General features: G+C 45.6%; 2 protein-coding genes across 9 annotated transcripts; one reads left to right on the forward strand and one right to left on the reverse strand.

The window, feature by feature from the left end:
• Positions 1–5,350: 5,350 nt before the first annotated feature.
• On the reverse strand, positions 5,351–40,586 carry LOC135899674 (malate dehydrogenase, cytoplasmic-like). Of its 2 annotated transcripts, none has more exons than XM_065428995.1 (8): positions 40,427–40,586; positions 32,799–32,900; positions 28,464–28,560; positions 19,959–20,134; positions 18,717–18,839; positions 13,361–13,537; positions 11,677–11,790; positions 5,351–7,373 (listed from the first exon to the last, which is right to left on the reverse strand). In XM_065428995.1, exons 1-8 carry the CDS (start codon positions 40,427–40,429, stop codon positions 7,161–7,163), a joined length of 1,005 nt encoding a protein of 334 aa, XP_065285067.1. In that variant the 5' UTR covers positions 40,430–40,586; the 3' UTR covers positions 5,351–7,160. The 2 variants fall into 2 exon arrangements, with proteins under 2 accessions (XP_065285067.1, XP_065285066.1); XM_065428994.1 differs by lacking the exon at positions 40,427–40,586 and adding an exon at positions 35,404–35,527.
• A 235-nt stretch (positions 40,587–40,821) lies between these two features.
• Afti (aftiphilin) lies at positions 40,822–79,783 on the forward strand. Of its 7 annotated transcripts, XM_065428999.2 has the most exons (8): positions 40,843–40,888; positions 41,237–41,301; positions 45,943–46,709; positions 50,353–50,477; positions 70,530–70,644; positions 73,168–73,299; positions 74,150–74,309; positions 76,794–79,783. In XM_065428999.2, exons 3-8 carry the CDS (start codon positions 45,993–45,995, stop codon positions 77,024–77,026), a joined length of 1,482 nt encoding a protein of 493 aa, XP_065285071.1. In that variant the 5' UTR covers positions 40,843–40,888; positions 41,237–41,301; positions 45,943–45,992; the 3' UTR covers positions 77,027–79,783. The 7 variants fall into 7 exon arrangements, 6 of the variants coding, with proteins under 6 accessions (XP_065285069.1, XP_065285072.1, XP_065285073.1 ...); XR_010563684.1 differs by lacking the exon at positions 41,237–41,301 and having other exon boundaries at positions 40,822–40,888; positions 74,097–74,309; positions 76,794–76,934; XM_065428997.2 differs by lacking the exon at positions 41,237–41,301 and having other exon boundaries at positions 40,822–40,888.
• Positions 79,784–144,179: the final 64,396 nt, after the last annotated feature.

A 144,179-nucleotide genomic window follows, 5' to 3' on the forward strand; every position in this document is an offset into this window, starting at 1 on the left:
CTTCGACGAGTACGCCGATACAGAAATCCATACTGACGCCAGTAGCCTAGGCCTCGGTGCCGTTCTAGTCCAGAGGAAAAACGGAGTCGAACAGGTGATGTCTTACGCTAGCCGGTCGCTGTCAAAAGCGGAAGGCAACTATTCTACAACCGAAAAGGAATGCCTCGCCATCGTTTGGGCTACAGCTAAATTTCGCCCTTATCTTTATGGCAGGCCATTCAAAGTCGTCAGTGACCATCACGCGCTTTGTGTTGGCTAGCGAGTATAAAGGATCCTTCAGGACGACTGGCGCGGTGGAGCCTCAGACTACAAGAATACGACATCACTGTAACCTACAAGTCCGGACGAAAACACTCCGATGCCGATTGCCTATCACGTGCCCCCATTGACCCGCCGCCGCAAGATGACGAAGATGACGACGCCTTCCTTGGCACGATAAGCGCAGAAGACTTCGCTGAGCAGCAACGGGCAGACCCGGAGCTAAAAGGCCTGGTGGAATATTTGGAAGGGCACACCGACGTTGTCCCCACGGCATTTAAGCGCGGACTATCTTCCTTCACGCTTCAAAACAATCTCCTCGTGAAGAAGAACTTTTCACCAGACCGCGCCAACTACCTTCTTGTTGTCCCGTCAGGACTTCGTCCAGAAGTATTGCACGCCCTACATGACGATCCGACCGCTGGACACCTCGGTTTTTCCCGGACACTCTCGAGGATACAACAAAAGTATTATTGGACGCGCCTGACCGCCGACGTCGCCCATTATGTCAGAACATGCCGAGACTGTCAGCGACGTAAGACACCGCCGACAAGGCCAGCCGGATTACTACAGCCAATCGAGCCTCCTTGCCGACCATTCCAGCAGATCGGGATGGACTTGCTGGGACCCTTTCCGACGTCAACAACCGGAAATAAGTGGATCGTCGTGGCGACAGACTACCTCACCCGCTTCGCTGAAACTAAAGCACTGCCGAAAGGTAGCGCAGCCGAAGTGACGAAATTTTTTGTCGAAAACATCCTGCTTCGACATGGCGCCCCAGAAGTCCTCATCACCGACAGAGGAACGGCCTTTACAGCGGAGCTCACCCAAGCCATTCTGAAATACAGTCAGACAAGGCACAGGAGGACCACGGCCTACCACCCGCAGACGAATGGCCTTACGGAGCGGCTGAATAAGACCCTCGCCGACATGCTAGCGATGTACGTCGACGTCGAACACAAGACCTGGGATGCCGTCCTGCCGTACGTAACATTTGCTTACAACACGGCGGTGCAAGAAACAACACAGATCACGCCGTTTAAGCTGGTTTACGGCAGGAACCCGACGACGACGCTCGACGCCATGCTGCCCCACGTCACTGACGAAGAGAATGTTGACGTCGCTAGCTATCTCCAGCGCGCCGAAGAAGCCCGACAGCTCGCCCGCCTACGGATCAAGAACCAACAGAGGACCGACAGCCGACACTACAACTTCCGACGACGCTTTGTTGAGTACCAGCCCGGCGACCGTGTTTGGGTTTGGACACCGATACGCCGACGAGGACTCAGTGAGAAAATACTCCAACGCTATTTCGGACCCTACAAGGTCATCCGACGTATTGGCGCTCTGGACTATGAGGTCGTGCCAGACGGCATTTCTCATTCACAGCGGCGCCGCGCACGATCTGAAGTGGTCCACGTGTTGCGCCTTAAACCCTTTTACGGACGCTGACGAAATTCCTTATTTTTTGTTGTTGTTTTCTTTGCTACGGGTGTTTTTATTTCGCTTGTATGTAGCATCGGGTCGATGCTTTTTCAGAGGGGGGTATTGACACGTGTACTTATCTTTATCGGGCGACCACGTTTAGCCGCTTAACTGTAATCGCACAGCGAGGGACGCGCCTGAATGTATCCGATGTTTCTGGAAAGTTATCGATGCTTCTACCTGGCTGTCTGTTGTCGCCGAAGCTTGTGTTATCTGATTTCATCGCGTAACGCGAATGGTGTAGAACTTTGTGGAAGGCACACGGGTCCGAACGATTAGTCTGGAACATTCGACGACTGCTCTATAAAAGCCGACGCACTTGACCCGCTGATCAGATTTTCGACGATCGCCGACTGTGTTCGCCGCTATCGTTGTGCTTTAAGTGTATCCTGTTTTGTGGGCACAGGTTCGCCCAATAAAAGCTAGTTTTGTCTTTCACAGTAGTGCTACTGTGTTCTTTCTTCGCCGTCACTACCACTTGACAATATCTTTCAGTATTTTTGCATACGTGTACTGAAGAGTAAATACAGATATCCAGACTATAAGCGGCGCACATGTCACCTCCCTTGACTTGGTACGTTACGATGTTGATGATCATTTATTTGTGCCCTCTTTGAAATGAGGCGGCAACAAAGAGTCGCCTAGCTTGCTGGAGTTGACTAGGTCCAGCTACATGCAACTGCTACATGTCTATGCTACACTGCACGCTTCTCATACTGAGTGACAATGTGGCACGATGCAATGCAAATGATGATGCTGATAATGCTGATTTATGCACATCTCTTTTGAAACGGGGCAGTGACAAATAGTGAACGCCTGCTTGCTTTAATCACTTATGCCATACGTTTTACATTCCAGGATTTTATTTTTCTTTAAGATGTAGTCGTGAGTGACGTCAAGCCTGTGTGCAGCCAGAGAACGTACACTGAGAAAGCAGGTGGCAAATTGGTGGGGCTGATCGAGCAGTACAAAGCAATGTTGCACGATTGTGTCAAGGCGATGTTGTCTATGGAATTGGTCATGCATTGCTCAATCTGGGTTTGCGGCGGTGTGGTAAAATGTGAAGTTGTCTTCAGCGTTGTTGATGAAAACGCCAACAAGCCACTCGACTCGCGAGGGTCTTTGCGGTGAAGTTGCCGGGCCACATTTTCGGCTGACCACGCGTCAAGTTGCTGACGCAGTAGCTGTCATGCCCGATTTTCGAAGCGCGCACTTGAGGCTCTCAACACGAACTATTGTCAGGCCTCATTTTCTGCAGCATGCACTAGAGGCCCCACGCTGCAATGTCTTTTTGGGTAGTTTTCTCGAGCACGAACTAAATGTGTCTGCCTGGCGTCGACAGCGACCTGTGGTTGTGCGCAGTGGTCCGCCGAGCCCGACGTTGTCTGGTTGCAACCACTCGCGTAGCTCAACGAGTTGTTTCTTCAGCAGCGGTTGGTACCTTGCGGAAAGGCACCATAACGCGTTGTGAAGGGGTAACACAGGTAGCAAGACTACGCAGTGCACGTCACTTCCCTTGATGCGTGTCACGATATGATGCAAGTGGAGACTTGAGGGTCCAAACCACTCAGTCCGCTGCATCAGTTACAAGAACGGGCTATTTAATACCGCACGCTAGTCACTTCTTGTTTGCTGTGTTTCTTCTACATGGTGATATGTCTTCGTTTCGTCACTGTTATTACCGCACTACAGACGCGCCATTTCTTTCCCTTTCAAACGATGCATCGTCCCAATGTGAAAGCGTGTGCATGCACGAAACATTAAAACGTCAATCACTTCGACAACGGGCTTTATACACAAAACAATATGTAACTGCAATGCAAAGTGAGCACGCAGCGCCCCAGTGACATCGCGTGACTTCTCACGCACTAGGAGATAGCTGCGACAGACAACGGCGGCGGACACCATCGCCAACCGAAACGGGCCCACGCTGTAAATGAGCCCACGCTGTAAAAAGTTAGGCGTAACATTAAATGTCGGGAAGAGAGCAGTGTGGATCAGACAGCAGACAGTGATAGCCGCTATTCTAATTGACACTGAGAAAAAAAAAATTCACACATAAACTCCTTTGGTAGTTGTCCGAGTATGCATAAGCATTGTGCCAGTTGCTCACCTCCACGCAGTCTACCGTCATTATCAATATGAAACTTGATTCGACCAGCATAAACCCTTATCAATTCTAATCAGTTGTTATCAACATCATCAAACATGATCCAACCCTTATCTGTCTCTATCAACTAGGATATCCAGCGAAGCTTTTGCAAAACCACCACAATTGCTGAGGGGGGTATGCAATACTTTATCGATTGTTGGAATGCTCGTTTCGAGCTTGTTCTTTATTGAAACGTATGCTCTTCTGTGTTGTATGGGTGATTTCAATGAACGTATGCTGTTCACTTCACTTTGCTAAGCGCTTGTAGCCTCTGCCTTATTGCATTTTTCACTTGATTACAGGGGGTATGAACCATTGCATTCGTCTTGCATGACGGACGGACAAACTTCTCGTTGAGTAGGCATAGAAATGCTTATGCATTTAGAAAATGAAGCTGGGAAAGCCATGTAATGCGTGATGTAGATAACTGACGGCCCATAAAAGTCACAGAATGGGTGACAACGGAAAGAAAACACAGTCGAGGATGGCAGAAAATTACGTGGTGCGAGAAAATTGGGAAATTTGCAGGCGCAAGTTGGAATCGGCTAGTGTAAGACAAGGGTAATTGGAGATAGCTTGGAGCAACCTTCGTCCTGCAGTGGACATAAAGATAGGATGGTGGTGATGGTAACAATCTATTACAAATGACAGCCTGTTTCCCTTTCGCCGCAATACATGCATGTTAGGCAGTGAAGTATACTAACACACCACGAAAATGGTTTTGGTATTTGTGTCCAATGGTACTGCACAAGAAATTTTCGAGCCAATATTAATGAAAAAAAAAAACCCGTTAGAATCAGGTGATTACCGTAATCAGACATTGTGAGCTATTGTTATTGCATGGAAATATTCCAAGGGCAAGCCGAAAATGGGCATTTCTGGCTTGCAAATGACATGTATGCTGTGTTTAACGCACTCACTGTTATCCAAGCTCTGCTGGGACAGTCATTGCTACTAAACAGGTCAATATAGAGGTATGGCACATGCACACCGACTGGCAAGTTCGAATTATCCAACGAAGGCCGATTTTAGGATAAACGCAACGAAACTTCGGGACGACAGAAACGCATGGGCACCGGCCGGGACCTTCGGCCAGGTTCGAAGGAACAGAAAGATCGAATCGGATGAAATCAAATAATGGAAGTCTAGTGTACAATGTACAAAATTTTCGTAGACAAAAATTAACTAAGCCCTAGCAAACAGTACCACACAGACAAAATGGCAAGTTAGTGCAGGACCTTCAATCTGTTGTTGCCACCTCTAGATTGATGTTGCATTCTTTCTGGCTTATGAAGCACCTTCTGTTGGTAAAAGTTGCTTCATTGGTATTGCAGGAGGTCATTTATTAATACACTGTAAATTCTTTTCTCTTGCATGTCCTTTCACCTGTGGAGATGTCGCACACTTCATCCCAACAGATCATGTTTGGAATGAAGACAATTCCTGTCAGTAATATTCCAGACACCCCCAAGCAAAGCTTTATTAAAGAAACCAGTTTTTCTACACAGAATTTCATTAAACATGACAAAAGTGACACCCACATGAATGGACCTTCAGACAACCCATTCAAATTTTTTAACACTGTACTGCATGCCAGAGAATGCACTGATAAAGTTGAGCTTGCAAAAGCACTTTGTTGTAGAAACTCCATTTTTCACTGCTGGATGTTGCAACAATATTCAGAGAGCCAATTTTTTTTGTAGCGAAAAGAAACTCCCAGAACCTTTCATGACACAAGACAAGCATGTTTCGCGTCAGTTCATGCACTGAACAATACTGAAAACAAAATTTGTTGCCTATACATTTGCAGCCTATGCAAGCCATTGCTACTGTACTCGTATGTGGAGCAACGCACATTCACTCGTGAACTCTCCATTCTGAGCATACATGTAGTCTAGAGATAAATGACATTGTCACTGCAAACAAAGCACCTGATGTTAGTGAGGCATAATTTACCGCAGCCCGCAGTTAGTATTTTATTATTACTGTATTGGGCAGCCCGAGCTGCCTTCAATTTCTTTCTTAGCTCCATCTACAGCCATCAGTATCAAGAGTTGTGCATAGAAAAAAGGCATTTATGCCAATTTTAAATAAACAATTGAGAAAGTTTTGGGGCAAAAGCCCTAGATTGGCCAAAAGAGAAGTTTTATCTGTAGCAACACAGTGACACATTTGTGCAAATATGTTTGAGAGAACCATCTTCAATGCAACAGCGCCTTGTTGGTAACACAGGGTGCTAAGCCTGCTATCTTATTTCCTATAACACTGCACCTACGGCAATCCATGTGCGCTATTGTTTCACAGGGAAGGAAGGGTATCATTTACCACTATACCTTTCACCACACATTCAGTGAAAGGTCCTCAGAGCAAATTTGCAGCAAACACAAAGCCATGCGCAAACCGACGGGGTAGGCACGTCTTGAGCTTCAATGTTTTCAGATTCGAAGTTGCGCTTGCAGCGCGAACCTTGCAAGTGACATGGCTGCCCAAATGGTGGAGGCGAGAGCGGCCCACGAGACCTTGGCTCACTTGAACGTGTCAGGTACTTGCTAGAAATGAAGTCACACCATTGCTACGTTACAAACAGGGGCTAGAAGAAGGGGAAAACGGAAGGGGGCCAACCCCTGAAATCTCGCCAATTGCCTCGTTGTGATAATAAGAAAGGAGATGGTTTGCCATTATCGACATGCTCAATGCTAATGCCCTATGATCACCAATGCAAATTTTGGCCACCTCTTTGTGTTCGGCACTTCCAGCTTCCACAGATATTCATTGCTAACTTTCCACAGTTTACCCTGAAGAAGTCTTGTATCACAATGACTTTTAATGGGGTGCTACGATAAACAAGTGCACAGCCACTGCACTGTACCATGTGGTCCGAGCGCAACAAATACTTCAGGTAGGTGCACTGTAGCTCAGTGAATGTCCATCACCATCTGGTGGCTTAAAAAAAGCCATGGATAATTAGAGCGCACTTTCTTCCCACATGACTGGTGCCCTGCATTGAGTCTTACTTGTGCTTTTATTAACGCAATACTACGCAGTCACCCGCTTGTAACGGAGCCAATTGAGAACTTTTCCATCTTTCTTAAACATGCATTTGCTTTCTTGCTGACAGCAAGCAGCTGCAAAAGAACCTGGGAGGAACGTCTCTATTATGCTTGAGAGGGCGGTATGGGCGGCAACTGGCGAGATCCAAGGCTGTGGAAGAGAAGAGAGGGTGGGGAGAGGGTTGTCAGAGCTTGGCTGCAGACGGGGCGCCCCGTCAATCCTTGCAGACTGCCAGGGCGTCGTTGCGCTCCTCGACCAGCTCCTTGCCCGTGGCCTCGATCTTCTGCCGGGCAAAGTCCGACGTGGGCAGTCCGCTAACAATGCGCCAGCGCTTCTGGGCGTCGATCTGGACCGGGTAGCTGAAGATCACCTCGGGTGGCGAGCCGTACGACCCATCGCTCATTACTGCCATGGACACCCATTCACCCTGCAATAGCGCGAGCTCCACGTCAGATGCTGCTTCTGTCACTCAAGAAAAAACTCGCTAATTGCTTCTGTATGATACTGAAGTTACGTACAGGGCTGGTTCAATTATTTAATTTGTTTGAACTTCTTTCCACCCCTAATAACCATGTGAGGCACCATCCCAACGGAAAAAAAATTGTGCTAGTTAACTGACGTGCAATGACATTCCTGCTCTTTTGCAGGAAATCACACAAATTTCAGGTTTAAAGGGACACTAAAGTGAAAAGCGATTTCTTTTGAATCAGTAAATCACCGTTCTACAACATCAAAAACACCACCCTTACAACGATAAGGCGTTTGGTAAGCCAGAAAAAGCGCAAGAACGAAATGCGGGTGGCGACGCCTACTTGAGTTCCCGCACCTGGGGGCTGTGACGTCTTGGATTTTGATGGCATCTTCTAGGGCCTACTAATTATATATAGCGGTACAGATTGACTACATTGTGTTCTAAAGGAACCAAATATTAAACATGCCAAGTTTCGGGAACCTTTATTTAGCCAACGCGGCCCAAATGCGAAAAACTTTGGAATCCCCGACGTCACGCTGACGTACCGGCGCTGGCGTTTCGGCGCGAAATTCAAATACTGACTGATACTTGGACCTTCATTTTCTCATTTAATAATCAAACTATCTTTTTGAAATGACTGCCTGCAGGGTTCTCAAACAATGCCTCATTAGTCTAAACTGATTTATTGTTTCCCTTTAGTGTCCCTTTAAGAAAATGTGGCAAACTTACTGTGTCACAGAAAGCACATCATTGCAAACCAAACAATTCCAATTGCTCACAAAATGGCTGAGTACTATAGCTCCTGTTTTTATATAATAATGTTAACTGATCTGCTTTACATACTAAAGCTACACCTCAACTTTGCAGACGGCTCCATATCAGCTCCGAGCATCTGGGGTTCTTTGATGTGCACCCAAATCCAACTTCACGAGTGTTCCTGGTTTTAGACAATGTTGGAATTCAGCAACTATGCCGCAATTATGTTAAACTCATGTTTATACAGACGCGGTAATCTAAGTGTGCTTTCTAGAGCTTTTTTTTTTTTTAAGGCTTGCGCTTGCAAATGTGCTCTGCAGATGTTTATCTCGCTTCAAATTATCAACTTCAGTCACGCTTTAGTTGTTCTTTCTGCTCGAGTGTGCGCGTGGCCCGAAGTAGCCGAACCATGGATGAATCAGCACAGCGGTTGTTCCGGAGTGGCATCTGGGAGTTCTTCGATCGCGGAGCCAGTGACGTAACGTGTCGCGCGTGCAAGAAAGGGGGAGGCTACACAGGACAGCGAACTTTTTTATTTTTTAAGATATCCGGATGAAACATTCAAGGTACATTCACACCACTATGAGGAACTGCGAAGTTTCATAAAGATGTGTTTATTAATCCCAGAGTTATTGAGGCCTAACTAGGTGTTTAATGTGTATGTCTGAGGATGAGCCTGCAGAAATCCCAGGACATCGTATGAAGCTGAAATTCACTGTAATGATCCCTTGATAGATATTCCAGGGGGTTAAAAAGCCCTTTTTTAAAATTTCCCTTCCAAAATATTTTAACACAACTTTGAATCTGATGTACCAAGTAATGACCACATGCACCAAAAGTTCAATTGCTTATTACAAATTAACTGCATGAGCTTTAAAAAAAAATAAGCTTGTTACACCCTGGTAAAGTCATTCAGGAACAGAATAAAAACAGCACACAGATCTGAAGAGCAGTTCTTGAGATATCGCCTTCCTCAGCACCACTAGCGAAAAAATCCATTGTGAGAAAACAGGCCTTGAAAGATGAACGCATGTATTTTTATTAGAAAGCTTCTGCGGAATAGCTTGAAGTGTCCTAGAGCACTCTTCTTGTTCTGCCTTACTTCCACCTATTCTTGGCATCGTTTAGTGTTTTTTTTTTCAGGCACAGTGCATCTTTTTCAAGCGCTCGCTGTGTGGCTAGGTGTCTTGGCTGGAGTCCAATAGAGACTGATATTCAGTTGCTTTCAAGCAGCCAGCATTGTAACGCAGCACCGCTTCATGCAGTGCTGTTTCTACGGCAATCAAGGATGCGTGCTGTTCTTTTGGCATCAAGGACCAGAGGATAGAGTGGAATGACTCCGACGCATTCCGAGTCTTCGCTCCCATGCAGCGCTGGAGAAGAGACTCCTGTGAAAGCCACTGGTAAACAGGCAGCACAGCTGTAGCAACGTGGTCCGGAAGGTTGTGCTTGGGTTGTGGCTCACCCTTTGCCTCTGCAGCTTTATGATGGCACCACGATTCAGCTCCCTCTGGGCAAAGCTCATGGTGAGGGTCTTGGTAGGTTGATGTGACGTGGTGATATGTTGCCGTCACTGCACGCTGCATTGCTGCCACGTCTCTAGAGTTGTTCGTCAGGGCCCACGCATAATAGTTTGTAGGCTTCTCAATGAGGGGTTTTGTCAACTTCCCACTGAGTAGCTTATCGCTCTTTTCCCCAATGCTTCGTAGTCCACTTCCTATCCTCTTTTGGACATGATTGAGGCGCTCTTCTGTTACAATTGGCACCAATCCGTAAACATTCTCTTCTGTGAGGGCAGAGAAGGTACGGCTGTCCCTATCAAGCACCAGGGTTGTGTAGCGCAGGTCATGCCTGGATATGGACCGCTTGAAAAGAGTTAGGCCTGCCTCCACCTCCATGCTTCCAGATTTTGCATCTGTGTTGCTCTGGCAGATGTGGTGCTGGTGCCAGCCGTCGTATGCTTCATCTCCAGGTTTGGGCCCTGTTTGGCATCCAAGGCAGTGGTCGGAGAGAACGATGACATCCAATATAAGACCTGTGTGGAAGTCAATGATAGATCCCACTCCAATGCGAGATGTGTGCCCACACTTCTGCCACATTCCATCGTACACCATGGTGATATCATTGCAAAAGCAGGGGTCTATTTGTTTATACGCGATAATCACTGCTGCGGCAGAATTAGCATAAAACGTATCCAAGGCGTGGGCCTCCGGCTCCTTGAACGTCTCTTTCAAATGCTTTTGAAACGTCTTGTTGTGCAGACCTCTGTAAGAGACATTCATTGCTGCCCAAAAATCGTTGAGAGTCGTTTAACCCTTTCCTATTTGCTTGAGAGCCATTGCGGTACGGACATTGACTTCGAAAGCCTGTGAGTCCTTTTTACGGGGTGATGTCCATGAACTCTCAATGGTGCCACAAGAGGGGCCCAGGACTTCCAGTTTAGTCGCCAGTCCAAGCTTGGTGCTCTCTCGCACAGTCAAACCACCTTCCAAGCAATGTTTGCACATTGTGCAGCTGAGCAGGCTCCTAAGAATGTCGACCTGAACGTGAGAAAAATGTTCGCCCTCACTTATAGGTGAAAGTGCAGGTGTAAGAGTCGGCTCCATTAGTTGAAATTTCTTCCGGGTCGCTGGCACAGAGCCGAGTTCAGCTTGAATGACATCACGGCATTTAGCATTGGCGCCGATCTCTTCCTTAGTTAGAGAACGCGTCCACAGATGAATGGTCACAGTCGATGGTCCGCTTACACTCGATGGCACTGGTTCATAACACAAGCTGGGTCCGGCGATCTTGGAAACACTCGGTGTGCATGTGGCTCCAGGCGCAATCCATGTGTGGGATTGTTGATTGGCGACCGCCGATGGCAAAGTTTGACCGCTGCAAGCGTCTATGCAGTCGGCACTCCCAGTAGAATATAGGAAGTTCGATGCTCGTACAAGCCGCATAGCCTGCTTCTGCATACCAAACATCTGCACTGTCTTGCACTTCGTTGTCGGCATCGCATGCAAGAATGAAGACCCCAGAACTAGCGAAAAAAAGAAAAAGCTGGGAACATAATCTAAAAGATAGCGCTAGGCAATGAGCAGCTCGCAAGCAGACATTTGTAGAGGCCGCGGGTGGACCAAGAGGCAACAACGAGGCGGGCGCGCTTCGGGAAGCCTGCGGGATTCAAATGCACAGCTTCTGACCAATTTGAACACCGCGTTGCATCACGGGAAAACACCAATAGCACCTCAACCGCGCCGCTGATGCCAATGTGCACTGCGGGAAGACAGAGAAAGAATTCACGGTCAAAATGACACCAAGATGGCACGGGTAGGCCGCATGAGCCGAGAACGGGGCGTGCGAAGTTTGTCTTCATTGGCTGCTGCATAGATTTCGCAGCATTGCACACTATGTACAAAACGGAGTACAGTAAGCTACCGTAAATCTCCCAAGGTTTCTCCAATTTGTGTCACCCTGTGGTCCTGTTTACAGCTACCTCAGACAATTGGGCACTGACCTCAGGGGTGCCCTGCCACCAGTCGCGCACGTGGTCAGCCGCTGCCTTCGCAGCCGACATGGCGCTAGAGAGCTTGCGTGCCGCAATCACTGCTGCACCCCGCTTCTGTACAGTCTGCAATGGAGACGGGCAAACAGCATCTCAGGTGGCATATGCAGATAGAAGAAGCACTTACTGACATTGTACACTTTTAAACATGTTTGACAGGAATTCAACAGGCAGAGAGAGATCAACAAGAGATTAGCCCCACCGTGCCCATAAACACAGCCCTTTGACAATAAACATTCAGTGAAAACTGAAAGAAGTCCTGAAGGCAAGTTTACTGATAAGCCTGTCTAATGGGCTGATCAACGTTAATCTTGCTACACATCTATCGATAGCTTGGTGACCCACCGCTGCTGTGAGGCACGGCTATGTGTAAGCATTGATGGATAACTACCATGTGCTCAACAACCACATCACATTCCAAGTCACAATAGCATAAACTACTCATGTGCAAAGTATGCCACATATGACATGCACATAGTTGCACATAACACGCAGTGGCGTGTATCACTCACAGCCCGATACACACGCCCTTTTGATAGTTGCTGCTGTCCAGCATATTAGATGAAACCATAACAACTGGTTGTAGTGTGGCGACATCTGCAGACTGCACCAATCAGGCAGCAGCGGTGACCAGAAGAAAAAAAAAAAATTCTGCAACGTCTACTGCTAATGATCATCCGTAAGTGGCATTAGATGAGTGCAAGGATCACGGGATGATTACTCACACCCGTTGGGCAAGCCCATTTCCACGTGACATGCACTCAGCTGTTCCTCGTTAGCCGATGTGACCACCGACACTACTTTAAGTTGGCGTTCGCACACACACAAAAAAAAATGGCAGAAATTCTGGCGATTAACGAGGCAAAACTACAATATGATTATGAGGCACACTGTAGTGCAGTTGTCGCAGCAGAGTACAAGTTCTCTAAATTTACCCCAGGCGGGTGTCGTGCTTATATTGTTACGGAGAGTAATCATTAGATACTCATCACAGCTCTGTGCCAATATACACAGCCGGCTGGCCACGAGTTACCCTGCTACAAATCAATGCAACCAAGCAGCTGTCGCAATTCATTAAGGAAGCACCAGTGGAGCTCAAGTGCCGAGCTAAAATAAAAAGGTTAGAAATGTCTGGCTTCGACGCAGACAGGCAGTCGAGACCGTGCTATGATTATGTGAAATAAGCATGTAAGTAAGTATAAGATAAAAAAAAAGAAAAATGTGGGAGACTACCACGAAAACTCAGACATTAGGTCAACATCACCACTGCACAGTCAGCACGTGAAAAAAGCTTTGCCTTCACTATCTTTTCTTAACAAAGAAAAGCAAATAGAGATGCGAAAGAATGCACTGTCAGCCTCAAATGATTTTATATTTATCTCCAGTGCTCCTTTAAGGCACATTCAACTGCTCAAATTAGTTGAGAAGCTCAAGGTAGATATACTGAGGTCTACATTCCTCTAAAAGCAGTCTGGTATTGTTTTTATGTGCTTTCTGCTGGTTTCAGTCTCCAGAGTTTCTCTGGAGGATGATACAATGCATGGCGAACCACATGACAGCCTGACTGCAAGTTGTTCAAACGAATTCTATGCCACCAGGATATAGAAGGCACAAGTGACAGAGGAGGATGACTCACAGTGAGGAATTCGCCCTGGAAGTAGGCTTCATCCTTGATGGCGTCAGTGACCTTGACATTCTGGCCATTCAGAGTCACTGAGGCATGGCTGGCATCAGGGAACTGGGTGGACGAGTGGTTGCCCCATATGATGACGTTGCGCACGTCCGCGGCCGACACCTTCAACCTCTGGGCAATCTGTGGGGCCAGGAAGAGAGAGCCATTAAACATCCAACACTTATAAGCAGGGGCTCCGGAACTGGATGGTGCCGTGGGGGGCGAGCGGCCCACTGCGCCTTCTTATTTCTGCAAGAAATACGGTGCTGTGGCTATCTGAATCTCTCCGATCTCTCGTGTTTACGGTGACACCAAGATGGCGATGATGTGTCAGTGGAAAACTGTGCAATCAATGATGCTACAGTAGATCCCAAAGTCAGATTATATTTGAGCTTTCAAGGACAACACACTAAAAATGTGCAATTTTCTCAAATTCTGCTGAGTACCGTATTTACTTGCATAATGATTGCACCCCTGAATCCTGTCGACAAAATTCGCTTTTTTTTTCATTCCCGTGCAACAAACGCACCCTGAACTTGTCGCAGCGATATGTTGTGTGCCAAGTCTAGCTAATGATGATCACGCTTACCATGTGTCGAATGCTACGCGAATGACTCCTGAAGACATACCAAGCGCTCTGCACGCACAAAACATTCTTAAGCAGATGCCCCATTTCATTCCTTTCATCACTTTCCGCACTTCCGTGAAAAAAAAAAAAAGCTACAACCAAACTTGCCTCGGCTTTATTATTTGTAGGCTACATAATAGTTTTGGCCAACAACAACGACAAAAAAGGCGCGTTTCAATTCTTCTCCACTGCCCTCATGGGCATGCAACAAATCGCGAGCAACAACGATAGTGGTCACGTTTACACTGATACGTTACAAGTGTACCCTATTCATATGGCGACGCTTGTAATGCAGCTAAGATATTCGCCCACCCTTAGTGGAAACGTGCCATATTAGGATAGCAGTGAGACAAATGCCGCAGTTTCCGCAGCCTGCCCAAGATGTGTTTCTGTCACTGGCAGCTAAGCACGCCCATCTCTGTTTCTGTCCCCTCAAAGTGGACACGGCTATGTTATTGTCACAAACTTGCCGATATTACCAATATTATTTATTACTGATACAAAATAAACTGTTTCAATGCACGTAATGTACTCCCGAGAAGAAAAATAATCGTGTTCAGCGCGTTTGGCTTGCACCGCCGGGCGCCATTTTTGTTCTGGTGTCCCACACTGACAGCGGCAGCATCTCTATGGCAGCAGCCGCCTGCTTGTCATCTCGCAGCAAATGCAGGATGAAAAAAGGAAATGTATTTATTAGTGCGTAGAAAATTTAACACGCGTAATGATTGCACCCTTGAATTTGTTTCAATTTCTTAGACAAAAAGGTGTGATCATTATGAGAGTAAATACGGTAGTTTTCATAATTCACCACAAGAAAGGAAGGTCTTAGGATTGCGGGAAGAAAAATTTTAAAAATTAAACATTTTGACCAAGTCAGTCACTCCGTTACCACAGCCTGCCTTGATTTCCAGATTCTTTTACAATGACACAAATTGTGGGTGATACGAATTTCTTGCGCCATCCCGAGAGATTTGTGTCGAGATTCTACTGTAATTAGGCACTGGATAAACAACACCAAATAAACTCTCCAAGTGAAATGAGCAACTGTACTCAACCCCCTCTGCCTGGCTTTTGCCCCACTCAAGATGCACTTCCAAAGACCGTGGTTAGAAGGGAATCAACTTTTGAGTCAGTAGTAAGACAGCACATGAGCTAGATGATGCAGTCGACTCCCGTTAATACGAAGTTCACGGGGACCTCAAAAAACTTCGAATTAAACGAACTTCCAATTAAGCAAAAAACACAAAAAACAGCACTTTATTTGTGGTGAAATCGAGTATTTTCTCTATGAAAAATAGTGGGTCATCTTGCTTTGCTCCTTCTTGCCGAATCGCGCTGCTGAAAGCAAGTTCTGCAGGCTGTAGATGTGGCGGAACGCTTCTTCCGCGTTACCTTCAGCAGCAAAGAAGCGCTCCGCGAGAGCATGGCCCGCAGCTACATCGGCAGCCTTAGGTTGCCGCTCGCCTTCAACGTCATCGTCGCTTTCCTGGGTAGCTTCCTGGGGCCGAATAATCTCTACAATTTCGCTATCCGTCAGCGCACTGCACATTTCGACCGCCTTGTCTACGGCGACGTAATCTTCAAAATTGACGTCCCCGAGAGTATCACAAAAATCAGTGCCGTCAAGCTCGCTTGTTGACGCTTCCTCCGCTGAAATTTCAGAGGCATCCTCCAAAGAAGCTCCCACAAAACCGCAAGCCCTGAAGCAGTTTGCGGTTGTTTCTTGCTTCACACGATCCCATGCTCACACCAACATGTGGATGGCACTAAGCAGGCTCACCTCGTACTTTGTGGAGCTATCCATACACAAAATCATGCGCTCGAGGAGGTGCCGCCTGTACAGGACTTTAACATTCTTGATGATGCCTTGGTCCATTGGCTGCAAAACAGCCGTTGTGTTTGCAGGCAAAAATGCGAGGCGTATTGCACTCAAGGCTGGCACATTCACGTGAGCACTGCAGTGATCGACAAGGAACAACACCGTGTGGTTCGAAGCAGCAAATTTGCGGTCCAATTTGCTTATCCAGCTCTTGAAGATTTCGGCCATCATCCACGCTTTTTTGCTCGCCTCATAGTCCACAGGCAGCGTCTTCACGCCTTTAAAACATCTCGGCTTCGCGGCTTTCCCGATCACAAGTAACCGACATCGTTCCGTGCCAGTCATATTTGCCGCGATCAGCACCGACACTCTCTCCTTGCTGCGTTTACCCCCAGCACAGTCGTCGTCCTTGAATGTCAGGGTCTTCTCTGATAGAAGCCGATAGAAGAGTGCAGTCTCATCTGCATTGAAGATGTCTTCCAGTCTGTATTCGGTGAGATATTCCCGCAGCTTTTCGTCCTTCCACGTGGCACATGTTTCCTGGTTAACGGACGCCTTTTCACCACAAACGCTCTTGAAAACCAGGTCATGGCGATCTTTAAAGCGTGTCAGCCATCCATCTGACTAAACGAAGCCATCGATCCCCAACATTGCTGCAAGCGTTCGGGCTTTCATCGCAACGATGTCTCCGCTGAGAGGAAGTTTGTTGCTCCTGGCCTCCCTAATCCAAACCAGCAGAGCCTTCTCCAATTCTGGGTAAGCGCCGGTGCGCATTCGCTTCCGAGAAGTCTTGAACTTGTCGTTCTCAAATGCATCCATTATTGTGCGCTTGCTCTTGATGTAGTTTGAGAGCGTGTTCGGCTTGATCCCGTACTTCCGCACTATGTCTTGTTTGGCGGCACCTCCCTTCTCATCTTCCTTCAAAACCTCGACTTTCGCTGCCAGGTCGAGCGTGCGATAAGAGCCACGGTTTGCCATGGCTAGAAACTGCACGTCTAGGTACAGTCAATTCCGAATCACCCGTGGAACAACCTAGCCTACGAGCTACCCGCACAAAGGCGCTCGAGTCTCGACCAACACACGCCTCGACATACGCTGTGCACGCTACAAGACTCATCTCGCACAATCTCGCCACTGCCTAGTATGCAGCGCTGCGTGCACCTATGGCACCCGCGTGGCCTCTGCAATCAACTCTGGCCACGCATGGCAGCCACGCGTGGCCTCCGGCGGGAGCCGCTTTGCCTCCCGCCGGAGTTGATCGCCGAGGCCACGGCAGCCGTGGCAATGAATAATCGCGCCGCTCCAAGAAGGATGGTGTTGTGGGCGGCTGCGGTGGCGATAACACCAACGCGGAGCACGGAACTGTGCAACACTTGAAAAATTGCACATTCTACCAAAGAATGACGGTCACCTCGAGGATCCCGGCTGAAAATTAACTTCCAATTAAACAATATTAGTGGATGACGACTTCGAATTATCGAGTGATTTCTTCTATAGGATTACATGCAAAACTGACGGGACCAGCATTTCACTTCTAATTAACCGAAAATTCCAATTAAGCGGCTTCGAATTATTGGGAGCCGACTGTACAACAGTGGAAGAGACCAGAGCTAAACACACAAAACAACAACGGCATGCAAAAAAACAGGAAAGAATAGCAGTGGCTCCACCTGCCAAAACTACGATACGATTATGAGGCCCATCGTAATGGAGGACTCCAGGTCAACTCTGACCCCCTGGGTTTCTTAATGTGCACCTAATCTAAATGCATGGGGGCTTTTGCATTTCGTCCCCATGGAAATCCGACTGCCGAGGCTGTGATCGAATTGGTTCCGACTGGGATCGGAGCTCATCAGCACAAAACAATAACCACTGGGCTACTGCAGCAGGTCAATGGCATGGAAGATTGCAGTCTTTATAGCACTGTTGCACACTTGCATGCCGAACTTGTGCCACTGTTAGTACTCAACCACACACAATGCAGCAAACAGTGCATTATAGGGATACTAAAGGCAAATACCAAGTCGAGGTGGACTGTTTAAATACAATTCCAGAAACCTTCGAACGCTTTCTTCATGCCAAGAAAAGACTTGGTTTACATGAAAATTGCATCTGAAGGATCCGAATATCTTTTCCGAAATTCAAATCTCCCGCCACCCAACCAGGGAAGTGGTCACGTTGCATATGCCATCACCGTCCTTTGCTGCCATCGGCAAGTAAAACGGCGCCCGACAGACAGCGGCACTGAGCCAAGACAGAGCGGCGGATTCGCCTCTGCAGCTACTTTTTCATCAAGTGGCATAGACCGTTTTGGCATGGCCACGATATCACATGGAAGTTGAATTCACTGCTACTTGCAGTTTGTGCGAGTTTCGCGAGCCAGCAAAACCAGCGCAGCACTACGCAATCAGGAAAGTACTGAAACGCGCAATGGGCGGCGGAGTCGAGTGAGAACGAAACTTTTCAACCGTCCGCGTCGTCGTAAACAGTAATTTCAATGAGTTCTCTTTTCTGAGCATGAAATGGAGCTGGACAAGTAGCATTTTGTTTCATCTTATAATACAATACGAGGATGTTTTTTTGCAACGACTAGTCGAGTACTAGTGACAGAATTTAACTGGGGAGTGCTTTTGTCATCGGGCAATTGCTTGAATGTCCCGGGGGAGTCTCTAATCATGTCCTGCATTTACCTCAATTTCTTGATTATTAAGGCTCTATTCACGATACATTTATGCCTTAGAAATTTTTGAGCACTAATTTATTACTTTAGCTTGACTTTGTATTTGCCTTTAGGGTCCCTTTAAAGCGTTGCGCTGACTGCTCACGTCTTACAACAAGAATTATCGTGCTTGGACTACGGAAGTAGTACATACCTGTCCCTTTGCCCTGTTGTGGTCGAGACGTGTCATGGCCGAGAAGTTCTCCTTGGGAATGGATGGGGCGTACTTGGAGCAGATGAGGGCATTCGTGTTTGCTGGGTTGCCCACCACCAGAATCTGTGCAGGCAAATATAGCACAAAGCTACAGTTAGCCGCAGTCGCACACGCAGTCGGGTACCATATCAAATGCTAATCGTGACAATCAAACTGCACATGGAGGAAATCCATGTGCAAGAGCAGCTGTGGTTGCCATTTTGAAGATTTACAGTCGGGCGTTTGTATAACGAAGCCGCATCAAACACGAAAACACCTTTGTTTCATCCAATATTCATTATGAGCGGGTATTTATTACATACGAATGTTGTCAAGAAAAAATTTACATTTACTTCGGTATACCCGATAATTTTTACATACATGGTCATTATATCGAGGTATGATGGTAAACCTAAAGTCAGTGATATGTTATAAATGAAGCACCAAATGCCCCTCAGAGGAAATCAAACAAATAGTTTACTTCCGTTAATTCGACACCAACGGGACTGACAAAACTGATCAAATTCTTCGACAGGTTAAATTAAACAAGACGCAGGAAAACAAACAAAATTCACTGCCCGATTAGCTTGGCAGTATTTGTTCCATTCCATGATGCCCCCGAATCAAATGTGCGCCCACGTTCTATATGTCCAAAGTAGAAAACTAACGTACAAATGACAATATAAAGTCGAGGGGCAAATCTCCACAAGGCTTCCATTAGTTACGGCTCCAGCAGGTGGGTGACGCTTTAGTGTGCTTACATTAGGAAACATTGGGGGCGCATGCGACTGTTTTTTTCGTTATGGCAACTCGAACAGCAGCTGCACAGTGCCTTTTCCCCTCTGTCCTTTTTTTTTATCCCGGAGTTAGTGCAGTCTCAAAATGTGGGTCGTTTGCATAGGTATGTGCTGCTGGGCATGTGCTGTTCATCGACAAACCTCCGACGCCACTGGGTATGCGCAGACTTCCAGAAGGCGCAGCACATTCAGAGAAAAGCATGAGAGAGGGGTCCGAAATGCAGTATGTGATGCGTTTAACTATTTGCACACTCTGTTCGTTCCCGCTGATTAGTTTCGCTCAAATTTTTGGAGTGGGGGCAGCTAGCTATGCGTACGTAATTGAGGATGTCAACAAGGTGACGGCAATCGTAGTAAAGCCACAGAGGTATGGTGAGGAGTGCCCATTTCTTGTACAGTTTCCTACCTTGACAGATTTCTTGGCATACTGGTCAAGTGCACGCCCCTGGCTCTTGAAGATCTTGACGTTGGCGGCAAGCAGGTCCTTACGCTCCATGCCCTCCTTGCGGGGCATTGAGCCCACCAAGAAGGCTACATCAATGTCAGCGAAGGCAACCTTCTCGTCATCTGTGGCCACCACATCTGCATTCGTGGAAAAAAAGATTGATAGAGCTCGCTGTCATGTGGGGGACTACTAAAGGTGGCAATAAGTTGTTGAAATCAAAGTCACTGATTTTATGTGTAGGTCTCCAGACAGTTGCTACCAGATATTCACAGCTAAGCCTATGTGATTGTGGCAGTGATGGATGTAGCACACAAAATTTTTCGGATGAGGTGTTTGGAGTAGGAAAGTTTATTGTGTGCTACAGCAAATGACATCTTTTAAGTAGGTGGTGAACACAGTCAGTATGTCACTTCATAATGAGAAGTGAGCAAAGCCAAAATGCTCAAAAGCCTCACATTTGAACAGCAATATCTCGTACTAAGTGCTTTCGATGAGATGAGAATAGTTGGAGTTGTATACAGTGAAATACTGATAATTGAACATCTCTGCATTCGAACTCATCAATAGTCCGAACAGCTGTCAAGGTCCCGGCGAAGTCCTATGTATTCGAATAGAGAAAAACTACAGCGAATTCGAACCCCAAAAGCAGTGCAATGGTTATTTCGAACAAAATTTGCCACTCCCACGGACCACTTTTCAGAGGAACACGAACCAAAGACAAAGGTACGATGAGTCACTGGCTACCGTAATGTCGCATGGCGTAAAAATGATGAGGAAAGCACGCACTCCTTTTCCATCCCTCTCACAAAAAGAAAGAGCCCACTAGCATGCTGCGCGCTCAACCGCCTGCCCCAACGACCCCGTTTCCCCGCCCCACACTTCTAGAGCTCGCTCGATCACGTCATTTCCAACACTGGACATGTGAGAAGACGGTGTGCGTCAAGCCACCATCCTTTTCTGCTTGCCCTCTCATGTTATCCTTTGCACCCCTAGCAAACGGTGCACGAGCCGCGATCTGATTGCACTTTAACTTTATATGGAACCTATGCTCTGATCGTCCCGCACTGAAGGAAGAAAAGTAAAGACTTTTTCAATGTGAGCACAGCGACGGTTTTGGTTTGGCATGTTGTACTGTACGACCAATTGGGTGCTATATTTAAAGGGGCTCTCATTAGTTCAGACTCCGTTTTATTCCAATAAATGTCTGGTCTCCTTGGAATTCAAATTACCAAGATTCTACTGTATTTCTTTCACACACACACACACACACACACACACACACACACACACACACACACACACACACACACACACACACACACACAGAGACACACAAATTTCAGTTTTCATGAAATTAACCCTTTCCATGCAAACTTCTGTTTTGAGAAAACCACAAAAATCTTCTGATCCTAGTGAAATTTCAATGTCAGCAGTCCACTTGTTATTTTACACTGTCTGTTACTTTTTTTCATGTTTTTGAATTACTAATAGGCATGACCACAGAAACAGCCTACAGGTTATTTTTTTTTAGGTGCACCAAATTTTTCGAAGATTGTCTATGGCAGATAGCACAGTTCTAACCCTTGATCTACATTACTTAATGAGGCAGCCATTACTTCTGCTAAAAATAAGAATGATCAACTGAATAATTAGTGTAATTATGCTCTTGCAATGCCCTACGCTATGCAGTGACAAGGACAACACCAAAGAGCACTGGGACGCGGCCCTCCGTAGCTCCAAACTAGAACAGACATGGGAAGTCTATGGGCCCCACAATGCGGTCGAGAGGCTAGGCCTTTCGGTCCCAACTTGGGAGCGGCCCGCTTCGGGCTGGGACACTAGCGCGACCTAAAGGACCTGAATAATGTTTTTCATATCATAGCATACCATACGTCGCCAGAGGAGAGCCAGGCCACCAGAGGCTCGAAGCCTTCTTTGAAATCATCAGTGCTGAGCTGAAGCCAGGGTACCTACCAAGTTGACATTTCCAAATTCCCCGAGTTTTCGGGTTTTCCCTGAGCGCCTTTGCAAAATTACCTGAGTAATGAAGAACTTTGTTTTATGTCGAGACAGGCTGACACCATGTCGCTCAAACTCTCACTCTCTAATAAGCATGTGAAAAAATAAAAATAAAAACTTGATCGAGTTTGAATAGAAAGGAGTAGTGTTTATTTTGAGCAAAGACAGAAGGGAGGGGTTAGTAAAATGCACAGCAAATAAAATGTCTCCAAAAAACGGCAAAACCCACTGCGAATTGAGTCAAACATATTCAAATATGAATAAAAACTAGATGCTTACAAAAGCAAATATTTTCGAATATGAGCTGTTTCTATCAATTGATAGCAAGCTCATTGGCATGAGGCCGAAACTTTGTCACAATTGAGATTCTCAACAGCTCGTAAGTCAACCTCAACTGCCCTGACTTACTCTCAGCTGACACACGACGCCTCAGTGTTGCGTTTCACTGCTATAAAGAGTTTATGTTGGTTTGGATGAGGGACACCTGCATCTTGGCAACAGCCAACACAATTTTCTTTTTCTGAGCTCAAGCTCCTTCAAAGAAGCGGCGGCATGCTTCCTTTCCCGTTCATTCCTCAATGCGTAGGTCCTTTCTGTTCTTGTCCTGCTTCCACTGTGTGTTTGCCCCATGGACCATTTGAAGCATCTTCTTGGTCACTTGTACAGTCAACATCCGATTTTTCGGACTCCCTAGGGGCCGCAAAAACGTCAGAAAAATCGGCCAGTTGGAAGAAATGAATGCCTGTCGTTTACTGCAGTTAAGGGCTCAAATCGTCACACGGACATCAGAAAAAAGCGCTGAAGGCCTGCCAGTACAAGTATTAGGCATATCGGTGCTCGTACTGTGAGAGCAGATACCGGGTGCATGTGTGCATAATTAAGGAACACATACTGTGTCCCATGGCAATTGCCCCTTCCCAAGCTTATGCTTCATAGCATACTTTTGTGTATGCTTCACCAAAGAACATTTCTGTTCAGAGGTAAAGCAGACTTGCGGGAACTGGCATTATGCAACGCACCATGCTTTTTGAGCTTCGAAGCCAATCGCGAGGACCAGAAGTCGGTGCCATTGCTGACAGCGACGAATTCTTTCAATGAGAAACACAACACCCAATGGCAAGAAGCTTAATTGTGAATGTCAAAGCAGCTAGGCCTAGTGTTGCCGCAGTGGTGGTTACGGCTGCCAGTGGATCTGTGTGTATGGCGCCAGTTCAAGGCGGCAAGGTAATCAAAACTGCAGCGGTGGTGGTTTTAATGCCGTTTCAGACCTGCAGTCATGGCAAAAAGTCAGGAAAAATAGACGGCGAATTGTTCTTGCGTCTGTAACTTCAGATGTTCATATACATTGACTCTGTGGCGTACACGGTAGTGCTGCGAAGCCGTCCGAATTATCAAGCATCCGGAAATTCTTCGTTAACTGTACACCGGCAACTCCTCCAGCCGACGACATGGTGTCAAAGAGGATTCGTTAGGATTCTTATCTGTTACTTGGGCCAGCATTACCCCAACTTTCGTTCCCTTTCAATAAAATTACGCCTAATTTTCCCTGATAGAAGCACAAATTGCCCGAGTTTTTCCCGAGTATTTCCAGACTATTCAAAATCCCTGAGAATTCTCAGTTTTCCTGGTTGGTAGATACTCCAGAAGCTCTGAACACAGCTCACCCGAGCTGTCCAACAAAAATCAAATCAAACAAAAATGCTAACTCCGTATTTAACATCATGCTTACTCATGACCTACTGTATTTACCCTAATCTAACGCGCAACTGTTTTCCGATAAAACAGGTACAAAAGTTGCATGTGCGTTAGAATAGAGTATGACCTTAAATCTGCATTACCATATCGCCTTCGGCATTTCAATATGGCCGCCTCGCATGCGCTTCGAGCAGAGCTGCCATAGCTTCCTCCGTGTGCTGCAGTACGTGTGCTTAGGCAATGCTTCCTTTGGCTTAGGTTAGTGCACCATCCGTCTTCCTATTTTCTGCGTTTGCTCTATCAGCATGGCATTGCCGATCGCAAAGACGTACAGAGTTCAACACGATGCCGCAAGTGAAGGCGATCACGTGTGCAGAGACGAATGGAAATCGGGCCACATCACAGGCATTCGGAGTTCCCGAAACTTGCATCTGGCATTTGCACAAATACGAGAGGCATTTTACTCCGGCAGCTGCTACGTACGGCGTGGCCGCTATCTTGAAAGCAATCTGCGACGGAGACAAGGGTCTACGCGTCTAGGCGCACTGCGCCATGTTCTCGTCACCCAGTTTGCATCAAAGTGAGGCCACACAAAGGTCAATTGCCTCGCTCCTGGTACCGCACTCGCTCCAGCGTTTTGATAAAGAGTTTCTGCAGTCTGAGCGAGATGTATTCATGTTTGCTTGTGCGTGCGCGACACCATGCTTGTTAATTTAGCTAGTAAGCGAAAGTTAAGTTTATACGGCTGATAAAACTACTATCCTTACTTTTCGTATAACTGCCTACTAATTTGCTATTGTAATCGATGCTTCACCTTTCGGGCGAAACTGCTACTTTTTTATTTATCGCAACTTTAGTGCATTGGGAGCAAATCTTCGTTATTTCCACATGAAAGTTTTATTTCTGTATGAAAGAATGAGGTGTGCAGTACTGTGAAGGACTTCTTTAGGTCATGGCAAATGGGTGCGCGTTACAATCGAGCATTTTTTTCTTTCCTTTTTTTTTGGTCGTGGAAAACAGTGTGCATTACAATTGAGGGTGCATTAGAATCAAGTAGATACAGTAGTTCAAGTGCTCAGACAGCCGACTCGTGCACAAGGTTTGTTTAGTGCAATATTGGACCTAGTAATTTTAAACTGCGATTTTTATAAATATACAGTTTTAATTGAAAAGGGCCTGTCTGATCATCTTGTCAGTGTAACTATTCCTCTAATCAACTGTGTTACTACCAAACACACAATCGTACGAAGCTTCAAGGATTACTCAAGATCTAACGATGCCTCTATTGTAGTATACATGGAAAGTTGTTACACAGACATTATTGAAAAGGAGGGAGATGTTGATGCGCTATGGAACCGATTTACTGAAATGTGCCATCACTGCACAAACACTTTCGCACTGACCAAATGCAAAAAGATTTCTAAAAACACACCTTGGATTGCGTGTAAAATTATCCATTTAAAACTAGATTAAAACGACTGAAAAAGAGTAATCCCTGATCCGCTGTTAATCATGAACTTAAAATAAATTTGGTATGTGTTGTACACAAACAAAAGGATTTTTACATCAAAACGAGCCTACCAAACTTTTTAAAGAACGATCCTACTAAGTTCTGGAACTTCCTAAGTGACTGCAAGAGGCAGGTACCGCAGATCTTAGTTAATGGAAAAACAGTTACAGATGTAGAAGTCATTACGGAGCACTCTAACATTTTTCATAGTGTCTTTGCTAGGATCAGTCTTATTACACCTCACCACAGAATGTTTCAACGCCTCATCAAAGAGTGTTTCAACACCTCATCAAAGAGTGTTTCAACCCACTGACGTTAACTTCAGGTCATACTCTGGTGTAGTTTCAATGATTTTGAACTTGAACACAAAATCATCTGGTGCCACAGACAACATACCTAATGTATTTCTTCACCGTTATGCAGAGATTACCACTCATTTTGTCATTGTGCTGTCTCAATGTTCAGTTTTAACTGCAACACTACCTAGTCATTGGATGAGTGCTTGTGTGGTTCCCATCTTTACATCGTACTACAAAGACAACCATTTAATCTCAGAAAATTACAATCCGATCTCATTAACATCACCGATTTCTAAAATGCTTGAACATGTAATAGCTAAAGGCATTGCGGAATTTCTTAACAAAACTCTATACGAACCAACTTTCAGCATGGCTTTAGAAAGGGTTATTCAACCGTAACTTAAGTCACAGTGGTTCACTCATTCGCAGAAACTCTGGATAAGAATGGTCAAATGGATGCCATGTTTCTTGATTTTAACAAGGCATTTGACAAAGTTATTCATCACAACCTCACTACACTTAATTAAGGACATTAATCTGCCAGATATATTGATTGCATGGATTGAAGACTACTTGACAGATCTTGCCCATTTTGTTTCAGTAGATGGGAACAATTCGAGCTATCTTCCTGTAACATCAGGCATGGCCCAGGGCAGCGTTTTGGGGCCATTTTTGTTTTTTCTTTATATAAATGACAGTGTTAACATAGTACTACCAAGTACTCAAATCAAAGTTCGCAGATGACTGTGTGCTTTTTCGTCAATTTACTTGTACTAATCATCAAAAGAATTTGAATTTAAGTCTTAATACCATATTAAACTGGTGTGATGAACACGGTATGGCTATAAACGCACAAGAACCGTTGATCTTTGCGTAACTCGTACACAAACACCTCTCGATCTCATGTATAACCTTTGCTCAACATTAATACAACAGCTAACCAACTACAAATATCTCGGCATAACATTAACTGCCGTATATACTCGCAGAATGAATGCATTCACGTAACAAACACAGCCCCCTCTTTTCCAATCAAGAAGTATGTATCTTTTTTCTCGCATAATGATTCAGGGTTATTTAACCATAACTAAGCCACAGTGGTTCACTCATTTGTAGAAACTCTGGATAAGGATTGTCAAATGGATGCCATATTCCTTGATTTTAACAAGGCATTTGATAATGAATAATGCTGTGACGTAGGAGACACAGTACAACTGGCGTCCGGCGGGTGTGATCGTGTTGGACGCTGTATCGCACCGTGTCTCCTACTTTTCTTGCGATAGCAATTATGTAAACACTCGGAGCGTATTTTTACCGTTGTCGTCGCCGCTGCATGGTGTAGGTATCAGTGAAAGTGCGCAAGGGAAGCTGATGATTGCGGCTCAATCTCGCCACCATCTTTCATCGCGCAAAAGACCTTGAGGGGGAGGGGGGGAGGCAGCGGCGATGTACTCTGGCAGCAGTTGTGTTTTGCATAATCGTGCCCGAGAGGTGCCGACGATTGCAGCTCAGTCTCCCCCGTACAAGGGTGGAAAGTGGGAAAGAAGCATGCCATCTTCCATTGCACGCATGGTGCGGGGGGGAAGAGAGGAGAGGGGCGTGGCGCTTTGCTCCGCCAGCAATCGTACGGTCGCGGCGCACCATATCTTGAAAGCGATCTATGTCCAGGGCTGAGTTGACGGCAGCTCATACCTTTGTGCAGGCTGTGTTCTCGCCGCTCAGTTTGCAAGTTTATACAGCCAATAAAACTACTATCCTTACTTCGTGCAGCTCTCTACACTTTTGGTATTGAAATCGATGGTTCGCATTTAGGACAAAACTGACTTCTTTAGAGGTGGCCGTGGAAAAAAAAAAGATTGCTCAAAATTTTACCCCTCATAATGAACGCACTCTCCAATTTCGCACATATATTTCGGGGAAACAAGTGCATTCATTATGTGAGTAAATACGGTATTGACTTGTCTTGGAAACTACACATAGACAACATATGCTCTGCCACCTTCCGTAAGCTGCGTTTTCTAAAACATAAGCTTAGAAATTTTCCTTCTAACATTAGGCTACTCAGTTACTTTATGTACATAAAACCTAAACTAGAATACTCTTGTGTTGTACGGGACCTCTTCACTAAAGCTAACATAAAGAAACTTGAATCTGTACAAAGAAAGGCTGTTAGGTGTGTTTATTCTAACTCATGGCTGCTAACAACATTGAAAAACAAACGATGACATAAAACTTTCTTTGTTTATTTCTTAGTCATAAGTTAGCCCTTGACCTGCATGCATATTTATCTCCTCTGTCCACTAGACATACACGACATCATCACGGCCATTCTTTAACCCCATATTTTACTAAAACTAATGCTTTTCAGTTTTCCCGCATAATGTATTAGGGTGGAACCGTCTAACTGATGTTAGCCAATTTTCTGTGACCTAGAGCTTTGATAGATAGTGTTAGTTGGCGTTATGTTTCAATTTCGCATAATATTTTCACATGGTATGTACTCTTTATGGGTAGTACCTACTGTTAATTGGTGTTATATTACCATTTTGCTTAATGTTTTCCTATGCTATCTTTTATGTTTGTGCTGTTATCTTGCCTCCTGTACACGTCCTGCTTGGAGCGACTCTTGGTCTGCAGTAGGAAATAAATAAAAACCAACCAAATAAATAAATATATAAATGTAATTGCTTACCTGAAAAGAAAAAAAAAATGGTCTACAGACACCACAATCCCGGCATTAAAATGGGTGGCTGTTGTCATGCAGCTGCCCGTGTTTGCTCCACCATATTAAAGCCCATAAGATCCCAGACTTTCACTCCATTTCGCCCAACCACAGCGCTCCCAAAATGTTTTTCAGAAGCTGGCACCATCTAGTAGCACAACATTCACATCAAAATATTAAAGCGGCTGGCACTTGTCTGCTGCCAAAAGCATGCGGCTCACCTTTCAAGAGAGGGAAGGCACAGTCCACAAGCTCCATGACGACGCCATTGAGGACGCCCATCATCATGGGGATGTCCAGCAAGTGCAGAATCACAGGCTGCAATGCAACAGCAGCCACAGCCATTTGGTGACTTTACCTCTAACCAGCAAGAATAAACTAGCAATTTTTGTATCATTTGTTTTTTGCTTTCATTTGTCAAGCTTTGCAGAAATATGCAATGTGGAGGAAGAGTCACGAAAGCGAGAGCTGATATCAACATGAGAAAAGCACATACAGTCAAACCTGGATATAATGAAATTGAAAAAAGTTCGTAATTTTTCTTTATATTCAGGTTTTCGTTACATGCAGTTTCGGATTAAGACTGTTAAGGATCATGCCAAAACGAAATAAAAATGCGACAGATATCAATTGAAGTGAAGTCGCCATTCAAAGAATTTATTTAATAGAGAAAAACTGCTTAATTTTTGCTTGCTGTTTTTGCCCTATCGAAGCCACTGCTCGGCACTCCAAAGAAACTAAGGCATCCAGGGCTGCTTCATCGTCCTGCGAGCCGACGAAACGGCGCACAACGTCCACCGCGTCCATCAGTTCCCTCGCGGTAGGCACCGCACAAGACGTGTCAGGTTCTGACGGACCGTCACATTCAAGGCTATCTAACTGTTTCCACAAGTGCCGCATCAGTCATCTCTTCCGTAGACACGGTGCCGTTGTCCACAAACAAAAAATTGCACAGTTCAACACCGTCGGGCACCCCACCGTTCATGCGTAGTTCATCCCACGCTTCTGCGACCTCGGGTGGGCTTGAAGGTTCGTCTTCAGGGACTGTAGCTATAGGGACTGACCCGATTTACCTGAGCCTTGGCAAAGCAATTGGCGATCACTTGTGATCCGACCTCTTGCCACAACGCAGCAAGCATTTGGATTGCTTGGTAGATATCCACTTTCGTCAGGCGTTCTTTTTGTATCTTTGTATCAATCGACGGTGGTAGCAGCATTTAAAGCTGTTAATAATACCTTTGTTTAAGGGTTGTATGAGAGAAGTGCAGTTAGGTGGCAAATACTGCAGCTCGACGTTTGAAAGCTGCAGGCCTTCCACATGGTGCGCGGAGCAGTTGTCAAGCAGCAAACAAATGCTGCGGCCTTGTCGTTTGACATCTTGGTTGAGCTCCTTCAGCCAGTCGGAAAAAATTGCCAGCGACATCCACGCTTTGGAGTTTGCCACATATTTTACTGGCATCCGCCTTGTTCCTTTAAAACATCTGGGCCACGCATTGCGGCCAATAACCAATGGGATTCGCTTGTCACTGCTATCAGTGTAGGCGCAAAGCAAAACCGTCATGCGGAGTTTGCTTTCCACCGTGGCAGTCTTCTCCCTTTAGTGACAACATGCGGCTCGGTAACATTTGATAAAACAGGGCCGTCTCATGAGCATTATAAATGTTGGCAGCTTCATAGCGGCTGAGAATGCCGGGAAGCTTCTCGGCCAGCCACGAGGCAGCAGCATCGCTGTCTGCGGAGGCAGAGTCGCCAGATATAACCTTTCCGACGACACTGTGCCGGCTTTTAAATCCTTGTAGCCAGCCGTTACTCGCTTTGAAGTCGTCGTGGCCCATGATGCAAGCAAAATCTATGGCTTTCTGCTGCAAAATCGCGCCACTTATGGGCACGTTTTGTGCTCGTCTGTCCAAAAGCCATGCAAACACGGCATTGTCCACATCAGCATATCTCGACATCTTCATTCTTTTCTTCTTGGCACTTGTGCCTGACTCCATCACAGTGCGGATGCTTTGTTCTGCAGCAAGAATGGTTGACAGGGTGCTGGCTGGTATATTGAAGCGGGCAGCGACATCCCTTTTTTCGCCGGTGGTAACCACATTCAAAATCGAGAGCTTATCTTCAAGCGACAAAACTTTGCGTTTCTTCATAGCGGAACTCATCGCAACGAACCGACACCGTAAACACACACCTGCACACACACAACAACACGCTGACGAAGAAGGCTTATCATAAGTGTGCCGTAAAACACCACAAAGAATTTGTCATAGTAGTGCCACCTAGTGTCAAGCTATAAAATGAAAGCTTAAAGGTTGCTGTGCTTGCCAAGGAGCGGCGCTCAACATCATCATCATCACCGGGATTTGCTTGTTTGCTGCGCGATTGCAAGCGTTCTGCTCGCGGTCTACTTTACCTTTCGATATAAAAACTTACTTAAACAATATTCATTAAAGTTGCGCACTGCGCGGTCGAATTTTGGGCAAAACATTATAAGATACAGCTCGATGAACTGCGCCGCAAATTCGTCACATCAAGGTCAACCGCCGCAACGCGTTCGTTACATGGAGGTCGCCTATACATGGGCTTTAATGGGGGATGTGTTGGGGAATTGAAAAATTTCGTAAAATCCAGGAATTCGTTACATAGAGGTTCGTTACATAGAAGTTCAACTGTAGCTACAATGAAGCCTGTACGACAGTGCTTGCTTTAGCATTAGTGACTGACTGAAGAAAGTAAGCGCAGTGTGAGCAAGGTATGCAAGGAAAACAATGGCACAAGCACACTGCTCATTACTAGCTTAATTAGGAAGAGTGATATAAGTAACAATATAACCAGCACACATTAACCAACTGGCAGCCAGCTATCAAAACATAGCGTGCATCTTGTTGCCTTTGTCATGCCTGTCTTGTTCACTTATTGAAGACAAGGTCTTCTTTGCAGAGTTCACTTGGGTTAGGTGTATCTGAGATCTGGGTATCCTGCAACCACTTCCCGGAAAGAAAAATGAAACTTTCACACCTCCAAAGTGCTGTAGCAAGTCACAAAAGGCAACAAAGTGTAGGTTCTCAACTAGACTAGAATCAAGAATTAGTTGCTACGTAGGTGAAACTAACGCCATCGGCATAATTAGTGCAGATTAGTAGAAAATTTATATTACACCATAGATAGCACGTTTTTTCGATGGGCCCACTTGTCCCCTTGGTAAAGAAAAAGAAGAAAGGGTGAACTAAGCGTCAATGCTAAAGACAAAGTCGACGTAGCTGTGCAAGAAGTACGGTACAAATCAGTTTGAAGTTTATTTTTTTACAACGTAAGTACACTGATCTACAGAAGTGGTAGGGATGGCAGGATAAAAGCTGCATAACGGTAGCTTGAATCGTCCCACCTCCTCATGAACAACAGGCAGCAACATGGCAACACATTGGTTGTACATACTTGTGGCGAGATAAAAAAAGACAAAAAAAGACATACAGCAAGAGCATAAATGTGACAACTTTGATGGCGAAGAAATATTTTTCGTGCGACACACAAGAATGTTAACATTTACAAAAGTATCTGCAGTAATGTACAATGATACAATGATACATGATGGTACAATGATATACAATGTATGTTTTCATCACTTAGTTTGTATAAGTGTTGATGGAAGATAACAGGAGATTGTTTGAAAATACTAAGTGATCATAGAGGTACTAAATGAGCAAATTGTAAACATAAAGTGACAAAGAAATAAATAGATATGATCATCAAATTATTTGAACCACCATGTATAATAGTATAGTCTTTAGCGTTGACACTTATTTGATCTTTTACTTGTTTAGCAATGACTTCCAGGCAAAAGGCGTTGTGGAGAGCAGAGGTAACATTATGTTTGGTAAATTAAATTATAACTTGGCAGTTTTTGAGTACACTTATTTTCATGAGGCCTTATACGAGTTCCATCACAGCTACATGCAGCTTTCTCTTTTCTTTTTTCTTGAGTGGCCACGTGGAAAAATGTTACTTTAATATAATAAATATAAGCATGCAGGCCTGTTTCATAGAGATACTGAAATAGTGAATTATAAAATGTGTTGTCCATACTTCATCTTTCATAGTCTTCAGATCGATCACTGTTTGAAGACTATAAAAGATGGATCATGGACTATGCGCTACTTATAGCCAAATTCCAACTTTCTGTCTCGTAATTTTTCCCTTCATTTTTCTCAATTGAGCTTCAAGCAGAGTTGCACAACAGCTGAAAGCAAGATACGCAAGAAACAGAACATCCAAAATTGCACTCGTCGTACATAAGCAAGAAACTTGGAAACACACATGCTCAGAATCTTCAGTAAAGGCAGACATATAACAAATTCAGTAATTAAACGAGGCATACACTGGAAGGTCAATTACCTCTGAATCGTGCATAAAGCATTTTCTCTCTTAACTCCACATGTAGAAGCAGTGAACAAATAAGAAGAAGGCCATGCACAGAGGCTTAATGATGCAAGTCAACCAACTTGTGTTTTTGTGCAAGAGCCTCTTGCAAAAACTGGAGAGCTGTATCCAATGTGACTAACCTGGTCACAACCAAACACCTGGCCCCTGGCAATGATGGGCACCAGCGAGTAGGCAATCTGGCCTGCTGCGCCAGTGACGAGCACCCGGACAGGATCCTTAGACTGCAAAGATGAACAGTCAAGCAAGTACAGATTAGCATCTCGAACCTGGCAACCTAGTTTCTGTGTGTGGCACAAGCCATTATATTAGCCAAGTCACTACTTCGAACAACCCGCTTTGTGTGGTATGTGCGGTTTTGCCCCTTCCATTCCATAAATGCGCTGTTGTCTGTGCCTTTGTGGCAAATTAGACCAAGCACAAGCTCAGCTTGTCGACAGTTGCAAAACTAATGGCAACTGGTTGAGTTGATGTGGTAACATGATGAAACAGCATGTGCTCATCTTTGTTGCTGTTACGTACTTGCAAGAATTCCATTAGACTTGTTTACTTGTACTTGCGTGGCGCAGGTATTACTGCTTGCCACACTTATCCCTTTCGAGCACTGATTAATTTCTATATGCAAAGCATTCACCTAGAAGAGAGCACTAACGAAGTTGTATATTTAGAGCTTTTGCACTGATCTCGTCAGTACCTTTCCTTATCGTCCTTGTGTTTATCGCACACCTTACTGTATAAACCGATACCAGCTCACCTAACTTTCAGTTCTACAGATATCTGAACTCCATGCCAGAACTGCAAGAACTGTCTTAGTTGCAGATGTACAATTTACAACTACTCAGTATGGGAACTCGTGATGCTGCAAAACAGCAGCAGCAGCATCACAGCTGTGAATAAGGTAGAGGGTAGACAGCAAAAGTGACTGTGGACCAGCTGGCTGGCCTCAAGCCCGGAACTTCTCTAAACTATGCAGCAAGGCTAAGGGGTAGGCCAGTTTGGAAACCATGAGTACAGCAGATCACTTGTTTACCTCTAGTTCCCTGTCCCATGTCGATTCTGCACTTAAACTCTACTAAACTGTACAGTGGATCTTGAAGCACACAGCAATTCTAGAAGTTCTCTCGGCATAGATTCATTAACATCAAAAACAGTGGAAAAAGAAACTCCGCCCCATGGCAACACACTTGTGCCACCAGTACACATGAAAAAAACTCTACCACTGCATTTTTTTACCGCCCCAGCAGTTAACAGCTCGAGAGTGGGTCCGATGTCTCGTCTTTTCTGTCACATTTATGACAACTCCTGTCATCATTCAGTCGTTGTCATAACTGCGTCGTCGCCGCGCCACCACCTCATTCTCAGCTTCATCCTCACCACAAGTTGAAGAAAACAAACTTTTCCCACCACCATCGCTACTGGAATTTGAACTTGCGCTCCTGTAGCAATGCACACTTGCGAGTCAAATGTGCTAGCCACTACCCTATTGCCCTGCTTTGACGCTTAGTAATGCTCGTTGGCAAGATCACAAGATTGGCAGCCAGCCCCTACAATCTGTGCAAGAGTACTTTTTGTCTAGGTTGATTACTCAGAAGGGACCCTCGCCATGAGAAGGTAATGCACAGAAGAATAAAAATGAGTTGGAGTACATAAGGCCAGCATTACCAGATCATGACCAGCAGCCTAATGCTATCCTTACAAAAAAAGAGTGCACATTCTACCGGTACTAACATACGGGGCAGAAACTTGCAGGGTTAACGAAGATTTGAGAAAAAGTTAAGGGTTGCATAAAGAGCGCTAGAATAAAAATTTTAAGTGTCAGATTAAAAGAAAAAAAAAACAGCGTTGTTGTAGATTAGAGAGCAAATAGAACTAACTGACAGGCCATGTAGAATATGGGGCAGATAAAAATTGGTCTAAGGAATGGGTGACATAAGAAGGTAAGCATACTTGAGGATGGCAAGAGAATAAGGTGATGATAAAATGAGAAAATTTACAGGCTCCATTTGGAATTAGGTAGCGTAAGACAGAGGTAATAATTGGAGATCACTGGGAGCAGCATGTCCTGCATGGGTGTAAAAGTAGGATGATGAATTTGTGCAGAGCTTCAGCTACAGACTCGGAGAGTGGTGGCATGTGTGGAAGTATCTTGGAGGCCACAACAGGCAATACTGTAGCAGACAGTAACAAAGTGTGCATCGAGAAGTTGTTTTTGAGAGGAAATAGCAGCATACGTTGCAAGAGCCTGGTGCTGTCACACTTAACTAGTTGCAGGAATCGCTGAATTCAATCGAGTCCTCTTTTTATGCACCATATGCGCATTAGCCAATGCTGAAGCACAGGTCTCATCAGCAGTTTGCTCAACTGCATGCAATACTGTGTCACCATTAGTACCTTCATTAGTACTACTGGTGTTGTCTAGGCGTCTCCAGTTGCAAAAGAAATGCTGCAAGAAGTTAAAGGCACTTCAAAAGACAAGTGCTATACTTTGCCTCCATAGCTGGAGACAGAAATAGGACTAATGTCAGTTACACTCCCCATTGGAAATAATTAACAGTGGACGAACAAGGAATGTAACTGGAGCTAAATTTTAAACAAGGGGATTGCCTTCTGCTTGTTGATATGGTGGCTTCAGCGACATTCCTTGTTCAACAACTGTTAATCACTTCAACTCTGCACACTTCGGAGAACTTTGCTTCGGAAATAAGCTGCACACACCCACAAACTTACTTGCTTCTGTGCCTCCAGAAAGGGGACCTTCTGTTGCAGCATTAAAGAAGCCACAATAGCATTCATTTTACCCCCCACACTAGTGTTTTGGACGTTGATCAGAGAAAGACTGCAGCTGTTGAACATTACTTTTTTTTCCATGCCAGCAACTAAATCACTGGAGCTGATCCCTACATTCGTTTATGGTCCAGGATTCAAAAGGCAAAGCTAACTCGTAACTACAATGGGCTGAGTCTGAATAGAGGAATCTTTAATGGCCGAACTACCCATAATAAGGCAGTTGCATGCTCTGAATCACAACAGGTGGCAAGAAGCAACGGAGTAGAGCTACAGCAAGCTAAAGCTTTCAAGACATCAAGCTTCTGTTTTTTTCTTCTAGTGTTGCCAACTGTTGGCCAGATGGCAGCTGTTCCAGTTGATACTCTTGTAAAACGCTAAGTGGTGCTACAGACATCTCAGTATATTTTTTTTCCTCATTGCAATTTTTACAACAAATTAACTGTTATCACTTAGACTCTTTCCGTGTTCTAAATTTATTTTAGTGTTGTGGCTTTAAGTTGAACTACACTCCTGCACATATTGTGCCTGAGCTGCATGTCTTGTTGTTACTGGTATCGTGTTATCTTATGGCTTTCATGCGTGCCAACTTTTGCTTCTTTGCCTGCTCCTGCAACTCATGCCGTACAGGCTACTACAGCTGCAGTATGTCAAAACGAATTGCTAAATAAGTTGAGGCGTGGTCAATGTGCAAACTGAATGATGACGGCAGAGCGCCTGTATTGCACGTCACCAGAAGGCAAGCTGTGTGCATGGTCGCTACAGCGATCTTGAACGCACCTATCCGGTGTTCTTACACGCACAGGTTCTCCCACTGAAATTACTATATGGAACTCAGGAGCTGGGATTGTTCAGCAACCATGGAAATGATGGTTATCACATGGATTTGTCCATATTCAAGCTTGTGGCTTCAAACACTCTTGCAGCTTTGTTTAGTATGCTATATCAGCCTTTATTAGGCAAAATTTCAAGGCAATGCTACTTTTGTAAACGCAGCAGGCAAAAAGACGGTGCATACATGCATATTCACTGCAAATTGTTGCATGTATAGTGAAATGTATTCTTGTAAAATACGCAATTTGCAAAGCAACAAAGCCGTTTCAAGACAGAAGGTCAAAGTATGGGCAGATCCATGTATACTATCCATCATTCACATACGCTTGCTGAACTGCCGTGACTACAGCTCCTGTAGACATTCTGCGCCAGGGTTCCCTCTAGTAGTTATTGTAGGAAACATTAGGTTTTGCATGTACTTGCATTGGTCAGCAAAAGCTATCGCCGAAGAGCCAGCTGATTTTGTCAAAAGTTCATAATGGCGCATGGTTACCGTACTTGCTGTGAAGGTGAATAAATGTGACGATTCCAGTGGTATGTGGCTGCGGTCGTGACTATTATTTAGTGCAAATGAGCCTTGACTACATGAGTTATAACAGCATTCAATTACCTGTTCACTGCACATGCAGAACAGGCAATCCCAGTATGCACATGAATTGAGATGTTAAGATTGCTATAGCAAAAACATTTGAGACTTCAGTGCTGTATGTCATATATGAGTGTGCCCTTTAGAGTCATGAAACCTGTCAGATGAAAAGCAAGCAAAAAAAAAAACACTATAGGTAATGCATACAGACCTGCATTTTCCCCTTAAAATCACTAAAAGAAAGATAGAATTACATTTCACACTTTATGGTCTTGATCGTTCAGAGTAATACTTGTTGCTGCTACTTGCCCAGATTTTAAGAAAAAGAATCCCAGTTGCCTTGGCCTCTCATCATAAGTGATGTATAAGACAATGTATCTATGTCGTCACCCGGTCTCTTCTGTCGTTTGTCATGTGGCACTGCAAAGCCTTCGAGACTGGTTTTTACTACTCGCTGGGCAGTGCGATGCGGACATACGAGAAGTGCAGAGAAAAGCAAATCCACCATTTTTTTCTTTACATAACAAGGAAGTTACTATGCCAGCTGCTATATTGAACAATCCGAACTGTAAAATGTTATCTCCCTGCGAAATTTGAGCAAGAACAAAATGGAGGTAAACGTGAAATCTTTGTGCGGTACTAATGGCCAAAAAAAAAAAAAAACTGGCACTATCGCCCTTCAGGTGAAGCACTGACCACACTAGCATTGTGCTTGAACTTCTGATGATGTTCTAACTATATGCGAGTGCAACTGTACGCAGATGCAGCATATGCAAGTGCACCAAAATTTCTGGCGCCCTAAAAGCTTCGACACACCATGTAGGGTGTGTAATAGCACCACGCAGGTGCCACTGCGCTGCCTGTAAAGCATGGCAAGCGAAATTACATGATTTTCAGATCGTGAGCACCACTATTGTCTCGCACTTCTTAATTAAGCTAAAAGACATGCACTGTAGATGAACTGTTTCATTACTTTTGTTTGCACACTGCAATTTCCGATTATTCTGATGAATAATTCAGTCAGGAACATAAGACCTGGTCTGAGCAATTTGGTGGTTGAATAGTACAGCATCTGCCTTGCATATATGACTTAGCTAAATGTATAGCATACATGTACATAAATACATATGGAACATCACATGAAAATTTACCTGGAGTGTCCGTATATTTACTATTGCAATAAAACGCAGGTCTCTGTACAGATGCACATATATATAAAAAGATGAAAGCAATGTGTCAAGAATGTGAGAGCAATGACTGATTGATTGATGCGGTTTATGTCCTAAGGAAACAAGGGGCTATAAGGAACGCTACTCTGGAGGGCTCCATTCAACTGTGGCCACGGGGGGTTCTTGAATGTCTACGTAAAGCAAGACACACAAACAGTCTCTAACACTTGAGATTCACAACAATGCCGTCACTGCAGCCGAGAATCAAATGCAATGATGTCATGCTCTGCAGCATGCCACAGTCACTGAGCCACCGCAACAGTGTGAGATCACTGATTGAAGTTGTTAAGAAATGCGAACTAGCAGTGACTGTTTAAGTCTTTTATCTTGCAACATTTAGAAGCACTTAGATAATAAAATGTCAAGAAATGAGCCCTGCTTGCAGTTCCAGCCATAAAGGCTCCAAGTAGCAGATCACATGGGCATTTGGACAAGCGAAACTGCGTAACACTAATGGACTGCCAACTTTAAATATTCATTTTATTTTCTGCAATGTTTTGAAGCCGAGTCCTCTAAAACATTTGAGGCACCGAATCATTATTAATTGCCTAGTAAAGGGTTCACTGAATATTTGTGTGGTCAAGGACTATAGTGAAATACACAAACTGCAGTCTCTCAGGGTAAAAATGAAAAAGAACAAAAGCAGCAGAGCTTGCTGATTCCTCTGGCTTGAACTCATTTACAGTGACAAAACAAGGACAAAGCGTCACACGGTGTCCCATTTTGGTGAAAATAACTTCTTTGTAGTGCACAAAATGTCGTCATCCATACAGCATTGCCTGTTTATGGCAAGTCAGCTGTGTGGTCATATGCAAGGTGAAGGAAGTTTTGTGATCCATCCTAAAGCAGCAACAAGCAATGAAGAAAACACAAAGTGGGTTTATCAGAAAGCAAGCTTTGCAGGCGAAGAAAAATCTGTTCTTGTCTGGGGATTGAATGTGGGGCCAATGCCCTTCAGCTCTACCTTCTAAGCTAACTACAAGGCTACTAGCAAATTGCAGAGCAAGACTGAAGGCATGGCCCACTCAAAGTGGCTGCCTAATAAGATATGAAAATCCAATACATAAGCTAGCTTCCTCTTAAAGCACATTCTAGAAAAGAAAAACGGTATTTTTATGCGCTAAACACTTTAAAGCCAGCTGTGCAGCCTCTAATTTTCGTGCACATATGACACTATAGAATAACCTGTGGAACTACCATACAAAAACCTAATCTAATGAAGCTTTTTTTCAAAATTTTCCTTGTGTTATAACTATACCGGGTGCTCTGTGCAGATGTAGCAGCTACATAAATAAACCATTCCGATTTTTTGCACAACATAGCGGACAATTACTCGAGGAATGAACAGAGTAGACACGAGGGCAGACTGAAACCTCAAACTAAAGACGTGTACGTTGGCAGGGGGTTTACGCTGTACTTGTGTCTGTATTGTAAGCCCGCGTTTCCATACCAGGAATAGGTTGTATCTGTCTATTAGCAGGATTAACAGTTTTAACAAGGCAAACACGGCCTCTGTGCACTCCTTTCAAATAGAGCGCTCGCCATTAGCACTCGCACACACTGGCGATGCGAAACTACTGCCAAACATTCGGCTGCACGGCCATGCGGGGGCCACATAGACAAAACACGACGAAAACCGACACTGCGGGTAAACGTGACGCGAAACCTAAGCGAGTGTCCTTTACAGTTCTTTCAAGGCCGCACAGTGCCCGCGATAACAGTCGTCGCCCACAGTTCCTCGATCCGGCTAGATCCAGCTCAGTAGATGGTAAGGTAGAGATACACAGCAGCCTCGAATCCCCGCCCGCTATAAATACTGTTCCGCATCGGTTAAAGTGACACGCCTGCTCCAATACGAGATGGGCACGACACAAATGCCGTAAACAGTGCGTATGCAAAGCGACCACCCTAGCTTCTGCTGCGCCTACGTCAACTGTTCATTAGTGGCTCCTTTCATCTCGTTGACGGACACCGGCACACCGCCCCTATCTAGACCGACACTTAATTCTGCTGGCTTGCTAGCTTGTATTCGAACAACACAATATAAACAACGCGCACGTATGTACACAAACATTCAGTTGCGTCATTCCCTCTTCACAGCATGTGCGCTATTTACGCTACATATTAAAGAATGAGTCTTCAAGAAGTTCGCACGAAGGCCGAACAAGTGATTGTGCAGCCCCAAGGTCAAAGTCGTTCGGTCCTTCCTCCAAACTTGGACGCTTGGCTTAAAGCTTTAATCAGCTCTAACCTGTGCCACTGCATCGCCGGAATCCAACGTAATCCATGTGGCTGTGAAAATAAACGCAGTGCTTACCATGTTGTTGGCGTTTGCAACGACGAGCGAAACTGGACCGGCTTCCCTACTCCTTCACAGAACGACCGCAAGTCAACAGACAACGCCGAAGCAGGAACTGACCCCAGAATGGATTGGCGTTCTCAGCTTCGCTAGGCTTGGCTCCGCCGATCAAGCGTGTCGTGAGATAGCCTTCAAGATTGGGCGGGGCGCGCACGCCACAAAATCTTGGAGGCCATTATTGTAAACGTATAATTTCGCTATCGCATCACAGTAGCGCTAGTAGCGCGTAACAAAAATATTGTTATTGACTTATTCCTACTTTTAACATTTATTTGTAATGTATGTGTTGTATGCGTTGCTATGAAAGTTTTCACACCTAACGTTGTTCACATGGGTGGGCAATCCATGTGAACCGGGGAGAGAAAGGGGGCGCGCCGGCAGCTTTCGGCAAAATCAAAATGGCCGTCAAGCACACAATAAGTGAGTTACAGCTGGAAACTTCAACCTTTGGTATTTTTCTCGAGACAAGCTAAACATTCGCATATTTTCGAGGTTGCTAGCAATACATTATACACATTAAATCTAGGTGCATGTGTCAGCGAATTCCGCGTACACTTGGCGATGTCATATTAGTCAGCGGAACTATTCTTTCGCGTCGACAAATTGGATTTGACGTACTGCATGTTGCTGTAACGTCTCGCCGCTGGTTTTGCTGTTGATTAATCATGTTTGCGGCGCGATAATCGTGTTAGCTTTACTGCAGTTTATTGTTCGGATTATCGAACTTATCCGTGTTCGACGATAGACGTTGACTCGCGCTTGTTTCAGAATCTCCTACGCTCGTAGCAGACGCAAGTTCTGCTTTTGGGCGGAAACCTGCTGGTTCATGTTAGGTAATTACTTTTTGCTTTTTCTCCGTTCTTTTCAGTCTTTTAGGTAACGTTCACCCGCGTACACATAGAAGTAGCGTTAACGTACTATGCATGGTTGATCGCTTGTGTTAAGCCGGTAGTACGTAGTAATATTTCGCTGTACTAGATGCACACTGGTTGATTGGACTTGATTGCTGAGTGCGGAGAACCGTAGTGTGCTCTGCCGGTTCTCGATCGCGCTTGGCGGTGTGTTTGAGCAGCTGTCGCGGCCGACGCCGGACCTCTCTTTGCCGTCGTTGAAAGGGGGCGGAGAGACTACGTCAGGGAGGTGTCCCCGCGAGGATTGCACCTGCTGCTGCTGCCCGTCGTTTGCTTAGTAGTCATTTTGATTTGTTTTGTTGAGACGTTGGAAAAACGTTAGCGGATGCGCAACGAAAAAATACAATGGTGAAGCAGCACAGCAGCAGCCCTTGAAACAGTAGTGCGTGGGTACTCGACGCACAGTGAACAATGATCGTTTTAGACTCGAGCATGTCTGGCGGCGGACGCCTTTTATCGGTCACGGCCATTGAACGCGAGCCGCTCAGAGTAGCCTTTCTCAAAGCCTCCTTGATAACGCTAGTGGTCCATGCCGGACTCCCTGCTTGTGTGTGTGTGTGTTTTCGTTGTGTTCGAAAGAGTAAAAAAAAGGTACCATCACCACCACGTTGAGGCAGTAGTAATTATGCGAAAAATAAGTAATTCCAGATGACAGAGATAAGTCCCATGGATGCGCCTAAAAGGTCCACATCCAAAGGAAGCCGTTCGGTAGATATCCCAAGAGTGTCCCAGTTAGCAAGGTCGTGAAAAATGCGTCATCACGGACAAAATTGGGGCGTGGAATGGGCATGCGAATTGTTTTCTGCGAATGTGCACCAAACGATGCCCTGCCAGATGCCTTTGTGTTGGCTTATTTTGAGATTCCAACAAGCTGCTTATTTGTTGTGTTGTTATTGTATAAGTATTTATGGCGATGATTAACAGTTGGGATTGCTTCACACAGACCATGTCTTATCAGTGTGCTGTCATTGTGAAAATAGAAAAGGCCACACTCGTTGCATTCATTGGTCAGTAGCACTTATGCCGTGCGAATGATGAGTAATATTTGTTGCTAGATTAATGTATGAGTTGTCGCGGTGACAATAACTAAGGGGATTGCTTCATGCAATGTGTTATCAATGTTCTGTGATTGCAGCCTCACTCGTAAGTAACTTTCCAGCCCTCCCTGTATAATCACGATGTGATGCCTGCTGCAGCAGCAGTGTCGCTACATTCTTGTGCCAAATATTGTGGCAGTCCCGATTTGTTCATTGACAAGAGTAGTTGAAAAGCAAAGGGAGTGCGCTACAATCCACACTTCGACATTGAACTGTAAGTAACCACTTTGCAAAGGAGCATCGGAAGAGTTGCTCACTTTGAGAGACCAACTTGTGTGACTTGACGTAAAGCTGCCTCTCTGTAATAAAGGCTGGCCGAGAGCATGTTACAATTGCAGAGCATGCGCAAGGGTAGTCCAGTGGCCACGGCATTTCGCCGCTGAGCTCAAGGTTACAGGTTTGCTCCTGGCAGAAGTGGTCGTATTTCTATGGGGGCAAAATGCAAGAATACTCGTGCACTTAGGTATAGGTGTACATCAAAAAAAAAAGAGGAGAAAAAAGAACTCATGTTAAAATAAATCAGGAGCCCCCTATTATGGTGTGCCTCATGCTATCATCCTCATCCTGTCAGCAAACAGATGACATGCTGCAGAGGGCCACATTTAAGGAGTGTTCCTGATTGGTCAGAGAACCCCATAGCTTCCACTATGTGGTGAGGAACTAGTGAAGTGGAATATAGAGCAGGCCTGTGCAGCTTGTGACCCTGAACAAAGGATGTTTGTATACAAAGAAATGTGAGAATAAATACTTGGAAAACAGCAAATGATTACAAACTGAACCTTCGAGAACACTCACTTTTCGACCATCATTCAAGAAAGTTATAACCCATGAGTTTTCAAGCAGATATTTAGTGGCCCGCGGCCATCTCTGGACTTCTCTGGTGGGCTGATGCTGCCCTCAATGATTAAACGAAAAATTACAATTCTGTCGCCCTGCACAACACACGAAATAAGATGTTGGCAGCATCAGGAAAATTAGAATGGTGTAGAAGTGCAGGAATTCTCATTGGGAGCAGATGAGATAGGCACAAAGCCACCAAACATATTCATGAAGTTTCCAATGCCATACCTGCATTATTGGTACACCCCCAATAATTGAATCGAACATGCATTTTCTCTGTATATTTCACAAAAATGACACCAAACGAACTGCCTTTTAGCTAGCAAAAGAAGCAACGTATTCCACGAAAGCGGGGCCCGTGTGGTTCCCACAAAGTTGGTTTTGAGTTGTGCAGCCCGATCTAGAGTAAGGATTGCGCCAGTTTCCAGTTGTGGAGCCCACCTTTGTGCATTGCTGACCTATGCCAAAGCTCCGCACTGAACTGTAGGCATGGTCTAGGTATCAATTTGCAGGGGTTAGTCGTTGAATGCACCACCAGTTTGCAACAAAGTGAATGTTCACCTTCATCTTAATACACTTTTTACTGCCTGCTAAGAAATGCCCAGAATGACAAATCTGGGTGAAAGGAAAATAACAATAGAATAAATGCGCCAATTGTAAATCCTGCTTGCACAGTATTTTTGTAGTGTGCCCATAGATCCATTTTTTAAAATGTGTTTGCTTGTTTTGCTCAGGAAAGGCACATTGTAGGTGGCTTCGCCCTCCGTATGTCAATAAGGAGACCTCCATTTTTTTCACCAGTCACTTGGGCTTCTTCTTATGGCATAAGTTACACTGCGCCTCTATCTTGCCCATCACACGCTGTACCATGAATTTTTTGCTCAATAACGCATTCACAAAGAGAGTTTTATGAACGGTATGATTGAAGAGCTCTGGCCGTTGCCCATTTACACTTGTTTTCCTGTGGGTTGCTTAGTGGTCGCTCCTCAAGCTGGACAAGTGGTGTGTTCTGGTGAGCATCTAATGTTTGCTGGGTTTACATCCAATGGTTATGGTTCTTAACACTTCTATGGTTCGTTGGTGCTGTGCGTCTTTATTGGTGGCTTCACCTCACTGCCTGCTACTCGGGGTTCTTACACCTCCTTGAAGTCCTTGAAAACTGTTCAATTAGGAAAAAGAGATTCAGGGGCGTTTGAAACTTTTTGAAAATACCTGTGCTCCTTCCGCATGGTGGCTACGTCATGGACGTTTGTCAGCAAACAGTCCTAGATATTTTCTTTCTAGAGTGTCACCAGGCTATAGAAATGTGGCGTGTCCACAGCCACCAATGAACATCATCGCCATTGCGGAGCTAGACAAAACCACGCGAAGTTAGGCCACCATTTTGTTGTCGTTTTTTTGCTAGTTGGCTCACACTGCAACCATTGTGACACCATTTTTGAGCCCCAGGCTTTAAAAGTGCCTGACGGAAAGTAACTTCCAGTTGTTTGACTTCACAACACATCAAGTACCTTCAGCTGAAGTGGGACACCGGTAACAATCATGCCAGAAGATGACTGACATCATTGCAATGGGAAAGTCAACTTAGAAAAGTGACTTGAAGAGCTTGAAGTGTGCATTGAACTCAACAGCTGCTTATCTGCAAAAAATTGCAGCTAAGAAATGTAATTATTTTTTTTTCACTGTATGTGTACGAATGAGGTTTGTTTCCCCCTCCTTGAAATCTTGCCTTTGGCATCCTTGAAATCTTTTAATTGTCCTTGAATTCTGTGTGAAATGTTTTGCACGAACCCTGCTGCTACTGCTCTTACGTGTGTGCCACTAATGTAGTATTGTTTGCTGGTGTGGCACAGGGCCGACAGTTCTTGGTGCCTCAGGCAGTTGTAAAAGAGCGTTTTATGTGTGTGTATGTGTAATGCGTGTGCACATGTAGGAATGGAGATTGGATGCAGCACACTTCTGTGCGAGAAGCATCTGTTGCATTCATTGCTTGTCACTGACCGTAGGCCCCTTGCTGCTCTTTGTTGCAGGTTCAATTTGTTTATTGGCATGCTTTGCTTGTCTTTGTCTTGGAACAGTCCACATAGAAGACATGCACCAAATGCATCCGTATGCATGATGCATAACCACTTAAAACATTGGAATATTTGTCACAAGTCGTATTGTGGATTATATTAATTGTGCACACACAGTGAGCACAGACCATTATTCAAAATACAAATCAGTGTTTCAAACAAATGAAATTGTATTTATTTATGGCGTCCATGTTATTTGACGTTCACCTGGCAGGCCATCTGTTGCAGCTTCACAGTACTTCAGAACCATATTTCTATCCGATTGGTCACTTGCCACAGTGACGGTGACGTGTTGGGGAGCACAAGGTGATGGGCTCAATTCCTCACCATGGTGGCCTCATTCCATTGTAGGGGCAATGCAAAAACAATAGTGTGCTTAGGTTTAGCTGCCTGTTAAAGAACACTAGGTTGTCATTTAAACCACTCATCACCGTGATGCCTCTACTCGTCACAGTATTGCATTGGTACGGTAAAACTCATTAAACAACCAAATTAATTGCTATGGAAATGTTTATGACTGCGATTGTAACTGTACGCTGATCTGTTTGCAGAATCTTGCCACGTCGGGGGTCCAGGATAGCGGGCATTACCCTGATCCACCATGGCAGAACTCGAGGCGACCCCTTTGGCCGAGGGCAACGGTCTTGGCCCGCAGGGTGCAGTGGCCGCCCCTAAAATTGATGCTGGCAGCTGCGATCCGCCCCGTGACCACGACGACTTCGACGACGGTGACGATGACGACTTTGGACACTTTGCCACTGCCACCGCAGCACCTCCAGCGTCTGCAGCAGACGTGAAATACATTCCAGCAGCAGATGATGCGGTCACCTCTGAGGTGGCCGTAACATGTGATAGCACCAACGGGACGTTGTTGCCCAATCAGTGTTTAGGTGACAGTGATGATGACAGTGAAACTAGTCAGGACACCAGCGGGCTTGCACGCCGAGCTTCGGCAGAACTGCCATTCTCCATCGATACCAGTGGCGTCAAGAGGGAGGACAGCTTTGATGACTTTCAACAGGCACAGGCTGTAGCGCCACCATTCGAGGCGGCACTTGCACCGGTGGATGAAGGAAGTGATTTCGCTGACTTTGAGCAAGCATGTGATGCAGTGGGGGCAGATAGTTGTGAGTGGGGTGACTCCAAAGGGGGCGGTTTTGCGGACTTTGCAGCCTTTGGGGATGCGGCGAAGACTGCCGTGGAGGATGGTGACTGGGCTGATGATGGTTGGAAGTCGTTTGCTGGTGCAGAGGACAGCGGAGTGACATCGGTTGTGTTACCTGTAGTATTGCCACAAGAAGAGACTGTCTCTAGTCAGGTGCGTATTGCTTTTTGCATTTTCATTATCCATTTGCCTTGTGGTATCTGATGTTTAAGGAAACATTGTAGGGCTATAGGAAATGATTGTCTAACTAGTGAAACCTTCGTTTGCAATTGGATTCAATAACAGCAGAGAGAAACATGGGAAATGGTTTTCATTTTTTAATTTCGAGTTTAAACCTCGGTGCTGGTAAGGCAGTGTGATATCAAGGATTTCAAAATGTGTTTTTTATATTTAGACTGTGTTTGCTCAGGAAATGTCTCAAAACTTGCTAGGTTGACCCTTTGCATCTCGTAGAATACATTATTGCCATTCATTCATAAAGAGTTCTGTAGCCCCAAGCAAGCGCTGTCAATATCCTTGACGCTGTGTGGCACTCAAAATGAACTTTGGGAACTATCATTTTCTATCATTTTGCAAATAAAAATAAAATCAATCCGTAGTCATCTTTACAAAAAACAGCTACAAACTCAGCAACCACGTCTTTTGTGAAAGTCTAAGGAGATCTAGGGAAACCTTTATCCACATTAATGAATTCACTCGTGCAATGCTGTTTCTAGTTTGAAATGATATACAGCATTATGAAAGCAACTGATGTCAGTCACAGTCTGGATAAGAAGGACTTCACCTGCTTTATTTCTTTAAGGGTCAGTCAATCAAGCGTGCTACCGTAGAGCTACATCCATTACCTCAGGTGCAATGTCTTAATGGATCCCCTACCAATGCCCATTGCAAATTTTAGTTATATGCTGGAAGTTGTAGGGTGCCCTCTAGGGAGCATCTTGTAATGCAAAGCTTTCTTTGCTATCCACCCCGGACTTTCCTGCTGCCACCTGATGCTGTGGGATAGTGGCGTCATCTAGGAGTTATAGCTCACACTACTTTGCCTACATTAATAAAAGGTAGAGGGGGAAGCCGACCTGCGGATGCAGGTCGTTGGCCGCTGGCAGAGGGGGCGAGGGGGCCGCTACATGGAGAGCCGCAATGACATGGGAAAGAGGGCACCGGAGGAGACGGCATCACATTGCGCACGTATTGCGCCGCCTGGCAACCGCGTGGACGGTCGCATCTGCACCTCCGAGGGTGGGTCTGTTGCACCAAACAAATGGTGCAGAAACCATGCTTGGCCCTATCAACCACTGGACGCTGGTTACGTTCGAACGTGCATTGCATTGCAAAGCTCCTGGTTCGGGGCATCCTTGAGTCAGATGAGTAGGTACGCGTGAACACTGCCTTGCAAGCTGCTCTCTATATATACTCGAACAGGGCACATTGTATCTACTGCATTTATTTTACAAGAATTTTTCAAATTATATCATGAACAGAGGACATAGGGGAATTGAGACGTTGCTTTGACATGCTGCCAAGAGGCAAGCTTCACTGCCTCTTGTACTCTCCCCCTTCGCCTCCACTAGTGTCGCCTGTTAGCGTCATTCTTTTCCTGCTTTCTCGTATACTGCAGCCGCGGAAATGCCTGATGTTTAGGTCATAAGTCCGGCCTCCTTTTAATATGCAGCACACTCCCAGTGGCAGCATTGTGCATTCCATGTTGGACGATTTACCAAAGTCATGCGCCTTAGACCCTGACGATGCAGACACCACGTCCTGCTTAGAGGCATTTGTGCGTGTGACCTTGACTCTATCTGGAAGCGAGGCTCCCTCAGGAGGAAAGACATGTGGACTTCTGCTTGAAGTTCTAGCTGTTCTTGCGCAGCTTAGTTGTTTATACTTTGCAAGGACGATTGCTACCGCGTGATCTATGCCTTGTTTTTGTCTGTTTACAATGCCTCAAACATGGTGGCGCATCCTTTAAATGGACACTAAGGGGAAATATTAAATCAAATTGGACTGATATATTAGTATAGGAGAGGTGAGCACGCATCCCTTCCTCAACCTTGGCCGTGGCTGTGCATGGCACAGCTAATCGCATAGACTTTTCACACACCCTATCTTGGAGCTCATTTGTGGCGGGTGCAAAGATTGGGCCAGGCAAGTAGCTGGGTCGCTTCATGGGCGCCGTCTTTCTGCGTGCCTAGTGTTGGAGGTTGCGTAATCTCAAGTTTCAGAGACGTGCTGAAGTGCGAAGCAGCTCAAATTGTTTGCTTCCCTCTGTTTGCACTCTTCATCAAGCCAGCGTTGTGACAGCGAGTGTTCATGGTCATCGAGTGAGATTTCCTTGTGCTTGCCTGCGCCCGCGTGAGAGCATGATTGTTAATTCAGTTAGAAAGTGAATGTTTACTGCAATTTATCCAGTCAATAAGACTACGCACCTTACTTTGTGTAGATTAATAGTTCGCTATCGCTGTCGGTTATTCGCCTTTTGAGCAAAACTGTGACATTTTATTTTGAGGCGTAATTATATACGATTATAAATGTTACCTTCCGTACACCTCACAGGAATAGACATCTTCCCAGCTTATTTTTTCTGCCAGTAATTCGCAATTTCTGTTTCTCACATTGTATTTTACTGGCTACACTTTGGAGGTCAGCTGAAAGTATGTTCAGCCATGGCGATAAAGAGCCGCCAGCAGCACAGCCTGTGTCGAAGCCCCTCAGGGGCCATACGACCAGAGCATCACTGAGAACATGCTGGCAGCTTCCTTGATGTACAGTAGAACCTCGTTGATATGTTCCCATTATGTATGTTTTCCTGGTGCCAACATTCGCGATCAAGAACATAGAAAATGACCCAATGGTGTTAAGCTCATTTTTTACCGGTTCATACGTTCTGGGAAAACACAACTTTTTGGCAACAACGTTCAGTACGTCACCAGACTGCAATCGTATGGTATGTTCTCTGGCCGCTAGATCCCATGTAAACAGAGAAATGCGCGAGGTGCGCGCGATCAAAAACAGCACGCCACGGCAGCTTCACCGTAATACACTCCCACACATCTCACGTGAAAACGTCGGTACGCTCTCAGTTTTTTGTTTCAGTACCAGCAAATCTTCTCCGGGGTCATCGCGCACGGTATTCACAGTTAACGCCGCCAAACCTATTGCGATAAGCATCTTCACCTGTCTGTTTTACAGGGCATGGTGCGTAGTGCCATTGGTAGTGTGCTGCAAGCTTTTAATAGGCGATAATTCAAACATGCCACCGTTCCCTGCTGCAGGCGGCACAATGTGGGAATCGCATTTTACTTCGGTGGCATCCAGCGTCGCCCACCAGCTCAATTTCATTTCCGTTTCTCGTTGCCCTCTTAAAACACCACAAAATAGAAAAACAACAAAGCGCATTTCGGGTCGCCGGACCAGTACTAGCTCAACACGCGTCAGTGTCTTGTGCCGCAATGATTCGCGCGGCAGTTCACATTACGTAGATGACAACAATAGTTGAGTCCCAAATTTATTTTGTTACTTCGGATTGTACGTTTTCTCAGTAAGTTTTTTTATCGCGGTTTATCCAAGACATATAAACAAGGTTCTACTGTGTCATCTTTCAGAACGGCCAGCAAAAAGGCTGACTTAATCAGCTTCGCTGTCTTTGATGTGTAAGTTGACCAGATTGGCATACATCCGTGAAACATTTTCTTTGGTTCTGTAAAAGGGTGATTTACTCATGCAGCTCCAACATCCTCTTTAGTGTTCCTTTAAACCTCAATAAGCACTGCAACATTCGCACACCAACTATTTTCAGCTGGTGTTGGGAGAGGGCTCATTTGAAAACCTGCTCCAGAGTGCCTACACCCTTGAAGAGTTGAGTCCGGTCTCTGCAGAGGATAAGGACATTGTGGCTCTCAGCTGTTGCGAGGTTCATGTAAGGTGAGTGCTTGGTGATTGTTGTTGCGACATTTGATTGACATTTTGTGTGGCTTCCCGTTGAATGTAGGTCTGTGCCTAAATAATGCAGCCTTGGTCACTTGCATACGTCAGCAGCAATGTACCTTATTTATTTATTTATTTATTTGTGATACCCTCAAGGTACATAATTGTACATTGCAGAGGGGAGGGGCGCGAATACATTCGAAGAGTAAAAAATGCAGGATTAGTTCAAGGAATTTCCAACGAACAAAAGCAATATGAAAAAAGTAGCAACACATTCATAACAAATCTCAGAGGCTTACATAACATGAAAATACACAAAGAATACACTTTAACAAGCAGACAATGTTGACGGATAAGTACATAATCATGCCGTTTGCTACCATACATTATTTTGTGTTGGTTAGTGCATTCTTAAAACGAGTGGGGTCACTGATGCTTACTAATGATGTTGGTAGGTTATTCCAGTCGACTGAAGTCCTAGGAAGGAATGATTGTGAGCACGCAACGGTGTTATGAAGGGGTACGTTAACTTTATGTAAGTGGTCACGACGAGCCGAATAATAAGGTGCAGGTTGGATCCAAAGAGGGCGAAGAGATGCGTTGTGGTAGTAGATTTTATGAAAAAGGGAAATACGTGATTCTTTTCTTCGATGAGATAATAATGGAATTTGAAGGGTTCTCTTCATTAATGTAACACTAGCAGTGCGATGGTAGTTAGCTAAGATGAAACGAACCGAGCGATTTTGCACCGATTCAATTTCGTTAATTAATGTGATCTGATGAGGATCCCAAACGGATGAGGCATATTCTAATTGGGGGCGGACGTATGTCGTGTACAACAGCCGTTTTAATGAAACTGGCGCAAGCGAAAAATTTCTCTTCAAATATCCTAAGGAGCGGTTAGCTTTAGATATTACATACTGTACATGCTGCTTCCAAGAAAGATCGTTAGTTATATGAATGCCAAGATAACGGTAGCATGTAACGGATTGAATGGGGCAGTCATTAAGGGCGTAGGTAGGGCAAGTTGTGTTAGAACGAGAAACCCGCATAGATTTGCATTTATAAATGTTGAGTTCCATGCACCAAGTGAGGCACCAGTTAGATATGTTATTTAAATCGGATTGAAGGGTAGCTATATCAGATGCATTAGTAACTTTTCGATATATAACGCAGTCGTCAGCAAATAAACAAATTTGTGAGGAAATGTTATCAGGTAAATCGTTAATATATATTAAAAATAAAAGAGGACCAAGAACAGACCCTTGTGGAACACCGGATTCAACTGGAGCCGCGTGAGATGTGGAGTCATTAGTTACAACAAATTGGGAACGAGAAGAAAGGAATGATTGGATCCAGCTGAGTACTCCAGGGTCAATGTTGAGTGCGCTAAGTTTGTGTAGTAGCAGTACATGTTTCACTTTGTCAAAAGCTTTAGAAAAATCCAAAAATATGCAATCAGTCAAAAAACCGTTATCAAGATATACATGTAAGTCATTAGTGAAAGTTACCAGCTGGGTCTCACAAGAAAAAAATTTGCGAAAGCCATGTTGACCGTTAGAGAAAAAATTATTTTCTTCAAGAAAGTTGACGAGGTTAGAAAATATTATATGCTCCATAATTTTGCATGGTACTGAGGAAATCGATATGGGCCTGTAGTTAAAAGGATCTTGAGTTTCGCCAGATTTGTGGATAGGAATAATCTTTGCTGTTTTCCAGTCATGAGGCAAGGATGAGGACAGGTACGATTGTGAAAAAATGCTCTCTAAGATGATAGAGGAATACTCACTAGTATTTTTTAGAAATTTCGTCGCGATTTCATCTATTCCACAAGAAGACGTAAGTTTAAGAGTGTCTATTATTTTTTTTATGCCAGTAGAGTTAAAAATTACGGGATCCATAGGAAAAAAATTGCAGCATGGTAGCCTAGGAAGGTCGTTATCATGTGCTGAAGGAGTGAAAGCCTTTATAAATACATTATTTAAAATCGTAGCGCAGTGCTGCCGAGGTATAGGCTCACCGGAAGACGTGCTAAGTGATACGATTTTCGACGCACTAGGCCTTACTACATTCCAGAAGCTTCTTGGATTATTGATGAGCATGTTTGGAAGGGTATTATTGAAAAAAAAAAATTTTGTTTTCTTTATCGCAGATGAGTAGGCCGAGGCAGCTTCTTTGTAAGCCGACCATTTAGCCTGGATTTCCGTCCGCTTAGCGGTGCGAAAAAGACGTTTTTTTCTGTTAGATAGGCGTTTCAAAGATTTAGTATACCATGAAGCATTGTTATTCGAAAAAACACGCCTCTTCGGAATAAACTTGTTAACAAGATCGTGAATTTTTTCTTTGAATATATTCCAGTTAGTATCCAGTGAGCGCTCAGCAACTTTAGGCAGGTAATTATCAAGGAATAGAGCAAGTTCGTTGTTGATAGCGGTGAAATTGCCGTTTTATAATGCTTACACCCCCACATTGGCCATCACAAATTGCACGTTTTTTCTTTAGATTCGTTTTTTTTTTTTGCTGGAGTAATCATTGCACGCTCAAAGTTTACTGCAGCGTCAGTCGTATGCTTGCTTTGATGGCAGCAGTGTTGATACCGACTATAAATAGGTCAAGTCATTGACAATATTTATCCGTTTATATTTATTGCCTCTAGGTTTAGGTAGCGTCTGAAAATAAAGGGTCTGCAAATAAAGGCTACTGCTTGCATAAAACCTGTTTCAAAGTAATACTTTGTTTGAGCTCACAGCAGCGAGCATGAGAACCCCGATTTACAGCCACTTTATTTTTCATATTCTTTTAGCAGCTAGAATGTTCTTGTGTAAGGAATTTTTCCCACTGTAATAATCATACCCCCTAACTTCACATCAGTTTCTCGTGAAAAAATTAGATGCCGTTATGTTAGCAAATACGGTATGCAGAACTCATTAGGACTCGCTCACAAAATCTTTTTTTTTTTTTTTTTAATGGGGGCGAGCTCCACCACTGGAAAAGCGGATGCCACCGTCAGCGTGACGTGGCATGAGGGGATCACGTGGACACAGCGGCCGCATCAGCTGCTTCGGAAGCGCCAAAGTGAACTGAAAACGAAAGTTTAAAGCCACAGCTGCGCTGTGGTTGTTATGTGGGGAGGTTTTCCTGCCTTTAGTATCTGCTTGACAACATTTGATATAACTATAATAGGTAGTGGCTGCCTTTAGGAGGCGTGCTGCACGGTAGGCTACTGCTCGGTGCCTTGGTGCTGGACGTACGGAACGGAGCCTGGTGTCAGCCTTATTGACACGTAGCTGGAGGACATGAAGCTGCGTGAAGCTTGGCTCGCGAAACTTAGAACTGGAAAACAGCTATCGCCTCCAACTTGGGTATGCAGCAAGCACAGATGCGGAAAATATTTCTGCTATGGCGTCAGGACTGCTATGTTTGGTGAATAGCAGAAAACGCGCACTGAGACGCTCGTCCGCGCCCACTGCCTGCTGATGTCATGACACATTATTTGATCTACAAACTTGTTGATGCTAGATTCTCACAAGTTCACTGGAATGGAAAGGGAGCAGTATGAAGCACATTTAAAAAAGGCATGGCACAAAGCCATGTTTGTGTTATGAATTAATGTACTGGATTACGAAAAAGAAGCAGCGGGAAATCGCACGCCAAGAAGACCGATAAACATACAGTGCAGCGCAACTTGAGAAACAATATTAAAACGTCCAAGAATTCGGAAAAAAAAAAGATTGAATTGTCGTGATGGCACATCACAGTCGCCGTAGGCGTCGAAGTTTGTATGACGAAATTATTTTTTAAGAGCTCTGATAGCGTCCAAGCAACAACGGTTGCTTGTGGGCTGTCAAGTACTCATATTCTGCGACCTAAAGCTCACGGCAAGGCATGAAAACACGCCTGCAGCAAAAGCAAATCATAGTGCGCGAACACGCATTGCGTGGACATGCAGTCATTTGCTGCGAACCCGTGCGATCGCTGTATTGAGGCTTCATTCTGTTGCGCTCCATTCAGTTATACAGAGAGCCCACTATAAGAGCATATTTCACATAGTTTGTTCTCAGCGTTTGTCTACCTTTCACGCAAGAAGCCGATTCGGGAGACTCCATAGCGGCGACCGCGCGCAGCGGCGTTCACTCTACATATTCGGTAAAAAGAGAGCGTTTGTAAACGATATTGCACTTTCAGTTTGCCCAAGATTATTATTTTGACTGTACAAAACTTCCCTCGTTTTGAGAGTACTTGCAGAAATCTCCGGGAGGGCTGCTGCGTGGTGTTTTTATTGAGCACCGTAAGCCAAACCTATGAGGAGCGTGCCGCGTTATCCCTCATACTAGCAAGGGAGGCGCTTCCGAGAGATGGCGACTCCGTAAGTCCTCGCCCCCTGTATGATTAGCGTTTTAGGATACTTCACTCACTTTCGGGTGTCTATGGATCTGACGCTTTCCTTTTGTGTCAACTTCGAGCACTAATTATGTGCCGCTCTCCATAATACAGTGGAACCCCGATTATACGACTTTCTCGGGACCACAAAAAAGTGTCGTAAACTGTGGGTGTCGTAAAATCCGAACATAAATTATGCCTATAAAAATGCTACTTATTTCATGCATCGGATTTACGAGAAACTTCAATGTAAACTACTAACATACTCTGCAGGGCTTGGAAACGCAAATTACCAAGAAAGTAAATGCGATAAGAAATATTGCTGCAGTACAGGTACCAATCATGCTTTATTGAAACGAACCTTTACGGCACTCCACTGCCCACTGCCACGATTCCCGTCAGCCGGCGCGAAGATTAAAAAAAGCCGGTAAGTTTCCTTTGGACCTTGTTTGATCCGTGAACCAAGAGCTTTCGCTCGAGTTGGGCAACGTCCAAACGGAGGTCCTCTGCGGTGTCGCATGAAGTTCCGGACGCCCTCTATGTGCCGTAGCACCTCGGCGAACGTGGTAGGCACAGGCACGGCATCTGTGGCGTCATAGTTGTCCTCATCCGATGTCGTAGCGGTGTCGGCACTAGGCAAAGTCTCCCCGATGGCATCATCCAGCGACACCTCGCCGCACATCGCAACGTTCTCGTCGGCCTCCACATACTCAGCGAAGATCGTGGTGAGGTTTAAACCCTTTAAATCGTTGTCGACGAAGCCTGCATCAGCCTCGAGCAGCATCAAGGTTGTTGCGTGCCCAGCAGAGCAGGCAGTCTCTCTCTTAGAGCCATAGTGCTTGAGCGGGTTAGCGATTGTGCTTTGTGACACTGCGGTCCATGAACTGGCAATGAAATGCATGGCGTCGAGCACAGTGATCCTTTTTTCCGTCTCGCTGCGCTCCATAGCCGCCTGCCGACGCTGCACTAACTGTTCCGGTACCCTTGCTTGACGCAATTAATGATTCTGGCATCCAGTGGTTGCAGCCGGCTTGTGCAGTTGGGCGGAAAGAAAACAACCTTTATGTTCTTCAGGCTGGATATATCGGGTGGGTGGCATGGTGTGTTGTCCACGAAAAGCAATATTTTCCTCCCCTTAGCACCTATTTTGTTATCCAGCTGCTGCAGAAAAATTGTTGAAGAGTGAGGATGCATCCACGCCTTCTTGTTGAAGTTGTAGCTGCACGGCAGCATCTTCAAGTTCTTAAAGCACCATGGCTTTGCAAACTTTCCAACGTCGAGTACGGGCAGCCTCTCGGAACTGCCCTCGTTAGCACAGAATAGTGCCGTCACATGCTCTTTACTACGCTTGCCACCATGACAGCTGTCACCCTTAAACCCAAGGGCTTACTCGGACTGCATATGGTAAAAAATACCGCTCTCATCGGCGTTGAAAATGTCGCAGGGCTAGTATGCAGCAATCATCATCCGCAGCGACTCCACCCACTAATTCACTGTTCAAACGTCCACGGAAGTGCTTTCTCCGCAGGAGGGGCTGTACACAATCCTGTTTCGTTTTTTAAAGCTGTCCAGCCACCCGTTCAATGCCTGAAAGTCGTCGATGCCCAGACGCAATGCGACACGGTCCACCTTTTCTTTTAGAATGGCGCCGTCAACGTTGATCGCAGAGCTCCGTGCTTGATGCAGCCACTTGATGAAAAGTTTTTCTAACTTCTCATGCTGTCCTTCTTTTGCCGCTTTCTGCTTGAGCCCAAGCTTGTAGGCATTCTGCAATATCACTGCTTTGTTTGCCAGGATCGTCTTAGCGAAGATTCGGGTATCTTAAGATCCCGGGCAATGCTGGCTTTCGTGGCTTCGCGCCACTTTTCCGCTTCCTCAATAATATTCAGCTTATCGCTGAGCGACAGAACTGTTTGCTTTCGGGACATCGTGCGTCGCATTGCTCCGCACAACTCAAGACCTCCACTGAACGCTGGTCGCTAGGATTACGACGAAGACCACGTGCAATAAACCTAGGCCTTTCCGCGCTACCTTGTCGGCGATGTGCTGCTGGGAAACTGGAAGGAGAGAAATGCTTCCCCAACGCGACGAGAGGTGACGCCGCCGAGAAGGGAGTGAGAAAGTGATTGTGGAGAAGAAAAGGCGCTATTTCAGCACAGCGGGCGTCGGGGGTGGCTGTCGGGGGGGTGGGGTGAGGGGGGGGGAGGGGACAAACACTTCCCCAACACGGCGAGAGGCGATACCACTGAGAAAAGAGGGAGAAAGTGATTGTGGAGAGAATTTCGGCATAATGAGCGTCACGGGCAGCTGCTGGTGGGGGAGAGAGAAACGAATGATGAGACGAGGCATGGAAGAAAGCTGCGCCGGAGCGAACCGGTTGAGCGGTGTCAAGCGCTCCGCATGCGGAAAGAGGGAGCGAGGAAAGAGACCCGCGGCACTTTTCTTTCGTCCGCCGTTCCGTCCCGCGCTTCGCAAGAGTCGTCGTATAACGCGGTTCAGGCGTAAAATTGCATCGGATAACCGAAGTTTTTCATGCATTGCTTCTATGGGGACTTCACCGGGACTGTGCTAATCCGTCATAAAACCCGGGTCGTCGCAAAACCGTGAGACGCATAACTGCCGTTCCGCCGTAGTCATCACAGCTTATAAAACATATGACCGATTACATCCATCATAAGATAGATTGCTTATTGAATTAACATCGCCAGTCATCTCAAAAGGGATGACTGGCGGCCCCGTCCAGCGCTGGCAACAACCGGCGCAGCCAGATCCCTCAGGGAGCCCCACCGACCTCCGGGCTGGTGGGCGCAGGGGTCTTGCCTTCCGAGGCAGGACCCTCACAGAAAACTTCTCGCTCGCAAGAGCATGTGTCCGGCGCCTCGCAAGAGGCAATGGACACTTCACATGTCCTCACGGCGCGCCACGCGCTTAAGGAGCGGCGAGGCTCCCTCGAACGCCCCAGAAAGGGCAAAACCCCAATTACAGGGCCTCGAAAGAGCTCTGTAATTTAAGGCATAACTTTCATTTCCGTACACACAGCACCTATTCACCTCCAATATGGATACACAAATAATTCAATGGAACATTAGAGGTCTTCTTAGAAACCTAGATGATGTACAAGAACTCATCCACAAACACAATCCAAAAGTGCTGTGTTTACAGGAAACACATTTAAAATCTATACACACACACTTTCTCCAAAAGTATGTTACATTTCGCAAAGACCGCGAGGATGCTGTCGCATCATCTGGCGGTGTAGCCATTATTGCTGACAGAAGTGTAGCGTGTCAGCTTTTAAAGCTCCAAACGGCCCTTGAGGCCGTGGCCGTTCGAACCATACTTTTAAATAAACTCATTACCATCTGCTCTTTGTACATACCACCACATTATCAGCTTCACAGACGCGATTTAGAATCATTAATAGATGAGCTCCCAGAACCCTATATGATTCTCGGTGATTTTAATGCACACAGTAGTTTGTGGGGCGATCCACGCTGTGATGCGCGAGGTCGCGTCATTGAACAGATGCTTTTCTCCTCTGGAGCATGCCTCTTGAATACAAAGGAGCCTACGTATTTTAACCTGGCTAACAAGTCATTTTCTGCCATCGATCTTAGCATTTTATCGCCGACACTTTTACCCTATTTTAAATGGCATGTGCTTAACAACCCGTATGGGAGTGACCACTTCCCAATAATCCTAACTACGCCGAAACAAGCCCAACTTCCTCCGCAGGTACCGCGGTGGAAGGTTGACTCAGCCGATTGGGAGCAGTACCGCACTCTTACACATATGACCTGGTCTGAGATGTCCGGTATAACCTTAGATGACGCTGTTGCATATTTTACAGCTTTTATACTTGATGCCGCATGTAAATGTATTACTCAAGCGAGCGGCATGGGTTCCAAACGGCGTGTTCCCTGGTGGAACGATGCATGTAGGCAAGCACGGAGGGACCAGAACAAAGCGTGGGCGATGCTTCGCGATTCTCCAACAGCAGAAAACCTGGAAAACTTTAAACATATCAAATCCCAGGCAAGGAGAACGCGCCGACAAGCAAGACGAGAGAGTTGGGCGAAGTATATAGCAAGCATCAACTCGTACACGGATGAGAGCAAAGTATGGAATAGAGTGAAAAAAGTCAATGGGCAACAAACATATTCCCTGCCTTTAGTAAATAGCCACGGAGAAAGCCTGGAAGATCAAGCCAACTTTCTTGGTGCACATTTTGAATACATATCAAGCTCCTCGCACTACTCCGAAACCTTCCTAAAGTACAAAACGCGAATAGAACAGCACAAGTTACAAAGAAAATGTGATAAAAGTGTGGCGTATAACGAACCATTCTCCATAGCAGAACTGCAGGCAGCACTGAATGATTGTAATACATCCGCCCCAGGCTCAGACCGCGTAATATATGAGATGTTGAAACAACTACCCTCCGAAACACAAAAAACCCTCCTTTACCTTTACAATGTTATATGGTTTTCGGGCGAGATCCCCTCTGTTTGGAAGGAGGCTACTGTAATTCCAATTCTAAAACACGGAAAGGATCCTTCCTCTGTATCAAGTTACAGACCAATAGCATTAACAAGTTGCCTCTGCAAAGTTTTCGAAAAAATGATTAACTGTCACCTACTACACTTCCTCGAATCAAACAAATTACTCGACCCATACCAGTGTGGGTTTCGGGAGGGTCGATCCACCAATGACCATCTCATACGTATCGAGGCACGTATCCGTGAAGCTTTTGTTCATAAGCAGTTTTTCGTATCAGTATTCCTAGATATGGAGAAAGCATATGACACTACGTGGCGCTTTGGGATACTGAGAGACCTCTCACAGTTAGGTATACACGGTAATATGTTCAATATTATCGAAAGTTATCTGTCTAATCGCACATTCCGTGTTCGAGTGGGCAACGTTCTGTCACGGAAATTTGTACAGGAAACTGGAGTGCCGCAGGGCGGGGTGCTCAGCTGCACGCTCTTTATAGTAAAAATGAATTCTCTTTGTCTACACATACCACGTAACATCTTCTATTCAACATATGTTGATGATGTGCAGATAGGTTTTCAATCAAGTTCTCTCGCAATCTGTGAGCGACAGGTCCAGCTTTGTCTTAACAATGTCTCCAAATGGGCTGATGAGAACGGGTTCAGACTGAACCCACAAAAAAGCACGTGTCGTTTTTTCTAGAAAAAGAGGCCTGCACCCTGATTCTGAAATTGTGTTGCATGGTGAGCGTCTGCCCGTAAACAGGGAACATAAATTCTTAGGCATAATCTTAGACGCGAAATTAACCTTTATACAGCACATAAAGTATCTTAAAAACAAATGTATGAAAACAATGAATATCTTAAAGGTGCTATCACGCACAACCTGGGTCAGTGATAGAAAATGTCTCATGAACCTATATAAAAGCCTCATACGCACACGACTAGACTATGGAGCCATAGTTTACCAGTCGGCTACTCCAACTGCTCTGAAGATGCTAGACCCTGTACACCACTTAGGAATTCGCCTATCAACAGGGGCCTTTAGAACAAGCCCAGTGGAAAGCCTTTACGTTGAATCGGATGAGTGCTCACTTCATCTGCAGAGAACATATTCGTCGTTCATGTATTTTCTGAGAGTGAACGCAAACAGTGACCACCCCGCGTATTCCACTATAAATGATTTGTTCAGTTCTCAACTTTTCCGCAACCGGCCCACAGTGGCAAAGCCTTTCTCACTGCGTGTTAGAGACATAGCTGAAGAAACAAGGGTTCCACTGCTTGAATACCACCTTATGCCCCCTGTTATACGGCCGCCGCCCTGGCAGTGGCAACCTATACACCGTGATACATCTTTCGTAGCTGTTACAAAGCGCGCGCCTGTCGCGCATATCCGTATTGTCACGTGGTCGTGACGTTGAATAACACAGTAGCAGTACTGTGAATGACAAAACTAACTTTTATTGGGCGAACCTGTGCCCACAAAACAGGCTACACTTATAGCGCAACAATAGCGGCGAACACGCTCAGCGATCGTCGAAAATCTGATCAGCGGGTCAAGCGCGTCGGCTTTTATACAGCAATCATCGAATGTTCCAGATTAAACGTTGGGACCCGCATGCCTTCTAAAATGTTCTACACCATTCGTGTCAAGCGATGAAATCAGATAACACAACGTTCGGCGACAACAGACAGCGGATAGAAGCATCGATAACTTTCCAGAAACTTCGGACACATGCAGGCGCGTCCCGCGCTCTGCGATAACATTTGTTAGGCGACAATACTTGTCGCCCGATAAAGACAAGTACACGTGTCAATACCCCCCTCTTAAAAAGCATAGACCCGATGCTGCAAACAAACGAAAGTAATAAGTAAGCACTCATAGCAAAGGAAAAAAAAACAAAATAAGGAAAGTTCGTTAGCGTCCGTAAAATGGTTTAAGATGCACCACGTGGACCACTTCAGGTCGTGCGCGACGTCGCTGTGAATGCGAAATGCCGTCTGGCACGACCTCATAGTCCAGAGCGCCAATACGTCAGATGACCTTGTAGGGTCCGAAATAGCGTCGGAGTAGTTTCTCACTGAGTCCTCATCAGCGTATCGGTGTCCAAACCCAAACACGGTCGCCGGGCTGGTACTCAACAAAGCGTCGTCGGAGGTTGTAGTGTCGGCTGTCGGTCCTCTGTTGGTTCTTGATCCGTAGGCGGGCGAGCTGTCGGGCTTCTTCGGCGCGCTGGAGATAGCTAGCGACGTCAACATTCTCTTCGTCAGTGACGTGGGGCAGCATGGCGTCGAGCGTCGTCGTCGGGTTCCTGCCGTAAACCAGCTTAAACGGCGTGATCTGTGTTGTTTCTTGCACCGCCGTGTTGTAAGCGAATGTTACGTACGGCGGGACGGCATCCCAGGTCTTGTGTTCGACGTCGACGTACATCGCTAGCATGTCGGCGAGGGTCTTATTCAGCCGCTCCGTAAGACCATTCGTCTGCGGGTGGTAGGCCGTGGTCCTCCTGTGCCTTGTCTGACTGTATTTCAGAATGGCTTGGGTGAGCTCTGCTGTAAAGGCCGTTCCTCTGTCGGTGATGAGGACTTCTGGGGCGCCGTGTCGAAGCAGGATGTTTTCGACAAAGAATTTTGCCACTTCGGCTGCGCTACCTTTCGGCAGTGCTTTAGTTTCAGCGAAGCGGGTAAGGTAGTCTGTCACCACGACGATCCACTTATTTCCGGTTGTTGACGTCGGAAAGGGTCCCAGCAAGTCCATCCCGATCTGCTGGAATGGTCGGCAAGGAGGCTCGATTGGCTGTAGTAATCCGGCTGGCCTTGTTGGCGGTGTCTTGCGTCGCTGACAGTCTCGGCATGTTCTGACATAACGGGCGACGTCGGCGGTCAGGCGCGGCCAATAATACTTTTCTTGTATCCTCGATAGTGTCCGGGTAAAACCGAGGTGTCCAGCGGTCGGATCGTCATGTAGGGCGTGCAATACTTCTCGACGAAGTCCTGACGGGACAACAAGAAGGTAGTTGGCGCGGACTGGTGAAAAGTTCTTCTTCACGAGGAGATTGTTTTGAAGCGTGAAGGAAGATAATCCGCGCTTAAATGCCCTGGGGACAACGTTGGTGTGCCCTTCCAAATATTCCACCAGGCGTTTTAGCTCCGGGTCTGCCCGTTGCTGTTCAGCGAAGTCTTCCGCGCTTATCATGCCAAGGAAGGCGTCGTCATCTTCGTCATCTTGCGGCGGCGGGTCAATGGGGGCGCGCGATAGGCAATCGGCATCGGAGTGTTTTCGTCCGGACTTGTAGGTTACAGTGATGTCGTATTCCTGTAGTCTGAGGCTCCACCGCGCCAGTCGTCCTGAAGGATCCTTTATACTCGCTAGCCAACACAACGCGTGATGGTCACTGACGACTTTGAATGGCCTGCCATAAAGATAAGGGCGAAATTTAGCTGTAGCCCAAACGATGGCGAGGCATTCCTTTTCGGTCGTAGAATAGTTGCCTTCCGCTTTTGACAGCGACCGGCTAGCGTAAGCTATCACCTGTTCGACTCCGTTTGTCCTCTGGACTAGAACGGCACCGAGGTCTAGGCTACTGGCGTCAGTATGGATTTCTGTATCGGCGTACTCGTCGAAGTGCGCAAGTACAGGTGGCGACTGCATGCGTCGTTTGAGTTCTTCAAATGCGTCGGCCTGCGGCGTTCCCCACTTGAACTCAACATCACATTTAGTTAGACGTGTCAACGGCTCGGCGATGCGTGAAAAGTCCTTGACAAAGCGCCTGTAGTAGGCACACATGCCAAGGAATCTACGCACTGCCTTCTTGTCGGTGGGCTGCGGGAACATTGCGATGGCAGCTGCCTTCTGTGGGTCGGGGCGTACTCCTGATTTGCTGATCACGTGGCCTAGGAACAGAAGCTCATCGTAAGCGAAGCGGCATTTTTCTGGCTTCAGAGTGAGCCCTGATGACTTGATGGCCTCTAGTACTGTCGTAAGCCGCCTAAGGTGATCGTCGAAATTTTCGGCGAAGACGACGACGTCATCCAAGTAAACAAGGCAGGTCTGCCACTTCAATCCTGCTAACACCGTGTCCATGACGCGCTGGAAAGTTGCAGGTGCCGAGCAAAGTCCGAATGGCATGACCTTGAACTCGTAGAGGCCGTCTGGCGTGATGAAGGCGGTCTTTTCGCGATCTCTCTCGTCGACTTCTATTTGCCAGTAGCCAGACTTGAGATCCATCGACGAGAAGTACTTAGCGTTGCAGAGCCGATCCAATGCGTCGTCTATCCGTGGAAGGGGGTATACGTCCTTCTTCGTGATCTTGTTCAGACGACGATAATCGACGCAGAAACGTAGGGTTCCGTCCTTTTTCTTCACCAGGACAACAGGGGATGCCCACGGGCTTTTCGACCGCTGGATGATGTCGTCGCGCAGCATTTCGTCGACTTGTTCTCTTATAGCTTCGCGTTCTCGCAGCGAAACTCGGTAAGGGCTTTGGCGGAGTGGTCGAGCGTACTCCTCGGTGATTATGCGATGCTTGGCGACTGGTGTTTGTCGAATCCTCGATGTCGTCGAAAAGCAGCCTTTGTATCGTCGGAGCAGACTTCTGAGCTGCTGTTGCTTAATCACTGGGAGACTTGGATTAATGTCGTAGTCTGGTTCGGGAACCATGGTCATCGGGGTAGATGCGGCGGAATCCGAGAGGACAAACGCATTACCGGTTTCCACAATTTCCTCGATGTACGCGATCGTCGTGCCCTTGTTGATGTGCTTGAACTCCTGGCTGAAGTTTGTCAGCAACACTTCGGTTTTCCCTCCAAGCAGTCGAGCGATCCCTCTTGCGACGCAAATTTCACGGTCTAGCAGGAGACGTTGGTCGCCTTCGATGACACCTTCTACGTCAGCGGGTACTTCGGTGCCGACCGAAATAACAATGCTGGAGCGGGGCGGGATGCTCACTTGGTCTTCGAGCACACTCAAGGCGTGGTGACTACGAGGGCTCTCCGGCGGTATCGCTTTATCTTCCGACAGCGTTATTGACTTCGACTTCAGGTCGATGACTGCGCCGTGTTGGTTCAGAAAGTCCATACCGAGAATGACGTCTCGTGAACACTGTTGGAGGATAACGAAGGTGGCAGGGTAAGTCCGGTCATGAACGGTAATTCTTGCCGTGCAGACTCCAGACGGCGTGATGAGGTGTCCTCCAGCGGTTCGAATTTGAGGGCCTTCCCACGTAGTCTTAACTTTCTTCAACTGGGCGGCGATGTGTCCACTCATGACGGAGTAATCAGCCCCTGTGTCGACTAAGGCAGTGACTGCGTGGCCGTCGAGAAGCACGTCGAGGTCGGTGGTTCTTTGTCTGGCGTTGCAGTTAGGTCGTGGCGTCGGATCACGGCTGCGTCGTGTTGAACTGAAGTTGGAACATCGCGTCGTCAAGTCGTCGTTCGTCGGTGTAGTCTTGCCTTCCTGACTTCGTCGGGACGGCGGCGTGTCGTTGTTATGTCGTCGAGATCGTTTCGTCGTCGTCTTCGTCGGCGGCGGAGGATCTTCGTCAGTTCGACGAACAGCAACCGCACCTCCATCGGTTGCTGCTTTTAGTTTTCCGGATATGGGCTCGCTGACCGGCCCCGGGCTGGGCCAGTGTATGGTCGGCGCTGCGGCGACAGGTAGCGGCCTGGTGACGGCGAACGGGACGGCCGTCGAGGGCTCCACTGAGTAGCGGCGAGGTAATCGGCGATGTCACGTGGACGCCCTCCAAGCTGTGGACGCGGCGCGTTGACGGCGAAACCTCGCAGTCCCATCTCCCGGTACGGACATCGTCGGTAGACGTGACCCGCTTCTCCGCAGTGGTAGCAGAGCGGGCGGTGGCCAGGAGCACGCCAAATGTCCGTCTTCCTCGCGTAGGTGTGCTGGGCGACGGGTGGTCGTGCTGGCGGCGGCGGCGGCGGACGACGAAATTGCGGCGTTACAGGGCCCTGGCGTGGTCGCTGAGGAGGGCCTTGACGGCGTACGACGGCGGCATAGGTCATCGCTTCGGGTTGGGGTTGCGGTAATTGAGGTTGCACCTCCGGGACTCCAAGCGACTGCTGAACCTCATCTTTGACGATGTCAGCGATCGAGGCCACTTGAGGCTGCGACGACGGGAAGATCTTCTGAAGCTCCTCTCGTACGACTGCCCTGATAGCCTCGCGCAGGTCTTCGGAGGCCAGTGATTGAACTCCGGCATAGTTTGTAGCGTTGGTGCGGCGGTCGAATTGCCGGTTTCGCATCTCGAGTGTCTTCTCGATGCTGGTGGCCTCGCGAAGAAACTCGTCGACAGTCTTCGGAGGGTTTCGTACCATACCGGCGAAAAGTTCCTCCTTAACACCACGCATTAGTAGCCGGACTTTCTTTTCCTCGGACATTTCCGGGTCGGCGTGGCGGAATAGGCGGCTCATTTCTTCTGTAAAAATCGCGGTGGTCTCGTTGGGCAGCTGCACTCGGGTTTCCAGTAGTGCTTGGGCTCGTTCTCGGCGTACGACGCTTGTGAATGTCTTCAGGAAGCCGCTTCGGAACAGCTCCCAGGTAGTCAAGGTGGTTTCTCGGTTCTCGAACCACGTCCTGGCAGCGTCTTCCAATGCGAAGAAGACATGTCGCAGTTTGTCTTCGCTGTTCCAGTTGTTAAAAGCAGCGACTCTCTCGTATGTCTCAAGCCAGCTTTCTGCGTCCTCGAACGTTGAACCGCGGAACGTCGGAGGCTCCCTGGGCTGCTGCAGCACGACGGGGGATGCTGGGGCTGCCATTGGGGTGGACTTGGTGGCAATCTTCCTGCACGTCTCAGGTAGGAGTCCGTGCTCTGGGGGCAGTCCTTGTAGCCGGCGGCTAGCTCGCTGGTCTTGGGCGACGTTGGTTTTGTCCTCGGGCTTCGGGCTTGGATCGCGGCTTTGCGGGGGCGTTCGGTACATGAACGCACAAGCACCTCCACCAGATGTCACGTGGTCGTGACGTTGAATAACACAGTAGCAGTACTGTGAACGACAAAACTAACTTTTATTTGGCGAACCTGTGCCCACAAAACAGGCTACACTTATAGCGCAACGGTAGCGGCGAACACGCTCGGCGATCGTCGAAAATCTGATCAGCGGGTCAAGCGCGTCGGCTTTTATACAGCAATCATCGAATGTTCCAGATTAAACGTTGGGACCCGCATGCCTTCTAAAATGTTCTACACCATTCGTGTCAAGCGATGAAATCAGATAACACAACGTTCGGCGACAACAGACAGCGGATAGAAGCATCGATAACTTTCCAGAAACTTCAGACACATGCAGGCGCGTCCCGCGCTGTGCGATAACATTTGTTAGGCGACAATACTTGTCGCTCGATAAAGACAAGTACACGTGTCAGTATGCACTTCCTAGAATTACAGCACAAATATTCCTCTCCTGAATTTTTTACTGACGCATCGAAGTGTTATTCTAGCGTGTCCTACGCAGCCGTCGGCCCATCCTTTTCGGTTTACGGTGTTCTGCATCCTAGCACAAGTATTTTCACTGCAGAGGCCTATGCGATATTGGCCGCCGTTGAACACATTAAAGAAAATAATATCCCAAAGGCAGTTATATACACAGATTCATTGAGCGTCGTAAACTCTTTGAAAACTGTCAAAAAATATCAAAACCCTATCATTGTATCTCTGTACTCAGCATTACTAACCACCTATGCATCCAAGCAGCAAATCGTGGTTTGCTGGGTTCCGGGGCACCGAGAGATAGAGGGAAACGTGTTGGCTGATCAGCTAGCCACATCCGTCCACGCGAACGCTTCCAACACTTCCACGACTGTCCCTGTAATGGACCTCAAGCCCTCAATAAGAAAAAAGTTAAGGGCCTTCTGACAGCGCTTGTGGGACACACAAACAGAAAATAAACTACATGTTATCAAGCCGTATCTTGGTAACTGGCCGCCGGTATCAAAGAATCGCCACACAGAAGTGACACTTTGCAGACTCAGGATAGGACACACATACAGCACACACACATACCTCTTGTCCGGTGGCGATCCACCCATGTGTGATAAATGTGGTGAGCCACTTACCGTGCTTCACATCCTGCTGCAATGCACTGAATTAGACGCTAATAGGAAAAAGCATTTTCCATTACCACACCGTCAACAAATTCCCCTTCATCCTCTTATGATCATAGGTATGGAACCGCTCTTTAAATATCAATCCGTGTTCGCACTTTTAAAAGATGCACATAGTTTTCATGTCATATCACCAGGAAATACGTAGCACGGCCTCTTAACTGAGGTTTCTGCTGCGATAACTGCACTAAAACAAAGCACCTGCCTCCCAGCCTTTGGGCTCAAAGGCCTCCCGGAGGCTTAGGTGGTATTTCAACATTCTTGCATTTTAGCTCCACGATCACTTATCACGCGTACTAGATCCATAGACAACTATATGTATCACTATCATAATTTTATATTATATATCATTTTACGCTTTTATGATACGGATTGATTTTAGGCCACTTTACAGCCATGTCACATCCCACCATCGTAACTCACCAATCAGCGTTTAACACATCATTATCAGTCATGGCGCTCTTTGGCCACACCTGGCCCTTGCGCCACTAAACAATACACATCCATCCATCCATCTCAAAAGGAAGCCAGACTTACTCAGGCTTGCAGGTCAGTGTGAACAAGTCTACTCAAGAATGAGATTACTGACCTGTGCTTACTTGACCTTATCACTTATTCTGCACTACTTTTCCAGAATACATGTGTTACTTATGCATGCAATGACGTTCACATGCTCGCATATCTGTGCTAAAATTTTTGCATGGTTGCTGCCAAACAAGAGGGGGAGTCATGAAACCCAATTTTCAGCTTGGAATATGCATTGCACATTAAACCACATGCATCCCACAGCATGCTGGCGACATTTTAAGTCTTTGTGGTCAGTAGAAAATATGCACTTAAATTTTTTTTTGTACTGCAATAGAACCAAATAGCAATGTGGCAGTGGTGACGGGTCGTGAAATGCACACGGTAGGCAATTAGTTTTCTTCCTCTGTGTGTATCTCAGTGGTCAATTCGAGATAATTTCTGCAGGCATTCCCAGATTTTCGCTGTTTGTGTCCTGCAAGTGAGGGATTTGCAGGCATGATTTCAATGTGTTTCAGGTCACAATATTTGAAAAAGGCAAAGGAAATAAAAATGCCTGGATTGTCCATGTAATTTCCACGACAACAAAAAGCGCTACTAGGGTCGAAGAGGGAGAGGGGGGTGGCTGTACCCACATGCCTCTCTGCTTCTCCAAGCCAGCTTTCCTGTGTCCCAAATTGGGCACTTCGCAACATCTGGCAGAAGGAATGGTAGTTATGCTAGATGGTACTCAGCGTCGGCATGGCAGAGGGTGACAGCAACATGGCACTCACATCCTACCCTGTTTACAACTAATATACATACTCCTTTTTGATTATAGCCTTTAGTTGTTGACTATTGCTATGTGTTCTCAGCATGGAGGGGTATTTGATACCATTTTCATATTCATATGACATCTACAAGTCACCTAACCAACCATATTTTTCTAAATGTGATTACAAAATAATGAGATCCCAGATATACCAAATCGCTCTGAAGTCAACCAAGAATATCTTTTCAAAAGTAAAAATACCTGTTCGATGGTGGGATCTGTAGTCTGTCTCCTAGATGAACAGCCTCATGCTCTAACCAATATGCGACAATGCAAAGTGTCCTTGCATTGTTTCCCTAGTGGAAAAGCACCCAAGCAGTTGTAGCATTCTGCATGCCATCCTTGAACACTGTGCTGAACCCCAGAACTGGTGACACGCAGGCAAACATAGATCAGTGTCACGGCTTGTTACCCGTTTGCTGTCAGCGTGAAGTTGTTGATGGGGTATACAAGCCAGTTGGTCATTCTGTACTCAAGCAAACACAAAGAAGGAGTCATAGTTGGGAGAAAGACAGAAAAGAAAATTGTCGGCTGACAGTGACACAAAGATGAAACAAAAAACACACGAACACTAACACTTAACATGTAATTAATCTAGATGAATGATGAATACAAAAGAAGTACAATTAACGGTGGTCAATTAGAGTTCAACAGAAAGCAAATGATGGCATACGCATGGCCTGGCGAGATGACGGCAGAGCTTTCCAGAAGAACGCTGGAAAGCCGATCTCGTTGCAGTGGATGTGATTGCTGGGCTGGGTTTCCCGGGTGTCTAGGTCTGACGTCTTCCCTCGAGCCGGTTGAGCTAACTTGAGGGGAACTACCATGTGCTTCGTTGCAGACATTGGTTTGTCGCCTCTTACGCCAACTAGTAACTCACAGTTCAGACGCGGCTAGGTGGCCCAGGCGATACTGGACGGCACTAGCTCCTTGACACTTTTCAACAGATTGTCGGCTCGGCTTTTAGACGCTAGACTGCCTGGCTTGGTCTAAAACCTGCATTTAAATAACTTCTCCTTTCTTTAGTTACCTGTGTTGGAGGACGGCAGATAATGGTGACGATCCAATCAAGTTCAACCATTTATGTCCCGGCTCCTCCCAAGGTCTTGGCAGTGCCCCTTTTAATTAAGGGCGAGGGAACGGGTGATTCCTGCCTGCATTTAGAGGTTGCGCACTCGTATTGCACCACGCACGCACACCCTCGAGTCCGTGGGGGGCCTCTATTGTTCGTTCATAAACGTAGGAGAAACGACGGAAGCCGGTCATACGGCACTGTCGGCACATATACACTGACAGCAATTCGTGGACGCGGGATTGCACAGAGGCACCACATGCACTGTCAGCACTTCGTCGACAGGATTGCACAGGCACCACATATTTCGGAGTATTCACATCCCCACCTTCTTAGTAAGCTTTTCAATGCGCACGCGGGGCAGAGAATAAACAGGGGTTCCTACGAAAAGCTGTCAGGGCATCACGGTCGCACCGATGAAAAAAAGACAATAATCCCTAAACCTGCTTTCGACCCTTTTCGGACGCTTGCTTGCCCGATAGGCCAGCAATAACCGTCGTGCTCGTTGGTCCCTATTACTACGACCCTTTTGGCGCTTGTTGATCAGTGCTTCACCGAATCGAATAATGCCGCACCGTGACAATCAGAATCTGTGACCTGCTCCATGGTGTGAATCCACCATTACTTCTAATAATTTTGTGTGCTGGTGCAGGCTATGGGAGCAGCTCCAGGATTTGGACCATGCCCCATCACTGAAGTTCAGCTGGAATGGCTCACAGTCATGTCAGCACCTGCTGCAGAGCCTGTCCATTGACTCTAGGAACATTGTGAGTAATAGCAGGCAGCTGAGAGTGCCCGAGTGGGCTCTTCCTAGCAAGTTCCTTTTACAACAACTTCCCCACTATGAACTGCTGGGCAGTTGCATGGTATTGTTACATTGCTCTACAGGAAACTTTGTTTGGCTGAACTGCAATTCTGTCACTTATGTCAAATTCAATTGCTTCATAGCTTCATTGAAACATTCACCATTCTCATGATGGCATGGTGAGAAACATTTATTACGGCAAATGCCTTAACAGCATATAAGGGGAATCGGGAGGTGTTTGTAGGGCCAGCTACCAAAAAATGTCCTCGCATGGCTGCATTATGCAAAGGATGCCCGAGTATGTGCAAAAGGCATGCATCCGCCTGCTGAGGGTTGGGCCTGCCCATCGAAACTACCCACTTGGCCTGGGTGATTTCTCCAGAGGGCCTCGTACCTGGAGCACTCACCCACGACCAGTGCCGAATGGTTGCAGTGGCTTCTGTGTTGCACGTTGGGTATCGTCTACACATTGGCGTTAACTGTACCATCAATGTCTTTAGAAAAACATCCTCTGTCGCTGGGTTCTTGCCAATGTGTGAGCATGTCTAGCAGACTCGCAGTACTGCATAAGTTTGTAGAATTTGCTGTCACTGCAAGCACAATATAGTAAAACCTCATTACATATAGCGAAGTTAAAGGGGAAGCTGAAATCGATTTATTTATATCCATTAGTTCATTACTGTATAGACTCGTGTAAGAGCCGTGCCCTTGTAAGCGCCGCACGCCCAACTTGACAGCCCAAAATTTGGTGAAAAAGAATTTCCATCGGAGACGCATTCGTATTCACTGCACCAATGCTGCCCGCGCACATCGTCAAATTTTCGCACACTGCTCACTTCCGCATGCCTCTACTAGATTGCAAGAGCTTTGCAGTGACCTCTGATGCAGTGGTGCGTTTGGGGGTCCAGGCTCTGCAGTAGTCACCGGCTGCGCCAACACCATTTTGACCAAAAGGTTTGGTCGCGCGTAAAGGCCACACCTTGTCAAAATTGTGAAATAGAATTGTGGCCCTTAGCCGAGTCTCTACGGCACATCCATTATTGCCCTTTTCTGCAATATATGCCCAGTGGGATTCAGAGCAATAAACAAGCTTAAAAGACGATGACATTGCATCCCGCGGAACCGCCACACGGCCACGTATGTGATGAAATTTGGATAAAACAGCAAAAGAATCTTCGGCGTGCACAACACATGACTTCTTAGCACCTGACGCAACTGTCTTTATGGTAGCTGCCTTCTGTTTCACTGCGATAATCTTTCATGCTACCATGCAAATTGAGTGCGTCATGTTCCTGTAGCACGTGGCACAGAACACTGCGGACCTACTACGCAGCTGATCCAGGCTGATCTGCCGCTCTCATGTAGCTCCGCTGTTTGTTGAGGGGGCCAACGAATCTTCCTGTGCCGGTCGAATGTGGGCCGAACCCCACCAAAAGTGATGTATTTGGTGTGTAAAGATGTCTTCACATGGAAGACCTTCTCGCAGGAGGTACAGGTGGGGTAGAGTGGCACCAGCTGGCGTAAAAAATTTCCCGTCAATTTCCCCCGCTCATACGGGCGAGGCAGCTGGGGAGGGAGATCACTGTTAGCATACTACTCTGGCGGCTTGTTGTATGCTTCACATGCAGTGTCCCAAAGGCACGACAATCGTTCAGCCAGTGAAAAAAAAATTGTGTAATCGTCGCCTAATTTGACTATCGCAGTGACGCACGTGCAACGTGTCTTCGCAAATGTAACAGGGCTGCCAACCACAACAACAAAGCGATTGCGGTATGGCAATCGCCCTCTGGAACATCAACTTGATCAAAGTTCTGAGGCACCAGCATAAAATTCTGCTGCCTCCCCCACCAAGTGGGGATAGTTTGCTCCATTCATACAGAATGTCCCCTCTTCCTGGGTGTACGTGGTGGTGGCCCGCCATCTGGCAAAACCGCGATGTCATTGACACGTAATGCACACTCCCCACGCCAACAGCTGGGCTTTCTCCCCTGTGCGAATGCCGCTTAAGGGTTGAGTATTTTTTAGTTTTGGACACAAATCTAGTTTATTATATCTATTGCCAGGACAATTTTATTTCTCCTTAAAAATGTTTTAAATACATGAATCTCTATGGAAATTTCAAGGGTAATTTCACTTACTTTGTTATATCCATTATTTCATTATATCCCATTTCATTATGACAAGGCTTGACTCTAGTAACATTGGTATATTGTAAGTTCACGGATTTACTAATCTGCATCTCAAAGATTACATCCTTGGTAACGATTCTCTACAACAGCTGGACATTATAACAGGTTCTCTCTCCCCTCTCACTCTATGCATCCTCTATGTCCTCTCTCCCGTGCTGTCCTCCACTAACAACTGCCACTGCTGTGTCGCTGTGCCGCCCACTAACCCTGCCTGCTGCTGGTGTTGTCGTTGTCCTCGTGGCCGACCTGTCGGGATGGGTGTGGTGGTCCCGTGGTGGGGCCGACATGTGCGGCAGCTGCGTAACCCGTCAGTGCCGCTGTTTGCCTCCCACCTGGGTCTGCTGGAGCCCCAGCGGGGCAGCACGGCCAGCCCCTCTGCGGAGGAGCCAGCGTCCTCCACACCTGTCCCTCCTCCGGCCTGCTCAGAGGTAACCTGTTACTAGGAAAGGACGCATGGCCTGCGCCAACTCCCTAGCACGTCGGGATGGCATGGAATGCACAGAATGAAAAATACAGTTGACTTCCATTAATTCGACCCAAACGTGGCCGATGAAATTGCTCAAATTGTCCAGCCAGTCGAATTCAACGAGGGCAAAAAAAACTCCAAAACACACTGCTGATTTTCATAAATGGCATGTACCGCAGGATTAGCTAGTGAAGTGGTTGGTCTAGGTGTAGGCCACCAGTCCCATTTGCAACTGTTGTGGTGTCATTTGATAAATGCAGAATATTAAGCGTGCAAAGCACTAGTTCATGTAGATAGCGATAAAGCACAGTCTGAGAGTGATGATGCTTGCCTTTAATAAACTTCCATTCTACTGCTTTCAACTGCCTATCTTTATTGCTCAGAAATCGGGTGTGCATTAGGTTTCTGCTTTGTTTAGGATCTAATGTCTTTTGCATGTTTGTTTTCTATTTGAATCCACAAAAGATGGTTGCGCATTCAACTTGGAAGTGGGGGTGGGGGTCAAAATAGGGCAAATATTGCCAAATGAATCAGCAATATGTATTGGAATTTTTTTCTGCCTCTTTCAATCAACCCGCCGGATAATCGGATCAGTTTTCTCTGTCCCATCAAGGTCAATAACGGACGTTGACTGTCTACATGGTGATTGACGGGGGCAGGTTCAAGGTGTTGTTATGTCAGGAGCATGGGGCATTGTGACCAAGTTATTGAATTCTCATTACATGGCCAACGCATACTTTGTTGCTCTGGCCACCGTAGATATGGCTTTTGCTGTCAAGACATGCCCGGGTTCTGACGGCCCCTATGCGCAGCAGGCCGGTGCGGACAGCGCCATTCCTCCGGCTCAGTTTGACTGGACTTCGAGCGGCCTGGTAAACCCTTTGGAGCAGCCGGCTGCCTCAACGTTGCTGGACCTCGAATTTCTTTCGAGCCTCTCGTCGGCCACCGTGGGCAGCAGTCCTCCAACGAGCAGTGAGTGTATCTCCAGGGCTGCCTTTTTTTTTTGTTCTTTCCTTGGGGGTAAATCTGGTGTTATCACCTGTGCAACTTTGTTAGAAGGTGCTGTAGCACCATGTAAGTGCTAGGATGTGGATGGTCCAGCTGGTTTTACAGTCGCCGACCGTTTATTTGGACCTCGCGGTGACTGTGGAAATGTCCGAATAAACAGGCGTCCGAAAAAGCAGATTAAGAAAAAAAAATGAAATTCTTTATTTCCATGCACTTATTCGGACTCGGCAGTAGGCTTGAAGAAATCGTGAATCCGCCGTTGCACGCTGTTCCATTTATGTGCAATCAGATAAGCCTGAATCTCAGAGAGGGTCGTATGGTCACTATAGGCAGCTGAAAGCACAGTCACTGCTTGTACACGCTCCACATGCGACGGCAGCGTAGCACACGGTGCGTCATCTTCCGACTCGGAGTCATCGTCCGGCAGTGCAGCAGAAACCTGACGAATGATCTCGCCGTCGTCGAGTTCTGCGCATGTCAGTACAGCAGTGCCAGCACCTGTGAAACTGTCAAATGAGACAATGTTCGGAATTGCAATGCAACCACTGCGCAGGTATCGGCAGACATTTTCCGCGTCAGTAGGGAGTACATCAGAAGGCGACAAATCTTAGGCTTCCTGGCACCCGCATGCTGGCATTCCCCAGCGCAGTCTGCACGGGCACTGTCAGCGGCATTAGACACTTGACGCTATGTTTCCGTATGTCGCGTTGCATCACCGCAACCTCGACACAGCACGCAAGCATCACCATGCCATCACACTGACACCAGTCGCACAAACGAAAAACGTGGCCTACTCGCAGCGTCGTGCCTGAAGATACAAATCAGCTGCTGGATTGTCTTGACATAGCTTACTAAGCTGAAACCGGAACTGCTGTAGAGCCACTCTGTTGAACCAGGCAGAAACGATGATGATGAGCGGGGATTTGCGGTAGCGCCACTTCGTGGGGCGGCAAGGAGGCTCCATTCAAAACAAAAATGGCATTCAGCAAGTCGAACCATGCACTGGTCAGAGTCGGTGCCTGGTGCTCTCGATCGAGTTGGCTCAAGGAGTGTCCGAAAAATCCGACGAGAGGTTGCAAGGTGTCCGAGCTTTTGGCAGTTGTTATACATTATGGTCTATGGGGAAAATGGCGGTGCCACGATGCAGACCGAATAATCAAGCATGTCCAAATTTTTGGAGTCCAGAAAATCAGTTGGCGACTGTATATGTGGCGTATACTAGAACGTGCACGTGCCTGCTAAGATAGGGCTTTCTTGGAATGAAGTGCTCATACAAAGCTTCGCTTCTCTTGTAATATGTCGCACATTAGTGTTCGCTCTCGCTTACCGAAATGAGTGAATGAAAAAAATGGAAACATGATTGGTGCCATGGCAAGTGTGGTCCTTCACAACTTTCCACATGGCAATGTGCCGGTGCTGTTCACAGTCAACGCAATTGTACACCCTGGCACTAGTGCTTGCACTTTTATTTTAAATGAAGCAACTAGATAATATTACAGAAGGAACAGCATTTCGCGCACCATTTAAGTGAAAGCTAAAGTATTGTGGCACACAAACTGGCGGTCACCAGGCATGTGCAATGCAAGGTGTTCCGGCTCTTTGTGGCATTCCCACGTGTGAATCCCCTCTGGTAAATTCTGCAAAAGCATCCTCACAGTAGCGTCTGAAGCTCTCTTTGCTATTCATGTCGGTTGAAGTCTCTGAAAACTCTAGGCATTTGAGTGCACCTTGCAGGGCTACTGTGGGCGACAGCCTCGTGACCAGTGGTGAGCGCAAGCCTACTAAGCTTTTTGGCGAAGAGCGATTGAAATGGGGCAAGCCCGCGAAGCTCGTTAGATGCGATTCACATATATGTTAGTGCAGCTTGGAACAGTTGTGAACACTCTGCAAAAACTGTGCCTTAGATTATCTGTAAAAGTTGCTCAGTTTGGAAGGTGCATACAATGGCAGCAGGTGTTAATGTGTTGATATTTAACCACAGAGAGGTTAATTTGAACAAGTTTCATAGCATTGTGAATACAGAGTGCTGCAAATATGCGAATGCCACAATGGCAATTTTGTCCAACCGAAACTCGGTTGGTGGAGTACACATCGCAACAATCATCATTCAGTAAGGTATAACGGGAGCCAGTGGAAATAGACTTTAACAAGAATAAACTGTCTGGTTACTTGGTGCATGATCAGTGACTTGCACTACATGAGACATGCAGAGGCACATATCCACATACAGCCTTATGAAATGTGTGCACATATACATTTCTTACCACTGATAATCAGCACTATGTGTACGCGTGTGTCTCCCTGCATCCCGTCATCATGTGTTCCGGGCTATTGGTCTCCTTATTTTTGTACTATTGCACAAAGGTGGCTACCTTGTAAGGGGTATCCCACATGAAAAATTAAGTGATACGAGACTGACAGCTGTGGTTCATTGTTGTTGACAACTAGGTCTGGAGAAAGAATTCCTGGGGTTGAGCAGTTCTGAGGAAGCACCAGTGTTGTCGCAGTCTTCTGCACCATCGAAGCTACAGGAGCTGTTACGGAACAACGTGTCCACCCTGTCGTCAACGCGCCGTCGGCCCTCGCTGCTCAGTGGCGAAGCCCAGGCCATCTTGGATAGACTCCCAGACCTGTCGTTTATGCAGGCGCGCGTGCTCATGTTTCCGGTGCACTTGGACTGATCCTTATATACGAACGTGTAGGGCCTGAAAGCTACTGTCCCCATATTTACAATGTAGGGGAGAGGAACTTGACATGGCCCTCAAATTGTGAGCTGATGGTTGAATTTGGTATTAGTGCTCGGCCCATTGGCAGGGCCACCTGTTGTGCCGAGAAGAGGTTGTGCTACGTTGACAATTCCATTCTTCGATTTGTTCAAATGTGTTCGGCGTGTTTTAATTAGTGCCATCAGTGCACATTCTTTTTGCGAGGAGTATTTAGGAACTAGATGTATGCGTATGTGTTTCTTACCACCGATAACTTATTCTGTTTGTGTTAAGAGCAAGAGCACAAGTGGCAGACTACTAGGGTTTAGGGGGTGTGGTCTATTAGATAAGAGAATATGTACTACGCGAGTGCAGCACACATCAGTGCTGGTCATATCCCGACACAAAACACAACTTGGTGCTTTGGTCATCCCTCTCTAAGTGCTGAAACGACGAATGCTCCTGCCTTTGCGCCTATATGTGTTGTGTTTCCTCAGCTCTTTCTGCGCTTGCCTAATAAATGGTAGAATATGGTGGAAATGCATGTGATGGTACTTTCCTTGTGGCTTTCAAACACTTGGCCTTTGTGTAATGTACCATATTTACACGATTGTAAGTCGACCCCCCCATATCGCATGTGATGGGGAAAAGAAAAAGAAGAGCATACCCAAGGGCGCATTCCATAACAAAAATTTATTGGTAGCTGGCATGGTCACTGGACTACTCATCTTCACTTGTGCCATCGTCCTCACTAGTGCTGCCATCGTCATCCCTGCTATGGTCCCACAGCGCGTCATCGTCCAGCGAAATTCCACATTTGGCAAACGACCGCACCATGACATTTTGTGGAAACAGCAGCCCACACTGAATGATCCAACCACATGCAGCTGTCAGGGAGGCTCTTTTGACAGGTCTGGTTGGCATAAGTTCACTGTCTTCTGCCGCCAGCCACTCGATGTACTCGCGGCGGAGCAGGTCCTTAAAAGGCGAAGATCCGGGCATGTTTCATGACTATGTCGCACTTCACTGGCAGGGACAGATCACGCGTTTCTGCAACGTACACCGCAAGCTTGGCCTACAGCTCCGGAAAGCATTCAGACTTCGGCCAGTGGGAAATTCACTTGCCGTCACAAGTCAAAATTTTGCTTTGTCACAGTCGCCACTCTCGCACCACCCATTCAGAAACATCGAACTTGCGGCCTGCTGCGCAGTGATTTGTGTCTTCAGCGTAAAGGATGGCAGCCCTCTTGAATGCTGCTGTGAACGAGCGCCGAATGTTTAGTGGGCCTGGAGCACTCATGACTGAGGAAGCATGGAAGTAGCACATAGCCGGCAGTCAAGTCGAACGCGGCAGACTAAGAGCTACAAGGAAAGAGAAACAAACATGTGAGCGGTGTCTGCTCTTTCATGAACTATCGATACTCCCCGCTAGCATTGCCATTATGAGAGTGCTGCCGCGAATGGAACAGTGGCACTTCCATCAACTATCGTCACCCCCCTATGAGTGTTGTGTGCACTGTAAAACTCTCAAAAATGTTTAAAAACCCTTCCGAAAAGCAAACAAATGCACGGTATAGCAAAAAGCTATGGGTAGGGCCATAGAGCAAACAAAATTGTAACTACGCTGTAGCTCTCCTGATGTCTTGTTAGTCTCGCTTTTTTTGGCCGTGCCATGCATGTTTTGGTTTCGATTGTAAGTCGACCCCCTCCCCCCCTCCCCCACTTTAGATTTTCAAATTTAAAAAGGTAGGTCTACTTACAATCGTGTAAATAATGTACGTAATTATTAAGGCTCAAAAGAACCTGCCCACTTGCAAATGGGCCAATTGCCCATGTTTGAATGTTGCTATCAAATCGGCAAGCCATAATCTGTTGTCTTCTATCTGCCATATTTCAATGGGCCATTTTCATCACTTCTGCATTAAAAAAGATTATTCTGGAATTATGACAATGCATATTTCGTGTCATGTTTATTGGAGCTTCTTTCACGAAAGCAGTGTCTTTCGAGGATTATTAAAAGACGTGAAGGCTTGAAGAGTTGAGGCAAATCAGCTTCGTTTTTGAGGCACAACTAAACAAGATTGGATGTCTGGAATGAATGCTGACATTGTGGTATAATACGTGGTTTAGGTTTCACAGGAAATGTGCAATATAAAGATTTGAGCAAGGTTGCCGAGATTGTAAAGCAGCTGCAGTGACTGCTAGTGCAGCTTTTGAGGTGCTGCTGCTGGTTTCACTTCGTTCCTCCTGAAAATGTTTTTGGACCAGTGACAACCACACCAGTGTTCTCCTTGAGGTTTCTCACTGCTGCGGTCCTCTTCTCTGTCTTTGTCAGCATTTAGTGACAGTCTTTCTACATGGCTTGCTGGAAATGCATTTTCTTTCAAGGAAATTTCTTGCTTGTGACAAGTGCTAGGTTTCACAAGATATTGTTATGATATTGCCTCTGATGTTGTTATGTGACATACAAAAACCTAGTGTTGCTAGCACAAGTTACTGCATTGACGTAGGTCTGCTGTTAATGCATTGCCATTTCGACCAAAAGGACTGTTGTTTGCATATGTAGTTGCGGTAGGAATGTACTTGTTTTTTCTTTTTTTTTATTGCTGTTTTTACGTAGATCATGTGATGGTCTGCATTGTGCCCGGCCAACAAATTGCTACAAAGTGTCCATTGTGCAGCTGTCACTGTGAAAGCTCGGGGCAAGCCTGGAATAAATGGTTTCACAGGAAATCTGCTGTTCCTGTCGTCTTGTCTGCTTTCAGGGACATCCGTGATGTGATGCTAATACACACAATGAAATCCTGAGAATTCAGTGCAAGCTCAGCTCACGAAACTACACTGCACCTAAATTTAAATTTTTTGTCCTAAAATTTTATGTTCTTAAAAGGCCACTTCATTAAAAAGCACCCCTTAGTGTGAGTCTCTGTATTAATTTTCACCTCCTTGGATTCTTTAAAGCATGCCTAAATCTAAGCACACGAGCATTTTGCATTTCGACCCCATTGAAATGTGGCAACTGCAGCCAGGAATCAAACCCGCAACCTTCAGCTCAGCAACAGTACGCCATAGCCACTGCACTACTGCGGCAGGTCACACCGCACCGGCACTTTGCGCCTCTATGCTCCAAACCATTAAAGCTCATACGATGCTGGTGTGGAAAGTTTCCCTCTGCCACGACATTACTAAAATGTGCAAGTGTGATTGGCTGGCACATCTCCACAGTGTAAATAGACAACCCGGAGTCATAAAAAAGAGAGAGAGAGACAGTAAATTAGATGCAAAAGGATGGCAACAAATACAGTCCGTGCAGATTTACAACATGGCAAGAAAGAAATCGGGAGGGAAAAGCTATGATAACGCGAAGGGCAGTGCCTGAGCTGAATGCCTGAGTGCAAAATCATACGCCAGCCAGTTAGTATGCCTCACAGTGATGCTTGTGTCTGCTGCAGCACAAGTCCAAAAACGGCTCTGTAGTGGAATGCCAAGATATTCAACCAGCAACTCCCCATAGGGAATGTTCACCTTCCAGAACTGCTGGCATTCAAAATGGATGGAAGTGCTCTGGCAAGCACTCCAGATAGGCGAGAGGTGTTTATTAGTGGAAAAAAAAGCAGGGAAGTGATTGGTAGCACCAGAGCTACGGGCACAGATAACTGCAATAGGTGGTGTCCAAAGTGTGACAGCCACAACGTATTTCTGGTTCCCAAAATTGCGTCCAGCACATTCAACCAGCAAAAGCATACCCTTTAAGGCCTGCATTTCAAATCCAGAGGGCACTATCCTATGAAATGCAAATTTGGACACCACCTTTATATAGATGGACTATTTAATACATATAAAAGATAAAGGAGAGATAGGTAAAACGCTATACTGCGATATAGTAAAACCTAATTAGCTCAAGCGTCCTAGGTGTCTATTGGTTGCCACTCTGTTTCTAAGCGGATGCAAAGTATTCATCATCAGCATCTCTTCAGAGATGGTGAGCAATAACGGGGAGAGGCCCTGAAAAGAGAGAGAGCATAAAAATTAAGTTGCCTATTCGGACTTGCGCCATTGAGTCGTGTCTCCTTCATGTACCCTCATCCCAACTATTACATCCATATTTTCATTATATAGCTTGTTTCACTATAACGAGGTCTGGCCTAACCCAAGCTTTAAGTGATCAGCAGCTTGAGAAAGCACCTTGCATTATGCTGTAGATGTCATAATTATTGCTCTCAATCGGATAGTATATTCAATCGACTCGCTTTCTCCGAGAACCACACGTGTTTTCCATGTAGAGCCACAACTTCGGCCAGGCAATGCCACTGCGCCTGGCTAGAGAGAGCGCACTGTAGAGCAGCAGCATGCATGTTCTCTCTCCCTTTCTCATGGTTTGTGGCACTAGCGCTGTATGGTGAACGGCAGCACTAGCGCTGTAGGTTGAATGGCAGCATGTGTGCTCTGTCTCGTTCATGATGGCACTCTTGCTGTAGAACAGCAGCACTCCCACTTGCTATCGTTGGTTGTGTTGTTACCGCTGTATCTTGCACAGTATCGCACATGCACTCTCCTCGTTGGTCGTGGCGATAGCGCTGTATGTTGAATAGCAGCACGCATGCTGTCGTTGCTTGTGGCGCTAGTGCTGTATGGTGAACGGCAACGGCCATGCTCTCTCGTTGGTTGTAGTGCTAGTGCTCAATGGTAAACGGCAGCGCCCATAGATGTCAGACTCTCGAGTTTTGCAAGACGCGTAGCTCCACCTGCCGGTGCGAAGAGGCAGTAATTGAGCAGTGGGAAGCCTGACTCCATTGCTAAGTTGCCTATGCAGCTAGCGACTGCGAAACGATTTAACCAGATTTTGGTCCATATTGCGAGTCTGGCACATTTAACACCCTGACAGAGCTATGAATTTCTCCGCTAGTCGGACGCGCTGCCGAACTGCTATAAAGCGCTTGCTGGCTCACTCAGGCTCACTCGTCAGACTGATGGAAGAAGTGACGGCAACCTCGATAGCTCCACACTGTACGAATAAACGCTGCAATCAATGCTACTGTTGTGTTGTAAATTGCCATATGAACATGAAGGACTGAATAACAACATTCAGTTTTACCCATTTCCATCGCGATCGTATGAAAGAGAAAGGCGAGTTCAACGTGTTGTGTAATTGAATTACTTGCATTCCCCACAACACAGAGGCTCGCCTAAGAAAGCGCGATAATGTTGTTCTGCTGTAATTGCGTTGCGTAGCTCTGGCGGAGGACCGTGGCAACCAAGCGAAAACTCAAGAATGTGCAGCTGCCACTTCGTTGGCAACAGAAAAAACAATGTTTCGAACCATCCAGCGTATGTGCCATGGATATTTTCCATCCTCTTCTGCTTGGCTCAACGAGTGGAACGGAGAGATTTGGCAGGTCAGTTTAACCAAACATTTTGATTCGTTTATGAATTCGAAATCCTGTGCCAGAGCATCGTTGTATCGCAAGGTCATTTGTCATTTCGGTATTTTGTACGTCCTGCGCTGATACAACAAGCACGTTTCGCAATGTGCTGAGCCTGCTCGACTGCATTTTTCAAATGTGAGCAATAAAGTTGCTGTAGGAGCGCTGGATGAGTAATTGCGAGGTAACGCATGTGCGTAAAAAAAAATTGCATTTATTTACATTTACTTGTGCGCGTGTGTTGCTTGAAGCATTGCAAAAAGTTTAAAGGTACTGAGCAATGCTGTAGCTCCTGTGAGAGAGAAAGATGTGGCCTGCAGGCATTGTAGGAAGCTTACTTTCATTATGTTTGCATAGTGTTTGCTACCTTGCAAAACGTTTTCTGTTTGCTGCCTTGAAAAAGGCTATGGAAGGATTTGCTCTCTAAATAATTGCAAGAAAAAGCATTTTGATAAAATTCATAAAAATATAAGAGATACTCGTCTTGTGTTCAGGACATCTTCAATATGAACCAATTTGAAATGCTTAGATTTTTATGCTGATACGCCTGTAAACAAACCTGATGCTCTCTGTACTTGCGAGTTGCAGCACGCCGAAATAACACCTGAGACTTCTTTTATATTGTACACGTACTTCGCCCTGCTGAGCTTCCTCCCTTTCCGAAGCGTGGATGGGCGGAAGAAGCTTTCCAGGTCCTTGATTTTTAGGAAGCTGCCTCAACACAACGGAAAGAGGAGGCTCTATAGTGGCCTATGCACCTTCGCTTGCGGACAGCTCTTATAGCTCTACTCAGTTCTTGCCAAGGCTGCGTGAAGGCGCTCGTGACAGGTTTTTCCACAGCGCCGCCTGGGCAGAATCTGAGGTCTATGCTCTCTCTCTCTTGTTGGTCGTGGCACTAGCACTGCATATTGAACAGCAGCACGCATGCTATTTCTCGTTGCTTGTGGTGCGAGCACTGTAGGTTGAACGGCAGCGCGCGTGCTCTCGTTCGTTGTGGCAGTAACGCTGTATGTTAAACAGCAGCGCGTATACTCTGTCTCGTTCATCATGGCACTAGCGCTGTAGAGCGGCAGCATGCTTGCTTGCTCTCTCTCGTTGGTTGTGGCGTTACTGATGTATCTTGAACGAGAGCACATGCATGCTTTTTCTTTCTCGTTGGTCGTGACGATATCGCTGTATGATGAATGGCAGCTCGCGTGCTCTCTGCTTGTGGCGCTAGCATTATATGGTGAATGGGCACCCGAGCGCTGTATCTTCGGTCGTGGCGCTAGCGCTATACATTGACTAGCAGCACACGCACGTGCTAAAATTGCATAAACAGGCCTGGAGTGTGGCCTGATCCCGGTGACCAGAACCGGTAACGCACTCCCTCACCAGAGCAGGATTGGCCACCCTGGTGCAGTATTTGGCCACAACCTCCTATATGAACGCAACAATTTAACCCCGGCCCTCAGTCCCCAGCAGCCGCGAAGCAACTGACCATGGCGGCGGTCAGACTTGCGACACAGCAGAGGGTGCTAAGAATCCCTGGCTCCGGACAGGCCGCCATTGGAACATGAACCTGGCAACAATTAACGCTAGAACGTTATCTAGTGAGGCGAGTCTAGCAGTGCTATTGGAGGAATTAGAGGGCAGTAAATGGGATATAATAGGGCTCAGTGAAGTTAGGAGGCCAAAAGAAGCATATACAGTACTAAAAAGCAGGCATGTCCTGTGCTACCGGGGCTTAGCGGAGAGACGAGAACTAGGAGTCGGATTCCTGATTAATAAGAATATAGCTGGTAACATACAGGAATTCTATAGCATTACCGAGAGGGTGGCAGGTCTTGTTGTGAAACTTAAGAGGTACAAAATGAAGGTTGTACAGGTCTACGCCCCTACGTCAGTCATGATGACCAGGAAGTCGAAAGCTTTTACCTACGCCGCCATCGCACGCCATCAAGGCCCCCCTCCGCGACCGCGCCAGGGCCCTGTAACGCCGCAATTCGGTCGTCCGCTTCCACCGCCGCCAGCACGCCCCACACGTCACCCAGCCCACCTACGCGAGGCAGACGGGCATGTGGCGAGCCCCCGACCATCGCCCGCTCTGCTACACTGCGGAGAAGCTGGCCATGTGTACCGCCGATGCCCATACCGCGACTTTGGACTGAGAGGGTTCGCCGTCAACGCCCCGCCTCCACAGCTTGGGGTGCACCCACGTGACATCACCGATTACCTAACCGCCAGTCAGTGGAACTCTCGACGACCGTTCCGTTCGCCGTCACCAGGCCGCTACCTGTCGCCGTAGCGCCGTCCATACACTGGCCCAGCCCGGGGCTTGTCCGTGAGCCCATAACCGGAAAACTAAAAGCAGCAACCAATGGAGGTGTGGTTGCTGTTCGTCGAACTGACGAAGATCCTCCGCGGCCCATGAAGACGCCGAAAAGACTATCTCGACGACATTACAACGACGACACACCGCTGTCCCGACGAAGTCTGGCCGCAAAGAACACGCTGATGAAAGACGACCTGACGAAGCGACGTTCCATCCACAGGTCAACGCTACGCAACCGTGATCCGACGCCAAAACCCAACTGTAACGCAAAACAAAGAACCACCGACCTCGGCGTGCTTCTCGACGGCCACGCAGTCATCGCCTTAGTCGACACAGGCGCCAATTACTCCGTCATGAGTGGACACATAGCCGCCCAGATTGAAGTCTTGCTTACAGTTGCTATATTGTTAATCATGTTATAAAGCAAATATTCACAAGCTTATAATGCCGATAAAACTACTATCCTTCGTACAGCTATCTACTAATTTGCTATTGAGATCGGTGCTTCGCCTAAACTGTGACTTTGTTTCGCTCTTCGCCATGGGCTTGGTCTTATTTCGCACCCCGCAGCACTGCCTTTATGGCTATGAGCTGCTCCTTGGCGGGTCGTGCACTAACCAGAACGGAATTTACATTATTAAACGCAGGTCTTGCATTGCCTGCGCGAAGCACAATCAAACTATGGGGTGCTGATGGAGCACGTTACATTGTGAAACAGACAACGAAAGTGCGGAACTGCAGAACTACAGAAGTAATGGCACCCAAATCACATATATCTGCTCTATTTCGCCATGACTCTACAGTATTAGCGGTCATACAAAGGAAGCGCTGAAGCAGCCTGAATTGAATCGTATTGGCTACTGAACGAAGATCTACTTGCTATGAACGCTGGCGATAATTCCCGGAATTTGACCTCGCCGTGCAAATTACTCCTTGGCTTTGGCAGCCGGTGTCGCTGGAAAGGTGGCCCCGGCCTTCTACTGGCAAACGACACTAAGTACAGGAGCAGCTTCGTGAAAAGTGTCTGTGGCACAGACATGAACCACATTGATCAACGCGCCAATTCCAAGAGACGTCGTGAAGCTGCAGGTCGGAGGCAAGATTGGTTGCTACCAGTGGTCATTCCTCTCCGTGAAATAGCCACCTGGTACCCTATTAGTCTCCTCCAGCTCGTAGTTCTGCCAGCAAAACGTCTACTTGGAAAGCGGACAGTGACGGTGCAAATTACTTTATGTCATCTCTTAAACACATATCGTACCTCCAGTAGTTGACTGCATCAAAAGAACAACGCTATACAGGAATCCGACGACGAAGTCGCCTACGAAGTCGTAGCCTCCGAAGCAAACCCTGCTGTTGCCTCGGGGTGTATGTGCGGGCAGCGGCGCAGGCGCGAGAGGCTGTGTTCGCTAGCCAATCGCCAAGCAGCAGCAACCGAACCCCATGTGAACTACTTCTTTCTCGGTTCCGCTGTTAGGCCGACGACAGGTTCGCTTTGAAAATTGTACTGACGCTTGGTGTGAGTGATGCGAGCGCAGGCGCACTCCTTACAATGTAGCTTAAGATTACCTCCCATGTCCGTTACAACGTATCAGTTCGTGTGCAACGCTAAGACTCATTAGAAAAGAGAGTTGACTGAAGCCTATCACTGCTATAGGCTTGGCCCCGAGAAGTGTGTAAGCGCGCCATCAGTGTTCCTAACCAAGAAAAAGCTTGAATTTCTTGATCAATGTCGCCGTGTATGGATAAAGTGATTGCCGTGTGTATCATATGTTGTATCTTGCGCATGTTCAAAAGTAACTTGGGGGACGTCACATTTATGATTTTTTTAATAGCTAGTCCACCGACCTTGCTTTCACTTTGTCTATGTCTCCCTCTTCATTTCTTTCTCTTTCTTTGAGTTTGTCTGTATTCTCCAATATAATGGCACGCATCCCGTACAAGCAAAAATAGAAAAAAAAATCTGCAGTGAAAAGCAGCGATTTGCGGGTGCCATTTTAGTCGAGTTATATATTCTAATCATTAATTTGAGCCAACTAGCCCGCCAACACACTTTGCTCATCTGCATATTAATGGAATGGAATGGAAAAACTTTATTGCTCTATATCTCATAGAGATTGACGGTGGGCTGGTGTCTTCATGTCTTGAGTCCTGGCCGCTTCACAAGGTCGGCGCCCCTATTCCAGGGCACCGCTGAGTCTTGCTGCCTCGCAGGCATGCTGAACAATTGCCCGTTGGGCTGCGAGCTCGCAGTTGGATGATAACAGGTGGGCAGCTAAGGTGTTCAAATACCTATACAGAAAGAGCGTTGACTCACAATGGCGGAAAAAAACTAGGAAGCTAACCAGTAAGTATGCCAGACACGAGGACGAAAAAGGACAGAGCATTAAACGACAGGTTAAAAATGCGGAAGGTAAAAATTGGATAAATTCAATGGAAAAGAAGCATAGTGTAGAACTATATCGATACTGGAAACAGCAGATCAGGAAGGAAGCGTTGTATGATAACTCAAGAGGCAGTGCGCTACGTTTTGAAGCTAGATCAGGATGTCTTAGAACGCGGAGCTATAAAAAGAAATTTAACGAAGAAGAAGACACATGTACTGTGTGTGGTAAATATGTAGAAACAATGGAACACCTCATACTAAAATGTGATGGTATCAATCCCAATGTTGATGCGGCCACAGTCACCCTTCCTGAGGCCCTAGGGTTCAGAGATAATGATAGTCATGTAAGTAAATGTGCGGTGGAAATTAGCAAAAGGCGATTGGAGGATTGGTGGCTCAAAAGCAGAGAGGTAACATAAGGTTGAAAGGGTAGGAAGACGTATTTAAAGAAAATCGAGAAATTAAATAACACACAACACAGACAAAAATAAAAGGCAAAATAAAAATCTGAGCATGGTGGCAACTGCCATCGCCCCGTTTCAAAGGGGACGCTCCTACCTTCCATCCATCCATCCATCCATCCAGCTCCGCCCTCACCGGGAACCACCGCGAGTGGAGCGCCACCGCTAAAGCTGGTTCGGAGCGAGCATGAGGTGGCTTACGGATTGCACAACAAGGTGAAATACGCCCGCGCAATGGCGCGTCGTATTCCCCAAATCTCCACAGTATGATGTGAGTAAGAAACGTCCTTTCACGACTAAATAGCCCGTCAACCGTGCCACGTTTCAGATTTAGCGATCTCCTGCAACATTTAAGGCGAAATTGAGACACATAATTAATCTTGCGGACTGCATAATTCCGTTCTTTATGAAGGTTGAACCAAGTATCCCCGTGCCGTCAATAAAGAGCACATCACAGTTTTATCAAGCGGCCTGAATGTAATGTCTAAACCATGTGATATTTCTTGCAGAAAGGATCGCAAGCATAGCAGAGGCATGGGAGTCTTACCCATGCACTTTCGCCTGGAGACTTAACGAACAAAGGTGCCGGAGAGAAAGCTATCATGGACTCTAAAGGGCACATGCTTTCAACCCAAGTGTATGCGCTACCATATGTAGAATATTGTTTTTTTTTCACCTACGTAGCTTCATCCTGTAATATAGGCGACTAGACAGATGAATCTACATACCTCTATGAGATGGAGATAGTTATACAAGACATAATATCAATATTTATGCCGATGCTACTACTTCAGTTTAACCAACTCATCAATTTCTTTTAACGGCAAGAGAAGCACTGCTTAAGTGTCAGCTTGGAGCAGTGGTTACCGGCCCGAGACATATTTTGCGATTTCGTTATAAACATTACAGCATATGTGAGAGGCAAAACTAGGTCGAGATTTATCGATTAGAAAGATGAGCACAAACGCCAGAGTGGTACTATTACCTAGGCGCCCCCATACTGTGCCAGCATATCCGAGTGTCATCTTACAACACAAAGAGGTCTGCTAAAAAAAATATATAAAAGGCCGATAGGATATAAAAACAAAAATAATAAAATGCGTAAAAGAGACAGATTCGAGACAGTTTATTTTATCTCATAGCACATAACCTCCTCGACAGGGAATACTTGTGCTAAAGATGAGCCTAAGTCCTTGAGAATGACGGCAAATCCTTTAGGGAACAGTTATCGTACAAAGCCCTGATATCATTCGCAGTGCTAAAGAAGTAAAGTAAGCTAGCAAGAAGTGTACTCTTCGCTAAAATCGCTGCAGTGCAAGTAGATTTTTCATACGGTATATCCCCTGTACCGGACACAGGCAACGAGTATGTGGGTCGAATATATGAACAATCGCAAAAGAAAAGGGTCGCAGATTTCGCTCAGACTTAATTTAACAGACATTTACGAAGAAATGAACTTCTACTTCTGATCCGCACAAACACACGCATACGAACAAAAAAGCAGCTTTAGAAGATTAGAAAGGCTGAGAAAAATGTAAGGATTATTCGGAGGCTCAAACTTTCAATTGGATTTGGGAAGGCCGGTACGGTAAAGATGGAACCGCTCCCTCTTGTCCTTTATTTAGAGTTTTTTTATTACTGGGTGGAGAAGGTGAATGGAAGTGTCGCTTCTCACTTTTTTGTTTCACCGGCACTGGCTGAAAATGTAAGGCTAAGTATTTTGTTTTCCTGGCCGGCTTAGTTTGGGGCTTTGAGTATAGAGTGGAAGTCGTTCTCCTTTAGAAAGCAGATCCATCACGATCATGGCGTACTGCGCTTACAATTTTGAAGCGTGAAACGTTGCCGCATGTTGATCCATGAAAAGAACGTCTAGCGGAAGGACACGAAACAATGATCACAACGCGTTAGAGAAAAGGAGGTCGAAGATATGCCATATTAGACTTAGATGTAATTGAATTTTAAGTATACTACAGGTTATAGCGCATATCTGCTCCTTCGGCTCGATTACTCGACGATGAGTGCATTGAAACAAACAATCAGAATGCCCATATTAATAAATTAAGTAAATTGCGGTCATTAACAGTTAATCCAGAACCTTGAGGTCGTACATTGCAAACTTATGAACTGAAGCCTGTGTGTTTTCAATGCAGATCGACTTAGAACCAATTTTTAATGAAGCTCCATTTTGAAATCTGTGGTATGAAACATCTGCTAAAAAATGAACTTTGGTACCAGGTACTTGTTTAATGAGCACGCCTGTTTGCGCATTCACGCACAGAAGCACTTGAACGCAGCTGTAGACTGTCGAGAATTTTAGGAACGCGTATTTAAAAATTGGTGGGAACTCCAGAATTAATGTTGCCATAAAAGTTTTGCCCACTCGTGGGCTACGATTTCCAAATTGCAACCTTTGAACTAAAGCAATTAGATTTAAGCTTACTAAGCAAAATTTTCGAACTTGGTCTAATGCATGTCCGTTTATTGAGAAAAAAATATGTGCCTCTTCGTGTCAATCAGTTCACGTAGTAGAATCACGTTAAACATCAAAGATGACTTCTAAAATTACTCTGAAAGCATTAAAAAAAATAGCTCATAAATCTTTGCAGAAAGAATCATGGGCTGGAACCAGAGAGAGAGACAGATAAGTGAGACGCAAAGGAAGGCAGGTTACTGGAGAATATTAGCAATGGCCTGTAAGTGTGTGCCGGAATCAGTCATACAAATTCATGGAGCAACCAATTTTTCCGAAATGTTTCCTTACACGCAGTGTATAGACACGAAGACGCCTCTGTGAACCTGTACTCGAGGTGATGTAAGTTATCGCGATCAATATTCAAGGAATGGTGCGATCTTGTTTTGTGTTCGAACAATGACATTGGCAGACATTCAAAACAGCGTGCGACATGATATGTTCTGAAATCGCTGCAGATGCGTGTCAGCGCTCTTTTTGACATCGTCAGGCAGACCTCGTATAAATTGTGAATGCTGCAAAAAAAAGTCCATGGGCAGTACGGCGATTCCTCGGCTGGTATTTGCTCGGATTATATATATATATATATATATATATATATATATATATATATATATATATATATATATATATATATGAGGGAGGGAAGCTTATTGGGCAATATATTATGATTAACTGCTCCCGTAGGTACATAGAGCGCATCCTTAATGAGTCCTTAAGCTCCTTGAGTTGTCGATCTGGATTTATTACTTGTTTCCCCTCCCTGGCATAGCATTGCACCTAATGTTGATTTATAAATTCTTTAGGGAGTACTGACATGCTAAAGCAATATGCGGGAAAACATCACGTTGTCTACATAGGTTTTATATGGTATAGGGAAGCGTACAATGCGGTTTTAATTAAGAACAGCTTAAAGGCAGAAACAGTTAATACATTTCAGTGAAACTCTTCTTTTCTTTCACATACATTAATGACAAACACTTGTTTTCCTGCGAAAGATTCCGGATCCAACGCTGCGGGGATCCAATCCGGTGTACCGAACATTAGGATTACAATTCTATTCACGTCTAAGCAGAACACGAGTAAAGCACCACGCCAATTTGTCTGGAGAAACACGAAAAGAAAATAACGTCCTAAAAATGCATCTGTAAAGCTTGTCAATTTAGCTTCAAAATCAGAGAATATACAGGAGGCATTCAAAGATAAATCAATGGGCATAATTTCTAAATTTTTTATAGGAAACCAAAGCAAATACACCGGAAGGTCTGCTGCCTTAAATTTACGAACTTTTTTCCTGAAGTGATTGGTGACAACTTGGGCTTACTTTTCATTTCCTTCGTACTTACCGAGAAGTGTGTAGGAACGTAATTCTTTGTATGGCTGAACTACACTTTTGGTGCATTCACAACTTGCAAAGAAGTCATGATTTTGAAGCGTATCCTGCTGGATCATAGCTTCCTTTTGGCAGAAATTCGAGGCTCCCAATTCCGGCAAGGTTTCTTTTTTTTATCCGCCAAAAGGAATTACAGCTCAAAAACTGGAATTGACGGTCGGAAGTCTCTTGTCGAGAAAGGAAGGTCCTAGAAAGAAGTTCGAAACAGGCGGAGGGTGGGGGATGCTAGACTTGCAGGGCACACCAGCGGACCATATTGTCAGGTTGCACTGCCGTGTGGTACCGTCGTGTGTCAGTATATGCACAAGAAACTGTGAGTGAACAGGGTCATTTGCAAAAGAAGACGCCCTCTATAAAACAGGAGGAAACCGTGCAGAATTTCGAAATATCTGAACGTAAGAGTCTCGTATATGCATTAAAAGCTCGGATTTAGTTTGTGAAAAATCGGCGCCCATCTTCGCAGGACACCTAAAAGGAGAGCTTATTGAATGCAAGTACCATCTATATATGTTGCTTATTGAATGCAAGTACCATCTATATATGTTGCTACCATATTTCTATATCTTCAGAAATCAACCTGGAAAAACTGGCAGAAACTGGCGCACTGAATGCATTTCTCAACATGCACGCATCTCTAGTGGTGGTCTTTCCGTAGGACATAGATGATTACTTTCCGGTCGTCCTTGGAAGAAAAGGTATTGTTCAGAGGGAAGCTTCTTGAAAGCTTTCCTACAGAAAGCGTCAGACAGAATAAATTACGCAATAAAACCTGCCACACTACATCAGTAAAATTATAAAAACTGGCACTCATAGCAACAGCACTGAGCCATATGCACCCTGATCTACCATTGCGCACGTCAGTACGAATGAGTTTTTTTGTTAATACATATTAAGCAATATTATTTAAGCGGACACATTGTGCGCTTGGACCGCGTCTCTCCTTCTCCTGTTTCAGGACTTGTCCTCGCAGGTATAACGATTTATAATACCTGAGCGTTAGGGAGGCCCATATGGTTTTGATGGTGATCTCACCACTTGTGCAGGGTACCACTGGAAGGACGCGAGACTCTATAGCTGGAATAAATCAGATAGACATGTCGGCCTGCATTGTCGTGCGAATAACAAGCATGTAGTATGTAGTAACTGTAGTGGTCCTGGAGTTCTGTTGAAAAATGGTCCCTCCTTGACACATAGTTTCTGCAGCGTATGTTATTTTTACGGTTTACAATGCTAAGTATATATATCCGCCTTCATTTGGTGAAAGAAATCAAGCTCACTACTTTTCCCTTTTTCACACGTAGCACATGCGAACAACGACGCTTTTCGACGGAATTATGACGTATTATTTTGTTCTTCTTTTTTTTGTCGCAGGGTGGCGCAGGTCGATTCAAGACATTTTCGCCAAATGAATTCCACGGCTAGTCTTCACCATTTCATCAGAAAACAAAGGCTAAGCATTTACTGTTTTTGAGAACGCATGCCGTACTTACACGATAATATCAATTGCCTAGGTGGAAGCCGGCTTCGTACAAAAAGCTCTGGCGCATTGCACTCCTGGTGACGTTACGTGTTCTACTAGGCAAAAGGGTAGTCAAGATTTCCATGACTACCGTGCACTAAAAGGCATAGAGAAGGCATGCGTCAGCCTGATTTTCCTGGCCTCTCGGGAGTACCAATAGCGGAAGTAAAGGAATAACTAGGAACGGCCGAAATTTTAAAACATTTCATCACATGTGTTGTGTGGCGAGCGCGTCGCAATAACACACAATCTCACAACGTGCGAGATCTGCCGGACATTTAAGTCGGAAAGCTGTATTGGGCTTGTTCGACTATTTTCGTTGTGGTTGGTAGTGGTTAGACTTTCGCTTCCGATAGAAGGCGCTGATGCAAAGGATGCAGGCTCTTACGCTACTACCCGCCGTAGTTGCTCAGTGGCTATGGTGTTTGGCTGCTGAGCACGTGGTCGCGGGATCGAATCCCGGCTACGGCGGCCGCATATCAATGGGGGGCGAAATGCGAAAACACCCGTGTACTTAGATTTAGGTGCACGTTAAAGAACCCCAGGTGGTCAAAATTTCCGGAGTCCCCCTCTACGGCGTGCCTCATAATCAGAAACTGGTTTTGGCACGTAAAACCCCATAATTTCATTTCATTTCTCTTACGCTACCAAGTTTCGGGACGTGTTCGTCACCGAACGCCAGCTATGTCAATAGCTATTTCAGATGCGTGCACTTTAGCGTGGGGTCTTTGGGGCGTCGTAAGGTTTACATGCGGTGGTGCGCACTGCCCTCCTCCTCTTCTCTCTCCCCCTACAGCGTCTACAGAACCGCAGGACGGCAGACGCTTCCCACACTGGCCCTCGTATTGCTGGAGTAAACGCAACTATGGCCGATCGGCTTATACCTTAAACAATCGGGCGAACTAAATTGTTTTGAATTAAACGATTTTTCCGTACGCTGAAGGGCCCCTTCGAAAAGAGATTTTTTCGTCGTTGACACATTCTACCGGGGGCCGTCGCCTTGATGTGTTTTTATAAAGGGACGCAAAAGAAAAACACGAGGTTGCTCCTTCAAAATTAAATTGCCAAAAAGCTTAGAAAAGTATTGCACCTGGCCAATGGAAAAAAAATAAAGAAAATTAATTTCGTGGTATCAAATTTAGGTCACAGCGACCGCATTTCGATGGGGGCGAATTGCATTGAGGGCACGTTAAACATCCACAGGTGGTCGAAATTCCCGCAGCCCCTACTGGGATGTGCGTCATATTTATGTGGCGCTTTTGGAAAGTAAAACAGCCAGATATTTTTTTAAAGAATAGGCAACCTTTATGTGTGTTACGTAATTACTGACGTCATTACTTTCGCTTTCGACTTCCGAGTTCCTAGGAGTTTCACCAAAGTCGCGCTCAAGTGGCGGGTCCTTAAAGTCTATGATCTGTTGCTTTCGTGTGTACTAATGACTGATTTATCTTTAATTCTAATTATTCTAAACACTTCAGTAATTCAACTTGTAACTTACGCTCTGGTAGCATATCTGTAATGAAACCCACAAATTTTGTACTCTAACATTTTTTACATTATTCTTATTTAGTTTAGGTTCTGTCCCTGGTCTTCTCAGTGATTTCTAATTAATTCTAATTATTCCACACACTTCAGTAGCTCAACTTGTAGCTAAATTTATGTTCTGATATTATATCTATAAAAAACCTCATGAATTTTGCACTATATCACTTTCTTCTATTTTTCTTATTTACTTTGAATTGCATACCCTGTTGTCTCAGTGATTTCTTATGATTTATAATTATTCCAGGCATTTGAGTAACTCAAATTGCAACTAAACTCATGCTGTGGTATCATGTCTATAATGAAACCTATGAATTTGGTACTGCACTGTGTTTTTTCTCTATTTTCTGCTTCCTTTTGTATTTCGTCATTGGTCGTCTCAGTGATTGCTAATTAATTTTAATTATTCCATACGCTTCAGTAACTCATCTTGTAACTAAAGGTATGCTCTGATATCACACTGTGACAGGGATAAGACTAGGCAGTACGAAAGGGCAAATGTATTAAGGTAATATATATAGAGAGAAGCCGAGATGGCGGAAGAAAAACCACGCGAGTGTTTCGTTGATCCTCGTCTTCATCTCCTTGCTCGCTTCTTCTCCAATATACGGGAACGGCTTGTAACATAAGATCCCCCGGTGGGAGCGCCATGTCGGCGCTTAGGGAAGGGAATGTATGTGGTCGGAAAACTAGGGCTTCAAATGGCCATATGCACAATATCATTAAATGGTACGGATGATGACAAGCTACCGTCCACCTGGCCGATCTCGCATGTAATTTCACTGAGCTGGCAAAGAACCGTTTAACGGCCAGTGCAGCGAGACAGAGTCTTTGAAGATATGCCCTCGTGGCGGGACAACGTCCAAAGATGGGCAGAAGAGCCTGGAGAGAATTGAACGAGTCTGTGGTGGCTGCCATAGCGGGCCTTTTCGGATATCTGTGAGACAGAGAGACGACTCCGTGCAATCGGGCGAGCTGGTTGAGCCCGAGCAGCAGCATCGCGGTCGTACTCTGTAGGAAAGTAGGCATCTAATGGCACGAGTCTCAAAAAACATCGTTGGGCGGTGGCCACACAACAGGTAGAAAGGAGACAAGCCGGCAGTGTCATGGCGGGAGGAGTTGTACGTGAATGTCACAAAAGGCAAAGTGCTGTCTCAATCACAATGATCTGTAGAAACGTGGACAGAGGGCATTCTTATCAGCTTGAGATTAAGATGTTTGGTAAGTGCACTTGTTAGTGGATGATAAGCTGTGGTTAGCATGTGACGCGTGGAACACGAACGAAGGACGTCGTCAACGACTTTCGAAAGGAATGAACAACTGCGATCGGTGAACGGCTGTTGTCGGGAGCCAAGTTGGAGAACGGCATCGTGAAACAAAAAGTCCGCGACTCCAGTGGCACAGCTGATTGGCAGTGTCCGGGTGATGACATATGAAATCAATGGCCTCGGCAATCCACTTGTTCCCCGCAAAAGAAGTCGGGAATTGTCCAACGAGATCTAGGCCCACACGGTAGAACAGGACAGTTGTGTTCTCGATAGGCTGAAGTGGACTTGCAGGCAATAAAGACTGGCGGTTGTGCCACTGGCCGGACTCACAAGCAGCAACATACCAGCGTACAGAACGGTAAAGGCCTGGCGAGAAAAAAAGACTCCGCACCCGGTCGTATGTTCGGGACACTCCGAGATATGCAGCAGTTGGGACATCGTGTAGCTGTTTGAGCACAGTGTAACGGAGATATCTAGGAAGCACAAGCAGAAACTCCAACCGTCGGAGTTGGTATATCATCGGTTGAGAATACTATCACGGTGCACAAACAGGTGTAGAGATGGGTCGGATTAACATGCTAACAGGTGGAGTTAGCAGCTCTTTTTTATCTCCATAGTTTAATGATATTTTGGTAAGTTAGTGCGCAGGTTAAGTTTGATAGTTTTGCGATGACGTTTCACATTAGATAATTTTAATATTTCTTTGCTAAGCGGGTCAGCCATTCTCTTATTCTATATATAGGTATTTTTTGATAATTATTTACTCTTTCGAGAACTAACAGGCTATTAATAAATATGTGATATGGTCTCGAATTATTCTAATCTATATATTATTGTCATGTAAGCTACATGACAGTTGCATATTTTAGAATCTTCGCACAGGTTAGGTGGGAAACATTGTATATGCCCGGGCAACATAGCGTTTAGGCTTTTCTAAAGTCATTGTTGTTCGTCGTAAGTTCAATAATGACATTGTTTTTAATAATAATGCTGTCGAAGAAATGTGGAAAAAGGCACTAAAGAGGGCAGAAAGATGACAGCTTGCCGACGAAGGAGATCGACGAGAAAGTCGACGTGTCATACAAGTTTATTGCACCCAAAACAACCTTGAATATCTGACCTTTCCTGTTTGTAGTCGTGAAAAAAGGTATTTGTTAAACTACCCACTGACGTAGTCTCAAGGACGTCGTACTAAGCGGCTGTATAACTTGAAGAGCGTAGAGAAGCTTGTGGATGACCTTTGATATACGTCGCAGGACCAAACTGCAGCTTCTCAGAGGAGATTAAAAAATTAAATTATTCAATGCTCCAAAGGTGAACCGCTCTTAGCTTTCTTTAGGTCACTGATCTGTGCGAGACTGGGCATAATAAGGACAACTGGCTCGTCCGGTTGAGTGGATTTTCAAAGTTCTGTAGGAATACCTACGCCTAACGTTTGTCCGCAACGACAATCAGATCTTGATAGACGTAAGCTTGATGAGATGGTTGAACGTTGATGATTTGGTTGACCTTCTTCCTAAAGCAGGATTCATGAACGATCCAAGAAATTAGCGAATATTTTTAAATTACCAATATGTGTCTAGTTTTGAATTTCTCTAACCTGACATTTATCAGTTAAACATAATTGGTGAATTAGTGAAGCCTTCCCCAGCAATATCTGGAAAATGTTGTACTTTTTTGGGCACGTTAACGTTGAAAGTTTTGCTATGACCTGCAACACTGACCATTAGGTATGCAGCGAGTGGCAAGTTATCAACTAGTTCGCAATAGACTTTATCTGCTGATCAAATGATCCAATTTTCGTAATCATCATTCATGTGTTTAGAAATAACTGAAATTTAGCACTGTTGATCTACCAGAGGTCGATCAATTTGCTAAAATTCGACAGGTTTAGCAGAACGAGAAAATTTCAATGCTTTGAATTTTCTGAGACATAGGTGCAATAGATTCTCTGTCGTAGATTCATTATTTAGACACTATTCGACATCTACGACAAATAAAGCACCTCAATTCTCTATTTTGACCCATATGGCAGCACACGAGAGCCAATGAAATTGGTTGGCCACTTGGTTGCTGAAGCACTAAATTTTATTTTTCGACTTTACATACTCGCCTTCAAGCATTAAGAAATGTTGAACTTATTCCTGTAATTTCTCTAAACAGCCACCAATTTATAGAGCCAGGCACGGCGTCTTCATAGGAAGTTCTTTCTGTATTGCCTTCAGAAGCCGTTCAGTCGAGCAAATGGATATTGCGCATAGCCCACTATGCTTATGAGTAAATTCTGAAACAGCATTAGTCGGACAATGTAAGCAGCCAATTAAGAAAACTAATGGAGCGCTACGTGTAGGGGCTCTTCACTCTCTATTCGGGATGACAAACTCCGTGACGCCAGTAACCATAAGATATCCCACAAGCACCATTCTAATCCTCCAACATATGAGGCACTGCTCTCTATTTTTGGAGTAGGTATGTTTACATGCTTCGAATAGCTTCGCCATGCCAACCATTTTGATTAGCTTGAGCGGATCTGACGTCAGTGATGGCCACTTCAGGAGAACACAATACTTTCCACAATCAATAGTTTTTTGGGCCGACGTCAGATTCAGTGACTTTCTAACTGACATTTGTAATTTCCATGAACGGCTAAACGAAACAAATTTATCGATTATGTATAGTATGAGGAGCTTTCTCCAGGGACGCAAAATGTACGGCGCCCTTCTTGGCAACAAGTGCCCCGTACAATATTGCAGGATGTGCGCTAGACTGTTGAGACACATTTGAAATAAATGAGCGGCAGCTGAAAGCTCGTATGGTTAAATATAAATTAATATCGCAGCATCGCGTGTGCGCCGTACAACTGTAAAAACATCGCTCTTCGCTGATTTCAGCATTGTATAGCCATGCAAAAAAAAACATATTGTAGCATTTTTTTTAGTCTGCAGTACGTTGTCATTCTCCAGGCCAGATATCAGTCACTCTACTTGGTCTGAATATTTGCTATACGCTCAACTCAAAACGAAACAAAGGAGACTTGTCACAAACATCAACCACATGTTAAGTTGATTTAATCAAAGATGCAGAAGACATTTTGCTTGGAGAACGGGCGGCTCTTGATACGAAGTGTCGATAGACTGCAAGGGTCCCAGAAAACTAGAAGAATGCAAATGTTATACTAATCCACAAGAAGGGAGACGGTAGAGGACTGAAAAATTATACCCCCATTAGCTTACTCACAGTATTATATACAATATTTACCAAAATAATATTCAATATAACAATGGAAACACTGGACTTTAGTCAACCAAGGAAACAGGCTGACTTCAGGAAGGGATACTGCGCAATGGATGACATCCATGTCATTAATGAGGTTATCGAGGAATTTCAGCCTCTCTATATGGCTTTTATAGATTCCGAGAAGGCGTTTGATGCAGTAGAGACACCAACAGTTACAGCGGCATTACGGAATCAAGGAGTACAGAATGCTTACGTAAATACCTCGGAAAATATCTACAGAGGTTCTACAGCTACCTTAATTCTACACAAGAAAAGCAGGAAGATACCTATAAAGAAATGGGTCAGAGAGGGAGACACAATCTCTCCAATGCTCTTCACTGCGTACTTGGAAGAAGTATTCAAGCAGTTAAACAGGGAAGGCTTAGGAGTAATGACTGACGGCGAATATCTCAGCAACCTTCGGTTTGCCGATGTCACTGTTCTATTCAGCAACAATGCAGACGAGTTGCAACAAATGATTCAGACCTTAAAAGAGGGAGTGTAAGAGTGGTGCTGAAGATTAATGTGTAGAAGACAAAGATAATGATAAATAGCCGATCAAAGGAACAAGAGTTCACGATCGCCAGTTGGCCTCTAAAGTCGGTGAAGGAGTACGTTTACCTAGGTCAATTAATCACAGGGAACCTTGATTATGAGAAAATTATCAGATGGATAAAAATGGGTTGGATTGCATACAGCAGACATTACCGGCTTCTGACTGAAAGCGCACCATTATCACTGAAAAGGAAGGTGTACGATCAGTGCACTTTACCAGTAATGACTTATGGGGCAGAGATTCGGAGACTGGCAAAGAAGCTTGAGAACAAGTGAGGGACCACGCAAAGAGCAATGCAATGAAGATTGCTAGGCATAACGTTAAGACACAGAAATAGAGCAGTTTGGATCAGAGAGCAAACGCGTATAGAGAATATTCTAACTGACATCAAGAGAAAAAAAATGGAGCTGCGGAGGTCATGTAATGCGCAGGTTAGATAACAGTTTGACAATTAGGGTTACAGAATGGGTACCAAGAGAAGGCAAACGCAATCGAGGACGACAGAAGACAAGCTGGAACGATGGAATTAGGAAATTCGCGGGCACTAGTTGGAATCGGTTGGAAGAAGAAGAATTGGATTTATTGATAGGAAAGACAGAGAGGTCGACCTGAGCTAGTGCGCTCTAGTCTGCTACTCTGCACTGGGGAAGAGGGAAAGGGAGTGAAAGTACTGGGATGGATGATGATGATAAGAGAAGTGGTGAGTGCTTATGTACATGAGACAGTTGTTTTGCTAGAGCCGCTCGTCGAGCTTGGTGTCCTGCAGAAACTTCAACAATACTTTTGTTGCACGTATTGAGGTTGCAGTGCCAGGCCATGGGCCGAGGATAGCTTCCTCCGACAGTGGTTGCTTGCCAACGCTGGCTAAGAAACTTCCTAGCGTCCTTCGCTCCAGCATATGTGCTGGGCAGTCGCACAGTAGGTGTTGCAGTGTTTCAGGCGTCTGGCAGTGATCACAATCAGGGCTGTTCGATTGGCCGATGAGGTGCGCGTAGCGACGGGTGAAGGCAACGCCGAGCCGAATCCTGTGTAACAATGATGTTTTGCTCCGTGTAAGCTTCGGGGGCAAACAGAATTTACCGTCAGGGTCAATCATTTGTAGACGTCTGTGAATGTTGTCGCACGACAGCGATTATTGGAGATCGTAGGGAGAGGCCTTCGTCCTGCAGTGTACGTAAAACAGGCTGATGATTATGATATTTTGCTAATATTCATTAGCGAAAAGAAATCATGTGATTAGCCGTGGCCTCGCGGATGAGCGACCGTGTTGGATGAGTGACCCAAAGCCTGGACTGGTCGTCAGGTGCGTGTGTTTCAAAGTGTGGTGCCTTTTTTTCAGACATCGAACTCTGCCTAATGCAGTCCGATAAGGAAGGCGCTTTTGTGGCTCTGCCTAGGCAAGCCTTTACTGAAAAAGTTCTAGAGGCAACCAAGAAATTTAAGCCTGTTAGAGTCAGGTTATCAAAAATTAAGAAAATCATGACTTCGTTTTGTGGACAAATTGGCTGTTAGATATTAGCTAAACAGATTGGAAAGAGCAAAAAAAGATTCTCTTGCAACTTTCTTCAGTGCTAAAACCGATAAGGTTGATGTGTGTCCCGTTTTGAACGACTATTGGTGAACGGGACACGTGACAATATTAGGTAAGTAGCTTTTTGCTAAAAACCCTACAGCTTCATGAATTAAATGACCCGTTATTGGCTATAAACTCGGATGAAGCTTTGGATTATTTGCGCGGCAGCTACGAAATTGGCTATGTATTCGCCATTGATGTAAATTACCTTTTTCTTTTCTCGATCCCGCATCCTGAGCTTCTGAAGTCCTTTAGACCCGTGCATTCATGAAAGTGACGAAGCTGTCTAAAATGGAGATGTTTTCCTTTTGGAAGCTTATCTGAACCGCATCTTTATAACTTTTGAACATGGTATATTTTTTCAGAAAAAAGGCATTTGCATCGGTTCACGTTTGGCAACGATCTTCTGTGACAGCTTTTTACCCTGCTTTGACCACGCATTACATGTGTTTTTACTTCATCTGATCCGAATGTTCTTTAAGTTTTTAGATACGTTGTAATTTTTAGTTGTTTTACAATAGGTGCCCTATGCCATGCCATGAAATTGTTGAGCACTTCCTAGGCGTTTTTGCAGCAAAATAAAAACTTCCTAGGCGTTTTTGCAGCAAAATAAAAAGGAGTTACTTTTACTAATGAGCTTCCGAGAACAGTTCGTTGCAGTTTTTAGACCTTAACCTAACACTTTTGATTGATCACGTTTGCTGTGCGTACCTACCTGGAGGTAAAAAACAATTGTTACAGTACGACTCAGCGCACTCTAAGACTATGAAGCGTGCAATCGCCTTACTTCGCCTGGAATCGGCTGTGCGCAAGTCATATGTGCATGTGATGCAGGCGTGTTTTTGCCATCGATTTGAGAGGCTTTTAAAAGCAGGCTACCCTCAGTCTGTCTTAAATTACGTTATTGAGTCCCTGCTGCAGAAACTGAAAAGAAGCGCTGCGAGTGTGAGAACGCATTCGAAGGAAAGGGAGCCTGTTAAGCCAGAGTTTGTCCCTTATTCGCATCACCTCGAGAAGGTGGCTACCGTATATGGCATTCCGATTGTCTTTTCGGCTCCCAATAAGTTGGCTCCATTGTGCTCCCAGATCTCACGGGATGGGCCACGGGGCTGCCAGATGCATCGCGACAAACATTTCAGGGACTGTGTTGAAGGGGTGGTCTACGAGATACCCCTAGATAGCGGCAAATCCTACTATGCTAATACTATTGGTAAGTGTGACAATGCTCATCTTCCTGCGCAGGGGAAAACCTGTTGTTGTACGCCACTCTCATTCAAATGTATGGACCAGACTGCAAGGGAGTTGTTGGAAGCATTTTATATTCAAAAGAAAGGGTCTTATTGTGTGAGCGATACATCTGTCCTGTTGTATTCTGCAGAAATGTGCTTTCTTCAAACTATGCTATCATCGCCATGATGTTCTATGTCACACCTGATGTTCTATGTCACACCTGATCACACCTGATGTTCTATGTCACACCTGATGTTCTAGACAACTTTCGCAAGCGCGAAAGTTGTCTTTTTTCTATGCGTTTTTGAGGCTGTCATGAAACAGTTCGTGGTGTGCCGCTTCACTGCTTTCTTTTTTCTCTATAACTTATCACGAAATGTATTTCGCGCCACACTTATGTATACCTATGGGCTCGGTGGCACGACAGCCATGACAACAGCCGCTTACCTGCAACGCCTTTTCGTTCTGCAGGTTCTGCTCTGGTGTAGCCCTCGACCACGCGACAACGGATGCGCTGGCGACATCCCGGAGGTCTCTTGGCTCCCGGCTTGGCCAGACGCAGCAAATGACCTTGATTTGCCACACTGGACGAAGCGCACCCCACCGACACCACGAGAGACTGCTACATCACCACCCGAAGATCCGTTTCACGAGCCACCACCTTGGCTCTTACAACTGCGCCCCCTGGTTCTACCGTTATCAAGCCACCAGATAACGTCGCCTTTTACCCAGGACTATATAAGTGTGACACCGTGCAGCGCGGCATTCTATGGGCTCGGTGGCACGACAGCCATGACAACAGCCGCTTACCTGCGACGCCTTTTCGTTCTGCAGGTAAATTATCAGTATTCATTGTATGGCCGACGTACTCGTTATATGGCCCTTGTTGTGCTGCCGAGCCCACAGTGTTGTATTTATATTGCTTTCGATTGTGCACGTGTCCTTCATCAACTACTAATACTGCCCGGAGACGTCGAGTTAAACCCAGGTCCAAGCACCCGTGCAAGCGAAACGCAAACATCCAGTGACATAATGACCGCACTGACTGAAATTCAATCTGGCCAAGCTTCACTACTAAAAGAAATGAAATCCCTGCAACGTAAGCTGTCCCAGAGCGACAGCGCTATAAAGGAGATTAAAGACCGCCTTGTCAAAATTGAAGAAGACTGCGCATCCCTGGTAGTAATAAAAGAACAAGTTCACGATATCCGGACGCTTGCCGATCAAAATGCAAAAGATATATCGTTGATTAAGGCCAGGCTGGACGACTCGGAAGACCGCGCGCGACGCTCAAACCTAGTATTCTTTGGATTAACAGATCGCGAACGTGAAACATGGGCTGAGTCAGAATCGTTAATCATAGATCTATGCTGCAAAGAATTAAATATAACTGTTCAGTCGGTGGACATCGAACGTGCCCACCGTTTGGGCAAATTCAAAGTGAACAACAACAGGCCAATTATTGTAAAACTTTCACATTTCAAAGTAAAAGAACAAATTCTTTCACAGGGTAGGAAACTCAAGGGCAGTGAATATAGAATTTCAGAAGATTACTCTAACATTCTAACAGCTAGAAGGCGTTTAGTCGAATTCGCCAAGACACAACAGAAACCATTCAAGCTCAGACATGACAAGCTAACTATTGGAAACAAAGCTTACACGTTTGACCGCAACGCCCAAAAGGTTGTCCCTCGTGCTTTAAATGCCTAGGCCCCAGCAATGCTAACTCCAAGAAAAATTGTTTTTCGTTTGTTTTTACTAACATTAGAAGCATTTTTCCGAAGCTTGACGCTCTCAGTAATCTTGCCGACACAACAGAGTCTGACCTAATTGTTATTACTGAAACTTGGCTTAATTCTACAATAGAAGACTCCGAAATATTGCCATTTTTCCCTAACTTCAATATCTTCAGGCATGATCGAACTACCAGACGTGGTGGCGGCGTATTCATTGGCACTCATAAGGACCTTCAATGTACTGAAATTAAGACATCGTCCTCCCTAGAAATTCTGTTCGTCCTGTGTAATGCCTCTTACCCACCCACAATAATCGCAGTCTGCTATCGCCCCCCTGGTAATGATCCTAACTTTGTTGCAGAATTCCACGAAACATTGCGTTCGGTAACTGAATTGCATCACCACTCTCCGATGTTACTGTTCGGTGAATTTAACTTCCCCGCCATAAACTGGACTAACCTAACATCAGCAACTTCGCAACAAAGTACCGAAAGCGATTTTGTTAACTCCTGCCTAACTTTTGGATTAACGCAACTTGTCACTGAACCTACACGTCAAGGTTGTAATTCTTCTAACATACTCGACCTCATTTTTGCTTCTGATCCTGACAAAGTTTATGCAATGACGCATTTGCCTGGTCTTAGTGATCATTCTATAATCCATGCATCGTACTCCTGTCAGCTTACACAACCTACAAAGATAACCAAAGTGATCAAACTGTATGACAAAGGGAATTACTCGGCAATTAACTCGGAACTCGCACATTTTGCTGCTTCATTCCACACCAGTTTTTTGACACGTTCTGTCGAAACTAACTGGCTGCTTTTTAAAAACAAAGTGCTCGATGTGTTCGCGAGATACGTACCCGTTATCACCCTAACCGAAAAACAGTCATCCCCATGGTTTAATATCACACTAAAGCGTCTTAACAATAAAAAGAAAAGGCTTTTTCGCTCGGCTAAAGGATTTAACAACGCAGGCGCATGGAGTAAATATTACCTTGCAGAAAAAGAATTCGAAGCTCTAGCGAATAAAGAAAAACGCACTTTTTTTTCCCAAACGCTGCCATCTATGTTAAGAAATAACCCCCAAAAATTCTGGAAAGTTATTAACCCTAATAACTCCCAGCCATTAGCTCTGTTTGACGATCAAAACCATCGTATTCCCGATTGCGAAATTGCTGAACAACTTAACCGTACTTTTTCTTCCGTCTTCACAACTGACCCTGTCAACATATTACCTCGCTTCCCTCTTTCGGATCATGCAGTCATGCCCGATATTACCTTTTGTCCTTACGGCATTGAGAAATTAATTGATTCATTAAAACTTACATCATCGTCTGGCGTCGATGAAATAAATGTTAAAATGCTGAAAAACACCAAAACAAATGTGAGCGCGGTGTTATGTGCTATTTTTCAGCAATCATTGTCATCAGGAGTGGTGCCGGAAGACTGGAGAGTAGGCAAGATTGTTCCAGTCCCCAAAAAAGGTCCTCCATCGTTGTGCTCTAGTTATCGCCCCATTTCACTCACCAGTGTTTGTTGCAAACTAATGGAGCATGTTATTTACTCTCAGATCGTAAACTTTTTAGTATCCAATAACCTCTTTCACCCAGCTCAACATGGCTTCCGTAAAGGTCTTTCATGTGACACCCAACTAGCTTTATTTTTTCATGATCTAAGCTCTAACCTTGACTTGAACATACCTGTAGATGCCATTTTCTTAGACTTTGAAAAGGCATTTGACAAAGTTCCACACCAACGGCTACTCCTAAAACTTTCGTGTCTCAAGATTAATCCATTTGTACTAGACTGGATACGTAGCTTCCTTACTAACCGACAACAGTTTGTATTTGCTAACACACAGTCATGTAAAAGATCTTCTGTCATTTCGGGCGTACCACAAGGCACAGTTCTCGGACCACTACTCTTTCTAATTTACATTAATGATCTTCCTACTAAGATCACTTCTAACATTCGATTGTTCGCAGACGATTGTGTAGTTTATCGACGCATAACTAACACCTCAGACATGCATTTGCTCCAAGATGACCTAAAACGCATGAAATTATGGTGTAACAAATGGTTGATGTCCTTAAATACTAAAAAAACCTCGCTAGTTTCTTTCCGTCGCAGACAGCATCACCAATCAGGGAAATACACCATATACGGTGCCGAAATCTCATCCGTAGACTCGTATAAATACCTCGGCATAACATTTTCAACTACCCTAAATTGGTCACAACATGTCATTAACTTAGCCAATGCCGCGAATCGAACCCTCGGTTTTCTCCGCCGGAATCTAAGACTTGCTCCCCCATCAGTAAAATTGTTAGCTTATGTTACATATGTCCGCCCTAAGTTAGAATATGCATGCTCTGTCTGGGATCCTCATCAACATAACCTATCTAATACACTAGAATCAATTCAAAACTGTGCAGCCCGGTTTATCTACTCTGAATATTCTTATCATACAAGCGTGTCTGAACTAAAATCCCGTGCCGGTCTTACTAATCTAGAATCGCGACGTCTTATTTCTAGACTGTGTCTTTTTCACAAATTCTATCATTCACCACTCCAGATTTCAGCTATACTACCAGCTCATCGTCAGTCCAGCCGCATTAACCACAGCAAAGCCGTGTATCCTCCCCCGGCGCAGACTACCTCTCATCTACGATCATTTTTTGTGAAAACCGCCAAGGACTGGAATGGTCTGTCTGCCGACATCACGCACCACTCCGACATTCATCACTTCAAGGCTGCTCTAGAATCACTGTTTTGTTAAAGCCCATCCCTCATGTAATACCCCATCTCTGGGGCCTTTGAGGTATAATAAATAAATAAATAAATAAATAAATAAATAAATAAATAAATAAATAAATACCTAGGAAATTTATAGGAACTCATTTCGCGCTGTAGCCTCCGCATGTAGCTTAGTACCAGGTCGCGGTACATCTCTACCAATAAGCAAAACGTGTTACTTTAGAGCCCCGCAGGTATTCGAACCCAGTATCTCCCACATACGTGGCAGACCTGTTACCATTAAGGCAGCACAAAAAAAACGACAAATACCATTTTCGTGTGATGCTTCGGCATTTCTGCACAGTACCGTTTTAAACTTAGCAATGACGCGATCATCACTGCAAAATGCAAACTCCGCCAGAAACCTGGGGTATTCGCCACTTCAGATTTATGTTTATATAACCAATCACAGATATACTTGTGCAGGGTGAGTCAAGACATAGAGCTGTGACAGCTAAATAAAAAACACATTTACTGTAGGATAGGCACCAACGATCAAGCTTGAAGAAAACCAAAACGACACACATTGAGTTTTAAGGCTCAACTTCAGGTGGAATAGTGCACATGATAAATTACATATCACTACTAACAATGACCATCAAGAATGAGATAGTAGAACAGAACAAAATAGCATTTTCACGCTACAGTTCTCTTAAACACAGACGCCATCTATAAGCATGTTTTATTGTGACCTTTGCGCACTAACAGCGTGATCTGGCGTACAATATTTGCAACGTAAAATACATTATTGCGCGAAATCGCATGTTTTCGCAGCTTGTGATATCGGCACGGGCACATGTTTATTATTTTTCTCGAGCCACATTTCATCCGCTAACAGCTTAAGGTTATCTCTCAGCACAATACGCGTCTGCATGCTTTGTAACTTACTTTGATGTTATCATTGATTATATGTGTTTGGTGTGTTCTCGCTAAACGTTGTGTAATCACATCGTCTGCGCGACGCAAATGGTGTTGCACTTTGTGGAAGGTACGCGAGCGCCAGCGATTATAGGTATAAAAGCCGGCGCGGCTTACCCGGAAATCAGATTTCGACAATCACAACCGGTACTTGCCGCTATTGTTTTGTTTGTGCGTTAGTTCTTTTGGGGACACAAGTTAGCCCAATAAAGCCATGCTTCCGTGCCTCACACTTGTGCCAGTCTTATTCTTCAGGGTCAATACAACATGACCATATTCTTGTGGCGCAACCAAGAGTAACCCCAGTTTTGATTATTTGACGCGTAGGGTTGGAATTGTTCTCGACGGCCATTTTGTTTATGCATAGTTCTCTCTCTTCCAAATATTGCAAATACATCTGCATATGTGACTTCTGCAACGTAACAATGTGATTTTTCTGGCCTAAGCGCTTGCTTGAAAACATGCGGCATACTCTATCCGAAAAGATATACAGGCATTTTTGCAATGTTCGGCCTGGTATAGAGCAGAGCATCTTACGATATACTCTAGCCAAACTAATTAATATATTTGCAACCTGTGATCTAAACATCAAATTTACTATAGCGTGTATTGTAGGCAGGAGCTTTATTCATGAAGTTGTTGAACTCTCGTTTGCCGTTTAATTTCACTTCGCATGTTAACCGTCCAGTGGTTCTTTTGTATTTTTCAAGGTAGTGGAAATGCCAGTGTTAACTTGAAAGCTGAATAATTGATGGCAATATGAAGTGAACAGGCCCCCAAGTCATTTGTCTCCGCTTCAAGACGTCTCCCAGACACATTTATGGTGCGTCGACACTGCCATATTGCGAGCAAAATAACTCTGGCGAAAAGGTTTACGACCCACGCCTCTCGAAAAAGCTGGCTGTAATATGAAACGTCAAAGGCACGATGTACTAGGTAGAAAAAAAAGCACGCTCGCCTGGGAAACAATGAGAAACGAACTGCGTCACTACTGACGCGTCTTTCTTCTCATTTAGTAGTTCATGACAGTTGGGACAGTATTTTGGCAACACAACGCCTGCCAATAATTATAACTTTCTGCGCACACAAACACGAACAAACAAAAAGAATACGCAATATATGTGTGTTTGTGTTTTTGTTTGCGCATGGGGATAGACGTATAATTGATGACGGGGGGTGTTTCATGCCGCAAGGTTCAGTTATGGCGAAAGAGCGCCATGACACATGGTAATGTTACCGATATATTGCGAATGACATCGGCAATAAATTCCTCATGATAGATGTGACATGGCTGTAAAGGGCTTAAAAAGCTCCCTGCAAATGGCGCAAATATATAGGTACTAAAATAATGACACTCATTAGTTTGTGATTGGGCTATGGCAACTGAGTTTCGTTGATAACATGATGCAACAAAATAGAACAGTGACACACGAGCTTTGAAATAGCGCTTGCCTGGAAGGGCTGCTATTCACGTACTAAAATTACATGGCCAAATGACTACCAGGTTTACATTTCATCTGAAGACTCGAAGATGCTTTGCGGAATAAAAACCGTTTCATTGCCCCAAAAAAAAAATGCCGGGTGTAAAGGTATGTTTTCGCAATATGCAGAAGGGGAATACTTTTTTCCTGTCTGCTTCTATTGTAGGGCGTTAAACAAGAACATGGAGAACTGCGTGGTTATTGACGTGCTTATTATATGTTGGAAGATCGCTGCCAGTCAAGAGGAAAGAGCAAGTAGTGTGTGTCCTATTCTTAATCTACAAAAGAAATACTTCCCTATATTGTGCCGTTTTTCCGGATATCAAGTTGCCTAGTTTTGGTTTTATGATGTACAGCTTATTCAATACTTGGGTATCCCACTGTCCTTGCCCATGCTTCCTTAGCTTACTGCGTAGGAACAACTTGAAGTCTGTGGAACAGAGAAGGATGTTTTCATCTGTGCCGCTAAAAGTTACTGACGCAGCCTTTTCATTAGCGGCTTCAACGCCTTTCATAGCTTTATGACCAGGTACCCTGCATACGACAACAACCTTATTGCACACATTTTAGGAGCACAACACACTATCATCATCATCATCATCATCAGCCTGGCTACGCCCACTGCAGGGCAAAGGCCTCTCCCATATTTCTCCAACAACCCCGGTCATGTACTAATTGTGGCCATGCCGTCCCTGCAAACTTCTTAATCTCATCTGCCCACCTAACTTTCTGCCGTCTCCTGCTACGCTTCCCTTCCCTTGGTATCCACTCCGTAACCCTTAATGACCATCGGTTATCTTCCCTCCTCATTACATGTCCTGCCCATGCCCATTTCTTTTTCTTGATTTCAGCTAAGATGTCATTAACTCGCGTTTGTTCCCTCACCCAATCTGCTCTTTTCTTATACCTCAACGTTACACCAATCATTCTTCTTTCCATAGCTCGTTGCGTCGTCCTCAGTTTGAGTACAACCCTTTTCGTAAGCCTCCAGGCTTCTGCCCCGTAGGTGAGTACTGGTAAGACACAGCTATTATACACTTTTATCTTGAGGGATAATGGCAACCTGCTGTTCATGATCTGAGAGTGCCTGCCAAATGCACCCGAGCCCATTCTAATTCTTCTGATTATTTCCATCTCATGATCCGGATCCGCAGTCACTACCTGCCCTAAGTAGATGTATTCCCTTACGACTTCCAGTGCCTCGCTGCCTAATGTATATTGCTGTTCTCTTCCGAGACTGTTAAACATTACTTTAGTTTTCTGTAGATTATTTTTTAGACCCACTCTTCTGCTTTGCCTCTCCAGGTCAGTGAGCACGCATTGCAGTTGGTCCCCTGAGTTACTAAGCAAGGCAATATCATCAGCGAATCGAAGTTACTAAGGTATTCTCCATTAACTTTTATCCCCATTTCTTCCCAATCCAGGTCTCTGAATACCTCCTGTAAACACGCTGTGAATAGCATTGCAGAGATGGTATCTCCCTGCCTGACGCCTTTCTTTATTGGGATTTTGTTGCTTTCTTTATGGAGGATTACGGTGGCTGTGAAGCCGCTATAGATATCTTTCAGTATTTTTACATACGGCTCGTCTACACCCTGATTCCGTAATGCCTCCATGACTGCTGAGGTTTCGACAGAATCTAATGCTTTCTCGTAATCAATGAAAGCTATATATAAGGGTTGGTTGGCCTATTGTTGAGTAGCCTTTACGGAATCCTGCCTGGTCCTTTGCTTGACAGAAGTCTAAGGTGTTCCTGATTCTATTTGCGATTACCTTAGTAAATAGTTTGTAGGCAACAGACAGTAAGCTGATCGGTCTATAATTTTTCAAGTCATTGGCGTCCCCTTTCTTATGGATTAGGAATATGTTAGCGTTTTTCCAAGATTCTGGTACGCTCGACGTTATGAGGCATTGCGTATACAGGGTGGCCAGTTTCTCTAGAACAATCTGTCCAACATCCTTCAAGAAATCTGCTGTTACCTGATCCTCCCCAGCTGCCTTGCCCCTTTGCATATCTCCCAAGGCTTTCTTTACTTCTTCCGGCGACACCTGTGGGATTTCAAATTCCTCTAGACTATTTTCTCTTCCATTATCGTCGTGGGTGCCACTGGTACTGTATAGATCTCTATAGAACTCGTCAACCACTTGTACTATCTCATCCATATTAGTAATGATATTGCCGGCTTTGTCTCTTAATCCATACATCCGATTCTTGCGAATTCCTAGTTTCTTCTTCACTGTTTTTAGGCTTCCCCCGTTCCTGAGAGCATGTTCAATTCTATCCATATTAAACTTCCTTATGTCAGCTGTCTTACGCTTGTTGATTAACTTCAAAAGTTCTGCCAGTTCTATTCTAGCTGTAGGGTTAGGGGCTTTCATACATTGGCGTTTCTTGATCAGATCTTTGGTCTCCTGCGATAGTTTAGTGGTATCTTGCCTAACGGAGTTACCACCGACTTCCATTGCACACTCCTTAATGATGCCCACAAGATTGTCGTTCATTGCTTCTACACTAAGGTCCTCTTCCTGAGTTAAAGCCGAATACCTGTTCTGTAGCTTGATCAGGAATTCCTCTATTTTCCCTCTTACCGCTAACTCATTGATCGGCTTCTTATGTACCAGTTTCTTCCGTTCCCTTCTCAGGTCTAAGCTAATTCGAGGTCTTACCATCCTGTTGTCACTGCAGTGCGCCTTGCCGAGCACGTCCACATCTTGTATGATGCCAGGGTTAGCGCAGAGTATGAAGTCTATTTCATTTCTAGTCTCTTCATTCGAGCTCCTCCACGTCCACTTTCGGCTATCCCGCTTGCGGAAGAAGGTATTCATTATCCTCATATTATTCTGTTCCGCAAACTCTACTAATAACTCCCCGCTGATATTCCTAGTGCCTATGCCATATTCCCCCACTGCCTTGTCTCCAGCCTGCTTCTTGCCTACCTTGGCATTGAAGTCGCCCATAGTGTGTTTGTTGTTGTTTGCATAGTGTATTTTGTTTTGACTTGATCCATCGCCGATTCCACGTCGTCATAGAAGCTTTCGACTTCCTGGCCATCATGACTGGATGTAGGGGCGTAGACCTGTGCAATCTTCACTACACACTATACAGCTCATTAAAAACTGCATTCTTATGTTTTCGTGCACTAATAGGGCTCTGCCTACACCTTGTGAATATATGAACACGATAGTCCTAGCGAGATTTGTGAGCCTTATGTGTTGCGTAGCCGAGAGCACAGCGTAGGCTTCCGCTGTAAAGATACTTGAGGGTGGATTTAGGGCTTCGGATGTTTAAGATGACCGTCCAAGAGTGGCGTAAGAAACATTAGTAGAGGACTCGAAAACATCTGTATAGTATTCTGTAGAGGAGTACTTCTCCTGGAGTTCACGCATGTGAGAGTGCATATGTGCTTTCGGATCACGCTTTGTTATCTGCACGTGAGAAATGTCGCATTTAGTGCTCTGTCAGGCCCACGCTAGAGGCAGGTAAGTGGCAGCCATAAGGATATTCTCTAAAAGTGGGATGCCTGCTTCTTCTACCGGTGCTATCAAGCGAAAGTTCAATGGAGCCCCAATAGCTGGATTGTTACAAAATAGCCTGGCAGTAAAGACATTGTGTTCATGGTTACATTGTGTTCACAGCATGCACACGTAGCAGCCCTTAACACATTGGATACATTGTATATATGTACCGCAGCGGATTTTTGCTCTTACACGCCATGAAATTTGAGATTAATTATGACATTATTTCACACGAACTAGCACCACGAAGCTCGCTCACTATAGTCCGGGTCGCAGCATACGTCAGAGGTTTTTGCGATCATGTGCCCAGCTATGTTTACATTCTTTCTTCTGCCATCCCGTTACAGTCTGAAACCGTAACTTGGACTGGTCGCTACGAACAAGGCTCCAAGTGATGAAATGTCACGCTATGAAGTAAATGAGGTTTCATGCCATGACTACTGCGTCATTAGCTACTTACTACAGCGGAAAAACACAGTTCAAAAATGTTTGTGTCCTACTCTTTTAAACCCCGCATTCTACCAGGGAACACGTCGTTTGGAGGGCAATGCATTTGCTTCGCTGATCTACACTGACGCGACACCAAGAAAAATCGATATAAGTGGGCATGGGAGCGCATCGACGATGTTGTTGCTCAAAATCCGCTTCTTCTTTCTTATGCAGGTCATCGGTTTATTCTTCGGATGGCTATCCGCGCCTGCGCTTGCAGTTCGATCAGTTGCTCCAGCATCGATGCAGTTACCGCTATCATCACCGCCCCGGATACCTTCGGTGACAGCGAGCGATTATGACCGGTAAAACGAGCGTTGTCCTGAAGCCACCTCCGCTTCGTGGTCAAACACGGCATCAGCACTGCCACCGACAGCATCTTGCCGCCGGGATTTAAAGGACTTGCATTGGCCTTCTGCCTTTAGTGGGCATGGGAGAGCATCGACGATGTTGCTCAAAAAATCCTTCTGCTTTCATAGCAGGTTGGTGCAACCCTGTCTCTTTATTGTAAACATTCAAGCAACAGATGTATCTTGCTCTTCCCGTGCCCAAGTGTTGTTTACTGTACCTTGAACGACTGTGTACTTGTTGTTAGACTCCTGATGCTAAGCGGTGATAGAGAACAAAACCCCGGTCCGTCTCAGCCTGACCCTAGCATATTGCACAAGGAATTGCTTGATGCTATTACTGCCTTGTCAACTAAATTGACAAGCGTCATATGCAAGTAATGGAATCTTTCACCGAGTTGAAGGAAAACGCAGGTGCACTTACGGAAGAAATCACAGGTCTTACAGAAAGATTTGTCCGCCCCAGCTGAAATTAACCGCCATGTTCATGAAACTGCTAGAACTGAAAATGCCACACTCAGCTCAAAGCTTGACAAGTTGGCAGATCGGTCCAGAAGGGATAATGTATTATTTTACGGCATATCTGACAGTGCTAACGAGACGTGGGCACACTCCGAAGACTGTGTTAAAGGTTTGTTGTCGCGCTCTCTAAATTTGAACTTTACCGACGGTATGATCGGCAGAACGCACAGGCTGGGTTGCTTTCTGCAACTAAAAACAAGCCCAGTTATCGTCAGGTTTTCATCTTTTAAAACCAAAGATTTAGTTGTTGCTCAGAGAGGTTAACTGAAAACAGCCGGTATTTCTGAAGGCGAAGACTTCTGCAGATCAACACGTTTGTCAAACAAACAAAAAAAATTGAGCGTGCAAAATCTAGTGGTCTACAGTAAACCCTTTTCACTGCGTTTGAACAAACTTATCATCTACAAAATATGCTACATCTACTGCACAGTCACTGATGCAGTTTGTGCTGTTGACTCCCCTCATGAGGCACGCCTACCTGGTAATCGCAACGCAGTTTAAGCATTACTGGCATTTCATCAGCGTAGGTGTCTTCCCGTCACGCTCATGATGTGTCTTTTCTATTTAGCAATGCACGTAATGTGCTGAACAAGCGAATGGCACTCTGAGCGCATATTGATTCATTTTCTGCTGACATAGTTATTTTATATATCTTGGCTTTCTGCAAAAGTTCAAAGCAATGAAATTTTCGACTGTGAAAGGAAATGCCCTATTTATCGATATGACCCCGATATTCATGTCGGCTGGTATGTCTTGATCGCTGGTAATGAATAGTTTCCTTCCTCAAGCGTCCCAGTCATGTCAACTTTAGAAATTGTGTGCGTGCTAATTACCATTGACAGTAGCGATTGTATATATTGCGCATGTTACATACCGGCAACTGCACCCCGTTCTTTGTGTGATTAACTTAATGACACCTTAAATAATATTGTTATGCGATACCGCACATTGCCTTTTCTTCTGCTGGGAGGTTTGCACTTTCCAAACATCTCATGGCAGAGTTGCTCCGCAACTATTACAAAAACTTCTTCGGAATGCTCACAATTTCTTGAATTTGTTCCGATTTCAACCTCGTACAACTTGTTGACGAATCCACTCGTGCTACTGCAGTTTCCGCTAATATCCTTAACTTCATTTTTACTACTACGCCTGACTTAGTTTCCAGACTTCCTTACATCCCTGGTTTAAGTGATCACTTACTTGTTCATTTCACTTTGCGTGCGCATATTTCTACTGAAAGAAGCATCAAGGTTATTCGCGATTACGAGCACACCGATACAGCTTCTATCACAACATAAATGGAAGCGTTAACAAATGCTTACATCGCCAGTTTCGAACACCGTAAGTGGAGGATAACTGGCAGCTTTCCGAAAATAAACTATTATCTTTAATTATCAGCTATTCAACTGAAAGAAAGATACCCTCAAACAAAATCGCCTTGTTCAACAACTCTCCTAAACACCTGCGCAACAAAAAGAAACGGTTATTGCGTCGGGCCAAGGAAACGAATCTCCCCGCTCATTGGTTTACATACCGTCAAGTGGAAGCCGAATTAATTCAAACATCTAGAAACGCTAAAGATAACTTCTTGAGTGTTACATTACCGTCGTTTCTTCAAACGAGCCCACGCAAGTTTCGGAGTGTTGTCAATCCCACTGAAACAGATATTATACATTTTACTTTCCCTGATGGCACCTGTATTCCACCTAATCAGGGTTGCAATCTATTGAATAAGGTGTTTATATCTTTCTTCAATACGAATATTATCACCGATTCATCGAGCGCACCAAATTTAATTTTCTCTATAGTGGGTTCCATAATAATTTACTTAGTGGGTATTAGCCGGCTCATCAGTAACCTTAAATATTTCGTCTGCCAGTGGGCCTGATAGTATTAATTCCAGTATATTAATATTGACTGAAGTGTTTTCATCTGTTATTGCTTCCAAAATTTTTGCGCAGTAGTTGTAGTTTTCTTCGCTCCCGAGTGAATTGAAGAAATCAAAAGCGGTTCCAGTCCCAAAGTCAGGGAATGCGCATGCTCCTGAGAACCACCGTCCCATTTCGTTGACAAGGATCCAATACTAACTTATGGAACATAGAGTTTGCTCTCACCTTGTTGACGTTTTGGAGACCAGCTCGCTCATTTTTTAATTCCTGTCAACATGGCTTCAGAAGAATGCTCTCCTGTGAAACCCAACGAGCTTGCTTTACTAATAATCTGTTTGCTGCAACTGACAATCAATTTGACGTTGACTGTATTTTCTTGGACAATGCTAAGACCTTTGATACCGTAACGCATGAACTACTAAACCTCAAGCTCGATCAGCTTAACATTGATCCTGTAGTATTAGCTTGGAATAAATTCTTTCTAATTGAACCCAGTACGTTACTGCTACTAACACTTTCTCTGCTTTTTCATGTGCTACATCAAAAGTACCGCAGAAATCCGTAGTCAGGCCTTTGCTCTTCTTAATTATATTAACAACCTCCCTGACGGCGTGAAATCGTGTGCAATTACTTACTTGCTGATGACTGCGTAATAAATCATAACGTTAGTGACCCCGTCGACTCCACTACATTACTAGAATAATTTAACCATTTATCCATATGGTGCAAGATGTGCAACATGAAATTAAATGCGAATAAATCTAAATATATGCGCATTTCACGCCGCACTAACAATAATGGCACAGGGATGTACGGCGTGAAATCGTGTGCAATTACTTACTTGCTGATGACTGCGTAATAAATCATAACGTTAGTGACCCCGTCGACTCCACTACATTACTAGAATAATTTAACCATTTATCCATATGGTGCAAGATGTGCAACATGAAATTAAATGCGAATAAATCTAAATATATGCGCATTTCACGCCGCACTAACAATAATGGCACAGGGATGTATTTTCTGAATAGCGCCCCACTCTGTGTAATTAAATGCTACAAGTATCTCGGCCTTTATATCACTGTCGATTTATTGTGGTACAAGCATGTTGAACATATTACCTCTGACGCTAGTCGCACGCTAGGCTATCTGCGAATAAATTTTAACGCCGTTCCTGCATCTTTAAAGCTGATTCTCTACAAAACACTTGGTCACTCAAAATTAGAATAAGCCTCGGTCATCTGGTATCCCCCTCAATCATCACTAACCTTCTCCCTCGAAGCCATTCAGAATCGCGCGTCTCGCTTTATTCTCTATAATCACTCTCGTCATGCTAGCATAAAACTCATGAAGCAAACGCTTAACATACCGGATATTTCAGTACGTCGCGCATACAATCACCTCTGCCCTTTCCACGAGATTTACCACAACCCGGTAAAAAAAGATAAACTTTTAACCCCTCCTTACTTTTCATCCCGCAGCGATCACCTTCATAAAGTTTCCGTGCCATCTTGTCGTACGAACGCGTACTACTACTTGCTTTTTCCTCGTACGTGCAATGACTGGAACCACCTTCCTGCATCGGGCGCCACTATTACAGACGCATCGATGTTCAAGACTGCTGTGCTCTATGCCATCTAATTATTTCTATTTTGTTTGTTCAGCATTGCTTAGCTGTGCATGTACCAGTCCTTTTTGTAGCGCCTACGGGCAATGAAAGTACGTAAAATAAATAAATAAACAAATAAATAAATAAATAAATAAATAAATAAATAAATAAATAAATAAATAAATAAATAAATAAATATGCTACTGCTCCATCGATAGGAAATGTAGAGACATCTCCCCAGGTCATGCGCTTGAGATCGTTATAGCACATCAATCGGCTGACTCGACTTTGCAGTGGGGGACTCGTGGATAGCACTCATAACTTTCCTTAATTGTATGACAATCGGAAAATGGTCGCCGCAGTATGGATTCCTAATCATGTTCTGCTGTAGATACGGCACGAGTGTACCAGAAGCAGTGCCTTAATCGATAGATGATAACGTTCTTTTTTTTTGCGACGCTATTGAATGTAGGCTCTGTATTATTTAGCAATCGCACACCCGTAGTGAAGAGAAAATTTTCTACTAAACGTCCTCTGACATCCTAACGAAAACCTCCACAAAGGTTGCTGTGTGCATTAAAATCTCTCACGGCAATATTAGGTTCGGGCAGTTCATAAATAAAACTATTCAAAAAATTCAATTTTTGAAAGATGGTAGTCGATCCCGGGGGTTGTATATGGAGGGAATTGTATCCAGTTTATTAAAGAGCACCGCACGGACGGCAACTGCCACTAGGGAAGCTTTAAGCTGTAATTTATGGCAAGTAACTTCCTTATCTACACCTATCAGCCGACTAGGTAAAGACGTCGTTCCGGTCTTTTCGGTAAATTACATACTGCCCGACAAAGTTTGCGTGTGAAGGAGTAAGATGTGTTTCTTGGGCACACAGTACCTTTATATTTTAATTATGTAGGAGTTCCTTAATATCGTCTAGATTGTGGACTAGATACCTGGCCTTCCACTGTAATATCTGTGTATCCATGTTCTATGTGTTCTGTGCTGTGTGTCGAAGAGATATAGATCAGATTAGCTCACGAGACCTTTCCAGGCCCCGCTATACGGGATTTTTCTTTCTTCGCGGCGTGCTCGCGGGAGCTGCACCGTTTGAGGCGGTGAATAACGCCCACGCAGCGGGCATGTACAGGTGCTCCCAGAATAATTCGGAACGCTGGACGCGCAGCTGCTCGTCGGCGGAGCGCGCCGGCGGATAAATACAGGCAAGATATGCGCATGCGCGGTCTCCCTAGCGAGCAAGTTTCGCTCCCTAGTGCATCTAGATTGGCGTTGCCTTGCTCCAAGAAGGTAGCGCTAGGTGCCCTTTAGCGTTGTGCAATGGGGGCTGAGCGAATGAATGTCTGTAGCACAGCGTGCATGCACCGTTATCTACAAATAAAGGCTCCTGCATTCCTTGCAGCGCATTCTCGCCATGGTCTGCATCCCGTCTGGGAGATAGCAATGCTTTGCGTGATTACGTGCTGGTGGGGCGGCTTGGCTACAACGGCAACGCTGCCTTATTTTTCCACCGTGTTAGCCTGTCCTGCGAAGTATTAGCTCTTAGTAAAATATCTCACCAGCGGTGTTACTACTAACTTCGCAATACGAGGACAATTTCCACTATTACATGACCCCTCTTAACGGGTGTGTCTGCGATAGCGGCAATAAAAGAGTTCACAAAATGATATAACGCGGCACATTCATCAAGGCCAATTTAGTCACTTCATGCAAAGGTCACTCTAATGAACTCTTCACGACTCTACTCATTTATTGACGCACCCCGTTACATGGTTCGTATATATTGTGCGCCAATCAATCACGGAATCTGGACCATTGGTAGCGAGTATCGTTACGTATTGATCGCGAGTCGGCGGTTGTTGGCGAAGATACTCATTTTCTTTTGCTCAGAGGAAATATACAATGATAATGCAGGGTAGGCTGTGTGAGCTGAATGCAAAAAAGTAGTAAGGAGAACATAGTAAATCTAAATAATAGGAAGAACACGGGGTTTATTTTTTCCACAGTAAAAAAAAAAGAATCGAAACGTAACTGTTTCGTCTAAAGCGATTGGCGTGTTCCGCTATCAATATCTCGCGAATGCGCCGTCCACGCGAAGCGCAGCTTGTACGCGACGTGGAATTGACTCGTAGAGCGCATTGACGAAGTCCCTCCTCTCACCAAGGCGCTTCCACTCGCGCTTTATGGCGAGCCAGAGCTCGTCGGCACTGGCCCCTCCCAGATTCAGCTTGGATGAGCTTTCCTTCATCATGTCCCACACGTTCTCCATAACATTGAAGTCTGCACCTTTCGGAGGCCAGTCAAGAACGCGAACCCCACGTTCTTGAAGAAGTTTTGTCACAGCTCTGGCGGTGTGCACCGGGCTCAGGTCTTGCTGGAAGAAGTAGCCGCCATCTTTAAATGGCCCGTCCAGCGCGTATGGCAATAGGTGGTGGGCCAGAATGTCACAGTAAGCTTCAGCTGTGAACGATGGGGACAGTCGGATTAGCGGACCGAGGCCCTCTTTGCTAACTGCTCCCCAAACGTTGACAGTACAGCGGCCGCTGCTGTGGATCTCAGAAACATGCCCAGGCTCGTATCTGCACGAAAAGAAGGGAATAGATAATGGTCTTTTCAGATGAAATACCTTTTGCGCGTCCGAAGAATTTGTGCTTAAAAGATCAGAAAGAAAATGAAAATACCTGCAGTTATATGGTCTCCATACGCGGCGCTCTTGGTCCCATCTAGATGAAAATGTCGATTCATCTGAAAATATTACTTCCTTCCATTCTTCAGTCGTCCAGCGCTCATATGCCCTGCAAAACTCAAGGCGCCGGCGTTTTTGGTGCTCCGTAAGGTGTGGCTTTTGTGCCGCGACAAATCCACGGAGACCAGCCTCTCGCATGCGCCTTCTAATTGTTTCCTCACTGGCTTGCAGGTTGAGGGCTGTCTTGATCTGGCGGGCGCTCTGGAAAGGATCAGCAACGGCTGCAGCAACAATAAGAAGATCGGACTCTTCCGATGTGCATCGGTGTCGTCCCGATCGTGCTGCATCTTTGAGTCGGCCATCTTCATCCCTGTAGGCTTGGATTATTCGGTTGACCGCACTTATAGACTTTCCTGTGAGGCGGCATATCTCACGTTGAGGTATACCTTGTGAACTGAGCTTAACTATATTTCTCCACACATTCATCGGCACTCTTTTCGGCATGTTGCCTCGATCGGAATTGGGCGGAATTCGCGTAACTGTCGTTGTTTAAATGTGTTCGAATCCCTTTATCAATCGAGCCGCTGATATCATCACGGTTGCATCAGACGAAAGCGCCGCCCTTTGCCAGCGCTAGTCACGGTAACCTACCATAAATATTTTTAGCAAATGATAAATACAGCCCACACGAAAAATGAAAAAAAAGGCCAAGCACGCGAACATGCAGACACGAGCGCTCATGCTCCAACTCGAGTGCATGCGCAGACACAGCTTGTCACAGACACCACCGGCCCAGCCCCCTTGACAAAACGTTAAGGGGCACCTAGGGCTACCGTTCTGGAGCAAGGCAACACAAACTAGATGCACTAGGGAGCCAACCTTGCTTCCTAGGGAGACCGCGCACGCGCAGACCATGGTACTACTTCTTCCACGGGTGCGCTCCGCCGGCGAGCGGCCGCGTGTGGGGCGTTCCGAATTATTCTGGGAGCGCCTGTACGCGCGGATTTTGGAACCATCTGCACGGACAGCGGCCCTGGGTCCGGCAGGCCTCGGGCTCTGCTGGCCCTCCATAGAAGGTGGCGGAAGATTGCTGGCTGCTACAGCTGAGCGTGCTGACGGCGTGACCAACTTCACAGTCCGTGTGACTTGGGTGGCCGCCTACTAATGTGGCGCTGCCCTCCGGCGCATCACGTTGGTGTTAGAAGGATTGAAGTGATTGTATTGATAGAAACGCCTAAGTGCCTCTGGGAAAGATCGATTTAATTTGACCTTCAGTTCTATAATTTCTTTATTTCTTTTTCCATGAGGGATGGCGACTAAGCAGGGTAGTCTCCTTCACAGTTGACACATCGGGTTGCTGAAGTGTAGATGTCAGTAGAACGTTCAATGGAGCTGCACTTAGCCCAAGTAGCACGCTCTCTGCAAGTTCGCGACCCATGCCTAAAACGCTGACACTGGAAGCATCGACAGGTATTCGGCTTGTATGGTCTCACACAAAGCTTACAGTAACCGCTTTCGATTGATTCAGGAAGGTTGCTGGTTCCGTAAGTAATGATAATACGCCTAGTTTGTGTTTTCTTGTCAACTTGCCTTACTTTTATCCTTTGAAGCTTCAGAACGTCCTGGTCTTGCCATCCTTCAAGCATTCTTCTATCGCTAAGTTCGAGAGGTCGTCTTCCGAGATGATAGCGCGCACTGTGCTCCTCGACCTGTGTATGCCCACTGAGACTGGGATGTCCCCAAACGCTACAAGTTTCGAGAGCTTGTTGTATTGTCGCTTGTCGCGGACTTCGAGAGGAAAATCAGCGCTTGCCATCTTCGTTACCTTATAACGTGGGCCGAATGCATGAGTGAGAGATTTGGCTACAAGAAAAAAATGACTCGCCATGCCAACCATGCGAAAGGAGATGGCCAGCGAAGCTGCCAGAAAACCAATGAAATGCCGTCGACGGGGATATACAATGTTTTATTGTTCTGCCTAGTCTGAGCACGACACCGTTGTAGAGCATTACAATTTTGCGAATTTCAACGCTCATCGTATTCACACTGCTCTTCGGGAGCCTTTGCGTGGTCTACCCATAGCGGTCTTGCATTAACCTAATGAGCGATCGCTATGCGGTTAAGCCTGTAGCCGGTTGTAAGCCATGTGTGAATTCTGATGACGGCTCTCACTGATTCGTATGCTGATGTTGCCCCTTTCCCACGGAAGCAGCTTATGCACCCGCAGTCTTTAGCGGGAAGCACACGCTGGGAGAATCAACGCGCCTCGCATTCTTCGCAGGCACCTTATCATCCACCATGCGGTTTTGACGCCTGTTTTGCATTTATGTTTATTGAAATGAATACTTAGCTCTGTGTTGTATGTCTAATCCCAAGGAAGATATGCACTTGTTTTCAGTTCAATTTTCTTTGCTCACGTACACAAAAAATCACCAACCAGCTCGAGGTTAACAGTTTCAGTTTAAAATGATGTAATCATTCGGACTGTTTTAGTTCCATGCTGACTGTGGACAACGTGGTACTGGGGAAAATGCTTGGTCGCATAAAAAACGTTTAATGGCCCATCGGTGTGCCCCTTTTCGGGCAGCGATCAGGTAGGGGGGGAGAAGCATTCGTCACTCAAAATTTCCGAATCCGGAGCGATGGTGGCTGCCCATCACCGAGCCCAACACGAGGATGCTACAAGGTTGAAAGAATACCTGCAGATGCCGTCATGCATCGCCGCAATATCCTAATATAAAATATCCAACGTTGGATAACTACATCAGGTTAAGCCTTGCCACCCAGTAATGCGTAAGTAAGAATCGAAAAGAAAACAGGAAAGATGAAAACACAAGAGGATAAAGATGAATATTGAAGAGGAGGACAGGAAAAGCGACCGCACGCTTCCTCCAGGCTGGTCAATGTCGAGGTGCCATATACCTGAAGTGGAGTCCAAAGCGGTCTGTTGCCGCCGCTTAGGGGCGCCTGAAGGTTCAAATATTCGCTATTGGCTCAACCCCCGGCATGCCCCTTTCTCTGAACACGGCTAAGCCGCGCACGGTTAGACGCGGAAGAGTCCATCGTTCGTATGCTCGGGTACGTGGTGTCTCAACACACCGAACTCCTGCTGATGCAGACGACCCTGCGGGGAAAAAGGTATAATTAGCGAGTGGTATCATGTTGCAGAAATATCCCAGATATCGTGATTAACTTAACTAGCAAAAATGTGTGCTTCTGTGTGCGCCCGTGCGTGTGTGTGATTGTGAGAGTGTGCGTAAAGCGAGCGGAAGCTTGCAAGCGTAGTCAAACATGGTCGCCCAACCGCTACCTCTACGCTCCGTCTTCCTTGCCTTCCTGCAACCGTCCGTGCGCGTACTGTTACATATTTTTCCTTCCCCTGAAGAAACCGCGAACAACAACCAACTTAATCAAGAACATGAGAGGCCGATGACTAAAATATATGGAAAGGGGTCGTTAGCTCTGTCCTGGGATAGTTATGTAATCGGAATACAACTTCAAAGGGAAGTGCAACAGTCCGATGACGCCCAATATAGCTCCGGTGGCTAGCCTTGCTTTTGCGCTCCTGGCAGTATCTTTACCCCTGGAACTTGCACCGTTTTGCAACGCTAAAAGCACCTTTGGACACGTTGTAGCCGTGAGAAATCAGTTTCAAGTTGAAGCTTATATGATACTAACTGCATATGGTGTGGCCTACATCTTCTGCATGATTCAGATGGCACAGGTCTGTTCGTTAGAGACGTCCTTGTAACACACACACACACACACACACACACACACACACACACACACACACACACACACACACACACACACACACACACACACACACACACGCACGCACGCACGCACACACATATATATATATATATATGTCGCGTGTTTGAAATTCGGCTTTATGTTTTTTTAAGTTAGGCACTGGGGGCACGCGAAGACGACGTGTGCGAATAAGTTACATGACCTAGCGGAGAAAAAGATAATTATCGCTGTCAGAAGCCCACTTAACTAAAACCGAATACTTAACTTTTTGTTGACTCCAGTAAGTAGGTATGTTTGTATTAAAATGTTAGAGGCAGCCGGCTTCTACACAGGCTCTGTTACAATAATTCTTGTAGCGAGTCTATACTCCGAGATATGCGGCGCAAAGCTTCTTCCTGATGTGACGCGGCTGTTGCGTGCGACGTTTACCCTGACAAGAAAGCCGCCAACGATCTGTGTGTGATTGCTGAACGTGGCAGGGAGATATTGTTGTGTAGTTGAACCTTAGCTCCAGCCTGGTTCGGCCAGTGCGGCGTGTGTCCTGCGAATATATATATATATATATATATATATATATATATATATATATATATATATATATATATATATATATATATACATATATATATATATATTGTGTATGTGTACAAATGTATACGCAAGTCCTCTGCATATTTCTAAAGCAGCAAATTCCGACAAATCAATTTGTTAGTCCCTTATGTAGAAATCTGTAAGCGGCATTATAGCATTGTAAATGACACGCCTGCAGTCTGCTCTGTTCTCCTGCGTCTCACGCTGTGAGCACACTGTGAACCTCTAACAAGACCATTTCAGTAGGTGCTTTGCATAATGCAGGAACGGCATGTAGGTCCTTGGCAGGCGCACCTGCTATAGGGATTTCACCGTCCTGCGCAGCCTCACGCGTGATCCAGGGTCACACTGTTTTGTTGAAATAAATGATATTACTGCACTATTATTACCGTTATTAGATGTTACAGCTCTTTCACAGTAATTTATCGCAATTATCCGTAGTGTTTAGATCAACATTGTTACCACAGTATAATGGGAGCCATTTTGAACTAGATTACTTAGCCAATGAAAGAAAGCACAAAAGCAATCCTCAATGTTCATTCCCATCTGGTATTCCCAAACATATTCTATTGGCAAAATATTATGCCCGCTTGAATTGCCAGCAATTCAATGCTCGCAGCTTGAAAACCTGATTCCTGTTATTGCTGTCTAAGGTTGCTTCAATGTCGATAGCGATATATAAGTATTAATCTAGGAAGTTATAAGCAATGTCTATATCTTTGAATTTCTCAATGCTATTTTTTTCACGCACGAAATTAGGTTTTATTCTCCCTCTACTTAACAAGGATGGAATGAAAGTGTTGACTTCATAAGTTCCAGGATCCAAACATTCTGGGATTTTTCCTGAGCATTTTCCCTCATCTCATAGTTTGCGTGTGTTTGTATCAAGTTCTGCCGTCGTAATCACAGTTATGCATGGATTAAAAAAATCAGTTGACACAAAGTAATTTGTTCAACCTCATTGTCAAATCTGCTTAATGTGACCACGTAGTAACAATCGCATAAATAAGGAAAAAAAATGGAGATTCAGTGCACTTCAGATTTTGTATTCACTGGTGCTCTTTTGCTGTGCTTGTCTCGTTCTGTTGTTTCTATAGTGAATTGAGGATACTCCAGGTGCTCTGCTGTGAGAACGCAACGGCGCTTCTCTCCGCGGACAGCCTTCCCGTACCCGGAGATTCTCCTCAAATGTACTATTTTGCTTCCCAGTCACTTCTGCAACGAATGTGCGTGATCAGCGCCTTATATTCGATTGTATACAAGTGCAAGTTAGAGGTCTGCAAGCTCTGGACGTTGGAGAGGAATCCTACGAACCGATGCTGTACCCTGTGCTACTACGTGCACTCCCACTGAAATCGGAGTCGGTGTCTCGGCGGGGAAGGCAAGGGCTGTGGGAAGCTTAAACAATGAATAGAGGCAGAACAACTCGCGAGGAGATGGTGCGCAAGCATCTTATAACGGCACGGCCTCATTGTCGAGATCTTAAGATGTTAAAGTTAGCGCTCTTATTTGTATACCTAAAATTTGAAGAACAAACGACAGTAAATGCATCAAATGACACGGCCTCCTCAACGATCATCAATGACAACAATGATTAGGTATTAATACATCAAAACTACAGGTGCGGAAACTCGGGAACGGATTAAACAAGGCCGTAAAGTACCTTGGGCGGGGCTCAATAACAATTCACTGAACAACAAGGATAGATACCTGGAAGAAAAAAAACGCAAAGTCATCCGTGCTCAAGTCACGCGTTTCGCGAAAGAAGCACGCGAACTTCTGGGCTTCTCCTGTAAGCCTGGAAGAGGTGAGTGTTCTATAGAACGTCTACAGCTTGCCGACCAGGAATTAAAGGATGTAGATGCCGCGATAGAACCTCGTCTCAGAGAAGAGGGTGCAAAAAGTGAATTCGAAACGATTTCAGAATACAATGAAAAGATCACAGCTTATACGGTCAAACTAGACTATAGAATGAAGTTGTGCTTGCAGCAGATGGGAACGAAAAGTAGCATCCAAAACGAAACAACGAGCGAAGATGCTCCAGGAACGCTAATTCAATGAACGAAACTCCCCAAGTTGAAGCCACTAAAGTTTTGCGGAAGGAGATGGAACATGCAACCTTGCGGGCGTAGTTTGTGGTCGCTATTCATAAAAGTCCGGTGCTGAGTCACATCGACCGATCTAACTACTTAAAATTGTTGCTCCCTTTAGAAGCCGCCGCAGTGATTGCCGGACTAAGGCGACTTCAGAGTGCCGTGGTGATGCCATCGACCTGCCGCAGAAACACTTCGGGGACTTTTCCGCTTTGATACAGGGCCACATGCAACGTCTCGTCTACATAAACCACTCACTTCGGCAACAAATGTCCGTGATCGGCGGCGTATGTTCGATTGCATATAAGTGCACATGAGAGGTCTACAAGCTCTGCGCGTTGGAAAGCAATCCTACCAAGCGATGCTCCACCTTGTGGTACTCTGCGCACTCCCACGAGGGTTGACATTCAACTACCATCGATTACAGGCATATAGAAAACAGGAACAGCGCGAGACCTCAGCCAAGGATGACAACGCTTCGTCAACGACTTTATCTTCGTCGAAATCATTCCGCCGAGTGCCACTTTGCCATCTGCTCTAGTTCATCGAACTGGAACTCGAGATCCGAGAACGAACCCTGGATCGCTACCGAACCCTACCTGCCGGACGACACCAGTGGTGAGCCACCTCCAAAATGGAACACAAAAACGCCGCAGCGAGGAAATGGCTGCACCTCTCCTGCAGCAACATTGCATAGTACCGCATCAGGCATGGTGTGCAAACTCTGCGACTCAAAGGCCCAAATAAGCTACGAGGGCGGCACTTTCGGCAATAAATGATTTTGCTTTCCATGTAAACGGTCTATCATTGTCCAAATTGTTAAACAACTTTATCTTCTTCATGTTCTTAAGTAAAGTAGTGGCAAGTTAGGTAAAACGCTTAATGGGCTATTAGACACAGTTTTGCATGCTTTCGTTATTGATATTAAAGGTTTTATTTGATAGGTTTCCATCTATTTACTTTAACTGTCTTGTTTCTATAATAAGCGGGTGCTGCATAAGCTATTATTCTTTCTGTTGCTTCATTGTAAATTTGCGGTAGTAGTTGTGTTTTAGTTCCTTCCTTTCTTCAGGTAAGATATGTTTTATTTTACACATTCTACATACCTGATGAAAGCTAGTTTTATGTCTACTAATTCCGCGAGACTCCTCATTTCGGGGCCAAGCATTATTCTAGTGCCTTCAAATTTGAGTATTTGTGGACATTTTAAGCACTTGGATCATATATTCTGCTTTGTTTCTATTTAATTTTGTATTTTCGCTTGTGCCCGAAATATAAATTATTTCAAATGTTTGATTGTAGCTTTGTTTTGTATGTTCCTTTGATGAACATAGTTCAGTCATCAACAAATGGCTGGGCCTGGTTTTTTTCTTTCGTAGATGCTTTTATATATTTCGGATATCAATATATTACAATATAATGGTCTCAAGGGGAGCCCAGGTAGCGGTTCTTTTTTAAGGTTATTTTTAGATTCATATCCTCAATTTTTTACAAAATGCTTTAGGTTGTCATAGTGACATGTATTAATTTAATTAATTTAGATAGACCGTTATTTTCAAGTAAATATTTTATAAATGATTCCTTGTCGATAATATTAAACAAATTTTTGGCGTCCAGTGATATAATCAATGACTTTTGCTTATCTAAAACAGTTTGTCTAAATATTTTTATATTGCGTGGCGCACTAGTACTTGACGTCCCATGCTTAAATCGATATTCATTCCTTCGTATTCCTTCCATTACTATTCAAAGTGGAACCTATCCTTCAGAACTCTTTCCCAATACATTCCCCTATATTCACTGTATAGCTGTGGGTCTTAAATAGGCCGGCTTGGTCTAGATCATAATTTTGGAATATTTTGTTATTCTGTGAAGCTTCCACAATTTCGCAAAATTTGCTGTCTCTAGGCGTAACCTAATTAACTGAGTTACTTAACATACGCCAAAGTGAGTGGAGACAAAAATCTGCACGCTCAAGAAAGATGCATTAAATTACTTGGCATAGTCATTGGAATGCATTGTTACTTATCACTTGTTTCCTCACATTAAAGATCGTGGGTTCGGGTGCCTCAATTAGGGCTACCTTAATTGCCCGTGCCTTAATCAGGTTCGCCCTAATGAACACCGATGTTGATGGATTGGACTGCCTTGCTTACTTCTATATTAATGAACTGCGACTTTTTGGCATGATTGGTGGCATCAATCTAGCAGTGATGAGGAAGAAGCAATGTGAAAGACGACGACGGACGTGCGAGCAGTGAGAAGAGTACTGTGATTTTCCGTAACCCACATCGCTACGTGGAAACCTAATGGACCTAAGGCTTGCACTTGAATTGTTTGTAAATATTTCCGGCCTTTTTATAAATAATTTGGATTATTTCTGTTGTCATTTGGCGTGAGCATGGAGATATCTTTTCTTGAGGTTGCCAACGACGAGTATTGTTTCCTGGTCTGAGATTCTTACTTCAAATTCTTGTTCTTATGCTCTTTATTAGCTTACTATGCGATAGCGTCTTCATCTTTATCTGTTTTTACTTGATTATTTTGTGCAAGATAGGTTCCAACGTTTCGGACGTAAAATTACATATAAAAAGCAGGCGTAAAGGGCTGCGCGACTAGTGACGAGCTTTTTTGTTTTCAGAATTTCCTTCAGGCTTTGAAGAACTATTCATTCAGTAGTTATGAGCAGGAGAAACTTGGAGCGGCAAGTTTTGATGATGACCTACAACTTTCTGTCTGACAATATTTCTCTAATTATACTCTGATTGCAGTCTCCTGTCCATGGTTATTGTCGACTGTAACGCTAGGCGTGCTCGTCCGAAACTTGCGCGATCCCTGTGCTGTCTACGCATTCTCAGCTTGCACCTATAATGCTATAAGACTTCTTGTAACAGAACAAACTACCTTGCGTAACGATCTTGATATCTTCAGCTGTTGTATTTGCTACTTGACTGACTTCTATCTTTGAAATCATTTAAATTTTTGTTGCGTTTCGTGGCAGCATTCGTTCAGATTTTCAGTTTTCTTTTTCTCCTTTCTATACTTTCTGTAACGCAAGTTCCCTAATAATAAAGCGCTGATCTGTTCTTAAGCACTGTGAGAAATAAATGAAAAAAGTTATACTTGAGAAGCAAATTCATAATAAAAATGATAATAATAATAGTAAAAACAATTTTTATTGCACAAAGGAATACAGACTAAAAGAAACGGGCCTGTCAAAGCCACCAGTATTTTGAAAGACTTGGCCCGGCAAAATCAGCGGACGAGCGTGCAATATTTAATTTCACCATAGACATATAACAAGGTAATGCAGAAGAATTAAAGGTTAGCAAGCTTAACACGAACAAGAAGCAAACATATAGGAAGAATCAGCAATCGACACCAAGACGGTAAGATTTACATGTTTTAGAAATGATGACAAGCATATTTTACAAATGTTGAATCATCGATGTTGCAGTGAACAAAGAATGTTTGACGTTGCGACGTACGTCTGACCTTGCGGCGTATGTCGTCTGTTGATATGCCATCAAATCTGACAGCACGGCTTTTTCTAGATCGGTGCAACAATCGATATAAGTTTTCTTTGGTTATTTGTGGAACAAATGCCGAATTCATTATTGAACCAAGACTACCGTTGATACCAACAGGATCAGTGGTTCCATCATTATTGCTGCAAACTGAAGAAAAGAAAACATTGAAGCTGTCCGCCAGATTTCGATTGATAGATCCGAAACTGCTTGTTATAGGGTCCAAACACGTACCTCGATTAGAGCCTCTAAGCTTTTACCAGGGACCGCATTTTAGCAGGTATATAAGGCGAGGAAAAATTTTATTTCTATAGTAGTTCAATAAAAGTTCATTCTCTGTCTGTCTATAGTAGTTCCTTTTAAAACAGCGCATCAATGCTGTAAATTTGTTTTGGGCTTCCCGATAGAGACATTATAGTGTTTCGTCATCAGGGTGCTGTGGACACCGATTGCACAAGTTTTCCTTTCCTTCAGTAGCATTTATTATCCGATTGCTCAGCCAACATGGCTGTGGTCTTCCCTTTCGGACCAAGACTTTCTCTACATGCCTTCTTTAAATCGTAAGTCGCCGCTATAAAATTATTATATACACTGTTCGGAAAACTATTTGTTAACATTGCACTCCAGTCATATTGCGAAACTGGTCGATGGAATTTAAAGGAATGAAATATTTCAATGTATTGGGATTCTTTACTTTGGGATTGCTGGGAACTTGGGAATGAAAGCTGGCATCCTATAAAATAGTAGTCTGCCAGCTTTATGTCACTCGGACGGAATTGGTATTCGAAAAATCTATTGAATGGACCATCACGTGGTCAATACAGGAAATCACAACACGAGACAAAAGAAGCTCCTCTCGTGTAGCCTCGTTAACAACTGACCCAATGCTATAGTCGGCTAAGATGTTCAAGTAATTGGTAACCATGGCCTTCTATGAGTTTGAAATGTCTATGTCAATGTCTCCAATGAGAAAAACGTTCGGATTAGGAGGTAAACAACTGATATCTTGTTTTAGTAGAATAAAAATGTTCGCACATGTTCGGAGGGGGGACAATACATCGCAACTAACAACAAAGTCACGTTAGAATTTTCTAAGCAGAAGGGAACGCTTTCCGCCTCCGTAAAAGTAAGCGTCGTAATTGTAGTTACCCATTTAGACTTGATGAATACTGCTATTTCACCACCTCTCCTGGCCGTTCTCGTAAAAAAAGTGTTCTTTGTAATTCGGTAGACAAAACTGCGACACTATATTATCTTGAACATTTACTGCGACATCATAAATGCACCCAGTATGGCCATGACGTCAGCAACATCGACAAGGAACTGATCCCAGTATTTTCTTATGCTTCTTCTGCTTATTGAACGACCGAAAAAGAAGGCATACCACAGTTTTTGAAAATAGATCCTAATGAACCGAAGTCCGGGAGAGAAATGTAGTTTATCGCCGTGAGTTTAAAGCGCCTTATCGATGTCAGTGACGGAGGCAACTCTTATGACAGGACCTACGTCTTCCTTTTGTGCAAATATCTTTGCTTTCCTCACCCAGACAAGCTTATACCCGCTTTCTTCGCCTTTCGATCGAGTTTTCCAAAACAGTTCCTTAGTAGCTTGGGTCAGGTTTTCATTGAGGTACATAGCAGGTACATTTTTTTTGTGTGCCCAGGCACGAAGCTTGCCACGAGCCACCAGCCAAGTGAATCTAATGAGCGCGATAGGCGTTTTATCTTTCCTGGCAGGCAGACGGTGGATCGCAACTGTCTCACGGGGTTCGAAATCTATTATTTCTAGCTTCTCTGCGAGATCAGCGATAGCAGTTCGCAAGTTTTCTCCCGGTGAAAATGGAAGCCCGTATAGCTTCAGGTTGGATAGTCTGTTATACTGTTCACAGCCATAACGATCAGCCTGCAACTGAACAATCTCAGTTGATTGGGCATCCACCGTTTCCTTCAGCGACACCCCTTGAGTTTCTAGGCTTTTCAAGGCCGAGTCAGACTCTTTTGTCTGTAACACAACAGTGTCATGGGCTGATGACAAACTGTACAGAGGGTTGCAGATCAACTACAGTCTCTTTCATTGATAGCACTTCACCTATTTTTGGTTTCAGAGCTAGGAGCTTGTCGAGCTTTTCTCAGAGAGGCAGAATAACAACCATCATGCCGTTAATACCCCTTAGTTCTTCTCTGAGAGCATTTAATTTGTTTGCGAAAGAGCCAGGATTACCCGCCGCTGGAGTTCCTTCAGGATTATGGGCTGACAGTAAGCAGTTGTCGCTTGTAGATGGTCTTCATTGCTTACATTTCCAGGCCTCTTTTTGCCACGGCCATTGATGGAAACGTATTTTCAGCCACACCCGTACAATTTTTTGCCAAAGTGATAGCCTAGCTTGCACTCCAAACACGTCAGAGAGAGAGAGAGAGAGAGCAAATGATAAATGAAAGGTAGGGAGGTTAACCAGGACTGAGCCCGGTTGGCTACCCTACACTGGGGAAAGGGAAATGGGGACGGAAAGATTAAAGAAAGAAGAGAAAGTCCACCGGGGATATCGTCCAGTCACTCAGTCCGGATTACAGACGCTCACTCAATCCTGTATCTTTCAAATATCGCAGCAGCGCTTTTGTGGCCTTTTGTAGCTGCGATATACGAGGCCATGGTCCCAAGATCTTGTTCAAGGTGAACGGTTTGCTATCTAACTTGTTGAGAGCTGTGCAGAGATCTTGTCTTTCATTTTCAAATGATGGGCAGTAGCACAGTAGATGGTCGATAGTTTCTTCGACACCGCAGGCATTGCACTCGGCGCTATCAGCCACGCCAATCAAAAACGTATATGCATTCGTGAATGCGACGCCCAAGCGTAAGCGGCACAACATTGTTTCCTCATTACGCGGAAGCCCTGGTAACAGCCGCAGTTGCATAGATGGATCGAGGGAATGCAATCAATGTTGAGTAAAATCAGGTGTGTGCCACTTCTCAAATGTCATACGGTGCGCTAGCTTGCCTAAGTGTTGGGCTGCGTCAGTACGCGATAAAGGTATAGAAACAAGGGTTGCTCCTTCGTGTGCTTTCTTAGCAGCGTCGTCAGCGAGGTCGTTGCCGGAGATACCGCAATGGCCAGGCAGCCACTGAAACACGACGTCGTGCCCTTTAGCAATCATGTGATGGTGAAGTTCTCGTATCTCCGGTACAAGTTGTTCACAGGACCCGCGACGAAGAGATGACAGAAGACATTGTAAGGCAGCCTTTGAATCACAGAATATTGCCCACCGATTAGCCGGTTGGTTGCTAATATAATCAACGGCACCTCGGAGGGCAACAAGCTCCGAACCGGTCGATGTTGTCATGTGAGAAATCTTGTATCGGATGCTTATTGATCGTGATGGTATAACCACTGCCCCGGTGGAGCTGGTCTGGGTGGAAGAGCCATCCGTATATATGTGGACTCGGTCAAAGTAGGAAGTGTGCAAACAATCCAGAGCTGCTTGCTTCAAGGCCAAGGTAGATAGGTCGGTCTTCTTTGTTATTCCTGGAACCGTAAGACGCACTTGAGGTTGTTTTAAACACCACAAAGCTGAGGTTGAACGTGCTGATGGTGTAAGCCCCGATGGTAGGGAGGCACGATACTTGCTGACCTCGTTGGAGAAGGATGCCTGTGGTCGTCGTTCTGGCAGACAGGCAAGAAAGCTTGATTGAATCCGTGAAATATGATGAACATGGGCCCTGAGCGAGTCGGTGCTGATGTAAGTCGTGATCGGATGGTCTTGAGCCATTATAATGGTTCCTGCTCTTGAGGCGCTCCGCGGAAGGCCTAGGCAAACACGTAGTGCCTGTGCTTGCACGCTCTGAAGTTCTCTAAGATTGGACTTGCATATTTTAGCAAGCACGGGAGAACTATAACGTAGAAATCCGATAAAAAGTGCTCGATATAACTGTAGCATGGAGCCTATTGACGATCCCCATGTTTTGCCGGCGATGAACTTGAAGATGTGAACAATAGATGTGAGCCTCTTCTTCAAGTGGGCAACCTGAGGGCTCCAAGAGAGGTCCCGGTCAACAATGACACCCAAAAACCGATGATTTTTCTTGTAGCTGATAGGCTGGCCATTGATATATACTGGATAACCAGACATTGCTTTCCGCGTAAAAGCGACTAACGCACATTTTTCTGTTGAGATAGTAAGGCCTTGTGTCTGAAGATAGTCAGATGCCTGTGTTGCTGCTTGCTGTAGCCTTGCGCGAACCTGCAGGCGAGTGACCGCTGATGTCCAGATGCAGATGTCGTCGGCGTATATTGAAACACTCACTGTTTCCGGGAGGGATTCAGCCAGCCCCAGAAGCGCGAGGTTGAAAAGAACAGGGCTTAGAACACCGCCTTGGGGAACACCTCGGCATGTGTAGTGGTCGGTAGTCGGACCATCTTCCGTACGCACGAACAAGGACCTTTGTGTCAAGTAGTTTCTGATCCATCGATATACTCGCCCTCCTAGTTCAACTGTGAGAAGTGCGTCGAGAATGGTTTGATGGGAAAGGTTATCGTAAGCGCCTTTCACGTCAAGAAAGAGTGCGGCTGATAATCGCTTCCGAGATTTTTGTTGTTCTACAGAAGATACCAGATCGATGACACTATCAATCGATGAACGGCCTCGTCGAAATCCCGCCATTGAGTCAGGGTAAATTTTGTTGTGTTCAAGGTACCATTCGAGACGCATGAGGACCATACGTTCCATGAGTTTCCCGACGCAGCTGGCAAGTGCTATCGGCCGATACGATGCCAGTTCGAGCGGTGACTTTCCTGTTTTTAGTAGTAGTGCCAGGCGGCTTCGTTTCCATTCCTGTGGGACGACACCATCTCGCCATGAGCTGTTAAAAAGGCTGAGGAGTTGTCTTCGTGCTTCTTGACCTAGGTGGCGCAAAGCACTATATGTTATCCCATCGGGCCCTGGTGAAGATGAACTCCTACAGAGCGCCATAGCAGCTTCTAACTCTTCCATAGAGAATGGAGCGTCCATACTTGTATCTCGTGGACCGGGGATGTCACCTGAAGTCATGTCAAAGGCTAAAACTGTGCCGCCGGCGACTTTCGCACAAAATTCCTCCGCAATTTCTACCTCACGGCGGTTTTCATAGAGAGCAAGGGCGTTGAAAGGGTGTCGTTGCTGGGGGCTTGAGCTAAGGCCCCGTAGGGTACGCCACACGCGGGATAATGGCTTGCGGGGGTCCAGTGACTCGCAAAAGCATTTCCATCTTTGATCCGCTAGCTTATCCATTCGCCGCTTTATCTTCTTTTGCATACGCCGAGCTTCTCTGAGGTCATGAATTGACTTCGTGCGCCTGTACCTTCTTTCAGCTCGGCGACGAAGTGCACGAAGCCTTTCCAACTCAATGTCATTCTCTGTACGCTTTGATGAATGTGTGAAGCAACGCGTGCAATCTTGCATTGCGTCAGCAATTATTTCTTCTAATTTGCGTGCGATACGTTTCTTGCATGTGTCTTCTACACGAGCTTGAAAGACTGTCCAGTCGATTTGGCGAGATACAACCGGTAATGCGGCGTTTAGTCCATTGATTCTCACATAGGTCGGAATGTGATCACTTCCATGGGTTTCAATATCGGTGAACCACTGCACGCTCGAAGTCAGGCAACGTGACACAAAAGTCAAATCAAGGCAGCTGCTGTACGTTGTTCCTCGCAGAAATGTCGGGCTTCCGTCGTTTAGAAGACATAGGTTGTGGCCTGATGCAAATGATATTAGTGACCTGCCCCTCGAGTTTATCCTGGAGCTTCCCCATATATGGTGGTGGGCGTTGAAATCCCCTGTTATTATCCAAGGACCGGGAGTAGCAGTCATAATATGTTCTAGTCGTTTGCTATTAAACTGACTGGTTGGGGATAGGTAGACGCCAATAAGAGTAAAAGGCAGCCTCTTCTTTTTCACAGTAACACAGACGTATTGGTTACCGTCGTGTGGCGCTACGGGTTGGGAAAAATACGTAAGGTCTTTGCGGATGTAAACCAAGACCTCACTACTACGGACACACGTGGTTGAAACAAAAGGTTCATATCCTGATAGTCTTATGGAGGCTGATAAGTTCGGTTCGCAGATAACCAGTATAGGAAAGTGGTTGTCAAACACGAACTGCCGCAACTCCGAAATACGTGACCTCAGGCCTCTCGCATTCCATTGGAATATGGAGGCACTTCTGACATCATCCCGGAACAATCGCTGTTGCTGTCGATGAGCCATGGTTCTGCTGTAGAAGCCCTCAAGCACTGGACTTCTGAAGGCTCTCAAGAACCGGATTGATGGCATCCAGCACTTGCAACACACTTCGAGCTGTTGGTGTCTGTAGGTTGTCCAGAAGAACACGAATAGCACTCATCAGAGAGCTTATCATGACAACAACTTGTTGATCCTGGTCTGACAATTTATCAGGAACAGATGAGGTATCCTTTGCTGTAGAGCTCTGGTTTCGCTCAGTAGGGGCATGTAGCCGCGGGAGTGCAGGCCAAGCGTCAGTAGCCATGCTGTTCGATGCACCTGTGTCCTTTGAGCTGACTGTGTTTGGCCGGGGCGGAAGAGCGGGTGGTATTGTACGCGGCTGGCGTTCTGCAGAGGCTTTGGAGGTTCTTGATCGACGTCGGCGACGTGATCGTCGTCGCTTAATTGATGCTGCTGCTTCTCGGTGAGACGAATGGTCTCTAACCATTTTTCTCAATATAGCCATTTCCTTTCGTATCAAAGGGCATTCCTTCGAGGATGCATCATGAGGGCCGCTACAGTTTGTGCACTTCAGCACATTGGCCTCGCACGTGTTAGTGGTGTGTGGGCCAGTGCAGCGAGAACAGACGGTAGTGTTCTTGCACACACTACTGACATGTCCAAACTTCATGCATTTCCAACACTGAAGCGGTTTAGGTATAAACGGGCGAACTGCGTGTCGAAAGTGGCCCACTTTTACATGCGATGGGAGGGATTCGCCCTTAAATACGATCTTAACACACCGTGACGTGCCGAGGCGAAACGCGTTTGTGATGATGGTGTTTTCGGTAGCCGGCTTGATTAAGATCGACAGATCAGAGTCGACAATGGTCTCGTCAACATCGTAAATTACGCCAGTACTGACTTGTTTGCCCAGCGGAATATGAGGGCGGACTTTTATCCCGTCAAGTTCCGTGACATTGCGCAAAGAATCCAACGCAGCTGCGTGTTCTACGTCAATCGCTAGGATGTTCTTGCGGGTGTTCACTCTGACGTCTTTGATTTCGTTCGGAACTAGCGCCTCTAGATGTGAAGACACGGCTTGCCTGTTGAGGCGTCTTAGGTTGTCAGTGGCGAGAACTGGCGCGAACAGGATGGTGAGCTCCTCGGTATTGCGCGAAGATCTCACGGTGGACTCACTCGAATTCGATGATGCGCTGAGAAATCGTCGCTTCGCTTTACGACTCCGCACCAGCTCAAAGGTGTCGTCACAAGAATGTTCACTGCTGACATAGTACTGCATCGTGTCGTCGCTGTCAGTGTCGCTCTCGGTGCCGTTGCGCTTCCTGGAGGCAGCCGCCGCGGGCACTGCCGAGTCCGGCGGACGCGCGTGAGAGTCCATCTCCGTCGCAGTTAAGGAGGAAACAGCAGTTCAAGGCAGAGTCCAAGAAATGCACAAAATGAGTAGAGCTGGAAGACTGGGCGTTCTGCCTGAAAGTCAGGAATCTGCCATCACCCGGCAGCTTCTCTGAACCAGATTGACATTTGGTTCGGTCAGGCATGGTCACACACAGAAAAAAAAAACAAAGCTGAATATACTGATCGTTAAATACCTATCACATCAGCACAATGTTCAACAAAAGAAAGCACAATATACTTATAGCATCAGCACAAGGTTCAATATAACTAGAAAGCAGTTGGCAGCACTGGCAAAGAGCTATGCTCTTAAAGTATTGTCTCACCTGCATAGACAAACGTGGCGAGGAGTATTCGGTGACATCTTCGCCTCCGATTGCGGAGAAGTGTTGATTCGGGAGCGTCTTTTATAGTCCGACGAAAGATTCAGGCGCCACGATTCGATGCGATGTCGAAGCTAGCACCGGCTACTTTGGACAGCTGCTTGGCGGGCTACCTGAAACATCACCCCAACTTTCCACTTGAACGCTCGAGCCATACCTGGGACGACGAAGTGCGCAGCCGCAGACGCTTGCTCCAGGTTATTTCACAGTGACCTAAGCAGCACCTGCCAAGACAACCGTCGCGATGAGTATTCGGTGACAGCTTCGCCACTGACTATGGAGCACTGTTGATTCGGGAACGTCTTTTATAGTCAGATAAGAGATCCAGGAGCTACGGTTCAGTGCGATGTCGAAGCTAGCAGCGGCTTATTTGGACAGCAACTTAGCGGGCTACCCGAAACATCGCTCCAACTTTCAAGCTGAACGCTCGGGCCATGCATGGTACGGAGAATTCCGCCGCCGCAGACGTTTGCTCCAGTTTATTTCAAAGTGACCTAAGCAGCACCTGCCAAGACAACTGTGGCAATGAGTATTCGGTGTCAGCTTCGCCACCGACTGTGGAGCACGGTTGATTCGGGAACGTCTTTTATAGTCCGATGAAAGATCCAGGCGCCACGTTTCGGCGCGATGTCTAAGCTAGCAGCGTATACATCGGACAGCAGCTTATCGGGCTACCTGAAACATCAGCCCAACTTTGCACTTGAACGCTCGAGCCATACCTGGAACGACGAATTGCGCTGCCGCAGACGCTTGCTCCAGTTTATTTCAAAGTGACCTAAGCGGCACCTGCCAAGACGACCGTGGCGATGAGTATTCTGTGACAGTTGCGCCACCGACTGTGGAGCACTGTTGATTCGGGAACGTCTCTTATAGTCCGATGAAAGATCCAGGCGCCACGGTTCGGTACGATGTCGAAGCTAGCAGCGGTTACTTTGGACAGCAGCTTAGCAGGCTACCAGCAACATCGCCTCAATTTTCCAGCTGAATCCTCGGGCCATACCTGGGACGAAGAATTGCGCAGCCGCAGACGCTTGCTCCAGGTTATTTCACAGTGACCTAAGCAGCACCTGCCAAGAAAACCGTGGCGATGAGTATTCGGTGACAGCTTCGCCACCGACTGTGGAGCACTGTTGATTCGGGAGCGTCTTTTATAGTCCGACGAAAGATCCAGGCGCCACGGTTCGGTGCGATGTCGAAGCTAGCAGCGGTTACATTGGACAGCAGCTTAGCGGCCTACCTGAAACATCGCTCCAACTTTCCAGCTGAACGCTCGGGCCATGCCTGGTATGGAGAACTGCGCAACCGCAGACGCTTGCTCCAGGTTATTTCACAGTGACCTAAGCAGCACCTGCCAAGGAAACCGTGGCGATGAGTATTCGGTGACAGCTTCGCCACCGACTGTGGAGCACTGTTGATTCGGGAACGTCTTTTATTGTCCGATGAAAGATCCAGGCACCACGGTTCGGTGCAATGTCCAAGCTAGCAGTGGCTACTTTGGACAGCAGCTTAGCGGGCTACCAGCAACATCGCCCCAAATTTTCAGCTGAACGCTCGGGCCATGCCTGGGACGACGAATTACGCAGCCGCAGACGCTTGCTCCAGGTTATATTACAGCGGCCAAAGCAGCACCTGCCAAGACAACCATGGCGATGAGTATTCGGTGACAGCTTCGCCGCCGACCGTGGAGCACTGCTGATCCGGGAACGTCTTTTATAGTCAGATGAAATATACAGGTGGCACGGTTTGGTGCCATGTCGAAGCTAGCAGCGGCTACGTTGGACAGCAGCTTAGCGGGCTACCTGAAACATCGCAGAAACTTTCCAGCTGAACGCTCGGGCCATACCTGGGACGAAGAATTGCGCAGCCGCAGGCGCTTACTCGAGGTTATTTCACATTGACCTAAACAGCACCTGCCAAGACAACTGTGGCGATGAGTAATCGGTGACAGCGTCGCCGCCGACTGTGGAGCACTGTTGATTCGGGAACATCTTTTATCATCCGATGAAAGATTCAGGTGCCACGGTTCGGTGAGATGTCGAAGCTAGCAGCGGCTACTTTGGACAGCAGCTTAGCGGGCTACCTGAAATGTCGCTCTAACTCTCCAGCTGAACGCTCGGGCCATGCGTGTTACGGAGAATTGCGCAGCTGCAGATGTTTGGTCCAGGTTATTTCACAGTGACTTAAGCAGCACCTGCCAAGACAACCGTGGCGATGAGTACTCGGTGACAGCTTCGCCACCGACTGTTGAGCACTGTTGATTCGGGGACGTCTTTTATTGTCCGATGAAATATCCAGGCACCATGGTTTGGTGCGATGTCGAAGCTAGCAGCGGCTACTTTGGACAGCAGCTTAGCGGGTTACCTGAAACGTCGCTCCAACTTTCCAGCTGAACGCTCGGGCCATGCCTGGGATGAAGAATTGCGCAGCCGCTGATGCTTGCTCCAGGTTATTTCACAGTGACCTAAGCAGCACCTGCCAAGACAAACGTGGCGATGAGTATTCGGTGACAGCTTCGCCACAGACTCGAAATAATAATAATAATAATAATAATAATAATAATAATAATAATAATAATAATAATAATAATTGCCACAAAGCAGGCTGTTCTAAGCCTCAGTTGACTTGCAGACCGTGCTTGTGAATATGATAAAGAAGGCAAAAATATGTACATAAATTGTTGAGACGTCTGGAAAATAATAGAATGAATGGCGAAAAAATTGAAAAGAACAAGATAGCATTTGGTTATCTACATATAACAAAAAAAGTTGAAGAGGTAAATGTGGCGATGAAAAACTGTTCTAGAAGGTAATTTTACTACAGCTGCTTTAATAAGTGTTTCAGCGTGCTTTTTGATGTCGCATTAGAAATGTCATCTGGTAATTTGTTAAATATGTCCGGCACATAAGCACAGCGTCTCGCCACGCCATGCCTTGTGGCTGAATGAGGAACTACATAACGGACGTCTTTTCTAAGATGTCTTGTGGCGGCACTTTTTTGTTTGAAAGCGGAATTTCAGAAATGTTCAACAACTTTTTCTGTAGCTAATGAATGAAAATTATAATTAATATTGTTAATAATGATGAGGAAAATGCTAAAATATATATTTATACGATACAAGCAGCGGAAACAACGTTACTTTGGTTCTGTCTAGCTACCAGACAATCGCATATTTCTTTAATCTTGCGAGAAGTTACGAGGGACACAATGTATACGTCCGGCCAACACCGCGTTGATGCTTTTCTAACGTCGTTGCTCTTTAGTCCTCAGTTCAATGATTGCATAGTTTTTATTATTCATACTGTGTAATAAACGTGGAGTAAAGCAGTGAACACGGCAGAATGATGGAAGCTCCCCAACCAAGGCGAATGACCCGAAAATGGACGTGTCATTAAAGTTTCTTGCATATCAAACGACCACGGATATCTGGCCTTTCCTCTTTGAAGTCGTGCAAAAAGTATTTCTTTAACTGCCCTCCGATGACGACTGAAGGACGTCGTCCTAAGGGGTTATACAACATCAAGAGCATAGAAAGGCTTGCGAATGACCTACAAAACGTGTCTCACGAGCAAACTACAGCTTCTCAGAGGACATTCACCAATTATTTTATTCAGTGCTTCAAGGTGAACTGCTCTTAGCTTTCCTTTATGTCACTGACCCGTCCGAGGCTCTGTTTAATAAGGACAGCTGTCTCGTCTGGTCGAGTGGATTTAAATCTTGACACATCGGCTTAAATCTGCTTATGCGTCATGGTGGCACGTACCCAGTAGCCAAAGGTTAAACTGGGCACAGAGTTATACAAGGCCGAATGATCTAAACCAGCTTGCAAAAAAGGATTTCACGAGCATAAAAAAGCTGAAGTTTGCGTATGTGCCGCGGTAGCAGATGCAGAGTGGCCTCAGAATAGGCTAGTTTAAACATAAGAAATCCACAAAAACTTGTATAAATCGTCAGGCCTGGGCACTTTGGTGATACCTGTGAGCTTAGATAACATTTTCAATCTTCGTGTGGTTTATATAATGGTTGCAATGAAATTTGTTAACTGAAACGTGGCGCAACCAGGCCGTTGATTATTCAGGAATCTCGTTTCCAGCCATCCTCCTAAACTCGTTGTGGAGCAGGGGGCCACGGACACGCTCCTTCGGTCAGCCTTTCCGGTTTTACAGCGTAAGCGCTTATGGGATCATTCCAACAGCCGTTTTGGTTAGCGATGGTGTCCGCCGCCGCCACCGCCGCCGCCGATCTCTGTGGTCAGTAGCAGCTATCGCCGGGAATAAGAAAAAAAAAATCCCGTTTCCACCGGGATGAAACCAGTCCCCGCTGCGTGAGAGTTAGCTGAGCAAAGCCAGCTTGCGACAATCACTGGCGGCGCCTTCTTTAGGAATACCGGCACGTCCGGAACAACTAAGGAAACATCAGTCGTTTGTCAGCGATTGCTCCCGCCGCTTCCTCTCAAGGACAGCGAAATATAGCTGCGTGCCTATGAAGCATTGAAAAAAAAAACACAGAAAAAAAACCCGCATATAAGCGCTCATATGCCTAACGCCATCTCACCCCTGAAGAAGCAACCGGCGGGGAACTTAAACGTCGGTTGTTAAGATTAAAATAAATTTTGACTGGAGTTTTCTTCGCTCTTTATTTCAATTGTCTCGAACCAGGCAGATACGTGCCGAATTTTTACCTTTGATTAAAAGCTTTACCACGGCTTGTATAGGGCCTGTAATGACGTCGCATGGGCGCCACTACCCTACTACTACCACTACCACTGCGCTACTACTACTACTACTACTTTAGTAGCAAAATTACATCATTACAATTTCTACACATACAATTACAATCACTAAAATACATCATTTTAGGTTTTCACGCTGATATTGCTTTGTATTTTTAATATTTATTAGTCTGAGAAGATTCAAGATAAAAATTGGAGGACGCTTAAGCTTCGCCTTTAAGAGTGCAACGCGACAGCGCTCCCGTCGACCCGCCAAAGGGTGTAAGACAATGGGCTACAGGGCAGCCATCACTTACGAGGCGCCCCGCATCGGACGCGGTGAGCGTCGAGCCATATGGTCGAGCAACGCGGCGTTCGGCGCAGCAACGAAACGTGCGCCTGAGCAAGCGGAACGAACCAAAGAACTCGGTATCTCGGAGGGGGAAATGATGCACGCCAGCCAAACGTCGTGATCGGCACGGGCAGAGAGATAGACAGATAGTGATCTAAAGAAAGGAAGGACGCTTGATTCTGCAGAAAGAGCAAGGCGAAGCGTTGTTAGGGGAGAGAGAGTCCGCGCCGCGACCCGCCTCGCACAGCTCCAATGCACGCGTGGCGCGCCATCTGTCGGGGCAGCGCCGTACATGGAGAGGAGGGGGTCTTCTGTGTTTGCCGCAAGATGGCTCTGCGTGTGCGGAAAGCGCAGAAGGAATGCAGGGGAAACGCACTTCGCTACTCGTGTAATTGCGACTTCTGTAAGTTACATGTTCATAATTACCGATATACACCGCAGTATAACTTTCCACGGCGCGTTTTGAAGGCAACACCGCATTCACTAGAGGCGCGTTTGTACCGCATGGAAGCATCGAGCTCGTGGCTGAGTGGTAGCGTCTCCGTCTCACACTCCGGAGACCCTAGTTCGATTCCCACCCAGCCCATCTTGGAAGTTGCTTTTTATTTATGAAGTGCCTGCCGTGATTTATCGCTCACGGTCAACGCCGCGGACGCCGACACCGACGCCGACGACACCGGCTTTTCTGCGA

The sequence above is a fragment of the Dermacentor albipictus genome, chromosome 7 (assembly GCF_038994185.2).
Source record: "Dermacentor albipictus isolate Rhodes 1998 colony chromosome 7, USDA_Dalb.pri_finalv2, whole genome shotgun sequence".
Lineage (NCBI taxonomy): Eukaryota > Metazoa > Arthropoda > Arachnida > Ixodida > Ixodidae > Dermacentor > Dermacentor albipictus.

What these genes read in the sequence shown, in the direction of transcription:
- LOC135899674 (XM_065428994.1), bottom strand. Translation starts at nt 35,469, where the DNA reads ATGAATGCTATTGTGGCTTCTTTAATGCTGCAACAGAAGGTCCCCTTT. An exon ending in TGCCTTCCCTCTCTTGAAAG is followed by an intron (nt 20,135 to 28,463) that starts GTGAGCCGCATG and finishes CCACGAATGCAG; the next exon opens with ATGTGGTGGCCACAGATGAC. An exon ending in ACAACAGGGCAAAGGGACAG is followed by an intron (nt 13,538 to 18,716) that starts GTATGTACTACT and finishes CTGGCCCCACAG; the next exon opens with ATTGCCCAGAGGTTGAAGGT.
- Afti (XM_065428997.2), top strand. Translation starts at nt 45,993, where the DNA reads ATGGCAGAACTCGAGGCGACCCCTTTGGCCGAGGGCAACGGTCTTGGC. An exon ending in CCATTGACTCTAGGAACATT is followed by an intron (nt 70,645 to 73,167) that starts GTGAGTAATAGC and finishes CATGTGCGGCAG; the next exon opens with CTGCGTAACCCGTCAGTGCC. An exon ending in CAGCAGTCCTCCAACGAGCA is followed by an intron (nt 74,310 to 76,793) that starts GTGAGTGTATCT and finishes GTTGACAACTAG; the next exon opens with GTCTGGAGAAAGAATTCCTG.